Source organism: Emydura macquarii, unplaced genomic scaffold, assembly GCF_026122565.2.
Source record: "Emydura macquarii macquarii isolate MOO-44397 ecotype Brisbane River unplaced genomic scaffold, CSIRO-AGI_Emac_v2 contig_1390, whole genome shotgun sequence".
NCBI lineage: Eukaryota > Metazoa > Chordata > Testudines > Chelidae > Emydura > Emydura macquarii.
In genome coordinates this window covers 21,315,762-21,437,657 of record NW_027131527.1, presented here as the reverse complement: position 1 = coordinate 21,437,657, position 121,896 = coordinate 21,315,762, and the positions used below count along the sequence as shown (strand labels likewise).

The following is a 121,896-nucleotide window of genomic DNA, read 5'->3' as shown; positions in this document are numbered from 1 at the left end:
AAACAATCCATTATTTGGAGAGGTGAAGCTGCAGATGTTGGAGAACAGTATTTCAGCATTAGTGGTTGGAAGCTTTTCCCATAGAATAAGACAGGGCACATGACTGAGAAGTCTACTGACTGTTCCAATTAACAGCTTAAACATACCTTGATTTTACTATACTAGAACACTTAAATGAAGGATTCCAATTCCTTTTTAATTTAATTTAGTTTTCTGTATACAGCAGCATCTAGAGCCAAACAAGCTTGGGTTAAAAGTTACCAGAGCACTGTTGACCTAAGCTTAGTAAGCTGGAGATGTTGAACCACACTTCACAAAACTCTGCACCATGAGATCAGTCTAGTGAGTTAGACATATTGAGCCACTGACTGGATAATAAATACTCTGTCTTTACAGTCATAGGAAAAAGCTAGAGCTACTGTATTAACAAGTGTCAAGGGAGAGGACTCTGACATCATCCCAGGCAGCTACTAGAGCTATAACCACAACCTCACAAGGACCTATGTCTGACATTGGCTCAGCATCTCGAGCTTGCAGAGGAATAGTGAGTACCATCCATGCAAATTAGAGCTAGTGACCTCAGAGAGGACTTATCCTTGATATCAACCCAGCAAGCTACTGCTGTTGTGCCAGTAATCTTATTAAACCTGTGCCTTGATATCAGCCTCAGCTCAAGATTCTGAACAAGAGACTTCAAAGAAACTTATGCCTTGACATCAACCCAACAGACTAGAGATGTTGAGCCAGTATCCACAGTGTCTTGATACCTTGACATTTGCCCAGCAAGCTTCAGGTGCTGAGTCAGGAACTTCAAAGAGGTCCATGTCTTGACATTATCACAGAAAGCTACTTACCCAGTAACTTCATGAAGGGAGTTTCCATCAGGCAGCAAGATAAAGTTGTTGAGTCTGTAGCTATAGAGGCCTCTGACTTGACATCAGCACAACAATCTGGAGCGCCTGAGCAAGGATTAAAACTAAAAACTCTATGAGAGCTTCCCCTCCTCTTATGAGGTCATTCCCCACTCATTCTGCCTCTTCATGGTCTACTGAAATGAGGATTCTGGAAAATTTGAAGAGAGAGGAGCCTTCCTGACAGAAATGGTGAGGGTCCCCCTCCTATTTCGATTTACTTTAAATCACTGTTTTTTCATGGTTCTGGCCAGGCAACACTAATCCTATCTGAAACTAGCTCTTATGTAACATACATTAATTATGCTTTATATGGTTAAATCTTAGTTTTATCAGTGCTATATACCGCAGAAATCATTTGTTGAATTATTGTAACTTCAACTAAGAATTAAACTTGAAATACTTTGTAAAGCTTTCAGAAAAAACTTCGCTATATTATTTCATTAACTCCAGGTAGGTTACTATACAACTACTTATTTAAAAATTACTGTTATATGTAAACTGAGTGTCACAAAATAGAGTTATTTTATATATTTATTAAAAAGTTAGACATGTTAGGTGAGATTTTCAAAAGCACCTGTTTTTCAAGAGCACAAGTCCCAGTGAAAAAATCAATGGGACTTTTACTCTTAAATCACTTAGGAAAAATCAACATTACAGTAAAGATTTACTTTCTTGCCCTCTAGTGGCCATATCTGTTTTACACACCTGATAAGAATAACCCTTTTTTGTGTTTGGAAAGCACCTACCCACATAGTGTCTGCTCCTGGAATATATATGTTCAGTGTTATACTAACTGACCCGAGCAATGCTCCTGACTTTATTCATTTAGATAAAATGTGCTCTCCAACACCTGTACAGTAATTAAAAGGGTACGCAACTGTTTTATGTTCCTGGATTTGGAAATTATTACGGGTTTTACAAAACTGCCTCAATTAGGCAGATTATTCCTTTTCAACTTTGTCCATTTTTTGACCAGCTGACAGTGTTAAGTGCAGAACTCTAAAAGTAAAATATTAGTTTAATTCCTCTCTTTCGTACCAAAATTTTTGTTCAATACCAAGCTGCAAATTATTTCAATACTCCACTCTTTTCACTTATGTTAAGAACTTTTCCATATTCAGAACTACATTATGTTCTACTGTAATTATAAGTTTATTATAATGTTAATATGCATTCTTGTACTCAGAAAGGTTGACCAATACACGTACATTATGCCTGTAATTACTATCATGCTACCAGAAAACCAGTGATTTTAAATTTATTTAGTGTTAAATGAGTATGGAATGTGGTACAGTAGACATAAGACACTTCAAGATGAGTAAAGCAGAACTAATTGCACAACAAACCAAAGTTTCACCTCAAAAGTCAAGACTATCAAACCATTACAATTTCCATCTTCAAAGTGCAAGATATGCCATGCAAAAACTAAAACAGACAAAACCAACATTGTGGTGCCACTTAAATGCTACCTTACCACACAATATTTTACAAGACATTAAGTAACCCTTCATATAAAAATGAAATATTTTAGCAATAAAACTAAAATATCAATGTTTTAATCACATTTAAGAGATTTTGCATGATCACCATTTCCAGCATTACACTAAACCAAGAAATGGGCAACATGCAAGGAAAATGTACCTTAAATCAAAGCCCCTGTTATTCATGGTCAATATTGCTTTCTCCAAGTTATATTTCAGGATCTTATTTATTACTCAGATTCCACACATAATTTTGTAAGATTCAGTATACTTACTCATGTACAGAATAATTACATTATCACCATATCAGCAAGATAATTTAGCAGTCTTGACTAATTATTACATTTAAAACCATGTTATGGTCATATGACCTGCAAAAAATTGTTTTATGGGACAGAGTCCTAGATGCAGAAATATAACCAATTAAAATATGTTCCTACTCTGCCTAAAATTAAGCCCATGGTATCAACTATAATTTGTCTGCATTTTATTTACATATTTTTAAAAATATGTAGGTAAAAACTGTAGAATGGGTAAAATAGAGACTGCAGATGAACTATGATGGTGTGAACAAGAGGGCAGTGCATTCATTTATCTGTGATGTGCCTTGAACAGGTGATTTAATCTCCTTTGCTCCCTTCTCCCCCAAGAAATATTATTGGGACAACTGTAGCCAATAGCTGTGTAGAAGAGTAACTCCCTATGCTCACGCACAAGTATTTTACCCATTCAGCTGAATGCAAGAGACCAGGATCCTGAAATCCTATCAATTTCACTCAGAACAAAGCACTACAGCAGCAATTTTCTATTATTGCTGTAGCTACTCACCTGAGCATGAACAGGGAGGAAGCATAAACAGAAACAGGAATGATCTAAAGATGCCTACTCTATAATGTTTATATTGTGTGTGCACCCACGAGCTGGTTGGGCTAACCATGATTTGTCATAAAATAAATCAATTTGTTCATTCTCATTAGACATTATGTATTCAACTTCCATGTGTTAATTTGAAGTGTTAGGGAATTATCTAGAAATACCTCCTTGAAGTTAAATTGCCACCTACATTCAAGGAGAATAATTAATTAACCATAATTCACAGGATCTAATAACATTGAAATAAGACTACTCGTTAGCTATAGATCTAGTTCAATGCAAACTCTAGAAAACAATTTAATTATCATGAAATGTGAAATTCTGGGAAAATACTTCAATATTCAAATGGAGTGTCCTACTTTCATAGGCCAGGATTCTCAGGAATGCATATTTCATAAATAAAACTACAGAACTAACATTTAAGTAATTGTTCAAACATTGTATAATTCAAGACTTGCTAATTAAAATCAAATTTATTCTTCCCCCTCCCAACTGACAAACCCTGGAAACAAACAGTCTTCTCCCACTTACTGTGTACAATGAAACACGGATGAACAATGCAATATTTGGAAAAACACATTTTGTACAAGGTTGCAGTTCTAAAACACTTATATTACAAACCAATGTAAATAAATACCAGGCTAGTACAAAAGCTCTTATTTACAGTTTTACAAGTGAAATTGTATTCAGTGTAAATTTAATGTTTTAAAGAACACACTATTAGTAAAATGAGTTCCTATGTAAAGCATTGCAGTTTCTGCTAGTTTTCAACGTAGTATTGTATAAAAAGCATAGTCAAGTTAATTTTTGTTTATAATTTAGTACAGACAAACCCAGTTTTACCTGGAATGGTATCTATTAAAGTGCTGAAAAAGAGGAAGTTTTAGAAAACATACTGTACATTATTAAAGCTTTATCAAGTCAAAATGTTAGATTTTGTTCACATTTTCTACCACAATGCCTGTGTAATAAACAAATTTTCAGCAATTCAGTGTAATTTAGAAGATGTTAGGTATTGGTATCTTCATGTTCAGGGCTGTTGATTTCCAAAAGCAATTTGCCTCAAGCTTCTACGGTGGCTTCAGGTTTCATAATCTGGTAAGTAATCAAATATTCTGGATAAGCCTGAAAGGCAAATGATTCAGTAATGTTAAGTTTCTCAGCAAATTCAGAACACATCTTTCAGGATTTCTTGCCATCTGAGGAAAAGGTACAACATTTATGTCATGGAGAAGGGAAAGCAAAATATTATCTGCCAGAAGTTTTTCTTAAACAAGGACCTCTGAGTCTCAACTTTAAAAGCTTAGGTTTTATTTATATACACGGAAAGGCAAACCCTGATAAATCCAAGAAAGAGGCTCAGTGTCAACGGCATACCAGTGAAAAATGGCATTTGTGCTTTTTAAAATTAAGCATTTGAAAAGTAAACAAAAAAAACCCACTACCTGTTCTCCTCTGTAAATGACGTACTCTGCTAAAGCTAGTCCATTTACACTAGGTCGACCAGTAACTGAATGATGTCCTGGCGGAGAATGAGCCATTTTCATTGCACTGAACTGCAGGAAAGACTTGCCCAATGTTACACGGCAAAACAGCAACTGCCTATAGTAAAGAAAAACTTTTACAACCCAAAAATGTTTGGAAAGTAGGAAAAACATTTCTTGGTCATTCAAAAGCTTTATTCATAAAGAGCATTGTAACTTTAAAACACTTTAGTCATTTTTCATATTCAACAAATTCCTGAGTTTTATACATAGTATTTATGTGCCCCTTTTTCATTCCTGGTTCCTTTCCCCAACCTTCAGATATTTTTCTGACCACACACAATGCATGTTACATTAATAGTTTGTGGAAATAGAACGTTTAATAGTGAACTCAAAGACTGTCTCCTAAGTTCTTTATTTTTGGCAAGGTACATGTTACCCATAAAAACAGATGAAGTCTACATAAAAGTATATAGTAGTTCCTAACACAAAAATGTGTGTATCTGTCTCAGAGAAGGAGGCCATATCCAAACTATCATCAGGGCCAACTGCAAACAGCTGGCTCAAATTATATCTACCATGTATAGGAGTTTGTCAGTATGTCAGATGTGGTTGAAATCATATGCTTGATTTCTACTTCCCTGGGCATTTGCTTTCTGTGGCATAACCAGCAACAGCACAGAATATAGAAGCAGAACAGTATCCCACATTCTCGTGGAAGGGATAGCCAAGTGACCTACACTTAACTTGGGAAGGGAGAGTGGGGAACAGAGAGGAACCAAGAAGAGGAAGACTGAATTTCCATTCCTGTTTTCTCCCCAAAGGATGATGGCTCCTATGTCAGCATAGCTCTTAATACACTCTAAACAGGAATACATTTGCTGACAAGATGACAATTTGGTTGGTCAAGGTGGTAGCTTATATAGCTCAAATGACACTTCTTTTTGTTCTGTCCAGGAAGCAGCAACTGCTCAAGTGAAGTAAGTCCAGGCAAAGAGTCTCAGCAGTTTTGTAGGTCAACTAGATACCGGATCCATTCAGTCTGGATATGCTCATTCAAGACACTTCATGCCCCTTTTGAAATCCTTCACACAAAGCAAGCAGAAAGTCCTTCCTATCTCATTTGTTGAAGGGCAGCTTGAGTTCTCCTCAAATCTAAAGAGTGCCATACCTTTCTCTTCTTTGGTTGGGACTATCGAAGAAGTTTGGAGGGTCCTGTCCTGCTTCAAATGAAAAGGAGCTCAAGACTTAGGAAGGAAACTGAGGCAAGTTCCAACTACCAATTTCTCTCTCTTTGGAAGCCAGTGGGACAACAGTAGGACAAGGATGCAATTTCCTCACCCCTACTGGTTGAAGTGACAGCCAACAGGAACACTGAACAATGAGAAAGCTTAAGTCTACTGAGCTCAGAGGTTTCAAAAGGAGACACTAAATTTCTGAAGCAAGAGATTGAGGCTCCAAGGAGAAACCAGACACACACAATAAGAATGCTTTTAGGAACCCAGAAACTAGTGGGAGTGGAAGTTCCACAAATCTACCTTGCCCCTCCTCAGAGTACTAAGGATCAAGGACTGAACCTACAAGGTAGGGGCAAACATTACTGAACTCATCTTGAAAGAAATACAGGATGATCATAATTTTGACTCATCTAGCTGACACCTCCCTCACCCTGTATCAGGCACTGGAGGTAGATTGAGTCACTTAGTATACAAGTACAGCGCTCTTCTAGAAGTATCCTTGTTTGTGTACTGTTCGGTACATTTGTTTGTGTACCTTTCATGCTTTTTAAAATCTCTAGCATATCCTCTCTCTTCATATCCAGGCTACCATAATTCTGGTTTTTAGACTCTGAAAGGAGGTAAGTCTTGCAAGGTCTTTAACTATCTCCACTGACCCTCTCTGGTTCTTTTAAGTTTGCACTATAGCTTTAAAGGGTGGCAACCAAATCTCATAGTGCAGCACTATCTGCTTTTACTATTAGTGCATAGGACTGACATCTCTACTGAGCTATAGTCTTTCTTCAGAGACTCTGCTGGGGACTTGACTGCCTCTAACACAGGCTATGCTTGAAAAATTGGATTTCTTGGTATGAATAATTCAGGTACAAAGTATTGTGACTTACCTGTGGCAAACATAACAAGATCTATCTTTGTGAACTGGGCATCCAGTGCCACCTCCAATTCCATACACATACTGATTGCTTTTGGAAGAGTTTTCAGCAAAATAAATCCCAGCTCCAAACATTCCACCTATGTAAGCATGTCTCTCATCAAAACCTTTATGAATGATTGCATTCACAAACGGGGAACCTAGAAGTAAATTAAGAAGAAAAACAATTAAATTCATCATCTATACTTGTTATGTATTCATTAATTACTAAATCATTTCAAGAGCCTACTGATTGTTCTATCCTCTCTTACTGGTAAATCTTGTGGTTATTTGTAAGTTACCTTTTATCAAAATAGATCAAATTTCGGCAAGTCAGAGCAATTAAGTGATGCAGTACCAGTCTGCCACAGCAAACACTTAATATCCACTGTATTACAGCAGTGTACACTGTTACATTCACAAAATATTAGACAATTAGGGACAAATCCTAACTCGCCTTTACAGGGAAAGCTGCATAAGTGCTAGACACCTTTTCTGTAGAGTTTAGTCTACAGGTCTCCCTGGACATATGCTATACAGCCAATGTATATGGTGACCTGCAGTTTGGACTATGGGGGGCCAATTAGGGTTGCTCATTTTGGTTGGAGGTATGCCTGGAGGTTTCATCACACGACAATCTTTAATTAAAGATTCATCTTTAATTCCTGGAGACTCTGGGATAATCCTGGATGGTTAGCAACTTTAGGAGAACAGCAGTGCACACCAGAGTGCTGCACCGCTCTGCATGCAAAAAAAGGTTTCTAGTTCATATTAGTGTAGACTACTCATGGGATTTACAGTGCAGCACTTTGGTGTGCACTGCTGTTCATACCCCTGTAATCCAAACTGTGCGGCAGTATACAGAAACCCAAATATCCTGTTTCTTTCCAACACAGAGGGTGCACTAGAACTGCAGAGCTGCCTTCAGCAGGCTGTAGGAGCAGTGAAGCAGGTCTGCTCCCATTCAACAGATGAGGATGAGGAGAAGGATTCTTAAAATCATATAAATGTATGGCTGGAAGGGACCTTGAGAAGTCATCAAGTCCAGCCCCCTGTGCTGGGGCAAGACCAAATAAACCTAGATCTTCCCTGACAGGTGTTTGTCCAACTTATTCTTTAAAAACTTCAATAATAGGGATTCCTCAACCTCAGCTGGAAGCCTATTCCAGAACCCTTATATTAAAAAGTTTTTCCTGCTATCTAATCTAAATCTCCCTTGCTGCAGATTAAGCCCAATACTTCTTGTCTTACCTTTAGTGGACATGGAGAACAACTGATCACCATCCTCTTTGTAACAGCCCATAACATATTTGAAGACATCTCAAGTCCCTTCTCAGGCTTCTTTTCTCAAGATAAAACATGCCCAAGTTTTTTAACTTTTCCTCACAGGTGAAGTTTTCTAAACCTTTAACATTTCTTTTACTCTCCTCTGGACTTATCTGGCCACAAACTTCCTAAAGTATGGCACCCAGAACTGGACATAGTACTTCACTTGAGGCCTCACTAGTGCCAAGTACAGTGGAACAAATTACCTCCCATGTCTTACATGACACACCTTTTTATACACGCCAGACTGATATTAGTCCTTTTTGCAACTGCATCATATTGTTGACTCTTATTCAATTTGTGATCCTCTATAACTCCCTGATGCTATTCAAAAGTACTACCACCTAGCCATTAATTCCCATGTTGTAGTTGTGCATTTGACTTTTCCTTCCTAAGTCAAGTACTTCCCATTTGTCTTTACTGAATTTCATCATGCTGATTTCAGACCAACTCTCTAATTTGTCAAGGTTGTTTTGAATTCTAAACTTGTCATCCAAAGTGCTTGCAACCCCTCCTAACCTGGTATCATCCGACAACTTTACAAGCACTCTCTCCACTCCGTTATCCAAGTCATTACTGAAAATACTGAATAGTACTAGACAGAAGACTGGCCCTTGCAGGACACCACTAGATACACCTTTCCAGTTTGACAGTGAACTCTCAACAACTACTCTGAATATGGTCTTTCAGCCAATTGTGCACCCACCTACTAGTAATTTCATTTAGACCACATTTCCCTAGTTTGCTTATGAGAATGTCATGTGGTGCGACGTCAAAAGCCTTACTAAAAACCATGTGTACTGCTTCTCCCCTATCCACTATGCCAGTAACTCTGTCAAGAAAAGAAATTAACTTGGTTTGGCCAGATTTTTTCTTGACAACTTCATGCTGGGTATTCCTTATAACCTTTTTATCCTCTAGGTGCTACAAACTGACTGATTAATGATTTGTTCCAGTATCTTCCCAAATATTGAAGTTAGGCTGACTAGGCTGATCCCCCTTTTAAAGAAAAGTACCATATATGCCCTTCTCCAGTCCTCCAGAGTCCTCCATGAGTTCTCAAAGATAATTGCTAATGATTCTGAGATGGCTTCAACAAGTTCCTTAAGTACCCCCGGGATGAATTTCATCAGGCTCTGCTGATTTGAATACAATCAACCAATTCTGCCTCCACAGAGCTCCACAATGCTTAGTTATTTGCGCTGGGTACTGGTCATAAAATTTAGGTTTAAGTTGCCCATTCAAATTGAAAGTGCTCTGCATTGCAGCACTTATCTCTAGAGAGACCTGACATATTGAGTTTCACAAAGATGCACCTGTTTATTAAAAAGGTTTATTAAATTACATGTAAATATACAGACAGTTATAGGATTATTATGACTGTTTTGTTCAGAGAAGATGAACATGACAGGGCATGACGAGTTGAGACTTATGTAAAAAAATAAATGTTATACTGAAAGTAAATCAAAAGCTCTTATTTATTCTCTGTGTAATCAAGATGATGATGACGTGACATAAAAATATAAAATGAAAAGTAACAGGTTTTTTAAAAAAATACACAAACTCATTATTTACTTGTGGAACCATCACCAGAATGCTGGGAATGGGCGACAGGATGGATCACTTGATGATTACCTGTTCTGTTCATTCCCTCTGAAGCACCTGGCATTGGCCACTGTCCAAAGACAGGATACTGGGCTAGATGGACCATCTGTCTGACCCAGTATGCCCGTTCTTATGTTCATCACAAGGTATCACTGAGGCTAAGAGGTTAGCAGGATTTAAGAAGGGTAACATTATATATATATATATATATATATATATATATATATATATATATATAAAAATAATGAAAACATCAACTATCACCTTAGATAGATACAAAATTTGTAAGAGATGCACATGCTTCAGGACATAATCTAACAATTATCTAACCAAGTTTGGAAGAACTTCCCCTATAGATGGACCTTCAGGGAGGCCACAGCTAGCCCCTGGAGTTTTAGTTGCAACAAGTACCCCAAGATCGCCTGTATCAGCGACAACCCTGGCGAGATCCCATGGGACTCTGCCCAACAGGTAAATTGCTTCCATTTAGCACAATACACGATCTGCGTGGAAGGTTTTCTGCTACACAGCAGAATCTGCTGAACTTGCGCCAAACAAGCTTGCTCATCTGTGTGAGGCCATGGAGTCTCCACGTTGTGAGGTGCAAGAAGACCAGGTCTGGGTGCAGCAAGCAATCATGATCCTGGGACAGGAGATCGTGCCATCTCGGAAGCTCCAGCGGAGGGGCAATCGATAGGTCCTGCAGCATGCTGAACCAGTGCTGGCATGGCTAGCCCAATGCAACTAAGAAAACATTCGCTTTGTCCCTCTTGATTTTCAGCAAGGCTTTGTGAAGGAGAGGAATGGGTGGGAATGTATATATGAGGTTCCCCAGCAGCAGGAAGGCATTGAACAGTGACCCGGCCTCCAGACCGCAGAGGGAGCAGAACTTCTGTCATTTCTTGTTCCATTCTGACGTGAACAGGTCCACCTGGTGATAGCCCCACCGTTGGAAAATCATAGACCCCATGTGACCCATCTCGTGCCCAGGGTAGCCCCCTGAAAATGCCAAGGTCAGGGCAGGCTGCAAACGCAGAGCAGATTCTCCCAGCACTAGTGGGTGGCACAGAAGCCAGACTTCCCAACCAGCCACAAACTGCACTTCTGAATCCCCAGAAGCCTGACTTCAGTATCACCCAGCAGTGTTGGGAGAATCTGCTCTCTTTTTACAGCCTGCCCTGACCTTGGTATTATCAGGTGGCTGCCCTGGGCATGGGATGGGTAACATATATACATCAGGTTTCTAGAAGAATTGTGGAGTTGCAGGCCTGTATAGTTCCTCTGGTGTGCACCCAATCTCTGGGTGGGTCTCGGTCCTTTGTTTCATAGCTTCAGTTCAGTTGTAGATGAGCTGATCCAGAGATGAATTGGTACCTGAAGCTGAGTCCTGGCTGAAGACTGGTGACTGAAGACAAAATGGATTCCCAAGGCCTCTGCTTTATATACCCTCTGGCCCTGGCCATGAGGTTGTAGAGTTTTACAGGAACTAAAATGAAGTCCAGATCCACATGGGCCAGTCCTGGTGCCTCATCAGGTGTATCTCCGGCTTCTCCCCCTGGGCCCCTTGCACCTGGGGATATCTTAATGGGCCATTAAGCAGGCTATTGTTCTGCAGCCATCCTGTCTGAGTTGTTACTCAGACAGCACCACATGAAATACAGATATATCAAATATATCTATAACTTCCATTTCACATATCACACATGAACATAAGTGTTATCATCTTACTTAGCATATTACAACCTTTCTAACAGTACCTGACATGGCATATCTCACATGAATTATTATGATTTTGACATATTGATGTTAACCCATATGTTAAATGCCCACCCCAATCTAACCAGCGCGACAGACCACCTCTGGATGCAGTGACCAGTTGTGGTGGGGTAAGAACGACCTGCTGAGGTGGTCCACCTCGTCGTTCCTCACTCCCGGGAGGTGAGAGGCTATTATGTGAAAATTGTGCCTCACCACCAGGTCCCACAGACAAATGGCCTCCTTGCAGAGGGCTGAGGAGCGGGCTCCCCCCCTTCTGTTGATGTAATACATGGCCGCTGTATTGTCTGTCAGTACCTGCACCACCTTGCCCGCGATAAGGTGGAGGAACACTCCGCATGCTAGGTGAATAGCCCGTAACTCTCTTACATTGATATGCATGCACCTTTCCTCTCAACCAGACCCCTTGTGTGCTGAGGTTGGATCTGATATGTGCCCCCAACCCTAAGTCTGAGGCATCCACTACCAGGCTAAGTGAGGGGACTAGCTGTTCAAACGGTACACCCCTCAACACTGCCCAGGGGCTCAGCTACTAGTCTAGTGTGGCCAGGATGTGAGGGGGAACTGTGACCACCCAGTCTAGGGAATGTCTGATCGGGGCATAAACCGAGGCTAACCACAGCTGAAATGGTCTGAGTCTTAGGAGAGCCAGCTCCTTGCACCACCGATGCATGGTGCTCCGGTGACCGCGACCTGGAGCGACTTCTAGGGGAGTGGCACCAAGTCAGCCCCTCCACCCGGGGCGACCAGGTCATCAGAGATCTCATTCCTCGCTCCAGGGATTGCCTGAGCCAACCAGGGGGTCCCAACATGGGCTTCCCCTGCGACACCAGCCCCTTCTCTCTTGGCCAACAAGGTCCATGCCGCCTGAAATGCCTCTGGTGTTGATGGTGCTAGCAGGTGCAGAGGCGCCCTCCCACTCCCAGGAGTTGGGGGTGGCTCTCTAGTTGGAGACATGGGCTCTTGTGGCGACGAGTGAGCCTCCACAGTCTGGCTAGGGTGTGGCACCATGCTCGACCCTGTTCTCTTCGATGCAGGGGAGCAATCCTGCTCCATATGTTGCTTGCGTTGCTTCTTTCTCGATGGAGAGGAAGAAGGCCGGTGCTGAGGCGGGGCCAGTGCCAACAGTGCTCTCTCTACCGATATCACACTCGGTACCAAAGCAGAGCGGGTTGGTTCGGAGGCCAGTCAGAGTGCTGCCTCCATTAGTAAGGCTTTCAAGCGGATCTCTCTGCCCTTTTGAGTCTGAGGCCTGAAAGCCTTACAAATTTTACACTTGTCCTTGCGGTGAGCCTCCCCCAGGGAGTCACTCGGCAGAAAGGCCTTCCTGCAGGAGGCACACGGCTTGAAGCCCAGTGACTAGGGCATGCCCCGCTCCCGCAAAGTCCCAGCATATCCTAAGATGACTAACCACCACTATTAAGATACACTTAAGACCTAATCTACCTAACTAAGTTAAACAAAACAAACAATTAAGGTCAGAACAAAAGGGAATGAGCACTTGCGATTGCAAGTCAAGGCAGTTCCAGCAACCATCACAGGCGGAAAGAAGGAACTGAGCGGGTGTAAGACCGGCAGCGCCTCATATACCGTGGCATGTGTGCGGGGCTCCAGGGGTCACCGAAGCTGGCCTTACGGGTACCGCTAAAGGGAAAAAAGTTCCAGTAACCATGCACAAGGGCGCACACACACCTACAATGGAATGGACATGAGCAGGCACTCGAAGAAGTATCATAAGTTTGCCACCAAGATAGTGTTGTAGTTTCTTTCTGATCCCCTGAGTTATAGCTAAGGCTGTCTGAGCTACTAGTTGGGAAATAATTGCAAACTACATGGCTGCTGACAATTAGAATTCCTGTGAGAAGACAATTACGTAAAAAAAAAAAAAAATCTGTCAAAAATATGGAAGACCATTATGAGTCTAAAAATAAAGTTTACAAGAATAAACTATACAAGATACCACAAAAATGTGTGTATCTGTGGTTACAGAAGAAAATATTAAATTGTATTAGAGAAAGTTTGTAATCATGTAACTATCGTAATGCATATCCACAAGCGGAGAATTTAGGTTGGACATGCAATCTTAATTCACATTCTGAACTTTGGTAAGTCTGAAGTGTTTTTTTTTAAATAAAAAAAATCCAAGATGCTTACACCAGAGACCACTGGACCACCTTATCTCACAAAATTATAAGGTCTGCAGGAGGGAGCTGTGCAGTTTTTATTTCAATGAATGTGCAGCTGAATTTCTTACCTATGCAGCTAACTCAGCCACTTAGTGCGTCAGTACAAACTGTACTGTGCACCTGCAGGGAACAATTTTCAACAAGTTATAACCGTCATATCAAAACTTAATTTCACTGGTGCTCAAGAAGACACTTCTGAACAAGGGCTAACATATCAAATTTAAGTGCCATTTTTCAGAGTTAGTATAACAAATTGCAACAAACCTTCACTCCTACCCCTGCAAACTGAATCTGCTGACCTGTTTTTCTATTTTTGATCAAACTAAACTGAAAACACCATACCTCTGGGCAAAGACAAGGCAGGAAAAGTTTAGGAAAAAAGGCAAAGGGCTCAAAGTTACAAGGTAACAAAATGAGAATTAGAACAGATACAGCTATAGTAGTCACCTCTGCAATAATATGTGATACTGGTAACAGGCTTGTATCAAAATTATGAAAAACTTAATTCTGGTTTACATTTTAATTCCAGTTGTTAAATATATGGCATATTTACCTAAAATTTTTGTATCAACAAAAACTATTCCCCCATAAGATTAACACAGCATTGATAATGGAATAAATTTGGATTTCAAAGATCTCACCATGAAACAGCATCCTTTCATTAGCATGGTTATGGTTCTCTTCAGAAACTTCTTTCCTCCTGTGAGTGTATCTTTCCCAGAGTTTTTTGTTACATACTTTTTGAATCTGAAATAATTAAATCAGAATTCAAATTCTATTTTGAAGACGAGACCTTCCAATTTTTTGTTTTATCATTTGACAGACATTTTGATGCATAATAGGTATATCACAATAGATCCACTCCAAATATGGGAACATTTAAGTCAAGTTTCTAGAAAAGAAAAGAGATTTATCTCCCCCAGATTTTAAGGAATCCAATTGCTCTTCTAACATGATATAGTGAGTAAAATCATCACCACCATAAATCTAAGTTAAAAGCTAGTCTGTTCTAAACCACTGTTCAGTGATCTCTCTAAAGTTTTTAGTCTGACATTTATCAGTCAGTCACAACTAAAGAGCTTTTTGGAAAGTTTCAACAAACTGGATCAAAGTTATTTTTGGATTGCAACCCCTGATCTATCCAAACTTTGATAAAATAATTTTCTCTCCATTCAAAGAATTCCCAACCCCCTTCTTCAGATTTCTTCACTGGCTTCCTCACTCTTTCCATATTAATTCAAGCTGCTTATTACCACCTTCAAGGCCCTCTACCACTACTCCTTCTCTGCTCTCAGTCTCATTCTAATCCCTTCCCTCAACTCTGGTGGATAAAAACTGATTATTTTTTCAAAACAAATTTAAAATAAAATACATTTTTCTTTTTAAAAATAAACCCATTTAAAATTAAATTAAGTTTTAAATTATTACAATCTATATTAAGGTCTAACTTTACTATAAAGAACGGTTACTGACCTTTCATAACTGTTGTTCTTCGAGATGTGTTGCTCTTGTCCACTCCATGTCAAGTGTGTGCATGCTACATGCACCAGTGCTGGAGATTTTTCCGGTATCTGTATCTGGTATATTTATCTGGTATCTGTATCTGTAGGGCCGGCTCTAGCGCCCTCTGGGGTCGCATGCATATGCATCATTATAAGGGGCTCCACCAGCCCCCCTTTATTCTTAGTTCCTTCTTGCTGGAACTCTGACAGAGAGGAAGGAGGATGGGTCATGGAATGGATATGAGCAACACATCTCAAAGAACAACAGCTATGAAAGGTCAGCAGCCATTCTTTCTTCTTCGAGTGCTTGCTCACATCCATTCTTTGTTAAGTGACTCACAAGCAGTGCCTCTGGAGGTGGGCCAGGAGTTCAAGGACGCGTCAATTGTAATACCACTCTGCCAAAGCCTGCATCATCCCAGGCCTGTTGCATAATGGTGCAGTGGGATGCGAAGGTACGCCGTGCTCTGCAGATCTCCTATATCAGGACCTGAGCTAGGAAAGCCATCAACACACTTGAGCTCTTGTAGAATGAGCTGTCAGTAAAGCCAGAGGCATGACCTTCACCTGCTCATAGCAGGCTCAGATGCAGTCAGTGACTCAGGATGAAATCCTCTGGGATGATACCTGCAATCCTTTCATCCATTCAGCAATAGCAATGAACAGCTGCGTGGACCTGCAGAAAGACCTAGTCCCGTCAATGTAGAAAGCCAGAGCTCATCTCACATATTGCATATGAAGATGCCTTTCCTCACTAGAGTTGTGGGGCTTCGGGAAGACTGGCAAGAAAATAGCCTGGTTGACATGAAACTGTGATATCAACTTTGGCAGAAAGGCTAGGTGAGGGTGCAGCTGGACCGTATCCTTATAGAACACCAGGTAAAGGGGTTCAGAAGTCAGGGCCTTGGTCTCCAAGACTTGTCTTGCTGAAGTAATTGCCACTGAGAAGGTGACTTTCCATAATAGGCGTAGAAGACAGCAAGACACCAAGGGCTCAAAAGGGGCCCCAATGAGCCTCGATAGAACCAGGTTGAGATCTCACAGAGGAATCAGGTCTCATACCGGTAGGAAGAGCCTCTCCAGACCCTTGAGAAATCTGATTGTCATCTCATGTGAGAAGGCTGATCTGCCCTGAATAGGAGGATGAAAGGCCGATATGGCTGCCAGGTGCATCTTTATTAATGGTATTGCCAGAGCTTCTTGTTTTAAGTGGAACAGATATTCCAAAATGGATTGAACAGATGACTTAACTGGGGAAAGATTCCATTCAGATGCCCAGCAGGTGAAATGCTTCCACTTGGTCAAGTATGAGACTCTAATGGAGGGTTTTCTGCTTCCTAAAAGGACTTGTTGGACTTGGGGGAAGCAGGCCCATTCCTCAAGACTTAGCCATGCAGCATCCATGCCATCAGGTGAAAGGAGGCTAGGTTCGGATGTAGCAGTTGACCGTGGTCTTGAGAGATCAGGTCTGGTCTGTTTGGGAGGGCCTAAGGGCGGGGTCATTGATAAATCTAGCAACATGCCAAACCAGTGCTGGTGAGGCCACGCTGGAGCTATCAAGATAACTTATGCTCTGTCCCTTTTGATCTTTATGAGGACCTTGTGAATGAGAGGGATTGGTGAGAAGGTGTACATCAAATCCCCTGACCACGGGGGAGAAAGGCATCAGGAAGCGAGCCATTGTCGAACATTTGCAGGGAAGAGAAGCGATGACACTTTCTGTTCTGTCTGGATAGTGAAGAGGTCCACTTGGAGAGTTCCCCACTTCTGGAAGATGATCTTGGCAATCTCTGGGAATAGGAACCACTCGTAGTGAGGAAAAGGACCTGCCAATGTGCTTCTGACCCTTTGGAGGTCTATGGCCTCTGGGTGAATAGCATGCCTCACACAGAAGTTCCATAGGCAGAGGGCCTCTTGGCAGAGGGCTGAAGACCGCGCTCCCCCTTGCTTGTTGATGTAATACATCAAAGCTGTGTTGTCTATCATCACTTGCGCTACCTTGCCAAACAGCTGGGGAAGGAATACCTCGTAGGCCAGTCAGATTGTCCTAAGCTCTCTGATATTTATATGTAATGCCAGCTCCTCCTTGGACCAAAGGCCTTGGGTCCCGAGTGCGCCAAGGTGGCTCCCCACCCTAAATCCGAAGCATTTAATACCAGGGACAGCATTAGCTGTGGTGCCACAAAGGGGATCCCTTTTGACACATGATGAGGGTTTGACCATCATGCTAGGGAAATAAGTATTGGTGGAAGGATCGTGAGGATCATGTCCAAATGGTACCTGGCTGGGGAGTAAACCGATGCCAGCCACATCTGCAGAGGTCTGAGGTGTAACACCGTGTGCTGACCATGTAGGTGCATGCTGCCATGTGCCCTAACAGCCTGAGGCATACTCGTGCCGTGGTGAGGGAGTGAACTGTGACATGGGCTATAAGCTCCAATATGGCCAAGAATCTGGCTTCGGTAGAAGCACACTGGCTTGGGTGGAGTTGAGGACTGCCCTGATGAACTTCATCTTCTGTATTGGTAACAATGCTGACTTTTGTTCATTTATCAACAGGCCCAGTGCTTGACAGGCGGCACATACAACAACAGTGCTGTGTTGGACTTGAGTTTTTGAGTGACTCTTGATGAGCCAGTCATCGAGGTAAGAGAAGACCTGTATGCCCCGTCGTCTGAGGTAGGCCGTGACCACTGCCATGCATTTTGTGAACACTCTTAGCGCTGCTGATAGGCAAAGGGAAATACTGTGAACTGGTAGTGCTTCTTCCCAACCACGAACTGTAAGAATATTCTGTGGCCCCGAAAGATAGAAATATGGAAGTACGTGTCCTTTAAGTCGAGGGCAGCATACCAGTTGCCAGGATCCGGAGAGGGGATGATTGAGTCCAGAGAGACCAAACAAAACTTCAAATTCTTGAGATACTTGTTGAGGCAACACAGGTCCAGAAAGGACCAGAAAGTAGCAGGAGTGAAACCCTTTCCCTCTCTGATCTCGAGAAACTTCCTCTATTTTGTCCACCTGTAAGAGGGCTTGCATCTTCTGGACAAGAAGTTGCTCATGAGACGGGTCCCTGAAGAGGAATGGAGATAGGGAATGGGAAGGGAGGAGTGATACAAACTGGAGGGTGTACCAGACAGCTACATCACTTAACACCTATTGGTCCTATGTTATAGCAGTCCAGGCTGGGAAGAAGGGTGCAAAACGAACCGAATATAAAGGGAAGGCTGGATCCTGGGTAAAGGCTGGTAGGTCGCCTCTGGGCGCACCTTCAAAAGGTCTGCTCTGTCCCCAAGGGGTAGTGGCTTGAGCCCAACTGAGAGGCAGCAGCAGGAGCTTGACCCTGATGTCTCTTATAACCCCTATTTTTCTTTCTGTAGGGCTCGCTCCTGGACCAGCCCCCAAATCTCTGAGGCTGTTAGGGCCTAAAATGTCACCTAGGGGTTGACGAGGTGTAGAGACCCAAAGAGCAGTGTGGCTCTGGAGTCCTTTAAACCGTGCAGCATTGTGTCCATTTGTTCTGCACTGTCAAATAGGAGGTCCTGAATGGACTGTTGGACTTCTGAGAACAGGCCAGATGACTGACACCACGAGGCTCTTCTCATTGAGCAGCCGACACCATTGTTCTAAACGCTGAATCGACCGCATCAGAGGCTGCCTGGAAGGAGGCTCAGGCTGTTTTCTTGCCCTCCTCCAGTATAACCTCAAACTCCTGTTTGAAGCCCTGAGGCAGAGAGTCCGTGAACATGGCCATGGAATGCCAGACATTATATCTCCCCAACAGAAATTTCTGGTTCGATCTGTGTAGTTGTAGGTTTGTGGTTGAGTAAACCTTTCTGCCAAAAAGGTCTGGTCTCTTTGCCTCTTTATTTTTGAGGGTCAAATTCGCCTGCTTGTCTGTCTCTTTCATTGGCAGCTTTTACCATCATCGACCCTGGAGAGGGATGAGAGTACAAATATTCAAATCCCTTAGCGGGTACATAATATTTTCTCTTAGCCCGCTTAGATCTAGGGGTCAGGGAGGTTGGGGTCTGCCACAGGGACTTGATTAGCTGCACCACCCCTTTGTGGACTGAGAGGGCCACCTTAGATGGGGTTGCTGCTGCCAAAAGGTCAAAGAGCTCGTCAGCAGGCTCCTTCAGCTCCTCTGCCTCTAAGCCCAGGTTTGAGGCTACTCACTTGAGCAACTCTTCGTGTGCTCTAAAGTCATCCTGTGGCATAGTGGCAGGGGGCCAAGCTACTGCCTCATCTGGAGAGGAGGAAGAGAATGCCAACAAGGGTAGAGGGGTGACCTCTTCCTCCCTCGCTGAAGTGGCCCCATCTAGGACTACTGTAGAAGCCTCAGCATCTTGGTCTGACTCCATGTCTAAGTTAGGTGCTGGGCAAGTGAGCCCCATTGACCACCTCTCTGAAGCCCTTGAAAGCGAATGCTGCATGTGTGACCATTTCCAAAACTGCCATGACATGGGCCATTGCCTCTGTGGTCAAGCTCCTATACGGAGCCCCATGGGGAAGCCTGCAGCTGCTGCAGTGGCAGTCTGCCTCCTGGGCAGCGCCACTTAATCCAATTCTGAATCCAAGGAGCCCTCTCTTGGTGACTAAGGCAGTGCTGATGTTGCTTCCACTTCCCCACTGTACCAGGAGGAGTGGTGTCTTGGTATCGAGGACCTGTAGGGCGTGGCACATGTCTCGAAAGCAGTGGTGTATTCTGGCGACCAATACTGGTGTATCAGGAACCGGTGCCGAGATTCCGGAGATTGGTGCCGCGACTCTGAGGACCGGTATCATGGGTCCAGAGACTGGAGTCTTGAGTCTGACTGTCAGCAGTGTGGCTCTGGGGACCGGTGCTGGTGAGGCATTGAAAACTTGTGCGGGGCTGGGAAGTGATGTGTCAGTGTTGGAGATTTCTGCAGAGGACCCATTGCAGGCTTGCCTCTGGATGGCCTCACAGTCAATGATACCAGCAAGTGGTCCCAGTGCAGGGGGGTCTCTCTTCTTGAGGCATCAGCAGCACAGGAATTGATAGGAGGTCATTGGCTGCTTGGAATGCCTTGGGTGAGGATGGTACCGTAAGGTGCTGGGTGCCCCTGCTGCTCCCAGACATCAGCAGCTGGTCCAGGATTGGGCTGGGAATTCAAAGGAATGAGGCCGCTGCCAACCCAAGTCCTGGTGAAGACGAGCAGCCCTGCACGGATGTCATCTCATCTCCTGAGCCATTTTTGTCCCCTCTTGAGGACAGTGAATACCCCCTTCCCAGTATGCCAAACCAAGAGGACGTTCCATCAGCATCATGAGCAGTAAGAAGGAACTGAAATGGGGAGGGGTCCAGCGGCACCCCTTATACTGGCACATATGCACGCGACCCCAGAAGACGTTAGAGCTAGTCCTACGGATACCACTGAGGGAAAAATCTCCAGCACCAGTGCATGTGGTGCACAAACCCCTGACACGGAATGGACATGAGCAAGCACTCAAAATAGAACCAATTACAAATATTTAAATAAATAAAGAAGTAATATGATGTATCAATGAGCCTTGTCAAATCTTAATGATTTAAAGGATGACGATTTTTAAATTACATAGAGTGTCAGGGGAAAAATTTTTAATTTTTGAGATCAACTGAAGCTTTATAACTATATGACATCATGTTCTGCATTACATATCTACATTATTTTCAGTCTTTAGAAGGGCTGTTTTACAGAGCTGAACTGCTCCCAAAACTGTAGACAAGAAATGACTATACCATATATGATGGATGCTAGGCTGCAGAAAGCGTATTTTGTAATGTATAAAACAATGGTGCTCAATAAATAAAACTACAAAAAGTACTTGATTGTAACTGAAAGTTACTTTCAATGAAAGGTTTGAGAGCATAGCTATCATTTAAGAACTACAAAAATGTGAATGGTACCTTCAAAATATTGTATCTGTTGAAGACTCCACCAGCATGCCCACCATCTCTGTGCTCTCGAACTGTACTCTGCATCTGAAGAATAAAGAGCTTTAAGGCTGTATGTTTTGGACAAATACTCCAATATTCTTTATAATAATCAAAACAGTTGATTCTGTTGTAAAAAACAGAAGACACACATTAGCTAAAAATTAGCATTGGATCCACATAGAACAGACTTCGTGATTTGTCTACAAAAGTTGATAGATTCTGAATACTCTGTGGAACATACGATACTAGTTCTTAATTTACACTCTAACTGATTACATCTACTTAGAATCACTGCTGTGAAATTATTTAAACACTGGGCAGAAAGTAAAGGAAGAATTGATTAGAAGCTAAGTCTGATATGTAGGTAAATGACAATGAAGGTTTTCGTGCTGTAGAAAAAAATTCTCTTCAGCTGGAGACATCTCAAGTATGTTACTCATAGGATATGGAGAGATAAAGGGTCTCTTCGCTTACACTTTGTTGGTAGTGTAATTTCTAGCTCAAGAAACCACAAATATGGTAGCTCTGATTAAACGAATGCTCTAAAAACATGCATGTAGCCACAGCAGTACGAGCAACAGAAGTGGCTAGCTGCCTGAGTATGTACCAAGGTCTTGGAGCAATACACAGGCTGCTGCCGTGGCTACACTTAAATTTTTAGTATGCTAGTTAAATTAGAGTTAGTGCAGGTATGTCTCCTCAAGCTGAAAATTACACCTCTAGTTTCAAATGTAGACATATATTAAGCTGTGGACATGTCAAGCATGGGTCATAACATGCTTGACATGTCCACAGCTTAATATATATCTATATATTAAGAGTGGAACAGCACTGACAAAGGAAAATGGAAGAAGTATTTCGATGCAAGCTTTAGTCCATTATGTTTAGCAATATTTCAGTCTTATATTAATAGGCTACTGGAACTCATGTGTCTACCCCTAAGTGACAATGCCAAAAAGAATTTGAGACACTAGGGAGCAAAACATACCTCCTCTTCCACTGACTGAAATTCCTTATCGTCAGGAGAGAGATCTATGAGAATTGTTCCACTACCAGAAGTATTCAAAGTCAGGTATGGGTTAAGACCTATTAATACAATGAATGTATGTATTTCAGACATAGAGAACGAATATTAAAAACACAGGCATAGCTAAATTTCAAAGTAATGAAAATGTGGAAGATGCCACTTAGCGACTTAAAGGTCAAGAAAAGGAGAATATTTGTGGTTTTAAAGTTATATTAACTTAAAGTTTAAGTCTCATTTCTGCCATGGTTTTGGGAGCTTAAGCAGTTTAAAATTTTAGTTTTTAAAACGCATTTAGAAGCACTTTTGTAATTCTGCTTCTCAGAAGATATCATGCAGGATGCTCATTCCTCGGTCTCAGCTTTCTAGCTAAAGACAGACAGAACCTCCAGGTGCTAAATATTTTGGTCGTTAATGGCAGTAATGGTGGCCAGGGGCATCAGCCAACTCCCTTCATACCCACAAGTGATTATGCATCACCTGAGACCTCTAAATGACAACTCTCAAGCATTTCCATCAGTCAGTCCCTAACTGACTACCAAGTAAAGGATCCACAAAGTATTAGGCCAGTCACCTAACATTAATAGAAAAATCATGCCTCAGAAGCAGAAAGACTTAAAATACAGGCATCTGAGGCCTAAACAGAAGCCCCTCCAAACTTTTTTTTAAATAAAAATATTTTAAAACTTCATTTATCCTTGTGAGAAAAAGCACACAGCTCCCGTCACTCTGAAAGTAAATTATTATTTGTTATTTGCATTGGGGTAGCACATAGGAACCCCAGTCATGGCCCAGTACTCCACTGTGCTAGGCGCTGTACAAACAGAACAAAAAGATAGTACCTGCCCTAAAATGATTTCAGACAGAGATCTCTAAATCTAAATTCCAAGTAATGAAAGTAAACATGGACAGTAACCATGATAAAGCTGTCAAATACTACAGGCAATTGAATGTTAGTATTCATGATAATTTATACCACTAGTGAAAGCTTCTCACATGAGCTTCAAGTTGAAAGACAGTGTAGCATTATATATTGCCAGTAAGCATCATTTTATTGTATAAAGAATTGCATTATCAGCTCTTTCTAACATGAGATGATTAGAAACAAAACTAGTGAAGTTTATAAAAATGAACTCTATATTAAAGCAGTGTCACTTCAGTAATTCAATAAAAATATACCTTGCTGTCCAGAGATCAATCTCTCAACTCCTTTAATGATTTTATGCCTATGTCCATAAGCATTGATTCCAATTTCCTTTAACTCTTTGTGGCCCATTTCAACCAATACATCCAATGTTATCTACAGCAAAGCACAATATAATTTGTTTAGATTGCTGTATACATTTTAATAACAATTTCATGAAAAATATTTCATTAAAAAGGATCAACTATAACCTCAGAAATAAAATGTATGCCAATTAAGTTAAGCTATAAAACAAAGTAGTGTGCAGATACGCAGTCCCTGAAGAACTGTGAACTATGCAGCAGAAGTCAACTTCGGGAAGTTTTAAAACCTCTTATAAAGCAAACCATAAAACAAGTGCAGATATTTTATAAGTATATAAAATTAAAATTAGATTCATGGTAACAAGAGACACATTCTGAATGTTTTAATGTAACAGTTCATCCTTGGCTTGGTGTCTACTCTTCCCCAGCATGAGCTTTTGCTTTTGAACAGCATAGAATATGCTACAAGTCATAGTAGAATTGCTGTCACTGTCCCTATTTTTTTGTTCATCACTTTGGATGACCCTACTTAAGAAGTAGTCCAGTGGTACTTGCAAGAGTGACTTCTCTGACTGGGGAATTTCACTTTCAAAATGTATTACCAACCTAACAGATGTCTACACCCCTGTAATTACTATACATAATCTCATGATGTTGACTTCCTACTGGCTCCATCACCTATGTTAAGATAACAGAAACAGGAACTTACCCATTAGGTCTCAAATTGGCACTGCTATCTCCCCTCCCACTTCAAAAAGGAACCCACTGTTAGAGTTTTCTAACCCAATATTTGTGAAAAGCTACTCACCTGCTCTCTCTCAAATATATCAATCAGATGTTCAAGTCCAAGATTCCTCACAAATTGATTTATGCTAAAATCTACACCTGGAACTGAATGTGAAGAAGAATATATAAGTTTCTTTCACATTCATATTATCTATAATACAGTATGTAGCATACTTACACTGCTGCAATATGGAAAATACCAAATCTCTTAAGAATTCTTGTAGCATTAGAAATAAATATTTAAGTTACTAATAAGACACAATTATGTATTACTGTTTCTGGTGGCATCCAGAACACACTGACCTCTTAATAAAAATAAAAAGATATGGTCATTGGTGTACAAAACAAATATGTGTTTAGCTACTAATACTGCATATTTATGCAACAAAGAAGTTATTAAAGCAACCTTGTTCATAAATCAGCAGCCTTGAAAATCTTTTTGAACCTATGACAGCTTTTCATTGTGTGTATGACCACATCAATAAGTATTTATCTATTTGATTTCTATTTAAAACCTGATTTACCAGTAAGAGTCTATCTGGAAAAAATGCCTAAAGACTCCTGCTGTCCAAAAGCCCAGGAGTTACAATTTTTTGTTCTTTTGGCTATCTGTTCCTTATCAAGCCATACTTGGAAACAAAGGTAATAACAGAAGGCAAAGGGAGATAATGCATAAATTGAAAATTCTAATAAGAGCTGAAGAATACCCACAAATCTCTCATTAAATTTGATAAAAATACTGAAAATTATTTTTCAACAAAATGATGTTTTATTTAACTGTGTGGTAAAAACTGGTTGAGGCATTAATTCACATCTACAATTAGAAAAAAAGAAAGTCTTACCTTCCTTCTTCTCTAAAACTATTGCACCCTCTGCACCATTTGTACCAACAACTGAAGGGAGTTCAGAAAAGCTACCAGATAAATTGTCAAGGCTACTGGCAGCAGACAGATTGGATGGGCTGGATGGAACGGAAGACAGGGAATCAGGCGTAGGTCCTGTGGCTTGAGATACATTTATAACCTGAGGTTTATAGCATGATGGCAAGGCAGAAGGAGGCATAACGGCTGTCAACAGTGCATTAACATCATCTGCCTAAATATCAAAAGACAGTTTATTAAAATGGAGGAAGACTTCCATGCAAAGTTATTTTCTGAAATAAAGACAATTAAATATTTGAGAAAATTAAGCTCAAAGCCATACCAAACAAATGCATAAGTATAATGCAAACATTTTAACCAATGTAAAAGCAATCTTTCACATAAGCAAGATTTTTTAAAAAATGTTCTATATGAAAAATTAGCATTTTGATATTTGTAACTTTTTTCAAACACAAATTCAAACAAAACTCATTTCTAGTTTACTTTTCAAACAAGAAATCTCAATTTGAAGCAAGAGGATCCATTCAGCATTACTTTGAAAATGTGCAGCTTTTGACTATATTATAATAACCTAAAACAAAACCTTAAACACAGACAGATTAAACTTTATAAAATGAGAAGGTTATAATCCAGTTAGACTAAATTTCACCTATACAACAGTTTTTTGTGGTCAAATATTATATTAGCCAGTAAAATAGGCAGATCAAGTATCCAAAGTAAAATCAGAAATAGATAAATGTCAATTCTGTAACAAATCTGTTTGTTTTCTATCTTCATTAGGCAGTTAGAAGAACTCTGCAGCAATTTTGTGCAAGAGAACAGAGAAAGAAGATGGATGCAAGTGTACTGGCTTTCATAACCAAACCTGCATATACATCCAAGACACCAGAGTTTATAAATTGGGCACAAACTCCCAAATTTGTACTTTGAAAAAAAGCACCTAAAAACGTCTTATATAAACCTCTAACTGCAGCTAAGCACAGATTTCTCAAAAGATCCCATCACTTACAGTGACCAGGTCTAATGGTGTTTGTCCTTCCTGGTTTTTCAGAGTAGGATCAGCTCCATGTGCCAACAACAAGGCACAAAGCTGTGTCCTTCCTTTCTGGGCTGCTTCATGCAAAGGCGTGAAAGCCCATTTGTCCGTAGCATTCACACACGCATTATACTTTATAAGTAAAGCTGCTACATCTACATGCTGGAAAATAAAATACCCTGTTACATTCCGAGATGTTAGTTTAATATACCATAACTCTCAGAATTATTAAACAACCCTTTTTGTAACTCACTCTGGCTTTTCCTAGAATGGATCTAAATTATAAGAAGATAAAAAATAAACATTAACAAAATGGAACAGACTTTCTGAACTATAACGAACCTATGTATAAATTAAGTCATTTTATTCTATGAAATAGAAATAGACCAAACCAGAATCCTAAACTCAAACTGCTCTGAATTGAAGGGGGGCTGGAATTCAAATTCTTGAATCTGAAAGCAACTATTATGATTCCAGGCTGCGTTGAAACAGAGAATGGCTCTAGTTCCTGCTTTGGGTTTACAGATGGTTGAAATCTCATGACATCACCTACAGAAATGTAAGTGAAATCTTTACTAGTGAAATTCTACCAGCATGCACATGTGAAAAGCAATCTTACAGGACACCTTTCAGGCTGCTTGTTTTTATAATACGTTTTTGAATGACTTTTCTGAACATAATGATTCAACAGCGATTTTACACATTTAAAACCTTCTTTTCAGCAAAGGTCAGATGAATTTGACCTGAAGTTATAATTTTAAAATAATTCAAAATAAGGTGATCTAACACAACAACAAAAGATTTTTTTTAGAGATTGTCAGGCTACACCATTAATGTCAATAAAAGTATTATATCACAACTTTTTACAGAAGTTTCAAATTCTTCCAAAAGATAGTTAAGTTAGAGATACTTACCCCATAAGATGCTGCATTATGTAGAGGAATTAGCCCTCCTTTATCCTGTGCATTCACATCAGCTCCATGCTGTAACATGTACTCTGCAACCTCCAAATTGTTGTAACCAGCTAACAAGCAGTTAAGGAAGGAAGGAAGAGAAAAACTGTCAGCAGAACCATTATCATGGTTAAATACAACTTTTTTTTTTAAATCACATCTGAAGGGAAAAAGTTTGCAAATAAATAGCCAAATTGTGCTCTGCTGTGTGAAACCATTTATTACAACTATGGAACAAATGAATCCTATGTATTCAGTTCCACAATAAATGCAACTTAAAATCAATTTGCTAAGAGTACTCCAGTGCTATATATATGTATTTTTAATATTTCAAATGATTACGTGAGCACATACTGAAAGTCAATATCTTCATTTGAAAATAAAGATGTTAATTTTTGTCTGCACCTAGACATTTGGCGTTGAGTATTAAGATTTTCCAAAAGGAAAATTAATGCATTTCAAATCAGCACTAATGATGGAAACTCTAAACTCTCCAGTTACAAGGAGTTACATTTCTAATGGAGGGAGTGATTAAATAGAAAACTTCAGGTAAGTGTCTTCATTCTAATGGACAAGAAAATTCTGCTTCCGTTCCTCTGTCAGAAATCCTTCCACCTTCCTCTACCTCTTCTGCTGAAACCCATGGAGTTGACAACCTCTTGCTATCTGCCAGCTTTGCTGGCCCCATATTAGCACAGTCACTGTACTGGCAGGGTATCAGCTACATGATGTCTCTTCTTGCTGGCTCCTGGTTTTAAGGAGAAACTGGGGAAGTGAGGCCAAGCAACCAGGGAGGATGCTTGTCAATAAGGAGGTAGCAATTCTTCACTACAGGTGAGAATCCTGATTTGGTGTGTCTCACTGGAAACTCACTAGATTTCACAAGATCAGGTTAATAGTTAGGTATGTTGTATGTAGTAACCTTGACACCAAACCAAAAAAGCAAGATTTAAAAAAAAGTTAAGTCACCTAACAGAATATACCCTATTCTGTTACCAAGAGACAACATATTGTTAAGCTGCATGCAAAATCAAGGTTAAAAAAAGTATCAGATATTTTGCACATAGCAAACATCTAAAAATGTGCCTGTATTAACTTCCTAGTTTTTTAATAACAGGAATGTTTAAGCGTTAGCTGTAACATCCCCATGCAAATCCACACAAGCCCTGCTTTTCTCTTCACCCCTTGGAATGGCAGCCTGTAACAATCTCGGGCCAATAAACTTGTCACAGGAGATCCTCTGTGGTACTGGTAAACCATGAGGAGTTTATCAAACGCAGAGGGCTGACTCAATAAGGAAGCTTGGAGCCCTTGCTCATCAAGAGTTTGCCTGCCAGTTCCCCCTCATCCTGTAAAGTTTAGGGGCTGGGACATTGAGAAGACAACAAATGGAGATTGCTCTGTGAGGCATAGGGGAGGCGGGAGGAGGGGTGACAGAAACAGTACTGTCAAATACAAACATTCAAAAATAATATAATTTAGAAATAAATCACATTTGTTTGCCTTCTGATTTTTGAGCCTTTAGATGCAAGTCACCCACACCCAAATTGGGTATGATTATTTCCAGTTCAAAAGTCACCTTTAAAGAAACAAAAGTATAAGCCTTTCCTTTGGCTGCTTGGAGAAGACTCCACTTATCCAGCTGCCACTCTGTCCTGTTTCCCTACCCCCGCCCCAGTCTTCCCTGTCCCATTCACCATTCTTCCTCCATGCTCCCCTATAGTTACAGGTCTTCTATATGCTCCCTTCATATTTGCTCTCACTATCTCCTCAGTTTCCTCTTCCTTACATTCTCCCTCCTGTCTCTATTTCCCTACACTCTTTCCTCCTTGTCTTCCCTCCCATATTCACCTACTCCTCACAGTGCTCTCCTCTGCATCTGTGGCAGAACAAAGCGCCACCATCTTCACTGAGGTCAACTAGGTTTCACTATTTTTGTAAAAAGCAGCCTAAATTTCTTCCTGAAAAGACTGTATAGAAATGGTGACTATCTTAACTGATGGCAGCCTATCGGCTCAATTCCACTGAAAACAATGAACATATGCAATATAATTTTGAGAACAATACTTTGCAACCAGTGCCTCCATAATATAGAAATTACTGTGCCATCAAACTTTAATGGTACATCCTCACCTTAAATAACTGTTAAATTTTAGTGAACTACTATCCATAATGGCAACAAAAGATATTACTTGTTATATGGAGGTAGGTAAGGCCTCCATGATTAAGACTATTAGGGTTATGTAGTTTGGAAACGAAAAAAGAAAGACGATTAAAAAGAAGCATATAAAGTCTTTAATCCTGAACCCACCCACCGCTGACATAGCCACTGCCGCTCGTTTAGGTGGTTTTATCATGTTGGTGGGAGAGCTCTCTCCTGTCGACGTAACACAGCTACCCAAGCACTGTTACAGTGGCACAGCTGTACTGATACAGCTTTGCCACTGTAAGTTTTAAGTGTAGACTAACCCTCAGAGCTATTGCTACACTGCGTTTATTTCCATGAAGTGTTCTCATTCAGCTGAGACCATCACACTAAGAAAAAGCCACTTCATACCTCTCAGAGTCTCCTATGCATTCAGGTTTATTATCCTGTCACAGAAGTACATTTCTTCGCTAATGAATCTCACCAAATCAAATAATTGTTTAGTACTTAACAGCACTAACCTGCTAAATGTAGTGGTGTTGAATGTCTTCCTTGTGTGTCACGACAATTTACATTGTCAGGTGAACAAAGCTTCTTTACACGGGTCAAACAACCCTTTTTGGCAGCATCTAGCAAAGCTGCATCTCCTCTAAGTAGGTCTTGAATATCAGCATCACCATCTTTAACAAGATCCAAAGGAGTATTTCCATCTCTGTTCTTCTTTGTAGGGTCAGCACCATGCTGTAGCATATAAAAAGCCCAGAAGAAATTAAGTACTCATCTCATTTTAACAACTGTCAAAAATGGAAATAATCAGAATAAGCATTTTTAGCTCTTAGATGGCTTATATATTCTACTGGTAATTTATTTCCATTCACATTCATCTTATGTAGAGAAAAACTATCATGTATTCAAAAGAATAAAAGTCCACACAATGTAAGAGGAAGGACAGTGTACCTTTAAAATGTATTTCTTTGTTTTAAAATTCATATGTTTAATAACCATTGCTTGGAAACATGAAAATAAAATCCAGTTTCTTACAGAAGTCCTGCCACACTTTTAAGATTAAACATGATATACTTATTTCCATCAATTAACCTCTTCTCCAACAACATGTAGGAGTACCTGTAATAGAAGTTTGCAGATCTCATATTTTCCTTTTGCTGCAGCTTCATGTAAGGGAGTGAACTTCCACAAATCAGCTACATTTACAACTGCACCGTGTTTAACAAGCAGTTCTGCTACTTCATAGTGACCATAGGAACAAGCATTGTGCAAAGGGACAAGACCTCTGAAAACAAGATCAAGCAAAGTTCTCTTAATACAGGCTACATTTTAGATTTACATCATTCTGTCAAAAGAAGCTTTATTACACCATGAATATTCTACAACTTTTCTGAAAACAAATCACATATTTCGCAAGCCATTAAAATATGAAAAATAGGTAGGTAGTCATCTATATACTTAGAAGTACTGTAAGACTAATTTATTTTTGTTATTACACGTTTCCCTTGTGAATACATGTTTTTCAATGGCTTTAAATCTTTAACAATCCAATGCCAAGAAATGCTCATCAGTTCTTTTGTCAACTGAAGTGGCCTTAATTATATCAGTAAGAATAACTGTATGATACTTATGCTAATGTTTAATACGCATATTCAATATTATATATCACTATTTCTCATGCATGTGTTTTGACTGGCCTGAATACATGATTCAGGTCTTGCAGACTATATAGTGAGTATATTTTAGTCCTAATAGCACTAGAGAGTGAGAATTTCTTATAGCATTATATAGGAAGGATTTTCCAAAGGAATATGAAGTGTCTATGGCAAGACAGAACATAAATCAGTCTGCAAAATTCAAGGGCTCAGAACTACCACAAAACACAGACATTATCTTTCAAGCACTTGCCTAATAAGTACTGGGAAGAGTACTCACCCTTTATCTTTTGCATGAACATCTGCTCCGTGCTGAAGAAGATATTCAACTACAGACACTCTGTTATATCCTGCTGCAAAGTGAAGTGGTGTGGACTGACGCCCTTCAATATCTCTGCAATTCACACTCTGAATTGTACAGAATTTCTGTGAAACAGACAACACACACTTGAGGCTCTCCCTCAAGCAACATAAATATAGTTCGACAAAATATGCACTCTAGAAAATAATAGAAATGCAGTTTTAATCTTACTTTTACAGTATCCACATCTCCTGCCTTCGCAGCTTCCAGCAATTGTCGATCTGCATCTGAATTACCTAATGGGATGCCTTCCATAAAAGAAAATAAGGCTATAAACAAGTAATTGTCTATATTTTTAAGAGTTTATTCAGCTATTGGAGAATTTAAGAATAGACTACTACACAGTACTTCCAGGGCTGCTCTTAAATACATTGACTAGAATTTCTTGATGTATGTCTCTTCATATAAACCCCAAAATTTAACTTGTAGTTATACCCATGAATTCACAGATTTCCAAAATTGTATTAATTCACCCTTTGCATTGTCATCAACTTTGGAATACTGCAGAACCACTCAAACTTCCCTATTCAGTTTATGAATTTCAATTGTCCTCAAAAGCTTATTTGTTTATCTTATAAATTTATTAATGTTTTTTCACTGAAAATAATCTCCAAGCTGTGTATATACCCTCTTACCTCTGGTCACAGAGGCAAAGCACAAATAGCTAATACTGAGCCTCACTTTTAGCCTAAGAGATTTCTTTTCAGTTTCTCCAAACTGACTGGAAGTAGCAAATCTACTAAATATACTTAACAGCAGTTAGCAGCTGATTCAAGCATACTTCTTTGCTTGAGCTCAGTGCTATTCCTTAATGGCTGCTGATGCAGAAAATGAAACAAAATATGACACCATTTAAAAAGTGGACTTATTTCCTAAAAAAAGAATAGTACCTTGTAGTAATTGTTGCACACTTTCATTCCCCATTTGTAAAGCTGTGAACCCCTGCAGTGACACAATTGAGGGATCACATCCAGAGCTCAACAACAATCTGCATGTCTGCAGATGGCCACAATGTGCAGCTCTATGCAGAGAAGTCTGACCAAGATTGTCCAATGCATTAACCTAAAGAGAACATAGAATCTTAAGAATGCATTTTTACAGGATTTAAGACCATCAAGGACCTTATTTTCACAAATGACTAGGTGAAAGTTCACAATGAACACTTCTGATCTCCGGACCCATAATGGAGAATCTTGATTTTCACTTTTAAAAGAAAGTTTGTAACTCATTTCCATGCAAAGATAACCTGAAAGCATGAAAACAGTAAGCCAGTCGCTAATGTTGAAACAACAAGCAGATGGGCTTTTCTTCTAATCAAAAGGGTAGCGGGGACCTAAGAATTCCCCAGCCCTAAACCTCCAATACATTTATCTAAAATGAATCAGTAAAGTTGGGGTGTTATTAGGGTGACCAGATGATAAGTGTGAAAAATCAGGACAGGGAGTGGGGGGTAATAGGTGCCTATATAAGACAAAGCACTGAATATCGAGACTGTCCCTATAAAAATTGGGACATCTGGTCACCCTAGGTGTTATCCATAAAATCATTTCACTAACCCTCTCCAAAATCCTTAGGCAGGGCCTGTGCAAATCAGTCAGAGAATGATGGCAAGAAATAATTGACAGCTAGAGGTGGTGGCACAAGTTAGTTTGCAGACCCTTCACCAAATGTTAAGGGCAGCTCTGCTTAACAATTTTAGTCCTCACTGAGGTTGGGACTGAGCCAGCTGCTAACACAGGCAACTGCTGTGCCTGCCCTTGCCACATCAGCTGCTGCAAGAGGAAATCCACTCCTGAATCTTCAACCAGTACTTCCAGGAGCATGAGGAGGACACACTATTCAATCTCCGTATGTTTCTCCCTGCCAGCCACTCCAGTAGCACACAAGGACGATTGATCAAGCTGCCCTGCATTGTGTGGGAGGCCTAGTTACTGCAACCTGCCTGCCCTCTCAGGGTATGTCTAAACAGCAAGCCCAGGCCTGAGCCTCGATTTAAGCCTAACCTCCCATGTCCACACATCAACAATGCTAACGTAGGGCTCAGACCTAGGATCCCAGGACCTTGCATGGCTGGAGAGTTCGAGCCCTACTCCTTTCCAGGGTGCATGCGGCCCCAGCTTGACTCAGGTCCCAGAAGTCCTCCAGATGTATCCCAGAGTTCCCAACGGCAGACGAGCAGCGCTGCAGGCAGCCAGCGCAGCAGCTGGTAGGACCATTACTGATTGGCCAAATGTGCTACCCTGTCCTGCTCCAGCTCTTCTTCACTGCTGCATGGAGCTTGCCTGGAGCAGGGAGCAAAGCTAACAGGTGGGAGGTGGCTCCTGGGATTTGGGAGGGTCATCCCTCCCCTGGTCATGCTCTGCTGCTCCCCCTCCCTGTAGGGCAGCAGCTCAGTCCGCACTCCGCTCTCTGGCCCTTGCTCCAGGGCCTCCCAGACCCTCCCTGGGGCTGCATGTGCAAGGGTGCCTGGGCTGCATGTACTGTGAGGGTGGCGAGTGGGAGCCAGCCCCAAAACTTCCCAATGCCTCCCAGGGATCCCTTATCCCTCCCTCCTGGGGTGCAGCAGGGGCAGGAATAAGGGATCCCAGAGGGGTGCTGGAGGACACGGCACCTCAAGCCATGGGGATGCACTTCACTGCTCTGCAGCCAGCAGCAGCCAGGAGGGGGTGTCCTGTGTGGTTTTTCCCTCCCAAAACAGACAAAAATTTTAAAAACCCAACAAAATAAAAACATCTTTGTTGAACATTCCCTTTTAAAAATTAAGAATTGCAAATTTTGTTTTAATTGTTTGACAGCCCTGAGACTGACGTCCTAATTTTCCTCAGAACAGGTACAGGTGAGCATTGTCCTACCAATGTGTCTCAGCCTCGCGGTGGAGAGCCCAATTCTGAGGATTAAATGGTAGTTCAGGATAAAGCCTTTTCCAACTGCAGTCATTCTACTGAGACATCCAACAAAGGAACTAATTATGCAGTTTATGTACTTGTGTGCTCCTTATGGGCACCTAAGTCCCATCAATAGCACCGTCAAAGTTAGGAAACAGGGTGGGCAGTAGAGTTTTTCCACAATGCAACACATTCAGAGGGCTAGAGTATCAACACTGGGGAAGGGGGCGCTAGGCATTCTGGGGGAAAGTTACTTTGACTCAGGTCTGTGCACTGCAGTGTGGAAGCCAGAGCCCTAGGTTCGAGCACAGGTCAGAAAATCCTTAACCCAGGGTTAAAATGCAGTATAGACACTCAAGCCCAGGATTCTCTGACACGGGTCAGCTGACTCAAGTCCCACTAACCCCAGGTTTACATTGCTGTGTAGACATACCATCAGCTTCAGCATGGAAAGAATGGTTAACTTACCTTGTTGCTCTTCAGATGTGTTGCTCATGTCCATTCTGAATTAGGTATGTGGGTGCCACATGCACCAGTGCCGGAAATTTTTCCCTTAGTGGTATCTGTAGGCCAGCTCTAGTGCCCTTAGTGGTATCTGTAGGCCAGCTCTAGTGCCCTCTGCAGTGGCAGATGTATGCACCCATGTGTAGAGCGCTGATGGCCCCCCTCCCTCTCAGTTCCTTTTTGCCAGAATGCCAGCAGAGGGGAAGGAGGGTGGATTGTAGAATGGACATGAGTAACAACTCGAAGAACAACAGTTACGAGGTAAGTAACCGTTCTTTCTTCTTCGAGTGCTTGTTCATGTCCATTCTGAATTAGGTGACTTACCAGATCTGCCCCTCTCCAGGGATTAGGAGTTCATGAACGTGATGATTGTAACACCGCTCTGCCAAACCCAGCATTGTCCTGAGCTTGCTGTGTGATGGCACAGTAGGACATGAAGGTATGCACTGAAGACCACGTAGCAGCTCTGCAGATGCCTTGTATGGGTACAGGTGCCAAGAAGGCTGCCGAAGATGCTTGAGCCCTTGTGGAGGGGACTGACAGGAATGCTGGGGGCATGGCCCTTGCCTGCTTGTAGCAGGCTTAAATGCAGGCCATGATCCATTATGAGATTTTCTGGGATGACACCGGATACCACTTCATTTGGTCAGCGATTGTGACGAAGAGCTGCATGGAGTGGCAAAAAGGCCTGGTGCTGTTGATATAGAAGGCCAGAGCTCTCCTTACATCAAGAGAATGGAGACGCCTCTCTTCGCTGGAGCTGTGAGGTTTTGAAAAGAAGACCAGTAGAAAAATATCCAGGTTAATATGAAAGTGGGAAACTACCTTTGGCAGGAACATGGGGTGAGGGCGAAGCTGGACCTCATCCTTGTAAAAGACTGTGTATGGAGGCTCTGAGGTCAGGGCTTTAATCTCGGAGACCCTCCTCGCAGAGATGATTGCCTCCAGGAATGCTACTTTCCAGGACACGTGCATGAGGGAGATGGAAGCCAGTGGCTCAAACGGCGGCCCTGTGAGCTGAGAGAGGACAAGGTTCAGATCCCATTCGGGAACCGGGTCCCGAAGCAGTGGGAAAAGCCTCTTCAGACCTTTGAGGAATCTGGCTGCCATCTCATGTGAAAACATCTTGTATTGGAGGATGAAAAGCCAATATCACCGCTAGGTGTACTTTGATGGAAGGGAAGCCCAAGCCTTCTTGTTTCAGGTGTAGCAGATAGTCCAAGATTACCTGTATAGGCAATTTTGTTGGTAAGACTTTTTGGCCAGCCATAGGATGCCCTGGTGGAAGGTTTTCTGCTTTCCAATAGGATCCTGTGAACCTGGGCTGAGCAGTGATGCTCTTCCCTGCTTAACCATGAAGCATCCACACTGTTAGGTGCAGGGAAGTCAGGTCCCGGTGAAGCAGCTGACCCTGGTCTTGAGAGAAGATCTGGCTGCAATGGGAGTGACCAGGGGTGGGCCACCGAGAGCTCTAACAGCATTCCAAACCAATGTTGGTGAGGCCACGCTGGGGCTACCAGGATGACCCGTGCGCTGTCTCTCTTGATTTTCACAAGGACTCTTTGTATTAGAGGTATCAGGGGGAAAAGGATACATGAGACGGCCTGACCACGATAGGAGAAAGGTGTTGGTCAGGGAAGCGCCACTGAACAACAGGAGGGAGCAGAATTGATTGCACTTCCTGTTTTCCCTGGTCATGAAGCGGTCCACTCGGGGAGTTCCCCACCTTTGGAAGATGCAGTTGGCCACCTCTGGGTGAAGCAACCACTCGTGGAGAGAGCAAAAGGATCTGCTTAGGTGATCCGCTAATGCATTCTTGAGTCCAGGAAGGTGTGTCGTCTCCAGCTGAACGTTGTGGCTCATGCAGAGATCCCACAAGCGTAAGGCCTCCAGGCAAAGGGCTGAGGATCTGTCCCCCCATCCTCCACCTGTTGATGTAGTACATTGCAGCAGTGTTTGTCCATGAGAACCTGCACAACCTTGTTGGAGAGGTGGGGCAAAAATACCTCGCAAGCCAGTCAGACCACTCTGAGTTCTCTGACATTGATATGCAGAGCTAACTCATCCTTGGTCCAGAGGCCCTAGGGCCAGAGTGCACCAAGGTGGGCTCCCCCTCCTAATTCTGAGGCATCTGAGACCAGTGACAACATTGGTTGTGGGGCCACGAACAGTACTCCTGCCTGCACGTGCCGCAGTTTCGTCCACCCTGACAGAGAGGTGAGTATTCGAGGGGGAACCGTGAGTATCCTGTCCAGAGTGTCTGGATGGAGAGCATACCATAACCAGCCACATTTGCAGTGGTCTGAGGTGCAGCCTGGCATAACGGAACAAGTACGTACAAGCCGCATACCCTTACCATGGTGAGGGGGTGGGCCGATAGTCGGGCTATGAGCTCCGACATAACCAAGAATCTGGCTTTTAGCAAGAGAGCTCTGGCCCGTGTACAATCTAGGACTGCTCCAATGAACTCTATCCTTTGAGCAGGTGTAAGTGTTGACTTCTGTTCGTTTATTAGCAGGCCCAGCAACAGACAGGTGTCCCTTACGACCTTGATGCCATGCTGGACTTGTGCTCTCAACCAACCAACCCTGAATGAGCCAGTCATCCAGGTAAGGGAAGACCTGCACACACCTCTGTACCTGATGTGGGCTGCCACCACCACCATACATTTGGTGAATACATGTGATGCAGTCAATAGGCCAAATGGGAGCACTGCAAATTGGTAGCATTGTGTGCCCACCACAAATTACAGGAACCTCCTGTGGCCCAGGAAGATGGAGATATGAAAATAGGTGTTCTTCAGATCAAGGGCAGCGTACCAATCACCTGGATCCAGAGAAGGGATGATGGCTGCTAGAGAGACCATGCAAAACTCTAACTTCCTGAGGAATTTGTTGAGGCCACACAGATCCAAGATAGGTTTCAGTCCCACTTTTGCCTTTGGGATTAGAAAGTACTGGGAGTAGAAACCTCGTACCCTCAGTCCTTGAGGGACCTCCTTCAGCACACCTACTTACAAGAGGGCCTGCACCTCCTGTAAGAAGAGTTGCTCATGAGAGGGGTGTGACATTCCCCCATGCAATCTGGATGGTGTGTAGCTGTGTCACCCTGATCCCTCACTCTTGGGCCCAACTTACTCTTCTTTGTTGTGTGAACCCACTCCTGGGTCAGCCCACACCCAACTTTCTACGGTCCCTGGCCCAGTGAAGAAGCGCTTCTGGCCAGCTGCTCATGGGACTGACCCCCAGCAAACACCCCCAGTTCCATAGGCAACCCCAGGAACTGCCATTTTACAGAGTCCATTGCACCCTGCAAGCTCATTACATTTGTCCATCAATTTATCAAAGAAATTGATATGCACCAGCTCTGTTATTCTAAGACTTAAGTGAAGTCTTTACACACACTCAACCCATGTGCACGGCTTTAGATAAAACAAACAAATAAAATCTTGCTGTAATCAATAAATTTAAGTGATTTATAAGCCTCCCCATCTCCCCACGGGCAGTCTGTCAGTGTCCTTTATGTTGCTTTGGAGTTGAATCCCAAGGGAGAGCTACAGAGACCTAGATGCCTCTGCCTTTAACATGTTTCCTTGTCACCCCGAGGTCAGGTGACCGGCCATGTCTGGCATTGGCCATGATTTCCTCCACTTGAGTCAAATAAGCATCGCCTTAATCACGTGCTCAGGCCAGTCCACTGTTCCTGTATGCATGCCACTGCTAGGCATGAACCCTCACTCAGCTTTGTGATTGCCTGCATCTATTCAAACCGAGACACACACACCTCTGGGGATATGAGATAGCAGAGTTTCATATCCGTACCTATGTATGACAGTGTAGGAAACAGTACCATAACTATAATGTTCAGTATGTCATGAGCATTCCAAAAAACACCTTACATGACACACTTTGCATTAGATAATTCAGTTATAGTGTAAGGGTGAACATGAATGATACACAAATCATGATATAAGGGTGTACATGGGGTACAGCGTATCACAAGGGGTACCTGAAGAGGGATGGGGAAGGAGGGTGGGAGGGCAGGAGTGAAAGGAACTGAAGGGTGTAGCCAGTAGCCACCATACTTAGTACCCAGAGGTCTGATGTTATGGCCTCCCAGGGTGGGAGGAAAGAGGCAAGGTAAGAGGAAACTAATCGGTAATCTGCATATCGGGTAGCGTCTGGTAGGTCACTCCTGGGCACACCTTCAAAAGCCTCATTTCCCCCCCGAGGGGGGACAATTCAGGCCCAATCACAGGGCAGATGCTGGTGAATGGCCCTGGCAGCTCTTATAGTTTCTATTGCTTTTCTTATAGGGCTCCCCTCGGTACTGCCCCCCTCGGTACTGCTGTTGCTGATAAGGCCTAAAGTGCCTTCTCACCGAGGTTGGGGTATAAAGTCCCAAGGAGCGCAGCATAGCCCTTTAATCCTTTAACCCATGCAGCCTGAAGTCTGTCAGCAAACAGGGCTGAGCCATCAAAGGGAAGGTACTGAATGGACTGCTGGACCTCTGCAGAGAGACCAGACAATTGGAGCCAAGACGCTTTCCTCATTGAAACCGTGGAAGCAGCTGCGTCCAATGCCGGTTGTAGGGAGATTCTACCCACTATTTTTTCTTCCTCCAGTACTGAAGGCCTGTGGGAAGGAGTCAGTAAATCTTTCCAGCAACTGCCAGATGTTAAAGTGTTACCATACCAACAATTATTGCTGGTGGGATACCCCCAGCTGTAAGCTTGCTGTCAAATAAACTTTATGACTAAATAAATTCAGTTTCTTGGCTTCTTTGTTTTTCAGAGTCCAACTCATCTGGCCTTGTCTATTGCGCTCATTGGCGGTGGCGACCACCAGAGATCCCAGAGAGGGGATAATACTTCTTCTTTGCCCATTTAGATGTGGGGAGCAGAGAGGCAGGGGTCTGCCATAATGCCTTGTCCAGCTTTATTACTCCTTTGTGTACCAGAAGAGCCACCCTAGATGAGGCTGTGGATGCCAGGATGCCAAAGAGTTCATCCATCGGCTCCTTAAGCTCCTCTATCTTGAGGTTCAAGTTAGCCACCACACATTTTAGCAACTCCTGATGCACCCTATATTCATCTAACAGGGTAGCGTGGGAGAGGCCCACTACTGCCTCATTGGGCCAAAAGGAGGGTCGGGGGGGAGGGGGCGGGGCCGCGGCGGCGCATATCCTCTTCCCTGGTCGGGGTAAGCTCTGACAGACTATCTGATGGCATCTCTTCTTGGTCAGAACCCACATCCAGGTTTGGTGCTGATCCTGGGGCTATTGAGGCATCCCTGCGAACGATTGAGATTGCGGTACCATGGCTTGTGGAAACCCACACGGATTCCAAAATTGCCAGGTACCGGGCCACTGTCCTTGAGACCATGCCCCCATAGGTGGCATCATAGGGAACCCAGCCATTTGGTGTTCTCTTGGAAGGGCTACGACATCTCCCTCTGAGTCCAAAGAGGCTCTCTCAGGCAACCATAGGGGTTCTGATGCTACTCGTCTTCCCTCACCACCCCTTGTGTGCCGGTGCTCTGGGGATCGGTGCCGTCGATCCATGGGACTGGTGTCTAACGTCCGGCAATAGGGGAGGGGATCCCAACCTCTCTCAGCGCAGTTCCAGGGATTGGCACTGGGGGTCTGGTGACCACCGGTGGACTGGTGAGTCTGGCGGTGGTCTTAGTGCTGGCTTTCCCCTTCACGAACCTCCTGAAGGGTAGCCAGCTCTCAGTGCAACCTCCCCTCACTCGGAGTGGGCAGCACTGGAATTGCCAGGAGGTCCTTCATAGCTTGGAACACCTCTAGTGTAGTGGGGACTATCAGGTGCCAATGGCCTTTGCTGCTCCATGTCATTGGCAGCGGGTCTGACACTGGGCTCTACGCCTGTGAGGGTGGAAATCCCCTCAAGTTCAGTGGGGATGAGTGGCCTGACATGGGTGTCGCTGCTGCCCCTGCGCCTTTCTTAGTCGACTTCAGCACCAGTGAACGTCCCCTTTCAGAGTGTCTTTCTTGGCCACATCTTCGGCATCGTAGATGTCAAGCGGTGCTGAGAAGACAACGGCTGCCAGAGGAATGGAGTGGGGGCACTTTTTGCCAATACTGAAGTGCTCGGTGCTAAGTCAGACCTCGGTTCCAACACAAGTCTAATCTCCAATTCCATCAGGATGGCCTTGAGCCTGATATCTCAGTCTTTCTTTATTCGCGGAAGAAAACTTTTACAGATTTTACTTTTCCCCGCAAGTGAGCTACTCCTATACATTTAAGGCAGCTCTGGTGTGGGTTGCTCAGTGGCACTGGCATCTTACAAGAAGCTCAGGGTTTAAACCCCGCAGACATGGGCATGCCCTGACCCTGGGTCAAACGCACTAAATTAACACTAAACAACTAGAATAACTATATACATTGAATATACAAGTAAACCACTAGGTCGATGAAGGCTTGCGAAGCAAGAGAGTGTTCCACCACCATCATAGGCGGTAAGAAGGAACTGAGAGGGAGGGAGGCCAGCAGCACCCTATATGTGGGTGCATATGTATGCCGCTGAAGAGGGCGCTAGAGCCTGCCCTACGGATATCACTAGGGGAAAAATTTCCAGCACCAGTGTATGTGGTGCGCACACAGAACGGACATGAGCAAGCACCTGAAGAAGAATTTAAAGAGTCAGTACCAGGGAGGAGTCTGGAGCTCTGCTTCCACCAACATTATGCAAGGGAAGCCTGTTCTCCTTCCCTTCCATACCAGGCAAAGGAGACCAGACAACCACAAGATAGAGAAGGCACACATTCCCTGAATGACTACCCTGTCCACCACAAAGTGGATCCACTCTCCACCTGACTACTCCATAGCAAGAAGCCTCAGTATAACACACCTGCTACCACCGCAGTGAAAAGCAGCTGCCAGGTAGAGGAGCCACCCAGAGACTGCTCTGTGAAGTGCTAGGGAGAAAACCACAGTGGGTTGAGAGTTATGAGGGAAAATGGCTTAGAGTCGCAACTCCCACTCCATATGGCAAATAGTTCATTTAACTGAGAACGGCAGTGCTCAGAGTTAAAAAAGAACACAAAATATATAGTCTGCTCTTGAACACAGCATCTACACTAGAATAGGATGCATTTTTCTTTGCAGTTCAGCATTTAACAACAGCTCTTGGCAAGTACCACAGCTTCAAAAGGAAAACCTTACTGCTTTATTAAGACAAGTCCAATGAGGCTGAAGGTATGTTAGAGCACTAAAACACAGTCTAGAATGCATTAGAAGTGACTTGCAAAAGGGAACTGTGAACATTCTCAACAGCAATAATACTGCGCGAGACAAAATGTTGATTCCTATTACTCTGCATTCAGGGACATATTCAATATGTTACTGAAGTTAGGGAATGTTGAAAGTTTGCTCTGCTTTTAAACTACTTTTACTGAGGAACCAAAATCCAATTTCAAAGACATTTATGACAAATAATTAACTATGACAGTTAAACCTACTGCTTGTGGGAGTTCCAGCCAGAGGCTGGGGTTTGGGCCTGGGCCTAATTTATGATCTTATACATTCCCCTCCACTCTCCTCATGTCACTATCTAATTACTATTTAATTACTGTTTAACAAGATGTACAGAACTGCATTATCAATATCAGCTAATATTCACTGTTCTGATTTGAGAAGCTCTGGATTTTTTTAATAACTAAGTCATTCAGTAATTCAACTCTACAACTAATAGCTTTCTGTTCATCTCTAGACTTCTCTCTGCTTCTCTCAACAGCCATCTCAGAAGTTTAACAGCAGTCAGCCTGTAATCAAGATCCAAAAATAAGAATCCTAAGTCTTCATTTTAAGCCGTCTTGTATAATGTAATTACATTAAGTGGCACACTATTTCCATACTTCCTCTAAGTAAAAATTTGACCAAAATGCAATGCATTATAGCAGCTGTGCAGCATCTTGACTTGACTTTAATTTTATTGTCAGACACCATTTTCATTTTCCTCCATTTTATCTTTTCCAATTTAAACCCCTGATCTCTTACATATTCTTCTTCTAACTAGTTTATTTGCTACCTGTTCTCTTTGTTGTGTTTTTGTAATACCCCTTCACAATTCTATTGCTTGTAATTAAGCACCAAATAAGCTTTTTTCTGTAGTCGGTGGAAGTAGTAGTAATTAGTAAAACTACAGAGTTTTGTATCTTTTAAAATGCTACGAATTTATTAAGCCTATATACATAATTCCATAGAAGGGTGTACATCATCTCTATGTCTTGTGTATGTAAATATGTATATTACAAAAATTAATTCTATGAACAAAGACTGCAGTAGTAAATTCAGCATTCTGTCTACTTTGTGCTACAACATTATCTTATAGGTAAGTCCAGGCAAAGAAATATAGGAAGTAATTCATACCTTAGCTTCATGCTTCACAACCACTTCAACAACATCATTATGAGCTTTTTCTGATGCCACATGGAGAGGTGTCAAGAAGCTTTGTTAAAAAATAAATAATTGTAATTAAGTTGTATGCTATAAGATCATCCTAAACAATTAACATCCATCAGTAGCACTTACTCTTTTGTCTTTTCATTGATGTTGGCTCCTTTTCTCAGCAGTAATTCACAGATTTGCTTTCTCTTGGGATACGGAGATGCAGCAGCACAGTGCTAATTTCAAAATTGTATTATTAATAAATCTCTTGGTACATACAGCATTTTATTGCTTACTAATCAACTGTAAACTAAGGCAAGATCCCGGGCTATGAATTGCTAAAACAGACCCATGCAGGATACTATTAATTTCAGTGGGACCTACATATGGGTTCAGGGATTTGCACCAACAGAGCATTTAACTCAATTTCTAACACTAAAATTCATAGATTTGTCGATTCTAAGGCCAGAAGGGACCATTGTGACCATCTACTCTGACCTCCTGTATGACATAATATTGGGGAAATTACTTAAATTACTGAACACAGAACCAGTAAATAGAAAAACAAAGTAGAAAACATTTTGTATATTTCCTTTGTTAGTGTAATATAACTGCAGTTAGACAAACTGGGTAACAAGTTACATTTGAAAAAAGAAATATGTGATACTGCAAATCTACTGCTGATACATGAGCTTAGGAGAAACTTTAAAAGTGGGAGAAATATCCTGTAACAATGTCCTATTACAATTCCATGATTTCTGTTCTACTAAATGGCTGAGGCAGACTGCCACTGTACCTCATGGATGTTGCTGCAATAATAGAACAATTATTATTCCATTTCCTTTTACACTTAAGATTAACTTGGAAAACAATCCTATTGATTATTTCACCCATAGAGCAGACTTTAATACTTTTAAGTTTACACAGTAGTTTACTCATGAGAAAATAATTTATTAATAACAAGAGGTATGGGCTCTAGAAATGACACAAAAAGATGAACAGTATATATGAGCACTTTGATGAAACTGATCTCAATGTGCTTTCAAATAAGAAATTTAGGCCCAGATGTTTAAAGGTATTTACATGTTGCTGTGCTAAGAGTTGCAACACCTAACTAACCTAGGAGCCTAAATCTCATCTTCAAGAGAGATTTTGGAGCCAAAATCCGACTGAGGGCCAATGAGATTTTGGCTCCCAAGTGACTAAATCCTTTAAAAAATGGGACTTGACTTAGGGGTGCTGCAATGCTGAGTGCAGCAATGTCTAAATACCTGGGTCTTAGTCTCAATATTCATGATAAAGCAAATATTTCCATTTTACAGATGAGGAAATCAGCAGAGTGATTAAGTGATTTGCTTAATGTCACATGGGCATCTGGACCAGAGAGAAGAGAACAAAGATTTCTGAACTTCCCACCCTATGTCTTTATGACACTCTGCGTCTGAGAACAACACCCCAGAAATTCCATATTCACCAATGTCAACTGATTATGAAATATTCTGTACAAGGTATGCCTTATTTGATATTATTTTAAGTCTTTATCTGTTAATATTAATATCCTGTTGGATTGTATGTGCTACCGTAGTATGTGAAGTTATAAAATATTGTTGAAAATGCTACTAGAAAATGTTGTGAGGTGGCATACACCTAAACCAGCTATACACGTACAACAATGAAGTGGCCAGATGTGCTAACAGCCCATCAAGGAGGATCCGCTCTCTCAACTTCCACCCCTGAAAACTTCACCAAAAAGCAGGTACAAATGGAATATGATTGACCAATGGGGAAAGGCCCCCATGTCACATGCACGGACTGTTCCAGCAAGCTGGACTATAAAAGAAGGGGAGTGACATCATGGCTTGTCTCCATGCACATTCAACTGAACACCTGAAGGGTCATCCAAAAGAACTTTGAAAGAGGTGAGGGGAGACCCAGGCAGGGAAGACTGCCAGCCTGTGTTTAAGAAACTGCTTGTACCAGTTAACAAGGGTGAGACACTGCTAATTCAAGAGCTTGTTATAGTGTGTAGAATTTAGGGCTAGTCTACACTTAAAACTTACAGCGGCACAGCTGTATTGGTACCAGTGAGTGACAGCAGCTATGTCGGTGGGAAAGCGTCTCCCACCGACACAATGCTGTCCACAAAAGCACGTATGCCAGCAAAACTTGTTGCTCAGGGGTGTGTTTTTTTCACACCCCCCGAGTGACAAAAATTTTGCTGACATAAGTGCTAGCATAGACAAGGCTTTAGACTGCAATCTCATGTTTATTTCATTTGATAACTTTTTAAAAACTCTTTACACTTGTCATGTATAATCACTTAAAATCTATTTTCATGGAGTTAATAAACTTATTTAATGTTTTATACTAATCAGTGGGTTTTTGAGTGAAGTGTTTAGACAAACTGCTCAGTAACAAAAGCTGGTGCACGTTCCTTCCACTTTGAGGGAAGGGCAGACTGGATAATCATCTCAATCGATCAGGTTTTTGGACCAGGGTTAGACAGTATAATCCTGGGGTCTGGGGCTGAGGAGCCAGCTGGAGTTTCCCTATTGTTGGTTTGTGAGTGGCTGAAAAGCATTCATTGAATTGAGTGGGTGAGGTCCCTCTTTGTGAAGGGCTGTGTAAATGCAATACCTGCTAGGGGTTTGTGGCTTGTCACATAGCTTTAGAGATTGAGAGAGCCCCCAAGCTGGTGACAGGGCTCAGTGGTATCCCAACTCCCAGGAGATACTGCAGGGGTTCTGCATACTGTCACAATTACCTTTAGACTACCTGTACTCCTGCACCCCAACAATTAACCACAAGACAGTCCGTCTTCATCTTAACAATTCCAGAACAGAAAATTACAACTACCAACCAGAGGTGGAGATGTGTGATCTAGAACTATCAAAGAGCTATGTTTGTATGTCTGTTTGATAACATATAAAAAGGATACCAAGACTGATACCAAGGAAAAAAGGGGGAAAAAAAAGAAAGAAATACTCTAATATTAGAGTATGGGATATGATTCTCAGTATAGCCCACTTAATAAAGACGGACAAAGTTTGGTATAATAGTATCCAGGAGTTTGAAAACCTTGAAGTATGTTAATTACAGATATGGACCAATAATTTATACATATTGAATGAAATCCTCATCCCAGTGAGGTCAGTACGAGTTTTGCCATTGACTTCAAATGGAGCCAGATTTTACCCATTTTATTTCTTTGACTTGAAAATCACTACCGTAAGAGTAGTTTTAGGTTTGGGCATTAAACTTATAAAATTACTCATAAGTAGCTAGCAACAAAATGTATTTAATGTATTACTTATATACATTTATTAGGAAATCTAGTTTCAGGTTCTTAATATTTGCATAGACTTACTCAGGGGTGGCATGTGATGCCTGCCATTGGGGAGGCTGGCAGGGGGACACTGTCCCTCCCCTTGTGGCCCTACCCCTCACCTGAGGCCCCGCCCATACTCCACCTCAACCCTCCATATGCTGCCATGGGAGGAGTTAGCCTGGCCCGCCCCTGGCAGCCGCTTCTGCACGCAGCAGACCCAGCCTGGGTTGGGCCCGGCCTGCAGCTACCACCTTCCAGTGCTGCAGGGAACACAGTGTGGGGCCTGGTGCAGGTGGGGCCCAGGCTGCACCCCCTAAGAGCAAAGGGAGCCTGCCCTCCATGCCTACTGGCACGGAGCCTAGCTGGAATAGGGAGGTGAGGGAGGTAGGGTGTCCAAGCAGGCCCTGCTCTTGCTCGACCCCCTCCCCTGGGGCTCCCTCACCTGCACCTCTTCACCCTCTCTCCAGAGAGGCATGAGCAGTGGGCGGGGCCAAAGAAGTGCGAGTTGGGGCAGGGGAGCGGGAGATGGACCTGCCTAGACCCCCTGCGCTAGCTGGTCTCTGTGTCACCACGCAGGGAGGGTGGGCTCACTTTGCTCTCTGGGGGCGCAGGCTGAACCCCACTCACACCAGGCCCCACAATGCGTTTGCTGCAGTGCCAGAGGGCAGTGGCTGCAGCACCAGGCCTGTCCCAGGCTGGGCGGCCAAATGCAGAAGTTGCTGCTGGGGCAGGCTGGGTCAATGACTTCTGTGGTGGCATTTGGAGGCTGGGGCGGAGCAGGAGTGGAGCTTGGGCAGGGCGGTGGAGAAACTTCCAGGGTTGGCCTATTATACCCACCACCAATGAATTTACAGGACTAAATTAATCCCCAGTACAAGAAAAGGGATGGGAGTTATACTGGCTGAATCTGGTCTGTATAATCCAGACTTTCTGGAAATAACTCTTTCCAGGGACTGTAACTAGGTTATACCATGTGCCATATAAAGAATATTACACAATACCATTTTCTGTTCTCTTTCGTCATCTCTCATTCCTTTTACTTTGTTTGCCATTTCCTCTCTCTCTCACTCAACATGTAATATCATAATAAAGTAATCAAGAGCAAGAGAGTGGGAATCAAGCATGGGTTTTTAATGATCAACCCCCACAAATCTGATTTATTTTTAACTACTACTAAAATTACTAGATGAAAGTGCCAAACACTTTTCATATGAATTGAAAACTGGCTGGATTCTAAACAAAAAAATTAGGATAAATGGCTGTGTTAGGAATTCAGGCAGAGAGAAAGCTGCCTACTGCATTAGTTGTCATTAGAATGAGTATATCAGAAGAAAACTTAGAAGCTCAAGTTTCAGTGGACAGAGACAGATGATAGACAGTGGTAGAGATGACCTAGAGAAAATAGACAAACTAGATACAGCCTTTCACTGATATGATAGCAATGAACTATCCTGCAAGACTTGACAGGAACGTGAAAAGTTTAAATTACAAAGGATACTCTACATGTGTTATCTTAACTTATTATATACTAGAATTGACTTTTGAGTCTTTACCAAAGTCAGGTTCTCAGAAATTGGAATTTGTCTATTTTAAAGCATTGCCTACGTGTTTGGTTTAGCCACAACATGTCTTAAATCACTAATACATTTGAAATATTACCAATGCTGTTTCATGAGTTTGAGGATGCTTGAAATTCATTGTCTCGAAAGAAAGATGTTTTTTGATGCGAGCTACATCTGATTCTCGCGCAGCCTGAAGCAGAGAGTGGCCCTTGAATTCATCTAGAAAAGAAAGATTATATTCTTTACAGATCTGGAAAGTATTAAGGGTATTGTTTGTTTATAGTAGGGGAAATGCTCCTCTCAGTGCATGGCAGAGCACTTACAGAGCCATTTCTAGTAATTTACTGTACATGGGCTCATTATATGGATGTAGGCCAGCACTCTATGCACTCCAGAAAATTACGACTCTGTCCATGTCCAGGCTGAGCGTACAGATTCTTTAGCTATGCCAGACAGAACTCATGTCTCAATTCTCCACTTCAGAAGTTGAAAAAAAGTGACAGCATTTCTTTTTCAGAACAAATTTATTCAGAGTTATGTTCAAATGAACCTTGGTCGAAGAGAAATCCTGTTATGGTGTTGCTATGAATAGGTGTTTTGAAAGATCATAGGGAGAAGTGGGGAAGCAGCAGGAATAAAACAGGATTCCAGAAAAGAAAAATCTACACAAACCATTACAGCCACAAGACTGTAAAATAGTAACTCAGCTTCAAATATATACAACTAACAGTCCCTTTTGAATCTAGATTTAAAAACTATTTCATATTTTAGGATAACACTATCTTCAGGCAGGGATTACACAAATGTTTGCAAAATGTAAAATACTTTCTCCCAAACCTGATGTTGGTGTGATACTGTTTATGAAACTTAAGGCACATATTACAAAGAAAAAGAATTGAACAATTGGAGATGAGCTATGAAATGCCAGCCATCCTATTCAGTTTCACATTCACTTTATACTCACATGCTAATCGTTCTTTTAACTGAGGTGTTGGGGCTAAATCAATGGTGCTTTTATTGTGACAGTTCAACAGTGTTGGATCAGCACCATAACTTAACAAGAGAGAACACACTTCCACCCTGTTTTTAGAAGCTGCTTCATGCAGAGGAGTGAACTGCCACAGATCCATAGCATTCACACGTGCTCCATGCTGGGAAAGTTACGAAAACAAAGCAGACTATTAAAGAAAAACTGCAATTATTAATTGCAACAAAGCAAATGGCTAGATAAATATATAATTATACACATGCACACAATTTCCAAGATATTTTCCCAGAAATATCCACTGTAAATACTTATACAGCCCCCATTAATATAATATCAGAATGCCTCATAATCGTTAATGAATTTATCCTTACAACACACCTTTTATAGATGGGGATAAGAGGCATAGAGAGATTAAGGGCCTAGTCTACACTAGAAAATTAGGTTGGCAGAACAACGTCACTCGGGCGTGTGAAAATTCTACACCCCTAAGTGGCACAGGTAAGATGAGCTAAGTTCCAATGAAAACAATGCAAGGTTGATGGAAGAATTTCAGTTCTTGGAGAGGCGAATTACCTATGCCAACAGAAGAACCCCTTCAGTCAGCGTAGGTAGTGTCTACACTGAAGCACTGCAACTGTGTCACTGTAGCATTTTAAGTGTAGACAAGTCCTAAGTGACTTGCCCCAGGTCACAAAGAAAGCCAGCAAGGAACTAAGCTTTGGCCTCCAAGCTCTAGCTCAAGGATCTAGCTACTGGATCATTCTTCCTCTCATTATGATCACCACTACCATCATCATTCTTCCATCATTATTCTCAATGTAATTGAATGGATCTTTAGCTTTAGGAAGAGCTACCATTTCTAAGGTTTGTTGACAGTTTGTGACAAAATGATAAATCAGTCAGTGAACACAAGAAAATGTTTAGAAATTCAGTTGCTTTAAGGCAACTTCTACTTACTCAAAGTCACAATTTTTAATAAAAGTTAACATTTGTGTTACATAACAAAATTCTAACAAAAAGTTTAGTGAAACACTAATCCTCATCCTGTTATTTGCATTCAAATGCTGAGAAGCATTTTCTTTACCACAAATTGTCAGTCAAAATAAATTTGCTAAAGCAGAAAAAAGTTCAAACTATTAAATAAGAATTTTCTAACTAGTTTTAAAATATACATGTTTCAAAATGAATTGTAGAGTCTTTCCCCCAACACATCATCAAAATGTAGTTTGGGATTAGAAATACAATTGTGATTAAACCCTCCCAGGATAAAATAACCTGTATTTTGTATCTACCTGAGAGTTACATATTTCTCCTAAAAATGTAAAGTCCTACTGTACATACTTTTATACTTATCTGCAACTTTAAACTATAAAAAAAATCTCCAGGTAAAAATCTCAGATAAATTAAGGTTTTAAATAGTTATCACTTACTTACAGGAAAAAAACCATCAACAATATTGTCTTTAAAAAAGCCTGTAATTGCCAGGTTAAGGTTAACCCTAAAAATGCCAAACACTAGAAGAGTATGCAAATGCAGTTTTAGTCATCCAATGAATCTTAAATATGATGCCATGCCTGTATCTTCCATTATGCATAACTGTAACGTGTCTAAGACAGACATTTCAAAGGAATTTTTGATAAGGACACTTCAAAAATCCACTTAATGTTACTTGCCTGTGAAGTCAAGGAATTCTTTGGTTTTTTACACATATATAATATGTAAGTATTATGTAATACCAAATGGTGGAAATAAGTATTGGTTTGGTCCTTAAAATGTTCGTACGCCCAGATATACACTTCCAGTTAAATCTCATAATATAATATACCAATACAGATTTGATACACCACATGGGGTATTCTGGAAAAGGTGTGGAAACTTGTCTTTTCCTAGTGGTCTTGTTACAATCTTAAGGTTTGTAATAATATAAACACTTCTGTTTAAACAACAAGAGGTCTGTGGCACTTTAAAGACTAACACGGCTACCCCTCTGGAACTTCTGTTTAAGTGTATTTTAAACTACCGAACGCATTTTAAATGTTTCAGTTTGAAGTTTAGCAGCACACGATAAACCTAACAGTAAGAGTAAAATAATCCAGTTAAACCACTTCAATTTTTGGCAGGGTTGACAATTTCCTGGGGAAAAATGGTTTAAGACAGAGCACAGGTAAATACAATCTTAAACTTGATTTAAACCAGGAAACTGAGAAAAATTAATTGCATCCATTTCAGCATGTTTCAGCAAGCACAGAAAGAATCTTTTCATACTTTGGATACATCCATTCAAAAGGAATAGGCTCTACCTAGCCACATCAAAATTGGTCTTCTGCTACAGAATGCAGTATGGCCAAATAGACCAGGACTGATAGAAGCATGAAGAGTTGCAGACTGATTGCTTAATGCTTCAAGCGTACAACTCTGCATTAGTGTCACTTCATATAATCAAATGTTTTCAGTGTTTATTTAACATTGAAAACTGAAATGTGTCATGATATGTGTATCTTGCTTGATAAAATACCAAACCAAAACCTAGACAGTCTGATGTTCAGTATTATAATTACATATTAGTATTTTGCCCATTGCAGTTTTACTTTTTATTTGTACAACTCTTCCTACTGCCTTGTGTAACCACAACTTGAATATGTAGCTAAAACTAAGTGCAATGATGAAACAGTTTTAAAAATAGTAAATGCCTTAAACTGGTGCTATAGTTTTTCCAGGGGTGGAACCAACCACAATTTTACTCAGTAAAACCCACCTTTGGTAAATACCATGCCACCACTAAGTTTTGGAGTCACTGATGCAATGAAAGTAGATACACTTATCTCCTACTTTTGATGGGAAGGAAAGAGATATTTGTGGGCAATGACACAGGGTCGAGTGAAGGTAGTACTGTTCATTTCCATACAAGACAGATGACTTTCAGGGGTTCAACATTAATTATATATTTGCAGTCTCAATTGAAACTTGCATTTTTTGTGGGCCCTGCATGCTCTACTTTCTTTTGGGAGAGAGGGAGGGGGTTTGTGTGTGTGTGCATGTGCACACAAGACAATGTCTCGCCAGCACTTTTAGGAGGATCTTCTCTCATTTTACTGAAGAAACAGGAAGTGCCTACAAACATACAATATAAGATACAAAAGAGGAAGGCAGAGATGGAAAGCATGCTTGTAAGGATAAAGTTTCCATGTAGGCAGAAAATTCACAAGGGATAGTAAGGATTCTGTAGTTAGGCCCCAACACTGCACCACTGAATTGAAGATCAAAAGGATGTTTTTAATATCCTGCAAAATAATCAGTGGCTGAAGTGAGTAAAAAAAAGTTCAAAATATCAGAACTGTTGCACATCTCTCTACATTTTAGTGCACTAAATTTTTATATTCTCTGTATACAGTACAATTTCTAAAGATTTGTTCAAATTTTCTGTCTGGACGATATACAGAATATATACACACAAGTAGTTAAGGTTATTCTTTTTTCCTATGTATTTTTTTCTTTTTTCTTCCCTTTATCTTTTTCTGATTGATAGTTACTGTAGCAAACTTAGTTTCAGTCTCTGAGGGAATATTTTCCAGACTCAGAGACTAGTATAAACAATAAAGATTTACATTAAGTCAAACATTTTTGCAAGTGAACTGACAATGTCATTTCATTTATTAGTGATGCTTGTGTCTGAGACTGATGAACCTCACCCTTTTCAAGACCAAATTCTGCAATTTTTTGTGCACAGACACACTGCTGTATCAATGCCGAGCCCCACTGGCTCCAGTTGGATTCCACGGATACACACTGTTGTGGCTTTATGCAGAAAGTTGCAGGATTGGCATCTTAATTTGTATAGGGCTGGAACTAGACTTAAAAATCATCTCTATAAATGACAATTTTAAAAAAAGCTTTACTCTAGCTCTGTCTAGAGTGCTAAAACTATTGACTGGTGTTTCTACAATATTTTAAAAACACTAACAAACCTAGCACTAATCTTACAGGCCACCATGACATCTCCGTAACGTGAAAGTGAAATGTATTTACCTAGCCAAATTTTGACTTCCACTGCAATTACATCTTGATGTGAATAGTTATCAAGTTTTAAAGTGGCAGTGCATTTCTATAATCAGCTTTATGTGGTACACTTCTAATTTACCCTGGGGCATGAGAGTGAAGTTAGTAATTGACCTACCAACTTTGACTATCTATTTTTAATTATTTTAAATACAAGAAGGTAAGTGACTCTCAAAAAACAGGAACAATTCACAATAGAAGAATCTCACCCATTTTGAATGAGGAATGAAATTAAATACCAACCTTTACTAGAAGTTCTGTTACTTCATAATGACCATAGGAACAGGCATTGTGAAGTGGCACCAAATCTCTAAGCAGTGGTGGGAGGAAAGATTACTATATGATTATATATGCGTGGATAAGAAGTATGTAAACACAGTACATTGCAAATAAAAATATTTAGCATTCTGACAATTCTAAAAATTAAAAAACCCAACTATCGAAGTGAAAAGGGATGAGGGAAAACAGAGGTATGAGAAAATAACCTACAAAGTTATTCAAATCAATGTCTGCTTAAAATAATGACAATAAAAGATGGAAATTGTTTTGTTTTTGGTGAAAGTGACTATCAAATTAAAGAGACTATTAAATTAAAGAGTTATTACATTAAATGGAAAGCAGTGCATTGGCCGAAGTAATTTTAAGAACGATAGTAATTTTTCCTTTATCCCTAAAAAGTTTTGTTGCACAAACTCTTTTCTTTAGTATTCTAAAGAAGTCTGACTGGTTGGTGTTAACATCACTGAGCAAGTACATCTAAGTGCACAGCACAGACCTCGCACAAAGGCAGAGGGAGAACTAAGATGGTTTAAGCCACCTCTGCTCCCGCCTGATCCTGAGTTGCTCTGGTGACTGGAGAGGCAGCTGGTGTAATTTAGACAACTAGGGAGACTCAATCTCACTGCAAGGGTAGCCAGGGAGGACTGACAAAGATTTCTGGTTTACAAGAACCTTGCAACCCTTCGATCAGGCAGCTGTTCTATGCACCCTGAAGTGATACATTGGTAATAAAGGCTTAATAAGATTCTATTTTCTATCATTTCAACTTAGTCACAATTTTTAAAAAAGATTTTAATTAAATATTTCCTGTAAACTTGTATGAATTTACCATGTTTCAATTAGCATTTCTATACTTAGCAAAAGTCCCTTGTATAGTAAGTGAATGATATTAAGTGACTGATAGAACTATATTATTCAAATAAAGTGTTTGGGAAACAAACTATGTTTATTCTTTTGATTATAACCTTTTAAAATGAGAAATTATGGAAATCCAATGAGAAAATCATTTTTAAAGTGAAAAGGGATTTTTAAAGTGAAAGTGAAAGGAAAATGAAAACTGAACCAACAACAGATGTGTGTACTGAATTTTGATAGGTATGGTATGAAAGCGTTTTTTAAAAATGTAAGCCTTATAAAGTTTTTTGGACATATACAGCTTGACAGTTCATCTCTTAGAATGGAATATGTTTTATGGATGATTCAGTATTAGTTTTATTGCTTTGCAGGTTACTCATAACGTTGTGACCAAAAATTAGAGGGTCACAATTACAAAGTTAGAGATGATGTGTGTGTGTGTGTGAGAGACTGTATTAGAAGAAATGCATTTTAGAAATAGATGAAACTGCTTTTGCTGTAGAAAATGTTTGTATTCACAATAAACGCAGCGTATTGCCTTGTCCCCCGAATAAGATCCTGCTATTTATTTCATTTATAAGTATAAAATCTCAGCTTTGAGCTTTCTGGCATTTGACCCAGGTCAAGTGTTTTTTAATATTAGAATTCTTTATTGCACATAAAAGTACATTATTGATACAGTCTAAAGAAGTGAAAGACAAACTCACCCTTTATCCTTGGCATGTACATCAGCTCCATGCTGTAACAACAGCTGCACAATCTTAACTCGGTTATACCCAGCTGCTAAGTGTAATGGAGTTGACTGAAAAGATAGAATGAATTAGAATGAATCAAAAGTATAAGTTTAATTATTAACTAAGCACTGTGAAATGTGAAAGGAATAGCACTAATAAAGTTATCTGAGTCCTCAGAATATCTGTACCGTCAGTAGAAAGAGATTGTTTGAAGTTATTTAATAAATATTTGTGCAAAGGACATTTCTTACTTACTCATTTTTTCCCCTGTGATCTGGTTACCATCAATACATATTGCAAGGTTTTCCTCGTCATTAATGCATTCAGGCAAATGACAACCATGGTGACAGATTTTTGGGCTCTGCAGCCAGCTCCCACTTCTTCCCAATTTAGTCTTTCCACGGATATGCCTAAACCCTCCCCCTAAGGCTCTCTGTAACTTGGCTGTTACCAGCATATGCTGCCAGATTATGAACAGTTCTCTTTACTAAGTGACAAGTTAAATTTAGAGATAAGCCAATAGAGATAGTTAACTGTGCTGGAGAGAAGAGTGGGATTACATGCAGAACAAACGGAAAACTTCATCTAATCCACCTGAGCTCCCAAGGCAGATGATTGCTCTATGATTTCTCTGATCAACATGCATGAGGTGTTTAGTCAGGAGTACCCAGCAAAAGGCTAGAAGCAAAAGGATTTGTACAGAGATCTTATCTTCTCCATTCAGGGGGTGGACAGGCTCATCAATTCAAGAGGTTTCCACAGCTGGACCAGATTCATGCTCCACAGGGTGGGGAAGTAGTAGTACAGATGCTCAGACACTTAAAAGTTTTGGAGAGCTTCAGATATCCAACTGCAGTGTGTAACATGTAAGAAACTGGCTTGGGAAAAACAGAAACTAAAGAGAATGAGCCCACGCAAATATCTAATGGGAACCATGACAAGGCCAAAGGTAGCCACCTGAATCTTCAGGAAAGCTATGGGTTCAAAGTGAAGGAATTTCAAGATTTTTTGGAGGGGAATTTTCGCATTTTTAGCCAAGATACCCTTCCCCTGCCAGCAAGATGGTCAGACTCTGTAAATGCAAAGTTAACTCTACTGAATGAAGAGGTAATGTCAGAACTAGTGACAAGCCTTGGGGACACAGGATGGCGGATGTACAAAAGAAAAGCATGGATATAACTCTTCAACTCATTTGGCAACTACTGGGATCAAAGAGGGGAGGCTTTTGTTGTAAAGCATCAAAGAGGGGAGGCAGCATAAAAAGGTGTTCTGCAACTACTCCCTGACCCAGACGACAAATGCAAAAATTAGTGGGTATAGTTCTTTTTAAGCAAAGTAGAAAAATATCTGACATTTGTCACATAGATACACTGTCTTCGCACATAATTTTTTAAGTACAAGTTGACCATGACATACCTAAAATCTGACTCAAATGTTATTTTTAAATATAAATAATTAAATCTAAACCTTAATATTTCCAAACAAAATGTTCTTAAATGTGGCTTTTGAGCTAAAATACCTTTCTACCATCACTTGCATGACAGTTGACATTTAATGGTGTAAGAAGAGCCATCATCTTTTCTTCATTACCACTCCTAGGAAAAAAAAAAAAAAAAAAGGTGTATTTAAACACACATGGAACATTTTAGCCAATCGAAACCACATATAAATACGTTAGTTGCTTTTAGTATTTATAGTGCTGCACAAATAGCAGAACCAACTAAAAACAGTTATTTGGAATGTTTCAAATCTACTAAAAATAACTTTTAGAAAGGATTTCAAATTACACAGTATGAATACTGACATTGTAAGCTAGTAGCTACTATATATCACATCTTGTCTAACATTAATTGGCCATTATCATCGACACTGCCTAACAAGAGTCCCTATGGTTCTTTACTATAAGTAGAGCCAAACATGCTATTGAAAACAAACATTACTAAAAGCCATAATATGGCAACTGACTCATAACACAGATATATGACTACAAATAGTGAATTTACCATAATCTTACTTTATATTGTCTCCTGTCGCAAAGCTCTATGCAACTCTCAAATGGATTTATATTTACATCTATTTTTTCTAACATTAACTATTGCATATAGTCTGTGTATAAAGGATTTTGCCATAATTGTTTTTATTGGTTTCACCCATGAAAGACCGTCCAACGTTTAGCATGTACTTAGAAAACAATCTCAAAGTTAATTTATATGTTATTAAAAAGTAGGCTTTTCTGAAAAGTTTGCCATATGCAAATTGTTTTCCAAATTAATACATACCTGGCACTTTCTAAGAGTTCATCTTTCTTGTATTCACCTGAAAGTGAAGAGAAAACTATTTCCGTAACTATCAAAAACATACCAATCCACAGATAAAGGTTTTTATGATCCAGAGTTTTCTGCTTAACCTCTTCCTTCAGAATTTAGAGAGCAAAAAGTCTCCAGCTATTTCTCATCTTTAAAACAATTAGCACTTTGTGCTCTCTAAATTCTGATAGGTTCTGTCATTTATACTTGGGGTCTGGCCACAAATAAATAGAAATTAAACTAATATTTAAGAAAAACACAGAAAAGCATATTATTTTGAAATAGGAGCAATGGTAGACATAATCTAACCCAAATCACTTAGATTAAAAATACACCACTTACCAGTCAGCACTGCTTTTGCAGATGGGTCTGCTAAATCCAAAGCTGTCTTTCCATCTGTATTACGGATGGCTGGTTCAGCACCATGCTGCAACAGTACTATAAAATAGCAAAACCTTTTATGTGAAACAACTCTGATAGAAACTAGGCTTTTGAAATATGGCTCATCATCCCACCAGGACCCATCAACTGAATGGCCCAGATGGGTGGGGAGGGAAGGTCTTTTGATTCCCTGGCCCAAACCTTGCATGTTGAGGCTGCTTAATTCAGCTCTATTAATTGTTAACTAGTCAAAACCAATACCTCTGAAATGTCAGATATGCTATTATGCCAAAGTAAAATTATCAGAACCACCTCTGGCAAACTGGAAAAGACAACTGGAAGATAAGGGCTCAGACACATATTTCACTCCTGAACCACTTTCCTTAACTATTAAATACTCTTCATAGCTCTCATAACTGTCTAGTAAAAACACAAACTCAATTTAATTTGTTGGTTTTGGTGAAGACTGATGCCTGTGACTAATTTAGTAAGGGTGGGTGCACAAAGGGCCAGAATTAATTCATTATGTTAAAAACAGTTTCTGTTGCTTATGAGGAGCTTATAAGGAGCAGTTTCTGTTGCTTATGAGGAGCAGCAGAAAGGCAGGATAGATGAGGCTAAGCTGGAGTGAGGAGATGAGAAAGACTACTTAGTGGTCAAAACACGACTCCTAAAATAAATCCACTTTACATGACTATCTTTCCACTTCCTCCCACCATGTAGCTCTCCCCATGAGAAAAAGTCATATAAAGGCAGAATGGGATTTTTGCATTTCTGTAACTTCTTATATGCATCAACAGAAATTTTTAAATGTTAAGTTTCAGCTCATAGTAAATATTTAGTTTCAGTGAGGGGTGTACCTGACAATCTAGAATTTAATGACAGGCAGAACGTGATAAAAAAATATAAAGAATTGGGCTTCAAATGGTTTTAATCTGTCACACAGAAGTCAGCTGAAGGGGAAATTTGAGTTACCTATGCAGACATCAATCTTGCCCTTAATGGCAGCTTCATGAAGAGGAGTATAGTTCCAATTATCCCGAGCATTAGGATCTGCACCATGATGCAAAAGAAGACTGACAACTTCAGCATGACCAAAAGAGCAGGCATTATGAAGAGGAATGAGGCCCCCATCATCTCGTGCATGGACATTGGCACCACTCTGAAGCAAATATTCAACTACATCCTTCCGACCAAAACCTAAAACAAAAAGATTTATATAAAAGTTATATACATAATCTGTATAAACCATGAAGCACTGAAAGAATCAGAAAAAGGCCAAAATTAAAAATAGAAAAGCAAGACACAGAGGGAAACGCTATAAATAAAACCATGACTGAGTTCTCTGCTACAGCAATACTTTTATTAAAACTAATGTATAAAAACCTTACATGTAATGCAAAAGAATATATTGATATTATACCTAAGTATAGTGCAACTACAACTGCCTTGATTAGAAATGCTAGGCTCAACAATAGTAACTTGAAAATATCAGGTAACGTTACCACAGAACACTATGATAAGCACAGGGAGGAAAGATGGTTCAGTGCCTAAGATGTTCTGAGTACTCAGGAAAACTAGGTTCAATTCCCTGCTCTGCTACAGACTTCCCCTGTGAGCTTGGGCAAGTCACTAAGAGCTTGTCTTTACATAATTTTATGTGGTTACAGTTATATCATTACAATACTCATAGCTTGGAGTCATGCACTCCAGTCCCTGTTTATCCCTCTGCAAACTCTCTCCATAAGACACTTATTTTGGTTTTTAGTAGATCCCAGGCTACAGACAATGGTCTCCATGCAGTAAGTTAAGTAAGCTGCTGCCTCTGACAGAGGTGTGCAGCAACAGGGGGCAGCGGAGTGATTCCAGTCTCCAGGCTCTGATTTTCCTGCCATTCACACTTTACCAGTGAGACACACAATTGAGCTGTGTATTAGACATTGCTTCACATGGCCAATGAATAGTAAGAACAACCACAGTCACCTCAGATAATTAAAAATGTATAAAGAATATAATATCCCCATAGGGTTGGGTTTTTGACTGGGCAAGAAATAACTGGTCAAACGACCACCCAAACATTGTCAAATAATGTCAAAAATGGTCATATATTTTAAAGCACTGATTTAATGGAACAGTAACAACAGTAACAAAAATGAATAAAACTTTATCGTCTCCAATAAACTTAGCCTTAGATACATACTTATGCCTAATTACCAAAACAAGTTACTTAACCAAGGTGTATTAACTCAGAAAATATACAAAAATACAATTAAATGAAGTTCCAAAATATGAAAGAAATATTACTACTTTATAGCAATTAGATGTGAATGTTACTTAAGACTGAACAGTTAGCAAAAAAAAAAATGAAGTTAGACAGAAATAAAACAGCAACTATAAAAGGAGAAAGTAATTTTTAAATGCACTTAGGTAGGCAGCAGGCCAACTTCTCAAGCATCTTTCCTTCATCGATCTTTTTATCAACTTCAACTACTTATATCTTTGATGACAATGGCAAACACCTCAGTATCTCCTTCTTCATCTGATAAATACTGAGTCAACTCTTCATCTATTTTCTTCTCTAGCCTTAAACTATGATACATGATCACCAGCTTGCCAGTGGAGGTCTTCAGTCTATTTCTGATTTTTGAAAGGATGACTCCTCAACCTATCATGCAGTAGTACACAGAAGTGCTAAAAGAATTTCTGCCACTGTAGCTAGAGTGCAAGGAGGACACAACCCTTTCCACCATGATGAAGGAGCGAGCTGTTTTGATTCAACTGCTGGGATTGTACTCCACACTGTTTAATGAACTGGCTCTTTCTTGCCTTATAATTTGCTACCTCCACCCAAACTGTTTGTTTACATAGCCTTTGAAATTTGCAACAGCCACCAGAAGGTCAGGAGATTAATCAAGTTCATCATCAGAAAGGTCGTGGCTCTGTAAGTGTGGATCAAGAAGGTAGGCAGCATTATGGCTGAGGGTGATCACTTGATTTTTTCTGTGATATTTTTCTGTGATATTTTCCTCTTCAGCTTTTGTACGTGGACTGTATTCAGTATTCTCACAAATAAGTTTCTTAATGTTCAGGTACTCGTTCTTGGCATCACACAATACAAAATTATCATTTTCCATATTTTGAACAAACTGAGCTATGACTAAGGCAGTGAAATGAATTTGGAGTTTTGCATTCAAAAAGACATTGTCATCAAGAATGTCAGTAAAGATTACTTTTCTACTCCTTCAACAGCAGCTGCTTGAAAAGCCTTCTTGCCTATTTAAAGATCATTGAAACATTTAACAGAAGACAAGTTGACTATGACAAGACTGAAGACTATGTAGAAAGAGAATGCACAGAAGAAAAATTTTGATGCAGATCCTGCCACTTTTGACTGCAATAATTTATCTCTAACAGTAGCTGAACACATCACAAGAATTCAAGAAGTGTTTCTGCATTCGATCTATACGTGTTACATACTCAGAACAAAACTTGCACTCAACTTTAACAATTTTTCCATGTACACTTCTAGTAAAAAAACAAATATCAATAAAAACTATTTTGGTTTTACCTGATGCTGCATAATTTATGTAATCACTATTATAAATGCATCACTACTTCTAAAATGCCCTCAACATTATGAAGTGTCTCTTGTATTTAAATCAAATAGAAATAGAACTGAATGGGTACTAACAGCCTCTGTTCCAGAACATTTAAGACAATCACAACGTTTTCAGGCATGCTGCCCTTTTCCCTCCCAGAACTCTTGGGTAGACAGACTTGTGCTAACGAGGACTGCTCTAGCAACAGGTGTATGAACCATATAGCACTGGATAGGGCTCAGGCTAGACACAATAGCTCAGACCCAGAGGAGAGGTTGGGCTAAAGGTGAGGTAGCTACATTGAGTCTCTGCTCGTGCAGCAACATCTATACAGCTATTTTCAGCACATTAGCACTAGCCCCTCCAACACAAGTCTGCCCCAGGGAGGGGAGGTCTGTACCTGCCAGGGGGTTGTGAGGCTGGGGGAGGGCGGGCGCAAATACAGGCTTGGCTCCACTGTCCCCCTCTCCCCACACTTACCCACCACGCAGTGCCTGCCTCTCCCACTCCAGCCACGGAGCCTGGCGCCAACTCGGATGGGGCAACCTCACTCCCTGGCCTGCCAGGCGGGGGGGAAGAGAGGGAGGCAGCACGCTGGGCCGGACCTTCACAACGTACAGGGTGCCTCCTGCGCCCCCCATGAAGTTTCCGGCCCAGTGCACACACTCCCCTCTACCCACCACTCCATCCCCGCAACCCGGTGTTGGCCTCATTCCCCCCGGCTGGCCCTTCACGACACGCAGGGGACACAAGAGGCTCTGCGTGCCCAGCCTCCGCATTTACCAGCTGCTCCAGCTCCACAGCCTGGTGCCAGCTTGGACGGGGTTGCCTCACACATCCCCCCCCAGCCTGAGGAAGGCACTGGACCAGCCCTTCATGATGCGTGGGAGGGAGGCACTGAGGGGCACCCCTCAGGGCCTCCTGCGTCCCCGTGTGCGGTGAAGGGCCAGCCTGGCACCCCCTCCTGCAGGCAGGCACCTTGGGACCTGGATCCCCTTGCTACGCCAATGTCTTACAAACTCCGAGATCATGCAGGGAGAGGGGGAGGGCAATCCCCCTTCCTTGCTGCAAACACAAAATACACTAAAGCAGCAAGAACAGTGGTTCTCAACCTATTAACCATTGGGGGCAGCACATGCAGCCCACATGTGGGCCATGTCCAATACTACCAGCATGGCCTTGAGGATGTCACATAAGCAGCAGCTGTGTGCTGATTGGGCTGCAAGCAGAACTCAGGTTGAGAGCCACTGAGCAAAGGGGAAAAGAATAGCCTCTACAGAGACACAATGTCACACCTCCCTTATTAGCATTAAACTTGTCGTATGATCAACATGTTATGGCTTGGAGGAGTCTGTGAGAAGGGGATTTTTGTTGAGGGGGAGGAATAAGGGTTTATTTATATGGGCTCTTAATGTAGATTGTTTGCTCTGCTGACAACGGGGAAGGTGTTGGGTTTTTTAAAAAAACAAGTTTACTTACCCATAACTCATGTTCTTCGAGATGTGTTGCTCATGTCTATTCCACTATAGGTGTGTGCATGCCTCCGTGTATGGCTACTGGAACTTTTTTCCCCTTAGCAGATCCCATAAGGCTTACTCTGGTGCCCTCTGGAGTCCCGCGCACATGCCACGGTATATGAGGCACTGCTGGCCCTACGCCCCCTCAGTCCCTTCTTTCCACCAACTCTGGCGGCGGCGACGGGGGGTGGATTGTGGAATGGACATGAGCAACACATCTCGAAGAACATCAGTTACTGGTAAGTAACCTTGTTTTCTTCTTTGAGTGATTGCTCATGTCCATTCCACTATAGGTGACTAACAAGCAGTACCTTGGAGGTGGGCCGGAGTTAGCAGTGAGCTGCCTGCAGACCAGTTCTGCTGAAGCCTGCGTCTTCCTGCACCCGTTGGACAGAGGCGTGGTAGGACGTGAAGGCAGCGACCCCTCGTGGTGAGGGGGAGTGACCACTTGACGCGTCCGCCTTGCCATTCCTCACCCCTGGGAGGTGATCACCGCCAGGTACCAAGGACCCATAGGTTCCCATCATAAGGTTGATGAATGGGCTCCCGCCACCTGTCAGTGTAGTACCTGGTCACTACACTGACTGACAGCACCTGTACCTCCCTGCCCTCGATAAAGTGGAGGGACCTTCCACAAGCCCTGCGAACGTTTCGCGGATCTTCTCAGCGGTGTGCCAATGCCTGTCTTTCCTTGGCCAGACACCTTGTAAGCTGAGGTGAGCACTGATATGGCACTGTACCCTTTGCTCAAGGTGGCCACTATCAGGGTAACTGAAGGAGCCTGTTCCTTGAACGGAATGCCCCTTCACACATCCCAAGGAGTCGTTCACCAGACTCGGGAGGCTAGGGCTAGGGCTTGCTGCTGTCAGGTTATTATTATTTTTTTTTTTTTGGGGGGGGGGGGGGAGGAGGAGAATGATCGTAGCCCCTTGGTGTATGAGCTGCCTGCTCAGACAGTATCCCGGGGCCATGACTGAAGCAGCCTGAGCGTCGGGCTAGCTATCCTCACCCCATAGGTGAAGGCCAGCCTGTGTCCTATCCAGTGTCGGTAACCTTTGGCTGTTGTCGTAGGGTGCTTGTGCATGTGGTCCATCCTGAGGAAGTCTGTCCCACAGCAGTGCTGTGGCAAGAAGGTCTGGTCCGGGAAGCAGCCGGTCACGTTGATGCATTCCATAGGCTGCACCTAAGTTAACGTGAGCTTTGTGCATTTACCAGCAGGACCCTGCCAGTTGTGGGAGATGCCTGACCGACTCAACCTGCTCCAGGCTTGGGACCTGGGCCTCTCTGGGTGGACCAAGCACCGTCAAGCGCGCAGCTACCCCTGCCAGGCCTTCAGTAAATGCCTTCAGCCAAGTAACAGACCGCAGGGTAAACCGTAAAGCGTTAGAGGGGGTCACCCTTACGAAGTGGAGGAACCTTTGAGGATGTGCATCCCTGACATCCAGGGCAGCATACGGGGCTCCTGTTCCCACTACTGGAGCTGGGGGGACCATGCGAGACTTGAGCCACTTGTTTGGTATTTGCGCAACGACATAGGTCTGTCACTGTCCTCAAATCCTCCTTTTGGGGGGTGGGGTAACAAAGAAGTACCTCGAGTAGGACCTCTTCCGCCATCGCCTGCAGGACCTCTCCCTCTCGCCTGGCTGAGGTGGCCTCAACCTCTTGGATGTGGAATTTCCACTGAGAGAGAGGAAGGGGAATGCGTCGAGAGACAACCGGAGGCCCTAGCTTGCTGGGCTATCTTAGGGGCCCAGTGGGCCGAAGGCCTTCTGGCTCATCCAAGCCTAAAGGAGGGTATAGGCTAGGGTGCTGCCCTTACACTCACCAGCAGAAGGGCCTTTCTGATTGCCCCATAGCTGAGAGGACCTTTACTGAGGGCCTACTGAGTCAGTCAGGGTGGATGGTATCTCATAGACCCCTTGATTCTGTCCCCTTGCTCGTAGGTTGCGAGACAGCCATGGCTGGACCTTCGCTGCTGATGTCCCTGGAGACCTGCCCAACACCTGAAGGTCTGTGGCACGTAGCAGCCCAGGGAATGGAGCATGTTCTAGGAGTCCCTGAGGCCATGCGGCTCTGCCTCTATGCGATGAAGAGAAGGCTGACCCGTCCACGGAAGAGCCCGATGGATTGCTAGACCTTTTCAGTGTAGCCCGGGACTGCAGCCACTAACCTCTGAGCATTCCAATGGAGGAGGGAAAGGCTCTGCCCACTGAATAGGCAGCAACTGAGGGTGGCTGGAGCGCTGCTCTAGCTCCCGCAGGACCCTGCTCTGCAATGGCCTACAGGCTCAGCATCTGCTGTCGGGCAGAGCCTCAGCAAAGTGGCTCACTGAGTCCCCCGAGGGGCTCACCTTCCACTTGCTGGTAGTGTTATTGAATAAAGTTTTCCCAAACAAGTCTGGCTTGCAGTTGCCCTTGTTGTCTGGAGTAGAGCCCGTATACCCCGCCTATCCCTGTAGCTGGCAGCAACCACCACCAGGGACCCTGGTGCGGGGTGGTACACAGTATTCAAACCCCTTGGCTGGATGCAATACTTTTCTCAGCTCATTTAGGCATCGTGATACAGAGGAGGGGGTTTTGCCACGAGACCCTCACTATGCTGGGTGCCCCTCTGTAGGCCAGGGCGGCTACCACTCTGTGGAGCCCCGTGGTAGCATATTAAAGGTTGTCTGACACCCCTTTTGCTCCTTTGCCTGCAGCCCCCAGGTGGAGGCCACCTCCTGAGCAGTTCCCGGTGTGCCCTAGAAACAACCAGGGCTCGGGAGCATGCTTCATCTGGCCAGGGGGGACCTCTTTCTCTGGTCGGTGGCATTAGCATGTAGTAAAGTGAATGATCAAGACATAAGTAGGCTTGCGAAAGACAGCACTATGATGCAATCAAAAAGGTAGGCCCAGGCTGCTGCCTCCATTAGGGCATTCCCGCTGAAATATCTGACAATGTTTGACTGTGGTCAAATAACAAGCACTCAACTGAATGGCTTGCCAAGCCAAACCTTCATGCTTATGAGCATAAACCAACCATTAAAGCAGGGTCTACACATAGCTTTTGTACTGGTATATCTATATTGGTTAAGGGTTTTTTTGCTTTTTTTTAACTGAATAGTTAAACAACTAGTTACAGTACAACTCCCACTACGGAGAAACAGTTCTGCCAGTATAAAAGGACCTTATAATAGTACAGTTTATTTATCTTCTTGTATGGAAATAACTATACTGGTATAAGGCACTTTATATAGTATTTAACTAAATCCTCACTGTGGGGGGAGGGTTGTATGACTTTTCATTATATCAGCATAGTTAATGCAATACATCTTTTGTGTTTAGACTAGACCTAACTGCTGGGAATTAGGAAGAAATATGACACCAGATTATATGGATTACTACTCTGATTTGGTATGAAAATTCTTGTGAGCTTCCAAATGTACTGCAGTGTCCCAGGGTTTGTCATCAACAGCATGGTTTAAATCTGGGACCTCTGAACCTAAAACCATGAGCCTCTATTTCCTGAGTTAAAAGATCCACCTCTGTTAGCTTAAAGCCTGTGAAGCTCCAGCCACTAAAGGGAGGAACAGATGGCCGCACTGTAATACTGGCTACTCAACTATGCATGTTGGATAGAGGTTAGATGATTTTTACAGCAGAGTACCTATTTTTCAGTTTCATAGGAAAAAAATAAATGTTGAAAAAACTAAACTGGGTGTGTGTAAACATTAAACATACAAAGAAAAACTGGAGAGTTATGAATATGCTGGGACCTTGGCCTATTTTTGACATACACTTGCATTTCTTCGAGTGGAAGCAAATTGGGTTCTGCATTCTAATTCACTGATCAAAGTTTGCTGAAGCAAAAAATGGGGGGGAGGGGGGAGAAGGAGAGTGTTGGTTTTTTTTTTTTTTTTTAAGTTATTGAATATAGGTTTCTTGAGAAGAGCCAATGTCTCATTTCTCCAGTCAGTCCTTTTTCCAGGCAGAGAAAAAGAACCAGTTCACTAGCTTTCATTAGATCATTTCTTTTCACAAGACAGCAAGTCATCTCCCATCTACCAAAAGACAACATATTCAAGTCTGTAAATATTCAGTGTTACTTACGGAAGATCCTGATCAAAGGCAAGTAGATTTCTTACTAATTCAGTTCTCACTCTCTTCCCATTTATTGACTCAAAATAATCTGAATGTCCCTCACTTAATTTATAAATATAATTAATTCTGTAATTGTTCACTGGGGACAAATAGCTTTTGAAGTAATTTATCATAGTGACTTTGTACAGCTATAATTTAAGGAAGGTCACCACTTCTATTTTCAGTGATCCGTAAAACAATTATACATATCTGATCAAAAGTGAGCATGAACAGACTTGTAAAGACTCACCTAAGTGTTTTTATTTAAATTTCAAATCATTAAATTACTGAAAAGCAAAAAAAAAAATAGCCAATTTAACAAAGCACTTCAAAATTCTACTTGCCTGCTCACGTAGGGCAAATATTTTTGATGAGTAAGTACATTTTTTTTCCCCCATCATCATAGAATGGACAAACAAATTATGCATAGGATGGCAAGTGACAATTATGCAAGCCTGGTTTAATGTTTTCTTGTGCTAACACAAGCACTCAATTTATAGAAAGCAGTTTTGTAATGTTGTCAGTCCAGTGCTAGCTACATCTTTTAGTATTTCTCAAATTGCAAATGCACCAGCACTGCAAACCTTGTCCATTTATATTTTAAGTTTTGATGGGCTGTCTCTTTCAAAGAAGCTAGGATGACTTAGGGCACTTATTCATGCATATGTGGCTAAATAGAGCTAAATCTTACAGGATGCGATTGATGCCTTTGAAGGTCCTTGGAGCACTTCAGAAGTTTTGTTTTGTTTCTAGAGAAACCAAAATCCCTAGTGAGCACAGTAGATTGATTTAAATCAGGATGTAAGTGACCAAGTGGAAAGCCTCGATTTAAATTGATTTTAATCAACTTTCCCATTTGTACTTCAGTTATTTGTTACAGAAAGGTGCATTCTTATTGATTAATACAACCATTCTGATTTACAACTAAATAGAGCTTTTACACCAGATTAAGTACATCTTTTTGCTAGCTAGGAGGGTACACATTAACTATATATATATATTCAAGCAATTATATAGCTTAATGATGACAGCTAAGGATCTCCCTATGTCTGCCTCTATGATATGTCTTAGTTAGACTTTTACTTGACTTACTTCCTGAACTTTCAAAATTTGAAACTGATTTAGATCAGTATTCTCTTGCCTCTCATCAGTTATAACTAAGAATAAGGTTATGTCATGGAAGTCACGGATTCTGTGACTTTCAGAGATCTTCGTGACATTTTCTGTTTCAGCCCCAGGGTGGAAGGTCCAGAGCGGTCAGACAAAGGGGGCCTCTACAGCTCCCATCCACAGGCCCTGCAGATCTGAACCGCTGCAGGCGGTGGGGGAACTAGAAGCTCCAAGCCACCAGCCCTGGAGCACCAAGCCACCGCGGGCAGCCCCTGCAGTCCCCATAGGCAGCAAGGAGGACCTGGAGCTCCCAGCCACTGACTCTGCAGCTCTGAGGTGCCACAGGCAGCAGGGGGACTCCACAGACCTGAGTTCCAAGCTGCGCCCCGCAGCTCAGAGCCGCAGTAGTTGTAGGGGGCCTCAGAGCTGTCAGCCACAACGATGTGTACTGGAGTCCCTTGAGCTCTCATCCCCCCCAGTCAGCCCCATTTTGTCACAGTTATTTTTAGTAAAAGTCAGGGAGAGATCACAGGCTTCCGTGAATTTTTGTTTATACCCCATGACCTGTCCCTGACTTTTACTAAAAATAACCGTGACAAAATCTTACTCTCAATTACAGAAGTAATTGACATTGTCATTGGGTTAATTTCCCTGCTAGTTATTATTTGTATTATCCTATTGTCTAAGAGCCATAATCATGGACCAGGACCCCACTGTGCTAGGTGCTGTACAAACACAGAAGAAAAAGATAATCCCTGCTCCAAAGAGCTTACAATCTAAGTATATCCGTTTCTCATATTTTTCTCCTGCTTAGTTTTTCAGAGGAACTTTAGCTAGTAGGAAGGGCATTCTGGCTACTACAAATCCCTTTAATCTCTGCCGCATTTTCTGGTTGTCATGCTCCATGACAGAAAAGTTTGCCAGCCTGCTAATAATCTTAGGCCCAGTCAGTGGTCGACATCTAGAATTTAGGTTGACCTAGGAACACTGCTCACGTGAATGAAAAATTTCACATCCCTGAGACACGTCACCTCCTCTGGGACAAATGGATTAACAACAGTGACAGAAACACCCCATCCATCGCTGTAACAAGTGTGCACACTATGGCCATACCTACGCCTCTGAAGTGTAGACATTACACATGCCCCTAACGTCTGCTAGTTGGACATGACTACTTTGTTGTGCAGGCATTGACAGACTCTTTATTTAAGCTTCAATACAACTTAACTGCCATAGGTTCCTCTTGGGGGTGTAATGGAGTCAAGAAACTTCAAGATTATTGTCCACCATGATCCCAAGGTTCATTGTTTCCGGTTAGCAGCACTTGCGTGGGAACAGGCAGTTGCCTCAACACTTTTCAGTTACTTTAGTGTTGACCTTACTACGTCTTTCAGACCATGAGGAAGAATGGAAATTCTCTTCATTTAAGAGAGTACTAGACAATGTCTAACAGAAAAAGACTTGCAGCCTAACCCAGAGTGACCCTACAAGCGAACAAAGGAACCCATGAAGTTCCCTCATATTGTGGTGTCACCACTCTTGCGAAGCAAAAAAACTACAGGATAAGTAAGTTTCTCAAGAATTGAACTATACCAAACAAAAATGTTTCCAAGCACATGCCTTAATACAAAGGTGTGTATGCCCAGGCTCATTAACAGAGGTTCTGCTGTGCAAAACTACAGCAGAGCCTTTGTTACCACTTCCTGATAGGTTACGTCTATCTTCAATAATCAGGTAATCCTCGAGAGACAGAAGACATTTATTATTCACATCCCGAATAATAAAACAAAAAAAATAAAACAGGACTTTGCTATCAATCACGTTACTCTTTTGCATGTACAGTACAACCTCAGAGTTACAAACACTTCAGGAATAAAAGTTGTTTGTACATTGTTTGATGGGGTACCTTTTGTATGAAATATGAGATAAGCTGTCTATTTCTTCCCTTAACTATCAGTCTAGACCAGTGGTTCTTAACCTAGTTACCACTGTGGGCCGCATATGTAGCCCACAATGTGTTACATAGGCCACAACCAATACTACCCTGAGGATATCACATGGGCCACAGCTGTGTGCGCTGACTGGGCCACAAGTGGCCCACAGCCTAGGGCACAGGCTGAGAGAGAACCAGTGGCACTGGTTTAGATACTTATATGACCTACTTACTATAGCACATAAAACATTTCCCAAAACATACACAGACAGGTTTAGTACCCCAATTTTACACTTGAGGGGAACCAAAACAGCTCCTGAGACTTAAAGGTCACACAGGAAGTCTAGGAAACAGCCAAAACCTGAATCCCAATCTCCTTACTCTTGATCCAGCACCTTAGCCAGAAGGCCATCCCACTGAATCAGCCAGCAGCCACAGTCCTATTCAACCCGGCAGGCTCTGACCGCTGATGGAGCTTGGGACTCTCTCACCATTACCCAAGGGATGCTCAGCGCCCAGCAAACCAGACGGTTCGCCGGGCTGGGTGTGCACAACTGAACAGGGGGTGGGCAGAAACCCCCATCACTGAAGCAGAGACACAGCCCCACTAGTGGAGACACGTTGCGCAGAGCCAGTGCCCGCCACGCCGGCCGCTAGCAGCTAACTGGGCCCCCCCACGAAGCTGTCACGGAGGTCCGACAGGGCCAGGTTCCCGGGTTCGCGCTCGGGGCAGGCACTAGGCATTTCGGCGCTGGCCGGGCTCCCAGAGCGCGGGCTAGATGCGTGGCACAGCCGAGGGCGGGCTTGTTCCCGCACAAGCCCGGACGGGAGGGGCCGGAGAGGGGCTGGCCCCGCGCTAGAGCAGACGAGCGCCGGTACCTGCGGCGAAGTGTAGGGGGCTGGACTTCCTGCCCGCCGTGTCCCGGCTGTTCACATTCCCGGGCCGCACCAGCCGCTTGACCCGCTCCACGTCCCCGTTCCTGCAGGCCTCGAACAGTTCCCGGGGCGGCTCCACAGCGAGGCCGCAGCCCGGCACCTCCGCCAAGAGAGTCGCCCCGCCCGCGCCCCGCCGCCCGGTCATGGCGCGTCAGGGGTCTGTCATAGGCCGCCCCGCGCCATGGCCCCGGCTCCGGAGTCCCTGAGTTCTGTCCAGTTTCCACAGCTCCCCAGACCAGCCAGCGGCCGCGCCGCACCAGTCAGTGCTGCGCGAGGGCGGGGAGCCAGGGGGAGGGGACTGACGGAAGGCGGGTGTGGTGCCCGCCGACCCGTTTGCTGCACATAGAGCATGCGCAGTAAGCACGGCCACCACCACACCAGGCTGAACACAGAGCAGTCGAGCAGACGTAGGTAGGGCTGGCGCGTGCGTGAGGCGAACGTCACCCCGCGGCCGCGCACGTTCAGAGAGTCGGCTCACGCTGGCTCCTGTCCATTGTTCACGTTTCTCCGTCAGAGAGGGAGAGAGCAGCTGTGCCAGACACGGCCGTGACGGGCAGAGCCGATGTACGCCGGGGGGCGCTTGGTCCAGCCGGTGCGGAGCTCCGGGGGCGGGGGGACTGGCTCCGCCTCCGCCCAGGCCGACGTGGAGCTTCAGGCTGCTATGCCCAGCAGGTGTGGGGCTGTAATGAAGCCTCACAGACCCCCTGTAATCTATGGTGCCTCCCACAAGGGGGTCCCGTACCCCAGGTTGGGAGCCCTTGATGTACAGCAGCGAAACGGGTGCTGACGACACGTGTCCGTCACGGAGAAGGTGATGAGGCGAAGAATTGTGGGGATGTCAATCTGTGACCGATGCCCCAGGGAAGTGATCAGACTGCAGAGTGGAGTGCAGGACATGGTTGTTGAAAGCAGGTACAATAAAATGCGTTGGGCCAGGTGTATAGCTACCCCTGACAATCGATGGACTGCAGCTGTCACCAAGTCCTTTCCACTGGGATTGAAATGACCACTTGGCCAACCTCCAAAGAGATGGGAAGACTTTGTGGTGAAAAGGCACATGGAGAAGGAAGGCCAGGATAAGAGAAGAATGGAAGACGTGTTGTGATCGGTACAATCTATATGAGGGCTGAAGGACCGCTTGATCAAGGTATACAAGCCCTGAGATGAGTAAACTGGGAGTCATGATTTTAATTACATTATACTGCCTAAATCACTACTTCATCTTGCCTCTTAAATCTCACAGGACTTCAAGTAATTGTGTACACAGAGCCCCAAGGCTTATATTAGATGAGGTTAGGGGCAGCCCAGGTATATAATTTTTATGCGGATACTGCCCATAATTTTCTGATACATCCAAACAGCCCATACAAATACAAGTAATCACAATACTTTGCAATACAAAGTGACTGTAAATCACTTGGCAAAATAGTCCTTTAATCAGAGAGCTGGATGTGTGAGGACTCAAACTCATTGTGTTGGGGCTTGTATACTACCATTTCTCGCTGTAAGGCACCAGCTGAGTCTAGACATGTCTTCACTGCATGTTAAGGTCAGCCCTATGCCTGTTTTTACGGATATCCTTGGAGAGTTTATAGTGTAGTAAAAGTAAAGTGCCTTCACTACCTTGTGATAGCTCAAGCGCATTATTGACAAGCCCGGGGGGTAGGCCATTCCATCAGCCTGTCACTCACTGAGCTCTTCCTAGACAACCGTGAGCTGCTGATGTTCCTCCCTTCAGGAATAAAGCTTTGCTTTCTTAAAGAATAAACTATTAAACCAAGCTCTGATCTTTGTTGAAATTTAAACAGGGGCTTCAGACAGGTTTTTCATATGTACGCTCTGCAACCCCCCATTCTCTTGGAGTTTGTGGGCAAAAAAGCAGCTGAAGAGTAATTTTAAAAAACAGGTTTGTTTTCAGAAGACCTATTTCTTGGGGACACTTTTGTCAAATGACTGATTTTACATAGGATGTTCTACCCCTATCCTTGAGGTGGCCTTCTAGTTTCCATGACAATCTTCATAGGCATGTGGATTTCACAGCATTTTATAAAGATATTTATTAGATAGAAAGTCTGCTGCCGTCTTAACTATAGGGCAGCTAGGTGCCTAAATTACAGGGGGCTCTTAAGTGGCCTGATTTTTAAAAGTGCCAAGCACCCAGCAGTTCCCACTGAAGTCTAGAAAAGAAGACCACAGGGGAAAATCTCTCTTTCCTTCTCCTTCCCCCCCGAGCCATAAGATGACATTTAAAACCAGAGATATTTCTCAGAAGCAAACAGTTTATACTGCACTGTATTTCTTTTCTTTATGGAAGGGATTCAGAAACATTAATGAAAAAATTAGAAAACTGGCATGGCTTTAAAATACATTATGCCTTTGGGAATCTAAAGTAAAAACCATTTCAAAAAGCCCACATCATTATACTAAACAAAAACCACTTAGTCTGGCTCCATGCTCCAGCAGGGCTGACTGTCAGCAAGAGCATGGAACTGACCTATGGCTCACAGGGCTCTGTGGACGGGAGAGGGGAAAATAAGGTTAAAATTATTTTGTACTAAGAGCTTGAGTCTTCAAAGTGCTAAGCATTCCTGCCAGGTGCTGAACATCCTCAGCTCCCACTGAGATCAGTGAGAGTTGAAGATGGATCAGTCCCTTAATATTTCCCTCAGTCTCACTGTTGGGAAAATTACACCACATAAGCATACTTCTAGTTTATTTATTTGTATATTTCATTTATTTTATGTGAAAATCACCTTTAAAGTTCAGTAATTTTCCCCAATATATATAGTACTCCAGCTCAAGTTCAGAAAAAATGGAGCCACATTTCTGGCCAACATTTATTAGTTACATCACAAGCTATAAAATAGCGACTAATATACACTGTAGCATATTAGTAAGTTAGTGGCTTGAGATGGCCTCAAAAATGCAGTGACTTATCATTGAAGTGTCTATAGATTTTTTTCTAAAAATATTTTTTATCTGTCACTAGAGGGCAGAAAAATACAAGCTGAAAACTGATTTATAAAAGGGAAAACAATGCATTTTCCTTTTCCCTTGTGAAAACAACGGGTGTATATGGGGAAACTCATGTGCAGGGACAGCTTTAATGCCAGTCCATTAGCTTTAGGGTTTGCAACTATTATCCCTTTTATTTCCCAAGAAATTTCCTGAATGTTTCCAGCTGATCCCCATAATGACTTGTACTGCTGGTAGAACAATGACAACTGTAATTTTGCTATTAAAAGTCTCAACATGTCAACCAATATTTCAAAAGAATAATTACTGCAATACACTTGCTTTAGGCTTGTAAGACTCAGAAGAACAACTCCATTAATTGGTACCCAACATCTGGTCATCGTGAAATGTGTTTTCCAGTTACAAATTCAAAGTTAACATTTCTGACTACTGTGCTTGAACAGAGAATGGAGAATCTGGCCCATAAAGTAAACAACAGTACTTATAAGGGAAAGTAAGGTGTGGATCTTTTTTGGTTTATAACTATTTATTAATTATAAAACAGAATTATTGACAGTCTGTTGTTTTTCCCCTCCATAAGTAGTAAAAGAGAGGCTGACTATCCTAATAAGAGATAAGGGCAGCACAGATTCTGTTACCATGAGGCTGCACAAATAGTTATTTTAAAAGCTTCAGGGTTTTTTTTAATCAGATCATTCCACTTGATCCATAAAAGAGAACATCTGATAATCTCATACAGGCAAGCAGTTCTATTTTTCTTATTCCTGCCAATCACTTTTATCTAGTTGGTATTTATTTTTTATTTGCTATCTTTGTGTGACCAGTAGATGGAGATGTAGTGGAAAGAACATTAGAACAAGAAGCTGGGGCGTAATGAAGAAATGATAGAATCTTTAAAGCTCAAAGAAGCCTCACCCGAAGTTAAGCATGGAGATAGCACCAGGGAATTTGGACCAGTTGTACATAAAAGTGGTCATTCCGGAAGATGGGGATACATTTGTGAGATGTAGAGAAGCTGTGGTAACAGGAGATTCAGTCACTAGAAATGTTGATAGCAGTGACCATGAAAATCATTAAGTGACTTACCTATCAGGTGTACAGGCAGAGTGGATAAAAATAAATTATTTTTTTAAAATTAAAAATTGGATATTTTTTATTTAATTTGGATTTTTTTATTTAAATCAGATTTTTTTTTTTAAATAAAATACTAAATTTCTCTCTCATTTAAAAAATAACAGTTACAATTAAATCTCATCACAAATATCCTAAACCTACACTTACAGTCTCATAAAAATGAATTAATGACTCTAGTCTGTCCAGCCTAACTACCAGCTCTTGCTTCTTGAAAGTTTTGGGCTTTCAGTTTCTGTTTTTCAGCAGACTAAAGTCACATGTGCAAAGAAAGACACAGGCTGGATAGGATTGTTGTTGTTCTGTGCTTATGTGGTGGTGGAGCTGGGCCAAGAAAGGCAGAGGAATTAGTTAAGACACTATCTTAAAGACAGAGAGACAAAGGACAGAGGCCGAGTAGAAAGGAACAGTGGAGTGGACGGGAAAGAAAAAGGGAAGACATTCAGTACACACACAGCTTTCTATATTCCCCCCACACTTTTGCCACAGAAAAACTGTCATGGCTTCTGGGTGTAAGAGAGACCCTATCTGGGAATCTTTTGAAGAAATTCCTTCCCTGGAAAGGAAAACCGTGTCAAGTGTAAGCAGTGCAAGAAGAAGATGCAGGGCCTAGTTGCAAGAATGAAATATCATAAAACAAGGTTACTTACCAGTAACTGTTGTTCTTCGAGATGTGTTGCTCATATCCATTCCAATGTAGGTGTGTGCGCGCCCCGTGCACAGATTCCCGGAACTTTTTTCCCTAGCAAGCCCCGCATGGCCAGCTCAGGCGCCCCCTGGAGTGCCGCGCTCATGTCGCGGTATAAAGGGCGCTGCTGGCTGCGCGGGTCCCCAGTCCCTTCTTTCTGCCAACTCCGACAGCGGGGACGGGGGTGGGTTTGGAATGGATATGAGCAACACATCTCGAAGAACAACAGTTACTGGTAAGTAACCTTGTTTTCTCTCTTCGAGTGATTGCTCATATGCATTCCAATGTAGGTGATTGCGTAGCCGTACCTTGGAGGAGGGTAGGAGTTATCGGTGACCTGCTCTAGACAGCACGGCTCTGCCGAACCCTGCGTCTTCCCTTGCTTGTTCCACGATGGCGTAATGCGACGTGAACGTATGGACTGACGATCAGGTCGCTGCCCTGCAGATGTCCTGCAGGGGAACCCTCTCTAGAAAGGCTGCGGAAGAGGCCTGGGCCCTAGTGGAGTGTGCTCTCACCGGCCCTGGGAGGGGTACTCCTGCCTGCTCATAGCATGCTTTAATGCAGGCAGTAATCCACTTGGAGATGCGCTGGGTGGAGACAGGCAAGCCCTTCATCCTATCCGCCACAGCCACGAAGAGCTGTGTCGACTTCCGGAAAGGCTTGGTCCTCTCGAGATAGAAGGCCAAGGCTCGCCTGACGTCCAGCGAATGTCCCCTCCTTTCCTCCTCCGACCCATGGGGTTTGGGAAAGAACACAGGAAGGAAAATGTCCTGGTTACAGTGGAACTGAGACACCACCTTAGGCATAAAAGCCGGGTGAGGCCTCAGCCGGACCTTATCCTTATAAAAAACCGTGTAGGGGGGCTCCGAGGTTAACGCCCTCAGTTCGGAGACCCTTCTGGCCGAGGTGATAGCCACTAGGAAGGCCACCTTCCATGACAAGAGTAGAAGGGAGCATGTAGCCAAGGGCTCGAATGGGTGACCCATCAGCCCGTTGAGGACCAAGTTGAGGTCCCAGGGTGGCACCGGGTCCCGCACCTGAGGGAAAGTCCTCTCCACCCCCTTAAGGAACCTCACCGACATAGGGTGAGAAAACAGGGAGCGGCCCTCCATGGGTTGGTGGAAGGCTGAGATGGCTGCCAGGTGGACCTTGAGGGAGGCCAAAGCCAGGCCCTGCAGTTTAAGCTGCAGTAAGTACTCCAGGATAGCCTGAATAGGGGAGATGCTAGGGTGTAACCCTCTCGCTTCTGCCCACCCCGAAAACCTCCGCCACTTAGCTTTGTATGTTACTTGCGTGGACGGCTTCCTGCTGCCCAGGAGGACCTGTTGAACCTGCATAGAACAGGCCCTCTCTCCCTCCGTCAGCCACAAAGTCTCCAGGCGGTAAGGTGGAGGGAGGTCAGGTCGGGGTGCAACAATCTCCCATGGTCCTGGGAGATCAGGTCGCACCGTCTGGGTAGCGGAATCGGTTCGGTGATGGAGAGGTCGAGCAGCATGCTGTACCAATGCTGCCTCGGCCACGCTGGAGCAATCAGTATAACGTCCGCCCTGTCCCTCTTGATCTTTAGGAGGACTTGGGGCAGGAGCGGGACCGGGGGAAAAGCATACATTAACTCCCCTGTCCAGGGAACCAAAAAGGCATCGGACAGAGAGCCCGGCTCGCGACCCCTGAGCGAGCAAAACCTCGGGCATTTCCTGTTCTCCGCTGTAGCGAACAGGTCCAGACGGGGAGAACCCCACCGTTGGAAAAGGGAAGCCACTATGTCCTGGTGTAAGGACCATTCGTGGCGGGGAGAAAAAACTCTGCTGAGGCGGTCCGCCTCGCTGTTTCGTACCCCCGGGAGGTGAGAGGCAGATAAATGAAAACCGTGTCTCACCGCGAAATTCCAGAGGTGAATGGCTTCCTGGCAAAGTGCCGAGGAGCGTGCCCCCCTGCCTGTTCATGTAGAACATGGCTGCCGTATTGTCCGTAAGGACTTGGACCACTCTGCCCTTGAGGAAGGGGAGGAAGGCCCTGCAGGCCAACCGGACTGCTCTGAGCTCGCGCACATTGATGTGCAGAGCTCTCTCCTCCAGAGACCAAAGCCCTTGGGTGCCCTGATCGTGAGAAATGTGGGCTCCCCATCCCCGATCGGATGCGTCTGTGATGAGCGTCACAGATGGGGTGAACTCTCTGAAGGGGACTCCCATCATCACTTCCCTGGGGTCCCTCCACCAATCGAGGGACGACAGCACCTGTGGGGGAACCAGGACCACTCTAGTTAGAGAATGCCTGTGTGGTACATACACCGAATTCAACCACGCCTGGAGAGGTCTAAGCCTCAATCGGGCCAGTCTCACTACATATGTAGAAGCCGCCATATGTCCCAACAGCTGCAGGCAGTGCCTGGCTGTCGTCATGGGGGACAAGTGGAGATCCGATATTATGGCTGCCATCGCCTCAAATCTTGCTTGAGGCAGGAAGGCTCTGGCTTGTACTGCATCTAACCTGGCTCCAATAAACTCAATACATTGAACCGGAGTGAGTGTGGACTTTTGCTCATTGATAATCAGCCCCAGTCTAGCACACAAGTCGCGTGTGAGGAACAGACTATGTCTCACATGGGCACTCGACCTCCCCCTGATTAACCAGTCATCCAGGTAAGGGAAGATTTGAACACCTTTACGGCGCAGGTGGGCTACTACCACAGCCATGCACTTAGTAAAAACCCTGGGTGCTGAGGAGAGCCCAAAGGGTAGGGACCGAAACTGATAATGGTGTCCCGCTACCACAAACCTCAAAAACCGCCTATGGGCCGGTAATATCGAGATGTGAAAGTATGCATCCTTCAAGTCCAGGGCGGCATACCAATCCCCTGGGTCAAGGACCGGAATGATAGTGGCGAGAGAGACCATACGAAACTTAACTCGCCTAATATATCTATTTAGGCCACGGAGGTCCAGAATGGGCCTAAGGCCTCCCTTCGCCTTGGGGATTAAGAAATACTTAGAATAAAAGCCCCTGCCCTCTTCGGCCAGTGGGACTTCCTCCACTGCCCCCAACGTGAGGAGCGACCCAATCTCCTGCACCAGGAGCTGAACCGAGGCCGGATCCCCAATGTGGGACAGCCTTGGGGGGTGTTGGGAGGGGAGGTTGTAAGCTGGAGGGCATACCCTTTAGCAATCACCTCCAGGACCCAGCGGTCCGTAGTGATGGCTTCCCATTCTGAAAGAAAAGGGCGAAGCCTGTCCCCAAACGGCCGACCAGGATCCCAGAGAGAAGGAAGAGTACTACCCTCCTGCTCTGGGTCAAAAACGTTTATTAGGCTGATTACCCCCTTTTGCAGGCCCATGCTGGCCCCTCGCAGAGGACCCCTGACGGCCTCCCCTGCTGGGACCGCGGTAGCGCTCACGACCCCTCCTCTGCTGGGGTGGTCGAGGAGCCGGCCTGGGCGGGGGCGGTGGTTGCCCTTGGACCTGCGGTCTGGACTGCTGCCTGGAGGCCTGAGGAGTATACAACCCCAGAGACTTCAGGGTGGCCCGAGAGTCCTTGAGAGCGTGGAGCTTGTCGTCTGTCTTTTCCGAAAACAGACCCAGGCCATCAAACGGCAAGTCCTGGATAGCCTGCTGAACCTCTTGAGTGAGGCCAGAGGCTTGAAGCCACGAGCAGCGGCGCATCACCACCGCCGAGGCCATTGCCCTACTGGCTGTGTCAGCCGCGTCGCTAGCCGCCTGCAGCGCAGCGGTAGCCACCGCAGATCCTTCATGCAGAACCGTGGAAAAATCCGCCTCCTGGTCAGGGGGCAGCTGGGAAGCAAACCTCTGCATCGAGGCCCACAGGTTCTTGTTATACTTCCCAAACAAGGCCTGGTGGTTCGCTACTCTAAACTGCAGCGCCGCAGTAGAGTAGATCTTCCTCCCGAACAAGTCCAGTTTACGGCCCTCCTTGTCCTTAGGGGTGCTACCCTGACCCCCCTGACGGTCCCTCTGGTTGGCCGCATCGACCACCAGAGAACTGGGCGCAGGGTGGCTGTATAGAAATTCAAAGGGTTCCTTGGGGACATAATATTTCCGTTCCACCCCCTTAGAGGTGGAAGGCAGGGAGGAAGGGGTCTGCCACAGCTTCCTCGCTATCTTCATGACATTGTCATGCACTGGCAAGGTCGCCCGGGAGGGTCTCAGAGAGCCCGAGGGCCCAAAGAGGGAGTCCTCCTCCTCAGACATGAGCTTAAACTCCATGCCCAAGTTCTCAGCAGCCCTCTTTAGGAGGTCTTGGTGGGCCCTGAAGTCAAACAGGGGCCCTTTACGATCCCTTGCTGCTGCCTCATCCGGTGACGATGAGGAAGAGAAGGGTAGGGGTGCGGAAGAGGGTCCCTCCCCAGGGTCCGAGTCCTCCGAACCCTGCTCATGAACCTTAGGGGCCGGGGGGACTGGGGGGGCCACCACAGAATGCAGTGACACCGAGCCCTGGGGCATAGAGGCATTCCAGGGTCCCCAATACGGCCACTGCCAAGGTCCCTGGGCCCACCCCGCAGCCTGCAGGGAAGGCTGATGGAGCCGCACCGCCCTAGTGTCACCAGAGCCCCCCGTGCGTCGCTTATGTCGCCGACGCGTGGAGCGGTCCGATGAGGACGACGTGGACCGGTGCCGACGTCTGCGGTGCCGGCGATGAGAGGAGGACGGGGACGACGACGACGACGCACCCGACCTGCCCCTGCGGCGAGAGGACTTGCGATGCCGCTTGCCCCCTCGAGACCGAGAGCGGTGCCGACGATGGTGACGCTGAAGGGAGTCCAGCCGTCCCGAGGTCGGTGCCGGTGCCATCACTGGTGCCGGTTGCAACGGTGCCATCATCGGTGCCGGCTGCAACGGTGCCATCATCGGTGCCGGCTGCACCGGTGCCGGCAACAGTGCCGAAGCAGGCGTCGGTGCCGGGATCGGCGGTGCCGCCAGATGTGAGCCGCTACCTCTCGAAACGACCGACAGTGACCTCGATCGGTGCCGGGACGGGCTCCGCACCGTAGATCGTGAGCCCGAATCCCGGTCCCCGCTCGAATCGGAGCTGGATCTGCGGCTCCGGCGACGGACTCGGGACCGCCCACGGTGCCGCGGTGCCGAGTCGCTCGACGACCTAGAGTCGGAGCTCGGAGGGGAGCCGACGCTCTCCACCCTCCGTGACCGTCTGGCAGGAGACTTAGATTGGGAGCGTCTCCAACCACTGGGACCACCCAGCGCAGGTTTGCCCCGAGACGCGGGTCCCTTGTCCCTCGGCCGAGGGGGGGACGGAGGCGTGGGCAAGGCCCTGAGGGCTCGTGCCGCAGTAAACGCCTCCGGCGTCGACGGCCCTTGCAGGTGCACTCCCCCACTACCAGGAGTCGGGGGAGGCAGCCCGCGTGGAGACCCCGGTGCCGGAGTAATCTCAACGGCGCTCGGCTGGGGCGTCTCCGTACTTCCTCCACCCTGCGCGGGCCGGAGGGAGATCTTGGGTGCGGCCGAAGGCCGTGCCGTCTTCTTGGCCACCTTAGAGGCCCGCGGCGGTGCCGAAAGCGGTGCCGGGGGGGGGCGCTCCGCACTGACGACACACTCGGTGCCGACGGAGACCGGGACGGCTCGGAAGCTGGACGGAGCGCCGACTCCATTAGAATCGCCTTTAGCCTCGCGTCCCGTTCTTTCTGGCTTAAAGGACTTACAAATCTTACATTTGTCTCGACGGTGTTCTTCTCCAAGGCACCGGAGACAGCGGTCATGCGGGTCACTAATAGGAAAGGCTTTAGTACACAAGACACAGTTCTTAAAGCCTGTGGACCCCGGCATGACTCCCAGCAGAAGAGGACCCCGTCCGGGGTTCTAACTTGTCACTACAACTACAAACTAACGAACTCTATAACTACTACTATAACAAGAAACGTTGAAAACAGTCAAACAACTAGGGAATGAGCTACTTGCACACAGCAAGAGGCGATAGTTCCAGTAACCGTCACAGGCGGAAAGAAGGAACTGGGGACCCGCGCAGCCAGCAGCGCCCTTTATACCGCGACATGAGCGCGGCACTCCAGGGGGCGCCTGAGCTGGCCATGCGGGGCTTGCTAGGGAAAAAGTTCCGGGAATCTGTGCACGGGGCGCGCACACACCTACATTGGAATGCATATGAGCAATCACTCGAAGAGAGAATGAAAATTGCTTATTGGGAGAAAATGATGTGGATGAAGATGTGGATATGTCTGAAGAACAATGTGGATCAACTGGTTAGTAACTTAAATTATTCACTTTGCAATGCATCTTTTTCAAGACTCTCTCTATGCCTTTATAAGTGTGATTTAACAAGTAAATTCCCAAGGTGTTTGCTATGTTGGATGTTGCTAGAAAAAAGGTTTAGCTTAGCTAATCCTTATGGCTTGTTTAATTAGTTAACTAGGTTTAGAATCTATCACCCAAGTGTACGGTACAGAAAGCTGAAGTAAGAGAAATCTAGAATTGCCAGTTGCCACTGGGAGTCATTTTCTTATTTTATATTACATAATACATGCCCCTTATTTTGGAACACCATGGCCACAGACCATAATGGTGATGCCATAAGTCTATTCCTTATTTTACTTCAGCATAAGTCAACTTTCCCAAGGGAACCCAATCCTATACTTATTTTCTCAAAAAACAGAAGTGCCAGTGAGTTCTATGGGTCTTACTCCAAAATTAAGTGCACTTTAAGTGCAGTCAGTCTTAGCTTTTTTGGTAATTTGGAATCAGACCTGCATCCTGCTGAAAAAAATGTAAATGATTAACTGAATAATAGAGTGAGAAAAACTGAGAAGAATGACTATTCTAAATCATTTTTGAATTTTGTTTCAGGATAAGCATAAGAGACTTGGACTGTGACTATCTACCTGCAACAACTGCAGAGTCATCCGTTGGTACTTTTAGCAGCAGTGCTGCAAGTAAACTTATTTCAGACAACAAAGTATCAATAGCAAGCAAAACATTTCAATCATCCAGTAAAACTACCACCATGGATGGGTTTGTAGTAAGGACCAGCAAATACCAACAAGACAACCTAGATGAAAAGATTGCTTGGTTCATTTATGCCACAAATTCTCCTTTTCGCATTGTTAACGATAAACACTTCATTGACATGGTTGAATCCTTACGACCAGGCTACACTCCACCTGGTAGAGCAGACATTGGTGAAAGGTTTCTAGATAGCAACAGTGTATGACAAGGAACTTGAACAGTGTGCAAGAAATATTGAGGGGAAATTTGCCAGTTTAAGCCTTGATGGGTGGAGCAATGTATATAATGATCCAGTAATACGTTTCTGTGTGACAACAGAAGATGGGGTTGCATATCTTTCAGAAACAATAGATACATCGGGAAATGCCCACACAGCAGAATATTTAAAAGAAGTGGCAGTGAAAACTGTAATAAACTGTGAACAAAAATTCAACTGTCTCGTGCACAGTTTTGTTACAGACAATGCTGCAAATGTGGCAAAGATGAGAAGATGCTTAGAAGAAAAAATGGAAGGATGTTCCTTAATAACATATGGCTGCAGTGCCCATTTAATGCATCTTTTAGCCAAAGACTTAAGTATGTCTTCTCCAGGAATAAAAGAAAATGTTGCTGAAGTCGCAAAATACTTCCGTTAACAACCATTTTGCTTCAGCTTCACTGAAGAGAGCAGGAGGATCCAAACTAATTCTCCCTCAAGATGTTCGGTGGAATTATGTAGTTGATTGTTTTGAACAATTTATTAAGAACTGGCCTATTCTCATAAAACTTTGTGTAGAAAACCATGGTAAAATAGATGGAAGTATCTCATCCAAAGTATCTAACATTGGATTAAAGAGGAATGTAGAGGATATGCTCAGTATACAGAAGCCTATATCGATAGCCTTAAACAAACTTCAAAGAAATTGTTGCTGCATTGCTAATGCTGTCAAAATTTGGAAGGCACTTCAAGAGACTTTGAAGAAAGAAATACCTCATCAGAAAGTTAAACTGCAGGCAATAAAGAAGCGAATGGATCAAGCACTAACTCCATCTCTCAACCCCAGATATAAAGATAGATGCCTAACTTCTGAAGAAAATGATGCTACCATGGCATGGGCATCTCATAATCACTCCTCAGTTATGCCAGTCATAATAAATTTCAGGGCTGGAGCGGAACCATTTAAACAATACATGATGAAGTTTTGAACAAAGTCATTCTCCTGAATTGGTGGAAATCATTAGCCAGACACCTTGAAACAGAGTTCCTTCAGTTACTAAGCAAACTTTTCCCAGCAGTAGCTTCCTCTGAAGGCACAGAGAGACTATTTTCATCATTTGGTATTATTCACTCAAAACTAAGAAATCAACTGGGAGTTGAAAAAGCATGAAAACTCTTATTTCTGTTTCAGTCTATGAATAAAAATGACAGAGGGAATGGGGAAGATGAGTTAGTTGTAGAAGTTTTAAGGACAGTATACATTTAGTGTTGTGATGACTTGGCTGTCAGAGTTAATAAAATTTGAAGAAAAAAAAAAAGTTTAAGGTCAGCCATCAGCCAGTAACGCAGGAGACTGCTGCAATTGCAAATGTGAAATATTTGTGTAACATTTAAGATTTAGTTTAATAAAATGTAAGTGCTATTGTTTGTGTGTGTGATTTAATTCTTACCATTCCTAATGTACTATAGCTGCATCTGCAACTTGATACAGGTAATGAGTATTACATACCATTTCCTAAATTAATAAAAAACAAGTTATCTAAAAAATTACACAAAGTATACCCTCCTAGATGTTGTAAAATGCAGTATTTAGTTGTAAATTAACATGTTTTAGTGATCAGATTTGCATCATTGTTTAAGAAATATGTGAAGAAGTATCAGTGGGAAACTTGATTTAAATCAATGATTTTCTCTTGGTGATTTAAATCATGATTTAAATCGCCTTGATTTAAATCAATCCACCCTGTGTACAGGTGAGAGATAAGAGTTGGGAGTCAGAGGTGGGAGAAGCCTGTGGTCATGATACTAATGACATAGAGAAGCACAAGACTGGTCATGAAAGCTAAATTTAGATTACTGACAAAAAGCTTTAGGTCTATGACCTGGGATAGCATTCTCTGAAATTACTGTAGTCCAGTTCCTGAAATTATTCCAGGGTCAATTAGACAAAGGAAGCTTCAGGGTTTTAATGCATGATATAAAGAGAGAGGTGTTTTTTAGGCACTGCAGAACTTTTTGGAGAAGGGAGAGAGCTTTTATCAAAGGGGTGAGCGCCACTTTAGTCACAGTGGTAATACATAGACTACTGGCACAGAAAATTGGCAAGGGTTTGAAGTATTATCTAAACTATTCGCTGGCAGAAAGCCAAGAGTTGCTGAGGATCACTCAAGTCAAACAAATGTTAGTGATATAATAGAATTCTGTACCCAGTACTGAATAGGGCAGGAGAAGGGACAGATTGAGATCAGAGATGTACATTTCTGAGGAGTAACAGGATGTCAAAGCTAAGGAAAAGGAGTTAAATAAAAATAGACCCAAGTCAAAAATAAAGGGCCAGAATCTTGGCTGAAAACTGCTTGGCACAGAGTGGGGAGTTGAGGTCCATTTACAGCTCCTGGATTTTCTACTTGGCCTTGGCCCATGCCACAGCACAGGTTAGAACAGCCTGTGCGACTAAGAATAGCTAGAACACAGCAGTGCTCTGTCCATGTCCCTTCGTGCACTGGCATGCTCCCTAAACGAGCTAGGACAGGGAAGAAAGATGGCAGCAGAGCTGTGTCTGCTTTATGCCAGTGATTTCCACTGTGGCTAACGTGGAGCTCACCCCTTTGATAAAAGCTCTCTCCCTTCTCCAGCAACACAAAAGGATCAGAATGGAAAAAAAGAGAACCTGCCCCCCCAAACTGTATATATTGATAAACCAGTGCAAGACGACCAAACAAAAACAGGCAAACTACAACGGAAGAGAATCTTGACATAAGAGGCATTTCTGAAACATGTAGGAATGAAAAAAAAAAATCAGCTGGGTACCTGAATTATAAACTATACAGACTAGATCATAAAGATGTGAGAGTAGTGCTATACTTAAGGGATTCCACGGAATCTAGTGGGGAAGAAAGTCTGAGAGGAGAGGGCTGTAGAGAGAATACAAATATTTTAGAAGAATTTTACTATTAGCCTCCTGATAAGGAACGGGACACTGAATACCCACTCAAGAAAGATCAGAGAGGCAAGTAAATCTAATAAGAGCAGTAGCAATATGTAACTTAATTTACACATCCGTAAATCAGCTAAGTGACAATTTGGGATAGTTTAGAAAGGCAATTTCTCAACAATTTAAATGGAACAGTAAGTTCTACAGCACACAAAGAGGGAGATTATTCTTGATTTAGTGCTAAGTAATACACAAGATTCTGTTAAAGAAATAACTATAGTGTTTCTATAAAGTAATAGTGATGAAATACAATATCCTTGGAAGAGGGACCAGAGCCCAAAATTAGCACTGGACACTAAACTTTAGAAAGGGGGATCTTGATAAAAAGGGAAAAAATAAAAATAAAGGATGCTAGCCAAAAAAAGCCCTAAAATCAAAAGCAAGAACATGCTAAAATCCTTGGACTCAACATGTTGGAAGCTATATTTAAGCACGCATAAGTACAGCTATGAGAAATGATTTTTAAGTTTGCTGGCTGTTCTGAAATATAAAAAAAATCTGTTTGAGTTGAACAAAATGTTTTGTTTGACCTGAAACTAAATTTTTCATTTTGGACATTTTTAAACTTTAGTAACAAAATCAAAGGAAATGAAGGGTTAGATTCACAAAATGAAGGAGGGGGTCATGCCACCTTATAACCAGTAGCCTAGTGATCAGAACACTTATTTGGGATGTGGAAGACAGAGGTCTGAATACTTGCTCTACAGCAGATACTGTATTTGAATCCAGGTCTTTCCCCATCCCCAGGTGAGTGCCCTAAGCACCAGGCTATTGGCTATTCTGGGGTATGTCTCTCTCTCAGCATATCTACATTGCAATTGAGAGTGTGCTTCCTAGCATGGATAGACAGACACATGCTTGCATGCTAAAAATAGCACTGTGGCAGCTCAGGCTAGCCACCTAAGTACAAACCCCTTTGACACCCAAGTACGTACTCAGGAGGCCAAGGACAATAGCTTGAGCAGAGCTATTGCGTCTCTCTCTCCTCATGCTGGGAAACACTCCCAGCTATAATGTAGACATACACTTGATCTCTCCTGTTGAAGCTGTTGCACTTTGTATAAATAATTAAATATTCATTGGACCAGGGACTGGAATCTGGGTGTCCCTCTTCTGGATGACTGCCCTAAACTCTGAGCTATATAGTAATTCTCACTCCCTTTCTAGCCCAATGACAATCCAAGAGAAAATGAATGTATCATACAGTTCCAAAGGGTTGGCTGGTTGGTTTGAACTGAAATAATTCACTGAAATGAACACAAATTCACAAAATGTTTTAGTCCACCTGATTCTCATTTTTCGGTGAAAAGAAGTGTCAGATAAAAAATTTCACTCCAAGCTCTACCCATAAGTGAGTGACAGAAGGTATGCATATCACAAAACAAAAATAAAGCAACAAGCAAGGATCAAGAGGTTACTGAAATCAAACAGGTAGCCTTCAGAACATGAAAGTCCAGCTTCTGTGAAGACAATAGATATAAATTAAGATAGAAAACAAAGAGTCAGAATAAATGGTCAATTTTCAACATGGAAAAAGATCATCAGTGGGGTTAATATCCTAGTGTTGTTTAGTGCTTATGTGATAGGGTGTCCAATTTGCAAACAACTCAGAATTATTTAGGTTGTTCAAATAGGCTAGATTCGAAAATAATACTGAAATTTCTATAATGCCATTTTGTAAAGAAATGGTGCACTCATGTGGAATACAGTTCTGCTCTCCCTGTCTCAAAAAACATAGCAGAAATAGGAGACCAGAGACAGATGACAAAAAGTGATTAGAGGCACAGAAAGACTTTAGTACCAGAAGAGATTGAAAAGATCAGGTCTGTTTAGGAGTGCTCCTGCATTCCTCACTGACACTTAGCTCTCACATAGCAGTGTCTGTGAAGAAAGCTTTCTACATCTTGTGGTTGGCTAGGAAACTCCAACCCATCATGGCAGACAATGACCCGGTTTCAGTTATACTGAAAGAACGAGCCACAGATGATACATTAGTCATGTTACTTAATTCATGTCTGGAAAGTGCTCAGATACTACGGTTGAGGAAGGTGATATAACACCTGTATAAAAATAAGAGAGACAAAAGGGTGGGGCATGATGCATATAGAATAATGAATGATGTAAAGAAAGTAAATCAGATGGTCCAAATAACAGTTTTTTTACAATACCAAAACAAAGGGACAATTCAGTGAAATAGAAATGCACCAAATTTAAAACAGATAAATGATGTGATGAAGTGAAAATTTTTGTAAATGTTTTATGAATCCTATTGGTGCCTCAGTTTTTCTTAAATGTTGCATGGCTACCCAGTGGGGGAAAAGGACTAAGGCCATGTCTACACTTGAGAGCTTACAGCAGCGCAGTTGTACCGATGCAGCTGTGCCACTGTAAGATTTCAGAGTGTAGCCGCTCTAAGCCAACGGGAGAGAGCTCTCTCATCGACATAATTAATCCATCCCCAACAAGTGATGGTAGTTATGTTGACGGGAAAAGCTGTCCACACCAGCGCTTATGTCAGTGTAATTTATGTTGCTCAGAGGGGTGGCTTATTCATAAGCCTGAGCAACATAAGTTATACCGACATAATTGGTAGTGTAGATATAACCTAAGTTTGCTCTCTCAGGGAAGGCTAAGAGACTAAGGCTATGTCTACACTAACATTTATGACGGCAAAACTTATGTCACTCAGGGGTGTGAAAAAAACCAACCCCCTTAGTGACATAAATTTTGCTGGCATAAGTGGCAATGTGCACAATGCTATGTCAATGGGAGAGCTTCTCCTGTGTGCGTCCTCTCCCCATCTGGGTGGAATTAACAGAGTCATTAAGAAACTGAATGAAACCAACCCAGATCAACAAGGGATCCAGAGAGACTATGCAAGATCCCATGACTCATGACTTGACACACTCAGCAAGAAAGCTGAACAGAGACCTCAGCTCAGGAACAAAGAGCTCGAAAGTGGGAGGTGGGACCATGTGGCAGATAAATGTTGGCTTCTGGAGGCAGCTGAGAGCTCTCTCACCTGGGAATTGACTATGGGAGTCAGTCTGGGAAAGACACACAGAGAGCCTGAAAATGGAGTTCACTAAAGCTTGGCTGAGAGTTGGGGGGCTGAGCAGAATGGACTATGCTTTAATCTTCATTTCTCTGCTAACCTAAGGACTTCCTCTGCTATGTTCCAGTTGACTAATAAATCCTACTGTTTTGAAAATGCTGTTCGAGTGTCACAGTGAATACTTGGTTACGTGCATTAATCCATTATTGCCAACGCCAAATGTTCAAAAATCATGAGCTAGGCTCACCAAAAATCATGAGATTGGCTTTAAAATCATTGGATTATGTAAAAATAATAGATGTGGTGTTCTTTTTATTTGCTTTCCACTTTTTGAGCCTTTAGGATGCACTGGGGTAACATTTTGAAGCTTTCTCCACAGCCACAAGGGCTAGAAATTTACTTTTTCTTTAAGATAGAAGGTTGAAATCATCACATATCCACTTGACTCCAAGAGCTGAGGCTTTAAGGAAAACAATAATTTTCATGAGTCTCATGACAAAATTCTGAGAGTTGGCAACACTGTTAATCCCTGAAGAGAGTACAGTCTCTGCCAGGAGTCTGTCTCAGTTGAACTCGTTGACAGAGATCAACTGTGTGAAGCAGGAGTGCTGATGGCTCAGAGGTTCACTCTCAGGAGGCAGGGAGGCCACAGCCTTTCTTGAAGGAAGAGTGAGACCCCAAGGGGTTCTGGCACATTGAAAAGGTTCCTCCAAGTGACTGTTCCAAAGCTTGGGATGTAGCACTGATCCTAAAGATCCATGACAAATGAAATTTAAAAAAAAATACAGCACGTGATTATGGCTACCGAGGGAGGCCTGATAACTGTCTTCAAATATGGTAAGAGCTGTTATAAAGAAGATGGTGATTAATTATTCTTCATGTTCCCTGAAGGTAGGACAAGAAGTAATTGGCTTAATCTGCAGCAAAGGAAGTTTTGGTTAGATATTATGAAAAATTTCCTTATAGTTAGAAAGTTTAAGTACTGGCATATATTATTAAAGGAGGTGTGGAATTCCTGTCATTGGAGGTTTTTAGGAACAGGTTGGATAAACACTTATTCAGGTCTTCTTTGAACAGAGTCACCAAACCTTCTGTTACTATATCTACCTGCTTTAAGCCCCTTTTGCTGATTTCTCCTGTACCAGAATCCTAGAGATCTGTCATCACACTGCTGGGCATTAAGTCAGCTTCTCCCTTTAAATTTCACACACATTGGGATTTTCCTCTTCAGAGGCTTGTGACATAGTCTGCCCAGGAAATCGCTAGGCATGCATAAGATTTTATGGAGGGACCCAGCAAAACCAGTGCCAGAATTATTGCATCTTACGATAGGAGAGAGCCAAGGTAGGAATACTACTTGTCAGAGAAATACCATAGAGAGGGAGAGACCTGGATAGTTTATTATAAGACACAGGGAGGGAAAGAACTAACTGATGGCTAGTTGGAGCTCTTGGGATATAAACAGGAACCGGAGAGAGGAGATATGGGGTTGGATGGGCAAACTGTTCAATCACTTCTAATTAGAATACATAGTATAATAAGAATTAATGATAGTCAACATATTCCTTTTACAAACTTCATTCAATTTCCTAAAAAAATGCATGTGATTTCACTCCTGTATAAACTGTAGACTGGGACTGTCAGCACAGGAAAATTAAAAGAAATCCAAGTAGTACACAGAAAAAGGGGGCAGGATTTCAAATACAATAAACTATAATTCTTTTGGAAATTGACAAGAGTAAAAAAATGTGTCAGGTAAACCATGGAAGGAGAAGATTTTCTTCTACAAACCCCAAAGATTTAGAGTTGAGAGCCATTTCATTAATCTCTGCCAGATTTTTCACTACTTGAGGCCTAGCTAGTATCTCTCCAGTAGCCATTTGGCAGATATGCAGCTGTCAATAGGTCACAAGTACGAAGGTAAAGTATGAAGGAACAAAAACCAGATGAACTTTATTGGCATCCTAAATCAATAAAGCTTACTTTGTTGCTTCATATCATTTGTTTAAAAGCTTACTGCATAAGCTAGAAATGTAGCGGCTGAATGGAAAACTGTTCAGGTTGTAGAGATAGGTTAAAACCTTCAGACATATGCTTGAAGGCATCTGAACCGATAATACCACAAGTCCAAAAAAAAAAAAAAAAAAAAAAAAGAGAGAGAGAGAGAGAGAGAGACTCTGATCACCCCCAAGATTTGTAACACCAGAACATATTTTGTCCTGACTGACTCTGTGCACTCTAGTGTTGGTTACTATAATTCGTGAATAATTTTACTGGTCATGCTTTCAACACTGTCTGGAGGGAGAATTCAGTGGAGTTGCTGCTTTCTGTACTACCCAGGTGGAGGGGCTTTTTTGGATACATTAGAATACTTTCTGCAACAGGTATTAGAAGGCAGCATGTGGCCCATAATTTATGATCAAGGAAGTTATAATCAGAAGATGACTTCATGACACTTTAGAGACATTCACATTTATTCCAAGATAAGTGCCATTACTAGAAAAAATGGCATGGAAAAGCATGTTAACATTGCTACTAATGAAACTAATTTTATGTAATAAAAAACATTTTTTGTAATAAATAACTGAGTTTACCTTGGAACAACTGGGAAACTCCCTATCCTCATCAATTAATTCAACAGCACAAAACAATTCACGATCAAACTAAGGTTGCACACAGACAAGATGGTGACTTCCTTTTCCTTTAGTAATTTCTCATTTTAATTATATTCAATAATAATTTTATACAAATTGGCAATTTTATCCATTTTACAATTTAATGAAGTAATTCTATAGAATTCCATTGACTTCAGCAGCTGTTGGATTGAGCAAATGTTAGGGTTTGTGTAGTAGAGCTAACTCTCCCAATATAATTCTCATTTTATTTGTGAAGCAATGATCCCAGAAGAGCATGCAAAGAAATATCAGAAGCTCCTAGGAATTTCCAATTTATATAAAATTACCAAAATAGCTCTGAGCAAGAGAAACTTGGAATTGAAGTAAAATTGTTCTCTATTTTCCCGAACTATTAACGCTCAGCAGCTGCTCAAGCATTACAGTGGAGAAGCCAGTTTCATAGACTACCACTAGAAGCCAGAGTCACCTCCTTGGCACAGGTGGTGCAAATTGCACCTCTCAGCACCTGTGAGAACAATGACAACCCCAGGGGAGAGCAAGTGGCAATACCCAAGCTCCCACAAAGGGAGAGCAGTTTTATTTTATGGCACACCCCTACCTGCTGTATCAGTGAATCTCCCAGCTGATCTACTACTGGCCAGGAAAGCACTTCAGCACACGAGCAGTCACAGTGAAGACAATGGAGCATCTTGCGTGCTTTAAGCTCAGGCACATGCTGAAATGCTTTGCTGGATCAGGTCTTTAGCTGGCTGTGGCAGCCAGCTGTGGGTCCCTAATGACAGGGGGTTACATTTGGCTTGATTGCTGTGCTCCTTTTTCAGGCAGATTTGCTGCTATCAGAAGTCCATAGTTTTGCCTTGGCAGAAATCATAGATGAGTAAAGAAACAAACGTCAGATAGATTCCTTTAACTCATAATCACTCAATTCTATTTTATTTATTTATAATTTCAGTCTAAAATGTATTTATAGAACTCAGAGAACACATCAAAGACATATTTAAGCTTCTGTATAGAGGAACTGCTTATTCCTGTATGTAAACAAGATTTTACACTTCAAAAAACTAAAGAATCATAAAAGTGGACCCCACTAGCTCTTCAAAATAATGACATTCTATTCATAAAGCTGACAACAGCAATAGGAAATCATAACCATTAAGGCTATGCCTTTGCACTGCAGAGTTAACTTGAGTTATCTCCTGTTGAATTACCCTCGCTTGAGGGAAAAACAAGGTTACTTACCAATAACTGATGTTCTTCGTGATGTGCTGCTCATGTCCATTCCACTATAGGTGAGTGCACGCCTCCGTGCACGGTTCCTGGAACTTTTTTCCCCTTAGCAGATCCCGTAGGGCCGGCTCCGGTGCCCCCTGGAGCCCCCCGCACATGCTGCAGTATATGAGGCGCTGCCGGCCCTACGCCCCCTCAGTCCCTTCTTTCTGTCAACTCCAGCAGTGGGGACAGGGGGTGGGTTGTGGAATGCACATGTGCAACACATCTCGAAAAACATCAGTTACTGGTAAGTAACCTTGTTTTCATCTTTGAGTGATTGCTCACGTCCATTCCACTATAGGTGACTAACAAGCAATACCTTCGGAGGTAGGTAGGAGTTACCGGTGAGCTGCCCTCAGCACCGCTCTGCCGAATCCCGCGTCCTCTCTTGCTAGATGATGGCATAGTGGGACGTGAAGGTATGCACCGACAACCAGGTGGCAGCTTTGCAGATGTCCTGCAGCGGTACTCTCTTCAGGAAGGCTGTAGACGAGGCTTGAGCTCTGGTTGAGTGCGCTGTGATGGTTCCTGGAAGTGGCACACTCGCCTGCTCGTAGCAGAACTTGATGCATGATGTAATCCACGAGGAGATGAGCTGGGTGGAGACAGGTGATCCTTTCATCCGGTCAGCCACTGTGACAAAGAGTAGCATCAATTTCCAGAACGGCTTTGTACGCTCGATGTAGAAGGTCAGGGCTCGTCTCACATCCAGTGAATACCATCTCTCCTCCTCCGAACCATGAGATTTGGGAAAAAACACGGAGAAAAATATTTTGGTTACAATGAAATTGGGAAACCACCTTGGGCAGGAAGGCAGGATGTGGCCTCAACTGCACTTTATCCTTATGGAATACTGTATAAGGGAGTTCCGAGGTCAAGGCCCTAATCTTGGAGACCCTCCTAGTTGAGGTAATGGCCACCAGAAAGGCTACCTTCCATGAAAGCATGAGCGGAGGGCATGAAGCCATGGGTTCGAAGGGGGGCCCCCATGAGTCTCAAGAGGACCAGGTTGAGATCCCAGGGAGGCACCGGGTCATGGACCTGCGGATAAAGCCTCTCCACCCCCTTGAGGAACCTGACTGACATGGGGTGGGAGAACAGGGATCTCCCCTCTAGCGGCTGATGAAAGGCCGAAATGGCCGCCAGGTGAACCTTCAGCGAGGCCAGTGCCAGACCCTGGAACTTTAGCTGGAGCAAGTACTACAGGATCGCCTGTACAGGCGAGAGGCTGGGCGGAATGCCCAGGGACTCTGCCCAAGAGGTAAACTGTTTTCACTTAGCCCGATACACAACCAGTGTGGAAGGTTTCCTGCTGCCAAGCAGGACTTGTTGGACCTGCATCGAGCAGGCTCTCTCTCCCTCCCTCGGCCACAGAACCACCAGGCCGTGAGGTGCAGGGAGTCCAGGTCCGAGTGCAACAGGTGACTATGGTCCTGGGAGAGAAGGTCGTGTCGCCTCGGGAGCTCCAAAGGCAGGGTGACTGAAAGCTCCAGTGGAATGCTTAACCAGTGCTGTCTTGGTCAGGCCAGAGCGATGAGTATAACGTCCACCCTGTCCCTCTTTATTTTCAGCAGGACCTTGGGCAGGAGCGGAATGGGCGGGAACGCATACATGAGGGTCCCCAACCGGTCGATAAGGAACGCATTGGAAATCGACCCAGTCTCACGACCCTGGAGCAAGCAGAACCTCGGGCACTTCGTGTTCCAAGCTGACATGAATAGGTGCAGCTGGGGAACACCCCACTTCTGGAAAATCGTAGTCACTACCTCTGGGTGCAATGACCAGTCGTGGCAGGGTAGAAACGACCTGCTGAGGCGATCCATCTCGTCATTTCTCACTCCCAGGAGGTGAGAGGCAGTCAAGTGGAGATCGTGCCTCACGGCAAAGTCCCACAGACGGATAGCTTCCTCGCAGAGGGCTGAGGAGCGTGCTTTCCCCCTGCCTGTTTATGTAAAACATGGCTGTGGTGTTGTCCGTCAGCACCTGCACCACTGTGTCGGTCAGGTATCGGAGGAACACCTTGCACGCTAGGCGAATGGCCCTCAGCTCCTTCACGTTGATGTGCAGGGGTTCGATGTCGGCGCCGAGAGGGAGACTCCTTGTCCTGAGTCGAAGCAGGCCGGCTCGATGATGCCAACCTGGAGCGACTGCTGGGGAAGCGACTTCGCTCTACCCCTTGTGGCCCTCCGGCGGGAGATCTTCCTCCCTGTACCAGGGATCTCCACCACCCTTCAGGGGGACCCAACACGGGTTTCCCTCGTGACACCAGTCCCTTCTCCCTTGGGGATGGAGGGGCGGAGGTGGCGTAGGCAAGGCCAACAAGGCTCTTGCCACCTGAAAAGCCTCCGGTGTCAACGGTGTCAGCAGGGGCACTCTCCCACTCCCAGGAGTCATGGGAGGCTCCCTGAACAGAGATGCAGGCACCGGAGAAAGAGTCTCGACGGGCTGAGTTTGGTGCATCTCTGTACTCGACCCCGCCCGTACTGACAGTGCAGGGGAGTGTCTGCGTTCCACACGTGCCTTCTTCCTCTTCGGTGCCGATGATGCTGCATGGTGCCTAGTCGAGGCCAGTGCCGGCAGTGCACGCTGCACCGAGGTCATGCAGCCCTTGAGCTTCAACCCATATTCCCTGACAGTCCACCACACACAAGCTAGAGATTTTTGTGTGTGGACAGGAGCTAGGTTAGGGAAACACTTGAGTTATACCTTGAGCTAACACTGCAGTGAAGACAAACTCTATTACTCACATGGATATTTTACTTCCTGAATAAGGAAGTTTTATTTAGTGTAGAAATAGCTTTTAGAGAAATCAGCAATGAATCCAAACGTGTGTTTATTATTTGAAATTGCCTGGTGCCTTTTAGTTAGCTTGCAAACATACCATTTTAGATACTTTAGAGATCGCTTCAAAGATACAGTTTTATTACAGATTATTTTTTCATTGGGCAAGATGCCACAGTAGTTCAAATTCTGTCCTCATTTAAACTCATGGTTCTGATACTAACTGACCCCAGGACTAGCGTAAAGGCTTAGGTGACTTCATATTTCTCAGACAGAATGCCCATGCTTCCATTCTGTAGGAGCTGATAGTAACTTGTACCCAGCTATATAGAAGGGGATTTATGTAAAGAATCTAGGAACATGGTTACTGTTAGTAACCACCTCCTTCCTCCTCCTCCCCCTCAATGGTGCCAGGAAATCTGTTTACATCTTAAAACACAATCCATGCCAGTTGGAAACCCAGCCTTCTACCCACAAGTCAGTGAAATAAAAACTAATGTTGATTAAAGAGAAGGGCACATTAATACATTGTGTCAACATAGGATACTAATTCCAACAGCTTAAAACAGCAAGAGATCTTGATTCTCAGAGAACATGATGTCTAAATTTTGATAACAGCTGACATTAGAAGTGTGGCCAAGAAACTACCCCATATTACTACATGAAGATTCAATTTTGTGCCGTGATTTTTTTCAAGAGACTGGGACAAACACTTAGTATTAATGCTTGAAAGACTTAGTTGGAACTATTAGCAACTCTAAATAAAAAAGCTGTGAGTGTCTAACAGCTTTCATGGAGCTGCAATGATGAAGGGAATATTTCACTGGATGGATAGCTGCTAGCCACACTTTGTGCTTGTTTCTTATAGAAAATTGCATTTCTATGCTCATGGGAAAGAACATACTTTTAAAAATGCAAAATGAGAGATACCCTAGGAAATGTGGATAATGGTGTAAATGACTAGGTTGGATCAAGGTCATAAGGGATCTCATCAGTTCCACAGCATCTTGAATTATATTTGCTTTAAGTCTTGCTTCTTTTGAGGAATCCCTGAAAATTGCTGGTCTTTGGAACTACAGCTCTACAGTTGGCTAATGCTGGCTGTGTGTGGAAATACATTTGAATGAGGTAATTTATACATTTTGCTACTTGCCCTACTGTTATAAATGCATTAATCAGCATTTCATTCAGTATATATGTGGGATTTAGTCCAAGAAACCTAACTACTGCCAGGAAAACAGATACATGCTTGCACATCTGTGCACCTGATAGACACACTAATGCTGATCCTTCTTTAGAACACATCACATACAATACTAATTTCCTGATTTAGGTGGAGCTGGGAAGGAGTTTTATTAGAGTTGAATCTTTTCATGTCAAGAAAAAGACTGAAATGTTGATGGTTTTTAGGTAACAAACTTAGTGAGGCTCGTGTAACTGGATTTCTGTTCTGTGAAACTGTGGTAAAGTTAACCAGCAATCCTGACACATTTTAACAAGGGATATAATGGGAGTTTGCTAAGGAAATTCCAGCATCTTGTGGTGAGTTTTAGATCAATAAGGGGAAATCAATTGGCAAAAGACATAGCTGTGGGAAGTGGTCTAGATTTATAGATTAGAATGGGTCATGGCTTGATTGTGTCTGAAGATCCACAACTCAAATGGAGCCTTGGAAAGATTAGTGAAGTTCTAGGGGCAAATTCAGAGGTAATTCTAAGTAACCCTAGGGTAGTGTAGAGAGTAAAATTTGGTATAATTTACACCTTCTTCCAAACCAAAACAATGTGTACATTATAGCAGTTTAGATACCCTCTAGACTCATACATGTTCCCTATACATAACCTGTACTCTTGCTATTTACATATTGCTTCTGAATTTGATGCAAATCCTGTCTACACTAGAAAAAAAGGTGTGTTGTTCTCACGTTAGCTAACGTGTGATAACAACACAATTCTTCCTAGTGAAGAAAAAGCCTCAGTGAGCCAGATCCTAAACCGGTGTCATAGCTCCTTTTACGTCAGTGGAGATTAGGGTGACCAGATAGCAAGTGTGAAAAATCAGGACAGGGTTGGAGGGTAATAGGCACCTATATAAGACAAAACCCCGAATAGCAGGACAGTCCTTATAAAATCAGGACATCTGGTCACCCTATTGGAGCTATATCAATTCACCTGAGTAGAGGATCTAGCTTGAGTGAGTCTAAGTGAAGTTAAGGGAGTCTAAATTGGTGTAGCTCTCTTACTGAGGGGAGAGGAGAGGAGTAGAGCAAGAAAAGGCATAAAAACATGTATGTTAACGAAGGCCATGCATTGTTTTAACTTTCTCCTTTTCCTAACATTTGTCTGACACCAACTTAGGCACAAGGGTAGAATGGCTCTAAGTGAGGGAAGGGGATCTAGCTTATATCACCTAATACCTCACCTCTAAATTTAGTTCCTCGTGTTTATCTATTCTCAAAAATGAAGACAGGGGAAGAAATTCCATCAAGTCCAAGAGGGAATGTAAGTTAGAAGAGGAATACTGGACAAAGCAGGTTTGGCTGTAATACACTTACCTGCATTGTGAATACAGAACGATGAGGAATTAGTTTATTCCCATTAGCACTGGCATTTAGATAATGTATATTTGACAGGGTGTACCAGGCCTTCTCTGTCCTCCTGGAGGCGTTGGAGTCCTGACATACCCGCTTGAAGGAAAAGTGTCATCAAGGAAAGAGAGAGAGTGAGTTTAGACTTCAAAGCAATGCGTAGAGAAACCACTCAGACTCTGGAACTGCTGGAACCAACAAGATTTGGCCCTCCAGCATCTAGAAGAGGCAATAGTCAATCAGGACCCAGCAAATGAGATAAGAAAGCTTTCCTGAGACGCTTTGCTTTTTTTTTTTTTTTTTTTTTTTTTTTAAACACAGGAAGGGCTGTCTGAAGTGGAGATGGGAGAGGAGCAGATTGTCCTAAACTGAAACACCCAGGCCTGGGTCAGTGCCTAACAAGCTGAACACGCCTTCAATTAAGCTGTGTGACCAACTGTTCATTTTGTTATGGAGTTTAAAAGTCCAAGCAGCCATTAGTAACTGACTTTCAATTAAGTGTTACAGGACTAGCCTTATTCCTGGTGAGCTTTGACGGTATATAAACAAACTCATCTTTTGTTTCACCCTATCCTTCTGATATGCTACATTTAGTTAATAGGCTATTGATTCACTTTATATTCCTAATTTTAATCTGCCTTCAAAAATCAGACCATGAATAAACAATACTTAATGAACACCAATTTCACTCTTCAGAGACTGGATGATGGCAAAATAAGTTGTTACAATATTCATGCCAACAGACTCCTCAGTAGCAGCAAGCGGCATCTGTGACACGAAGCCACCATTTCGTCTCATTTACTTGCTTAGAATTCATCTTTCTATCCCCTTTCCCTCTGACCTGTTTGCCTATAATCATTATGCTTAAAAGGAGTCTGGTTTAAAGGATAGTTTAGTATATTTTAGTTTAATAGTATCCCTTACAAAAAATCAGTCTCATACTTAGCTGTTTTTAAAAAAACAAACAAATAAATAAACAAACAAAAAAACCAGCTGAGTGACTGACTTCAATGAATATCTCTCAATCCGTGCACATACTGTTAGCATTAGAATTGCTTCCACCTGCAGTTAGAGATAGACTATAAAAAGACAAATTTAGAGGTAGAAACTTAGTAAATTATCTGCAAGAATGGAGTCTAAATGATTAATTGAGCTTACCTGTGGTAAGTCTTTTCAAAGCAGGAAATTGGTTCTGGGTATGAAACTGCTTGAAAAGTCTGAATAATTTTTCCAAAAAGACATCTAAAACATTTCTAGATTTGGTTATCTGTAAATAGGTGACATATATAGAATGCATGATGATGTGGTAGAGGTTTCACTAGCATTCATTGGGGGTTATCTGCAAAACTCCTTTAAAAACACATACACATTACATACACAATTAATTTGGGGCATCAATTTCTAAAATTGATTACCATCATTTTTAATTTTGACCACTGAAAATGCAAACCACCAGAGGTTTCAAGAATTCTTCCATAGCTGTAGTCAGAAAATGCTGACCAAAAGTGGTTTATAGTTGTACCAGCTATCACACTATTTCATTACCAATTTTCACGTAATATAGACCATAATAAAATAGCATAAATTCCACTGAGAAAATCGACACCAGTTGATAAATGTAGAATAATCTGCCCTCATTTGTAGGGTTTATTCTATTTCTCAGAATTTTCAAGAAAATGTTTCTGTAATTGCCAACCACTGTCATTTTCCATTGGTTGTATGACCCAGGGGAATGTGCAGGATTCTAAGGACTGCATTTGTTTGCTTATGAGGGTGTGGCTGATGGTTTACAGAATAATAGATTCTGTGGAGCTCAACTACATAGTAGCTGTAATGTACCAAACATTTTATGTGGTCAAGATTGTGATTTGGATTTAACAGGCAAAATGTGTAGTTTTTAGAAGAATTCTTTACTTTTATAATGAAAATGTCCTTTGCTCTCCCTTCTTAAAATACAAAATAATTTCATAGCAAAGTTAAGAGAACCTATTGATAAGATGTCTGTGATGAACCTACAGACTTCATTGTCAGATATAAAATTACAGCACCCTGGCTTTTTACAAATCTGACATCCATCCCAAACTCATTACAGTTTTATGTTCTGCTTAACTAATTAAATGTTCTATTCTCTACTGCACTTTTAAATGATTATTATGATTTCAGGACAACAGCACTAAAGCTTCAAACCCTGAGACTCTATACCTTACTTCTTCTTTGAAGGACTCTTCTTACTGAAGTAACAGGAAATTATTTCAATACCAGTCTTGATGCACACTTCTCCCTAATAAAGTGATTTGCTGTACAGCAGTAATAAAAAGTCTTGGGAGTTGTAGCTGAGGTTAACAGGATAATAGGCTTTGCAGGTAAATTGAGGTTTAAGGAAGAGAAGGTGAAGGCATGGTGGACCAGCCACAGGACTTCATGGAAGAAGGCACAGAGATGTGAAATGAGCAGTCACGTAGGGCATGAGCAGTCACGTAGCTTGAGCAAACTAAAGCGGGTAGCAGAAAGAGATGAAAACAGTGAAGTGGGCAGAAACTACGATGTGCAGAAGACACAAGGCCTTCCAGAAAAGAATAGGGATCTTAAAGTGTAGTGTGAAAGGCAAAGTGAGGCCACATATCACTGGAGCAGCAGGCAAACTAAGTTATTTTTGCAGCAGCATTTTGGAAGATTGAAAGGGAATGTTGTGGGAGGGAAGGCAAAGATAGGAGCAGATATGAAGGCAAAAGTGCAAAAGGAGGCTTGCATTAGTCGGTACCATGGTGTTGCTTTTATTAAATGTGAGGGGCATATTCTTTCTGGCAATGATCTCTCTACTCTTTGTGAAGTACCACGCAAAGATAACTGAGAAATTACCATTACAAATGTGTAACTCAGGCAATAGCCCTAGGAGCAACAACTTTTCTATGCTCAGAGGCCCTCCTCATCTCCCTCTCTGCCACCAGGTAAACCAAGAATGCTGCTGTTATAGGACTAGGACTTGAGAAGTTTCATTCTTACTAGCAAATCTGAAAGCTAAATTATGCTCCATACTAAGCATGACCCTACAGAAACTGGGAAGGGGGAACGCATATGGAGGAAACGAAAGTAAACATATCAAGGTCTAGTAAACCCCTATTTTAAAGTTCAAGCTATTAGAAACTAGACTAAATCTGGAGTAGAAGGGATTCATTCATCTTAGACTTATCCCATAGGGAAGCTTTCTTCCCAATGTAGCAAATCCAAGAAAAACTTGGACAGAGATTTCCGCTATACCAACTTCCGAGCTCAGATCCTTCCCCAATGATTCAAAAAACAAAGAGAACCTTGTAAGGGAACCTAAAATATAGAAATGGACTGTGTGTGTTTGGTGATGGAATAAGAAAAGGAGCATTATTCAGGCTGTAGGAAGGCCTCTTAAAACACTGCCCGGGTGAGCAGTCACACTGCATAGAATACAGAGATCAGTGCCGACCTGAGTAACTTGGGCTGTGATCAGATACAGAAATATTCACCCAAATGCTCAGTAAACATAACTCTCAGTACACAAGCCAGGAGCCTTGTGCGAAAGCTGTATCATTTTGACAAAACTGCAACCTTCCTGCAAGGCTGTCAGGAATTGTCTCCATATAAATAAAGATGTGTCACCTTTTGTAAGAGAGATTGCAAAGAATTAGAACCCTTTACACATAGGTGGTGGGAGTTTCCACTCAGCCAGCATTTCTTCACTAGCAAATAATCATTTTTATACCTATTTAGTCTTACCAAAACTACACAAAAGGAGAACCATGACTGCTTCTCTTAGGGTAACCACAGGGCAAGCTATCATTAGATTTTTTCCTCCCTGTTGTTACTGGTGTAGGTTAAGAGGCTAGGTGACAGAAATGGATTGTGTAAATATGGCAGTGCAATCATCAGATGAACTAAAGGGACAACTATGTGGGCTGCATGGCCTCATGGTTCAACTTCTGTGAACACTTGGGGAGGGAGAACCCAACCTCTCCCCCCCCCACCCCCCAAAAAAAAACAACCAAACCAAACCCCAAAACACCTCCAGTATCCAAAGAAATGGAACCCTTCCACTGCCTCTGAGGGGCACATCTGCTTTTCAGCACTGACCTACATGCATAAGCCCATGCATGTCTTTTCTTCTCTACTCTTGTGAATCGTCCCTTTATAGCCCAGCTAAAGTAAGAGTGAATACATACATTCTTGTTCTTTTTTCCTCTTACTCTATTTTCCTTTCCCCTCCATCACCTATGTATCAACTATTTATAAGCTACATTGATGGTTTATTTTTGTAACTATACTTTTCTGCCAGCAGAGCTGAGAGACTGGGCTTTCAGCTCCCCACACTGCCCCTCTTAGGTTGGTAGAAGCATGCCTGGTGAGGATGCGCACCACCAAGCCAATGAGGGTAGTGTGGACATGTACCACAGCAGTACTGTGTTGACTGTAAATCCTGTAAAGACCTAATCTAGGCTGACTTGCCTTTCTAGTGTAGACATACCCTTACAGTTTAGCATTCTACATTTCAGATGGTTCAGATTGTATGGTCTGTGTTATATAGGAGGTCAGACTAGATGATCACAATGGTCCCTTCTTGGAATCTATGAATAGGGAGCATTATATTCACAATTCTGGAATCACCATAGTCCATTGATGCCATAATTGCTCAGTGGGAATCAATGCATGCTTGGATTGGCATTTCCAGGTTCTCCTAAGGAAGGAGAGTATTTAGTTGCTGAAGTTTTCCCCATCCTGAAGACAGACAAATGTCAAAATCTGAAAGATTTCTGCAAACCAATAACCTGAAAAAAATGATCCAGTCAGTGTTTTTGAAATGTTTCATTTTGATTTTGACCTTTTAATTTTTTTAACCTTAAGTACAAATTAATCTAAAATTTCAAAACAAAAAGTAAAAAAAACTCAAAAAACAAAAATAAACCCCCCAAAACTATTTGTTTAAAAAGTGCTGAAATGTTGAAAAGTTTTGACAATTTTGAAACTTTTTTTTTTTTTTTTAAAAAGTCCAAATCAGGAGATTCATCAAATCTATCTTTTCTCATAAACAGTTTAGACAAATGAGCATTTTATAGTAAAACATTTCAGCAGAAAATTCCTGACCAGCTCTAACAGAAACACTTTTGGATTCTATAGTAACCACCCTATACTGTGAGAAGAAGTTCTGGGGTGGGACCGCTGCTGAAGAATATTGTAGCACAGTTTGTAAGACTTAAACAAGAACAAATTGCCTGTTAACTAAGTATATGGTCATAATTCACTGACGAGTCCCCTTGGTTACGTCTGTCAGAAAGGGAGGAAGCTAGACCTGATTCTGGGGCCTGAGGTAATGGAGTATACTTTTGGAAGTTTGGAAAGATGATGAACAGAATATAGTTATCAGCTTATGCTGTAGCAGAGGCAAAGAAATCCTCCACCAACACAATTAAAAACCTAACTTTATCTTTGCTCAAATGGCTCTGATTAGCTGTGAGAGGCCTCTCAGTTCCCTCAGTATCCTCAATTGTAACACATCTCCTTTCCCTCCAGGGGTTCTCAAACTAGGGGTCATGACCCCTCAGGGGGTCCGAGGTTATTATGTGAGGGTTGCGAGCTATTAGCCCCCACACAGGCCGGTAATGGCATAGGGGGATCATCACTTTTTGTGGTGGTGGGGTCGTCTCAGCCTGAAATATTTTCAAAAGGGGTCCCAGCAAAAAAAGTTTGAGGACCCCTGAGTGCTATGCAGACAGAGGAGCATGCCCCGCAGCAACAATCTGAAAGCAATAAAGCCAAATAAAGAACCCTGAAAGCTTGTTGAATTACATAGTCTAGGAACAGAGGTTATAGAAAGCAGTTCTTTCATTCTACCCCTGCAGAAAAGTTACTGGAGAAGGAAACAAACAAACAAACTATTTTAGATATCTGTTAGCTGATGTGAAAAATACAAACATTTATAATCTGCTTTAAATGCTGCTGTTTTAAAAAAGAGTCGGTTAGTTTGGAGAGGTTGAAGACAGCTAGAGCTGTGGCGTTACCTGCCTATAAAAGGATTCTTTGTGGAGTTAGAACTATATAATTTTGTCTTTGTCCACAGCAGCCCAAAGTTGATTTGGCTGCTTATGACAGAACACGCTTTGTAAACTCACGGAAAAGTTAGCCCATGTGCTGTGTGCTTATGGAGAATCTCGGCTGGAAACTGTAAAAATCTATGTGCTGCAGGTCAATTGTAACTATAATCACAACCTCAGCATAATATATATTTTGTGTGTGTGTGTGCATGTGTGTGTGTGTGTTTTTAAGGGGCAGAGTCAAAGTGAAATCTGGTCAGTTTTTTTTAAAAAGGTGATAATTAGTTTCAGGTACAAAACCTGACAATTTTGGGGGTTTACAATCACATCTGTCTTTTTCTATAGAACTGTTTTTCTCTCCCATCTTCCTGTGTGAAAGACACAAACAAATAACTGAAAAACTAACTAAGTGACTATGTACAAAATACATGTACAAAAGCTTTTTAAAAATACATTTTCTCGCTAGTCTTTCAGTTATGGTAGTCTTAAGAAAAAAAATTCAAAACAGAAACGTTTAAGTTGATGATGTCTCTTTAAAGCAAAAGATGCCAAATGGAAATCACTGGAAACTAGAGTTCTCTATTTATAAAACAGAACATGAACATTGGCAGTGCAATCTGCCTTGCTACATTACATCACCCTGTTAGTTTGCTTTAATGCAATCCGCAGGGCCTTCTTATAGGGGTGAAAGAATAACTCAGATTCCATACAGATTCACTTTACTGAGACTGCCAACGGGCAGCAACAGACATTTGTCCACGAGGTACTGGTCTGAGACGTGAACTTATTTCACATGTACATTCATGACTGTTAAGTGCCAACATAATTCCTGATCCTGTTTAACCCATTTAGAGAATCTTGTGGCTTAGTTAATGCTATCATTAAAGAGGTGAGGGCTGAAGGAACTTAAGGCTCTTATTCAAAAGAATGAGAGATACTATACACCCAAAAGTTCCCAATTTCATGTGGATTCTGCATTGTTCTCTAATACTTTCAGTGGCAACTCATGGAGAAGCATCATCTGTGCTTGAGAAGGAGCTGGACACCTGCCTCAGTCATTAGGAAGAGTGAGTGAACGAGAAAGAGCAAAAAAAAAAAAAAAGGGCAGGGGCTATTAAATAATAGACTTGGGAAAACGTCTCTTTGAATACGTATGGCTCTAGTGAAAAACAGAGACCAGCCTGAAAAGCCTCATTTGTATCATAGATTAGTGCTTCAGAATATCCCTTCTTGTATGATAGATACCTTCAAATAATGGCATAAACAACAGCATATCAGTCACCAAGGACCTTAGCTCAGAAATCCAAATCTTATTGCTACATGGATACTCTCACGTACAAAAAATAATACAGCATTGATAACTGGGTGCAACATATCAATAAAAGGTCAAGTAGATCAGGATAATTTCAAAAACAGCAGGGCTCCTCTCCCCCTCTTTAATTTAACTTCTCTCTACTTTTAGAAGGCTTGAGTCCAAAACAGAGGATCTATTTTTATTCCCCTCCATATACTGTCACACTCTTATGCATTACTATTTAACAAACTCTTATATACACTCTCTGTTAATGCCTTTCATTCTGCTAGATCACAAACAAAGAACAATCAACTAATGTAGTTGGACCAAAAGGCTTGTAAAATCTACAGATTCATCATCCTAGGCCTACTTGGTTTCATGTAAGTAGTTGGACCACATGCTACCTATCTATGGATAAATCTATGCAAGGGGTAAAACATACACCCCAACAACCTCTAAGGGTTGTCAAACCTCCAGAATTGTCCTGGAGTCTCCAGGAATGAAAGATTAATCTTTAATTAAATATTATCTCATGTAATGAAACCTCCAGGAATACATCCAAACAAAACTGGCAACCCTACCATCATTTACAGCTCACAGGCTTGAAGTCACATCTTGTGGTGCGGCCAGAGTCATCAGAGAGCAAGACTGAGTCAGCATGAAAAAGAAAGGACCATGGCTAATGCAACCAAAATTGCTGGAAAGTTGCTGCTGGAAAGTCTTCACTAGCCTGTGAAAACCACGGCCTAGCCCACCAGGAGTAGTAACTCCCATATGAATTGCCTTTGGGAAATCTGCACTCTGCAGATGTCAGTGTGCTGCAGCCAGTTACGGCTTTCTGGCTGTTGCACACTAGCTGTAGACTCTTGCATGTCAACCCTGCTGACCTTGGGCATTCAGTAGTGGCTAAAGGCAGGAAGAGCATATCTTCATGGAGTGACTCCCTTCTCCCCTGTGGCATGTTGTACCCCATGTTCACCCTTATAGTGTAACTCTGTATAGTCTAATGCTAAGTGTGTCATGTAAGGTGTTTTTGGAATGCTCATGACATGCTGAACATTATTGTTATGGTAGTATGTTTCCTGTAATGTCACATGTACAGATATGAAACTCTGGCATGCAATATTCCCAAATGTGTGTCTCACATGGCTTGAATAGATCCAGACAATCACAATGTTGAGGGTTCACACCTTGCAGAGGCATGCATACAGGAACAATGGACTGGCCTGAGCACCTGCTAAGGCAACATTTAACTCAAGTGGAGGAAATCATGCCCATTGCCGGACATGGTTGATCACCTGACTCCAGTGGGTGAACAGGAAACTTGTTAAAGGCAGAGGCATCTTTGTCTCGGGAGCTCTCCTGTGGAATCCACCTAGCAAGCAACATCAAGGACACTGACAGACTGCCCACGGGGGGGCCTCGCTGTAGGAGTCATCTCAGCCAGCCTGTGGGGTAAGCTAACAAGACAGACTGAAAGGCCACTAAAGTGTTGAGTTTAGTTTAGGATGTGATTTATTCTTTAATTAATTGTGATCAATCCTTGATTCATATTAATCTGATTTATAATACTTAAAATCTTGCTGTAATCAAACTTTGTTTGTTTTATCTAAAGCAGTGCATGTGGATTGAGTGTGTGTAGAGACTTCACTTAGGGTGACAGAGCTGGTGCATATCAATTTCTTTGATAAATTGATGGACTAATGTAATGAGCTTGCAGGGTGCAGTGGACAGCACTGGACTCTGTAAGACGGCAGTTCCCGGGGTTGCATCTGGGATTGGGGGTGATTGCTGGGAATCAATCCCATGAGCAGCTGGCCAGAAGTGCTTCTTCACCCGGCCAGGCACTGGTTAATCGCAGGAGGTTGGGTGTGGGCCGACCCGGGTGGCTCACACAGCAGAGTAGAGTAAGTCGGGGCTCAAGAGTGAGGGATCAGGATGACACAGCTGCATACCAGCCCAGATTGCAGAGGGGACGTCACACCCCCATTGGGTATATAATAGGTGGTTTTTTGGCCACATTTTGCTTTCTTTATGTTAAGAAAAGGGGCAAACTTCTGCCTCCTATGTAATAAATGTAACCCGAGCACTTTCATAGGTCCTATAACACAGATACAGAACACAAAACTACTGTACCTGTGAAAATAAAAACTAATTAATTACATTAAATGTGCAGAAGTACTTTTTCTAATTGGCAAAGAGGAATAAAGAGTCTTGTGTTGTGTACAGAGATATATATGTTCAGCTACATATAGAGTCCCCTGAAACAAATCATGGGCAAGAGCTAGTGCAAAAGTTTACTTTTTACAGTTTAGGCTGGGTATTTATTTTTGTTTTAAGAACATAAGATCATTCCAACACTGACTGACACAGTCATGGTTAAACAATATCTATTTCATTTTGAAAACCCACATCGGAAACACAGCATGCTTCCCTACTGCTTGGAAACATGCCATTTGAAAAATCCATTTAAACCCCCTTAACTTGAAAGCCTTTCAGTTTGAAAATCCATTCCACTGAGGCTGTAACCCTGCTGTTGTCTCCTTCCTTTGCGCCCCGAATTACAAGCAGATGCTAAACCACAGTTTAGAATATTGGCAAATAGGCTTCTCCAAGTTTGTTAGCCCCCAGCTATTCACAATAAGGCTCCTCAAGCAGAGAAACTGCAGGTGTCTGTCTGTCACTAATCAGAGAGTGCTCTGCTCAGCTTCTGCATTGAAGTAGTCAATTGAAACTATCTTCTCAAAGCTAAATACAAAGATTTAAGGGTGACCTGAAAGTGGAGTCTGGAGTGGGAGGAGGGACAAAGAACATTAATAATAACTTAATAAGTTACTTCAGCTGTAACAGTTCAGAAAACAGAGATTTGATTAAGTTCTACACTCTGCAGAGGACAGAAGGAAAAGAGAAAAAGAAAGGTACATATTAGTCCTATAATTATGTGGCCACTTCAGTAATGATTCACTTCTCTGCATCCTCAGTGAACAAACATCAAAATAGGAATCTCTCAAAACTGTGCCAAAACAAGAGACAAGGGCTAGCTATAACCAAAAATATCATTAAAAGCTCTTTAAGTGCAAAATTTGTCAATATTTTATAATTAAGCGCTCCCACCCAATCCTATGGTACTAGACATTATTTGCAAACTCCAAAGTTAAATATATAGATATAGATAGATACATATATAAATGCAAACATGGTAGATGCCTCATAGTTTACATTTTCTATTAGCATGGAATGAATAAATGGAGTTGATAGATATTTCCCTAGTTTGCTGCTTAGAAAGCAGCTGTTTTCTCCTCTCTATAGGTTAAATATATTTTAGAAACCAAAGAGAAGTGAACCTAATTGAGATGCTGGTTTTTACATGTTCTTAGCTGCTGGGAGAAAAAAAATAAATACATTGCCCTAGATTTTCTGACACACCTTCTCCCTCCAGCAAAACAAGGATTAAGGTCCCAATCCTGCAAATTTATGACTGAGTTAAATGAGACTGCTCATGTGAATAAAGTTATTTGGGTCCTCCAATCCTGCATCTGCATTTATGTGGGCAGAACCCTCCAAGAAATCAATGGGATTCTGTGCAGGTCTGGCTATTCAGGTGCTATTGCAGAACTGGGGCTTTTTGCTTAGCTGCATGCAACAATCCACAGCCCTGGGCAAAATTAGAATACTTGCTGAATTCTTGTAAAGTCAGCAATGCTTATAAACGATGCTGTTATATTCTAAACTATACTGTTTTAAATAACTAATTAAAATACCTCGTTTCCAAAGGGGGTTGACTGTGGTCAGTTTTTCCTGCTACGGAGATTAAACTAATTTGAAAATGCATTTTTCTTATTAAAGAAAGCAAAGTTATCAGAATGCAAAGTTACTTTCTTTCTGCAGTTTCCAGTGTTGGTGCTGATTTGAAGGTGAGAGATCCGGGATGCAGAGATATCACTTTATCATGTCTGCTACTATACAAATGTATTAACTTCTATCACTAAAACCAGCTGATCCTGAAGTCATAGTTTCACGCGTAGTAGGAAATAGCTTCATGCTTTTTTCTCCTTCGTTAGGAAGGCTACCCCCTCCAGCTAACACTTCTACCAACTTTACAAATGCAGTAACATGAGCTCCTAACTGGCTGCCCTGATTGCTTGGCAGGAGCTAACTGCTAAGGGATTGGCTGCTTAAAGGGTTTCACGTGAAAAGGGCCACGCAGTGGTTGATAAGATGTAGGAGCAGGCGCTACGCGTTCGCTGCTACTCTGTAAAGAGCTACTGCAGAGGGGAGTTGTTAAGAAAGGGGGAAGGTTGTGCAAAGGCAAAACTCTAGGTTTAATCAAGCTAGGAGCACCTCATTGTACATTAACCTTCACAGCTTCTTCATGCTCTTCTCTTCTGGCGCAGTTTGCTCTATTTAATGAATTGTACCAGGTAAGCCGCCTGTTAGAATTAAAGGGTTAACATTGCTTACAGGGACTCCTGCGCATGCTAAAAGTACATGCATTGCAGGAGTTTCTATGGAGTATGGTAAACTCCTCTTCCCTATAATGCTTCTGCGTTTGTGTTTGGTGGTGTACTAGTGCAAATTAACATAATACTTATATTGACTTTTAAACTAGTGCATGCATCTTTGTGTGAAATCAGCCATTTTCTAAGAATTTAGAATGGGAGGGGGGGAGAGAGTGATCTGAGACTTTAAGATTCAGATCATTATCCTTGTTAAGTTTTGTATGATTTTTAAAGTGCCAACATATATCTGTAATGCTAATATTGATGTCTCCAAAATGGTCTTGTCTTCTGACTTTTTGGCTTTGGCAGTTTCCCAATTGTCATGCTTGTTTGTTAGTGCTGTTTAAGTATATTCTAAAATTTAAAAGCACAATTAGCACAAGGAGTTTTTCTCAAAATAGCCATAAGTGAAAGTTGTTTTAGAAACTTTAGTGTGTGTGTGTGTGTGTTCTTTGGATCTGTTTGTATAACCACTAAAGCCAAAGCAAAATAAATTCAGCTAATAGTGCTTTTTTTTTTTTTTTTTTTTTTTTTTTTATTCCTTCCCCCAACCCCCTTCCCACTTGCCATAACAGGCAGAATTCAGAGACTGAGGGTCTGCATGCAAATTTTTTCCACCCTATATTTTTGGCACTGTACTGCAATACCAGCAAGAGCATTTAAAAGTAGAAAGCTGTTTCTTAAAGTGACCAAGCAAATATTTGCTTCCTATGACTCAACAGAATTTTTATCTTAATTCAAACTACATCAGTCTTAAAAGGTGTATTACCTTTGAAACCCTAATCCGCAACACACGTCTATTATTTACACACTTGTTTGAACTAGCCATGTGTCTTTATACTGTAATTATGAATAATCTTTCAACAGTGGAGAGGTGATTTATAAAAAGGTTTTAAAATAGAAGCCATGTAGCCTTCATGCAGACCTGTGGTAGATTTACACATGGATTTAGAGATGCTTTTAGGATGCTTTTATATTTTTATTAAATTATATTTGATAACTACAGTGAAATGAGATGGGTGGTGCATGCTCTTTTTGCATAAATTAAGCAGCCAAAATGATTTGGTGTGCCTCTAACACCTGGAGTTGGGTGAATTACTTACTTTTGGAGAAAAATGTATCTAGCAGTTTGACCATTGTCTGTATTATCCACAAATCAACTTACAAAATTATTAATTTTATTAAGTGTTAAACATTTTAACTATTTGGCACTATGTGACAATGACTCATACAGTGTTATCTCTGCTCCCTGGTTGAGGGAGCTTGCTGGAATCAATGGAGTTGGCTTGGAGCCCCTGTATGACTGAAATAAGATGGATGCAGTGTAGTTGTAGGCAGTCGGTTCCAGGATGTTTGAGAGGCAAGGTGGGGGAGAGGTAATATCTTTTATTGGACAAACTTCTTTTAGTGAAAGAGACAAGCTTTCAAGCCACACAGAGCTCTTCTTCGGGTCTGGGAAATCTGTTCCACCTTGCATTTTGCTGTGAAGTTGGGAGTACCTTTCTCAGACCTCTAGAAGAGCTTGGTGTGACGCAAAAGCTTGTCTCTTTTATTGGACCAACTTCTGTTGGTGAAGGAAATTCTCCCCCACCTTGTCTCTGAAATGAGATGAGCACTTCCGCTATGTCTGACTAATGCCTGTGCTGGCCTGTGAAAATCTTCACCCTTATAAATACTTGCAAGAAGATGAGACATTTCGTAACATTTGTGTGAATAAAAACCTCTTTGCACAGGTGTTCATGGAAAAGCAAACCGCTAAGTAATAATGTGGCTGAATCAAAACCATTCAGCATTTACAAACATGGTAGAATAACTTTTCATGTTATTCCTTAGCTTCTTTAACTGCAAGTCATAATAGTTATTTAGGTTGCATTATTTGAGTATACAAAAGAAAGCCATGAATAATTAAGATGGTGAATGAAATCAACTGTGCACAGCTTTTCAAGAGGCTCTACTCCAGTGCATATTTGATGGAGCAAACAACCTAACTAACAATCTTCCTAATCACATTTCAGAATGATACAGATCTTGGACCCAAGACCTTTGCCCAGCTCCATGATGCCTGTTGATGTGGCCATGAGAATTTGTTTAGCCCATTCGCCACCTCTGAAGAGAATTCTCAGCCCTCTTGATGACTATCAAAGAAGAAACTTTAACAGATTCAAGCCTCTCAGACCATGTCTCAATGTGAAACGTGAATCAGAGTGTCGAAACAATGACTGGAACCGCTCCCCAAGCCGTGCTAAGAAGCGAGTTGTGTTTGCAGACTCAAAGGGGCTCTCTCTGACTGCAATCCACGTCTTCTCTGAAATCCAGGAGCATCCAGTGTGGGATCTTCAGTTTGATTTGTTAGACCTTGAAGACATAACTGCTGGTTTAAAACTACATGAAGAGAAAAATTTGATTCTGGGTTTCCCTCAGCCTTCAGCTGATTACTTAGATTTCCGGAACCACTTGCAGAAGAATTTTGTCTGTCTTGAGAATTGCACCCTCCAAGAAAGGGCTGTGGCAGGGACTGTCAAAGTGAAAAACATGAGCTTTGAGAAGAAGGTTCAGGTTCGAATTACCTTCGATACTTGGAAAACTTACACTGATGTTGACTGTGTCTACATGAACAATGTATATGGTGACTCTGACAGTGACACCTTCTCATTTGCCATTGAGCTGCCTCCAGCCATTCCCACTCAAGAGAAGATTGAGTTCTGTATTTCTTACCAAAGCGGAGAGCACATCTTCTGGGACAATAACAAGGGTCAGAACTACAAGATTGTCCATGCAGAATGGAAACCTGATGGTGTCCAAGCACCAGCATCTACTAAGAGAGACTGCACAGTTCACAAGATCCTAAGGAAGACGCATGAAACAGAGTCTGAGCAGCTTGGCAGTCCGAGGATGTCAAATGGCCTCTTTCCTGAGTGGCAAAGCTGGGGTAGGATTGAAAACTCAGACCCATATTGGTGAATGGACTACTAGCCGTGATCATTCCTCCTTTCAACAACTTAACAGTGTTAGTCTTCAGCCTCCGCTTTGTGTACAGTAAACCAAGATCTGCTAGAAGGTTTTGCTGACTCTTCTTACAAATCCAAATTTACTAGCACTTTGGGACTTGCTGAGTTTAAAAAACTGACCATCTGAGTACTTCTAAACTTCTCAGCCACAATTTACCCTTGGAGAAAAAGGGGTCCATTCAAAATGGAAAAACAAGCCCCTTGGTTGGTCACCTACTATAGAAATAGCTTGTCTGTTAGGTATACATGACTTTCTTTGCTATTTACTAGCCTTAATCATGGGGTAAGAGAGATTTGTGAGGAAGTACAATGCATGGTGGAGTTTTGGGAAGCTGTCATAATTGTGTGGGGGATGTTATGTGAACAGAACCACAATTCATTTTGTGCACGGTAGAGTAGAGGTAGTAGAGATGAGGTATTGCTGCTGAGACTGAGGCTTGTCTTAACCCTCTACATCCTCATGGAAACAAAATGCAAGGTTATGATTCTGTGGTATGAATAAGGAGTATCTTTTTGGGTGGATAATGGAAAAGTGAGAGACGGGGAAATGTAAGACGCACTGTATATAGGAAAGCGCAAAGGCTTTTTTGGAAGCTGGTCTTCCAAAATCCCATTGGAAATTTTTAAGATGTAAAAATGAATTAAGCAATAAAGAAAGTACAATTAGCTTAACTACAGCCTTTTTGATCTAACTACTTTGTGTGAAAATAAGTGACAGAGTGGTGATGAGTAGGAAGGGTGAACTCTGTAAATATGCTTTTGTATATTTTGGCTTGTGGGTAATGTATCTTGTACCATAGGCTAAAAGTTCTGCCTTCACTTATACCCATACAACCCCACTGACTTAACAGGCAGAATTTGGCCCTATGTACACTTAAAAAGCAATGTGCCTTTTAAAAATCCCCTAGATGCCAAAAATCATATCCGTGGGGAAAAAAGTATTTACAAGACAGACTGACTTATAAAATGCCCTAATTTATAGGTGAGTTAAATGTGTTGGATCATTTGATTTCATCTCACGAACATTTGTCTTGACTCTAATGGTATCTTGCTCCCTATTGCAGAATCAGTAACACTTCCCTTCAGAAACAGCTTTCCAAAGCAGTAAAGTAAACTTAGGCAACTGAGGTCCTTCATATTGAAGGTGACAAGGTAACTGCACTTTCTGAAAGCTAATCTATGCAGGGTTGCCACTGGCTTTCTCTAGAAAGAATACACTTCATAGTTAAGTAGCTTGTACATAAATAGGAACAGTTTTCTGTTCTTTTTCTCAGACCTCAGTCATTTTCTCTGAAGTCAAAATGTTTGGGTTTTTTTTACACATTTCAGCAAACTAGTGTATTTTTTGTACTTTGTGCTTAGGTTCCTGAGCTATCAAAGTGTAAAGAATCTTTTTCCTGTGAGAATGAAGTGGGAGATAACTAAGAATGTATGGGTTGCAGCAACTCTAAATATGTACAATACACACACCCATGTTTACTTGTCTGGTAGACTGAGCTGATGTTGACATGAAAATGCAAGTCACATTACTCAGATAATGAGATTCAGAGTTTGGAGCATTTTTGCAATATAAAGGTAAAATAAGCCTCTTCCACTATCACCTAAATATTTTTCTACTGTAACTATCACTGTGCAATGTAAACTGGTCATTTTAAGAATAAATCATATTTTGATATGTCAGACTGTTTTCCTGAGGGATTTAAACAACCACACCCTCCTTCACCACCCATTATGCTGCTTTAATGTGATTAAGAGGAGAATTGAGAGTGAATAGCAGGAAGGCCTGGATCAGTATTATGGTCTGCAAGGGAGAACTGCTGGAGCTGGTCAAAAATTAGCATTGGTCCCATGGAAAACTTCAATTTTCAATCTGAATTAAAATTAAGCTAATTTTTCACTCATGGAAATTTTTCCAGACCTTTCATCAATATTGTTTTGGGCAAAGTGTCAAAACAACCTTCAACATTACCAATTTGAAACATGGGAGTGGGGTGTTTTGAACCAAATCAGAACCTGAGAATTTGACAAACTGTTGTCATATCTCTAAGCATGGTAGTTCAAATGCCTTATGCCTCCATTCTCTCTTATGAGCTAAACTTCCACAATGGACTACATTTTCCCATGATGCACTGTAGTAAGGGGACTCCAATTTTGCACTGCAGCATTTCTGGCAAAAGGAAGACCACAGTACATCATGGTCCATCATATAGTCCAGCCAGGGAGTCTGATCTGTAGAGAAGAGTAGGGGCATGAGGCATCTGAACTCTTTCCCACACAGCAGCTCAAGCGGGCCTCTGTTAATGTCAAATTGAACTAAAAAAGGAACATCTGGACTTGGTTTGCCAAATGTTTTTAATTTGGGATGAGCTGAAATTAAAATTGATTTTGCTAAAACTTGTTTGAATTGCTAAAACTGCTTCCTGTTGGAAGATCAAGCTTTCCCATGGACAAATTTCAATTTTGCAGAAGCCTTGCTTCTCCACCCCTCTCCCCCCCACTCTCTGTACTACCTTGGCTTTAACTCCACTCCCCTGGACAGCTATCTTGCAAGGTGCAAACCCTCTAGTGTGCAAGACAACAAATTGAAGGGACCTTAATGCCATTCTCAAACTCCCTGGGCTCCTGCTCTCCCTCTCTTCTCCCCTCCTCCATGGCTCTGTTTCAAATAAATCCCCTTTACACAGCAAAAAAGTATCTGTCTGGGAGTCCACCTTCTCCCTATCCCTGCTCTGTGCCAGAGCTCCACGGCATTTGTTTTTGATTTTGGCCTAAGATCTCCTCACTGGGACGTACCTCTGACAAAATATGCAACAGGCTTGATTAAGATCATAGACAAGGCAGCCTGCCAAACAGAATCAACAGCAGGGTGGGCTCCTTGACCCACTGAAGCCAGCCCAATCCCCAGTTTCATTTAAAGCAGCCTGCCAGGGGATTCTGAAAGCTTCAGTCCATTTCCTTCCCACAATGCTAATTAAATAAAATGTTATCCATAAAAAAAATGCTGCTCATGTATGGCACCTCAACCTCCTTGTGGGTGCCCCATTCTCTCTCTGGCCTAACCATTCTCTTTATTTATCCACAGTGGAACAGCTTCAACAGGAGAGATTGAGGGGGCCTCACATCAGAATATCCCATAGCCCCATGGTTAGCACAGTGGTTCTCAACATTTTTAAATGAAGCCCCCCCTGGACTTTTGTCTAATAATTGCACCCCCCCTTCTCCTGAATCATGCCCCCCCCCTTTTCCTCTTCTGAAAGGGTCCCTTTCAGAAAAAAAGGGGGGGGGGGGGTTTCCTGTTCTGTAGGCCCTGTTTTTTTCCTGAAGGGAAGGGGGAGCACAATTAGTAGGGGGGTGCTTCCTGCACTGTAGGCCCTAACAATCGCATTTCCTCTTCCCCCAAGCTTCCCCCTTTCAAAAAACAAACACACACACCAAAAAAAAACAAAACCTAGGGCCTACAGTGCAAGAAGTGGGGAGCAGCGGCAGCAGCGCAGGGAGCATACCTGGCAGCGGAAGGGGGCTGCTGCAGGAGGTGGGTAGTGGTAGTGGCTGCTTCCGTTTCCGGGGAGTGTGGAGCTGGATCAGCTCTGTCCCCTACTCCACACCCTCCCATGACCCATCTCGTGCCCCCCACGTTGAGAATCACTGGGATAGCGCATGCTGCTGAGAGGTGGCAGACTCCTGTTACAATCTTTCTCCCTGCGCCTGGTAGTGCGGAATTGAATGCGAGTCTCCCACATCCGTGGAGAGTACTCTAACCACTGGGCTAAGAGTTAAAAATGGATACTCAGGACATTGTATCCTTGGGTAAGTTATGCAATCACACACCTTCCCTTCCTGCCTTCCCCTAGTTTGTGACTCGCTCGGGGGTTTAGGCAGGAGATAGACTTCCAGAGGTAGGAATTTTTAGGCAGCAAGCGAGTTTAGGTGCCTGCAGTGTTCGGCGGGAGTCTTGTGGATTGTGAATCTGGGTGCAGGTACCTAAGGATACATCTATATTGCAAACCTTCCACCCCCATCAGCGAGTCTCAGAGCCTGTCAACTGCCTTGGGCTCATAGGGCACATGGTTCAAGGCTAAAAATAGCAGTGTACTGTTCCCTCTTGGGCTGGAGCCTGGGCTCTGAGATGCACCCACCTCACTGAGTTTCAGAGCCTGAGCTCCAGCCTGAGAGGGAAGTCTGCACTAATTTTAGCCCTGTAGCGTGAGCCCTGTGAGCTCAAGTCAGTTGACCTGGGCTCTGAGACTGCTGGGGTGTTTTGGGGTTTTTTTTGGTAGTGTTGATATACCCTAAGTAGATTTGTGGATTCCACCCCACCTGTCTGTCAGCTGAGCATGCATTAAATCTCAGGTGAAAGACATGGCCCCAGGTGATTGGTTTTCATAGCCAAAATCATAGGTTTTGGAACTAGTGGAGGGAAGAAGGGGAGTTCCACACCCCCTGACTTGAAGTGGTTTCCATAATATACAGGCTTTACAGTTTGGTTCAATGGCTTAGCACCCCCACTATAAAAATTGTTCCAGCACTCCTGGCCACATTCTCCAATTTCAAAAGTCAAAATATAGGTCAAAACTGTAACTGGTCTTTTGCTGCATTCAGACTTGGGATTATTGGTCATCTTATTTCAAAGTAACTCGCATAAAAAGTACTGAGAACACCTACACCATAATAGAGAGCCCACAGAACGTTCCTTAGTTCATCTGTCTCTTAACTATTTATTGTTTACTGAATAAATTGATTTGAGCTACCTCATTGCCTAACTCCTCTCTTTCCACTGCACTGCTGGATCCTGCTGGTTTTACTCTCCTACATCTGCACTCAATTACTCTCCTGGCCTAGCTATTGAGTTGGTGAGCATGTCTCAAAGAGATGGGCTGCTGAGACTAAATCACCCTCCTACGAGAGAGAGCAGTTAAGAGTGCTTTCCAGTCTCCTGAAACCTTTATCGCGCCGCAACGGTAGAGGATTCAGAACTCGATCAGAGCTGGGTATCTGGCTTCTAAATTCCATTGACCTTTGATGAGTAATTTATTGGTCTCAGAGTAGGACAAAAAGAATGTAAATATGCCCTATATGAGTGAAACAGCAGCTTTTTTTCAACTTGTTTGCTACTCATAACTAAATGTCCTCTTTTCTATACATCTGTGAAGAGATGGCTTAGAGATGTGAAAAATCGAAGAGTAAATATTAAGCCTTTCTCACCCTATGCAGATCAGCCTAAAATGTTTTCTTTCTGCCTCAGTATCAGGGCACGTACAATTTTGATAAAATCCATGCAATCTCATTTACAGATAAATAATAAACCTCTTCAAACAGCAGCAAGGCAGACACTGACCTTTATTTTGGCAATGTTTAGCTCAAACAGTGCAGGCTTGATCTGTTTGGCTCTTAAGCCCATTTTCCAAGCAGTAAGTTGGAAAATATCAGGTCTAATTCTGCTGAGACAAAGAAAGAACCCTGACAGTCCTAGGCCTTTCCAGGTTCTGACAGTTTAGTAACAAGGGGTATGCATTTTAATAAGATGAAAGCAAAAAGGCCTGTAAGGTACTGAGCGCCCTCAGTAACTCAATTTTCTTTGATCTTTCAGTGAGAAATGAGGCAGCTCACAATATCAGATCCTTTGACAGTAGTAACTGTCAGTAATATAAGGATGGTAACAAAGAAGTGGCTGGTGTAGAGTTAGAGAAAGACCACTTCCATAAGCATACCAGAAGCAGGAAGCCTGTAAGAGAACTGCTAGATCCTGTAAAAGGAACAATTAAGGTGGACAACAATATTGCAGAGAAGCTAAATTATTTCTTTGCATCACACATGATGTTAGGGAAGTACCTACCACAGGGCTACTAATATCTGGTAATAATTATTAAGGACTATCAGATATGGAGCATTTCTTACACCTTCCTCTGAAGCAGCAGGTACTGCCACTGTTGGAGACAGGATACTGAACTAGATGGCCCATAGGCCATATCGAATTTGGCAATTCCTGGGCTCCTCTTACTATCTCTGCAGAATTCAATTTGATGCAGAGTCATGGGAATTTTATTGACAGTACCAAATGCTGTAATTTTTTCAGCATAGTACTTTGTAAATATAGGATCAGATCCTTCTAATATCGTTTACTGGCATTCTTTACAGTAAATGTCTCTTTTCATTTAGATATTTACAGCTGAAATATAACAAGTAAGATAGCCAAATTCATGAGAATGCTCAGGATGAGGTCTATTTCTAAAGCTTTTCTCTGAAGGGTCCCTTCTTTCCCCTACCTCAGAAGGACACTCAAAACCTTTTATACTCCTAGCTGGAGCTACTTCAACAGATGAGTTGATGTCAAGTACATTCTAAAGGAGACCCTTTGCTGATTAGTTTTAGTTTCAGATACAGAGTGCAATTACATTTTTATAAATTCTATTCATGATGTAGGGCTAAATTCCCTGTGTGGAAGAGAGTGGTTGGTTTGACCCAGGAATGTTGTGTTACAAACACAGTTCTCTTTGACCTTCCTCCAAGCAACAAACTGTTTCTTTGCCCATTTTTTTATGTATTTAAAACTTCCCATCCAAAACCCCAGCAACACCACATTTCAAAACAGCATATGCCATAATTGTTCAGCACAACGGCACAGTCAGCACACTGAAAAAAGAGAGCTAAGAACACATGCTAGTGCAGTTTAAAAATATGAGACCTAGATTTGGGGGATAGGCTGAGGCTCAGACTAAAGAATCCTGTTATTCAGATCCTCAAATATTAATATCTTTTGAATACTGGCCTTCTCCTTCTGATCTCCAAGTATGCAGCAGGTGATGGGGGAGTAGCCCTCCTCTGAACTGTTTATGAAAAAAGGATGATCTTTTGGCACCAAGCAGTTCTGCCCATAGTTTCCTCCCAGCAGGAAGTGAGGAAAAGAAGAGGATCCCTCTCCACCCTCTTCTCAAGGATTTCCTGTGGGAAGCAAAGTATCTATATATAGTGCACCAGTCACCCCCGTCCATGCCAGACAAAGACCCCTGGCTCCTATCCATTGCTCCAAATAGGGAGAGGATGAAGATGGATTTCTCCCTTGCCTAGGCCTTCTCCCTTCTATCAGGCCATGGGCTCCTCTTTCACTTACATGGAATAGTCTTCTAAAAAGGATGGGAGAATAGGTTGCTGGGCTTTATGTTCAGTCCTCCCACCCCCAAGTCTTCTGTCTTCAATGAAGCTGACAATACAACAACAAAACCCCAGTACATAGGAATGATCTCCTAGGAGAGAGAAGGCACCAGCAACTGAGATGGGAAGATGGAGTCGCTGGCCAAGAGAAGAAGAGCTTACATGGGCAGAGGGAGTGTAGGGGCACTCATGGAAGATTAAGAGAAAAACTTGGTGAGGGGACAGGGAGGACTCTAGGGACAGGGTTTATTCACTGGAGTAACAGCTGCTGGTGATCCTGTGCCAACTTCAAGCAGTAAGCTAGAGCTTGAGTCTCTCTCCTGTACTCATTGCCAGCAGCTTAGTAAGGAGGGAGCTTCGAATACAGATTGAATGGAAGAGATGCTTTCTATTGGCTGAACTGCTGACTGACTCCCATTCTACCCAATACAAGCCTTTTCTCATTTATAAAAAGGGGATCTCATAAGCCATTTTCCCGCAGCAGCCAGGATGTGATTAGCACCCCAGTCACCTTGGGCCAGTCTGCCCTTTTTTATACACTGGCTCAAATGAAGGCGTAATTCCCAGGCACCATGGAAGAATTCAGCAAAGAAGTAAGAGTCTGATAGCTTTGCATTCAGACAGCTTTGCATTCTGTGCCTCAAGAGAGTGCCCATGAGCACTTGCTGCTGTGACTGATGGAAGATGTGCCTGTGGTGGACCCATCCACCCTCCAGCTTGACAGAGGATGGATAGAAGCTTACTCTTTCTATGGGGAAGGCTCATCAAATCATGAACTTGCCTGGCTTCTTGCTATCACCTCCTCCTGTGTAAATCAATGGGACTGGCAGTGCAATTGTTTACAAGTGCTAAGTGCCAGTAAGCTGATTCAAGGAACAGCCCGATGGCACACCAGACAACTCTTCTCACCCACAGTATCTGCAGTCAAGCCTCCTGGACATCTAGCAAAGTGCCAAAGATCTTGACTGTGTCTCTGATACATAATTACATGCAGCAAAACCTAGAATCTCTCTGCACCCCCTCCTGGCACAGCTGCAGCAGCAGCAGCTCATTAAAGCGTCCCAAGTGTGGAAGTAGGGACGGGCTGGCATTTGTCACGTGATTGTTCTACACAACATGTGGTGACTAGCTGCCTAAGATGACTGCACAGCCATTTTGACCCATTAAAGAAGAACAGTAAACATACCCCTATCTTAACCTATTTTCTACTAATGAGCTTGGAGCAGGTTAGAAGCATGCTGGGATTACTTAAAGTAACTAACAGGCCAGTGCAGAATAGACATTCCATGGAATAATCCCTTTTTAATGGAAATACTGCAGATATGGGCTGTTCCTAGATATCCACAGTACTTATCCCTACTAAGAGACAGTAAAGTGGGCCACTACAGTCTGTGTTCAAGATGAAGGCTCTGCTGCATGAATTCATTTATTTGTCTATATTACAGCTGGTTGATGACTGAAGGAATTGACTGAGGACTGATTGAAGTTGGTTTTAGCTAAAAAGTCTAGAAAAATAATATTTTGGTTATCACAGTGGCACATATTATCAGTGGTTGCCTTTATCTAAGGTAAGCTTCCTTCTTCTTTTAGAAAAGATAGATTATTGTATCCTCAAGTAGCTGTTTATATAAATAACATATTTCTCTTTTAATTTTATTCCAAAAAAGGTCCTTGCCAATACTCCTGCCCTAAGTAAAGGGTTATTCCTTAAACCTAAAACCTCATGGAAAAACCACAACCACAAAAACCAAACTCTCACAGACACTCTCTGGCACAAAG

General features: G+C 42.6%; 2 protein-coding genes across 8 annotated transcripts; one reads left to right on the top strand and one right to left on the bottom strand.

Moving 5' to 3' along the window:
• Positions 1-2,156: 2,156 nt before the first annotated feature.
• On the bottom strand, positions 2,157-71,481 carry TNKS2 (tankyrase 2). Of its 2 annotated transcripts, XM_067552834.1 has the most exons (27): positions 70,755-71,481; positions 58,574-58,798; positions 57,560-57,655; positions 57,191-57,227; positions 56,431-56,506; positions 54,885-54,979; positions 53,287-53,353; positions 48,964-49,150; positions 48,097-48,218; positions 43,254-43,345; positions 43,092-43,170; positions 32,202-32,373; positions 31,483-31,559; positions 31,231-31,376; positions 30,415-30,580; positions 29,811-30,030; positions 27,105-27,214; positions 26,164-26,352; positions 25,116-25,368; positions 24,296-24,378; positions 23,440-23,560; positions 22,225-22,322; positions 21,207-21,281; positions 14,435-14,540; positions 6,875-7,061; positions 4,714-4,870; positions 2,157-4,393 (listed from the first exon to the last, which is right to left on the bottom strand). In XM_067552834.1, the coding sequence occupies exons 1-27, from the start codon at positions 70,954-70,956 to the stop codon at positions 4,331-4,333; spliced, it is 3,501 nt and encodes a 1,166-aa protein (XP_067408935.1). In that variant the 5' UTR covers positions 70,957-71,481; the 3' UTR covers positions 2,157-4,330. The 2 variants fall into 2 exon arrangements, with proteins under 2 accessions (XP_067408935.1, XP_067408936.1); XM_067552835.1 differs by lacking the exon at positions 26,164-26,352.
• A 35,357-nt stretch (positions 71,482-106,838) lies between these two features.
• On the top strand, positions 106,839-114,648 carry PPP1R3C (protein phosphatase 1 regulatory subunit 3C). 6 transcript variants are annotated; one of them, XM_067552841.1, is made up of 2 exons: positions 106,839-106,916; positions 111,976-114,648. In XM_067552841.1, the coding sequence occupies exon 2, from the start codon at positions 111,977-111,979 to the stop codon at positions 112,919-112,921; it is 945 nt and encodes a 314-aa protein (XP_067408942.1). In that variant the 5' UTR covers positions 106,839-106,916; position 111,976; the 3' UTR covers positions 112,922-114,648. The 6 variants fall into 6 exon arrangements, with proteins under 6 accessions (XP_067408942.1, XP_067408938.1, XP_067408941.1 ...); XM_067552837.1 differs by lacking the exon at positions 106,839-106,916 and adding an exon at positions 108,909-109,048; XM_067552840.1 differs by lacking the exon at positions 106,839-106,916 and adding an exon at positions 109,122-109,375.
• Positions 114,649-121,896: the final 7,248 nt, after the last annotated feature.

Bases quoted from the DNA above. Each gene is read 5' to 3' on its own strand.
- PPP1R3C (XM_067552837.1), top strand. From the start codon at position 108,936: ATGACTGAGTTAAATGAGACTGCTCATGTGAATAAAGTTATTTGGGTC. The intron at 109,049-111,975 runs GTCTGGCTATTC...ATCACATTTCAG, and splicing joins ATCAATGGGATTCTGTGCAG to AATGATACAGATCTTGGACC.
- TNKS2 (XM_067552834.1), bottom strand. From the start codon at position 70,956: ATGACCGGGCGGCGGGGCGCGGGCGGGGCGACTCTCTTGGCGGAGGTG. The intron at 57,228-57,559 runs GTAAGTGGTGTA...CTTCACTTTCAG, and splicing joins TGCAAAAGCAGTGCTGACTG to GTGAATACAAGAAAGATGAA. The intron at 32,374-43,091 runs GTATGAATTACT...TGTTCTCTTTAG, and splicing joins TTGTGAAGCATGAAGCTAAG to GTTAATGCATTGGACAATCT.